Source organism: Pantherophis guttatus, chromosome 4 (genome assembly GCF_059756535.1).
Source record: "Pantherophis guttatus breed Tessera chromosome 4, ASM5975653v1, whole genome shotgun sequence".
Taxonomy (NCBI): Eukaryota; Metazoa; Chordata; class Lepidosauria; order Squamata; family Colubridae; genus Pantherophis; species Pantherophis guttatus.
In genome coordinates this window covers 30,427,631-30,544,571 of record NC_142066.1, presented here as the reverse complement: position 1 = coordinate 30,544,571, position 116,941 = coordinate 30,427,631, and the positions used below count along the sequence as shown (strand labels likewise).

Below are 116,941 nucleotides of genomic sequence, written 5' to 3'. Positions count from 1 at the left end.
TGGTCCCAATTGAGATGGTAAATCAAGGACTATCCGTATGTTATAATGCAGGGGTGGGCAACTGTGGCCCTTTTACAACCTGTGGACTTCAACTCCCAGAATTCCTGTCTCAGGAATTCTGGGAGTTGAAGTCCACAGGTTGTAAAAGGGCCACAGTTGCCCACCCGTTATAATGGCAATGTCAACTTGCAAAGCTTTCAAGTTGCCATGAGCAGGAGGGAGGGAGAACTGAAGTGAATTCCATACATTCTTTCTGACCGCAATCAGAAGGAGGGTGTTAGGTTTCACAGCCAGCCAAAGTGGTTAATTGGAGAATGTGATTTATGACATGGCCAGAGAGGAGGGGAGAGACAGCGGAAACTTGACAGGCAGAGCAGTTCTTTCTTGACAATGCAGTTAAGTGTACAGACATCTGTATTTTTATACACAAATTTATAGAAGTAACTCCCATAGAATGGTATTCCTCACCTTGGGAACTTTAACATGCAACTCCCAGAATCCATGGTGGCTAGGGAAGGTTGAGAAACACTGCCAAAGAATATATATAACAACACTTAGAAGTGCAGCATTTTCACCCTTATAAATTCATAGAACTACTTCAAGGTTAAATGCATTCAGAATTGGAGCATAAACCAATTCTATACTATGTCATATATTGTATAGCCCAATGATGGCTAACCTTTTTGCCATTGTGTGCCAAAAGCGGGGGGAGCGTGGAGGGGGGTTGCACGCATGCATGCCCACACCCGTAATTCTATCCGCCCCGCTCCTGCGCATGCTCCCCCCACTTTTGGCACGCGATGGCATGGTGGGCCCGGTAGGCCCCTTTTTTGCTCTCCCCAGGCTCCAGAGCCTTTCTAGGAGCTTGGGGAAGGCGAAAATAGCCCCACCCCCCAGGAGACCCTCCAGGGGTTGGAAACAGCCCGTTTGACAACTTCCAGTGGGACCTCGCGTGCCCACTGATATGGCTCCACTCGTGCCATAGGTTTGCCATCACGGGTATAGCCAAAGCAGCTTGGTTTCAAGCTTATGCCGAAGTTCAGGTTGCCCCCTCAGCCACGGATTTGGTTAAAGGCCTGAGGTAACACTTTGAATTGCTAAACATTTTTAAACATGTTTTAACCATAGGTATTAGGTGAAATGTATAGTTGTCTTCTTATGTTTACATTTCATTTAGCTGACTGTAACGCAATATGAAATACCTACTAACATCATCACAGTAGTTAAGAAGATACATGTGGTGAAAGGTTTTTATTCAGGACCTTGAACCCAAAACTCTACCCACAACATCTAAGAAAGAAGATGTGTGTTACTACAAGAGCATCCCCAGCATTTTGGAAAATAAGTAACAGGCCATCTTGCCAAAGGCTTGTTTACTTGATGTCTCTTGGCTGTTCTATCTCTGCTTTTCAGTTTCATACATTCCTAAATCTGGTTAGTGTCAAGGTTATGGGTGATGACTTTTAAGATGACAATTCCCTCCCCTGTTCCTGCCTGATATATAGGAGGGTGGGAGCAAATCTCATTGCTTTCTTTCCCAATACAGGAAGTCCTCAATTTATGACCAATCATTTAATGACTGTTCAAAGTTACAATGGCACTGAAAAAGTGAGTTATGACTGGTTTTCATGCTTACGACCATTGCAGCATCCCTATGATCAAGTGATCAAAATTTGGGTGCTTGGCAACTGGCATGCATTTATGACGGTTGCAGTGTCCCGGGGTCATGTGATCACCTTTTCAAACTTTCTGACAAGCAAAATCAATGGGGAAGCCAGATTCACTTAACAGTCACATGATTCATTTAAAACTGAAGTGATTCATTTAACAACACTGGCAGAAAAGGTCATAAAATGGGGCACAACTCACTTAACAACTGTCTTGCTTAGCAATTGAAATTTTGGGCTCAATTATGATTGTAAGTTGAGGACTACCTGTATAATCCATCAGTCTTGCCTCTAGGATAGCGCTAAGGTAGGCATTAGCTGATATAAAGGAGGCCAATTAGGACTAAGGGGCTTCCAGTTTGCAGCCCCTTCCCTTGCAGATCTAGCATTTTCTTCTATGTTTATTTATGTTGAAATGTGAAACAGATGAGTTCAATGTTTTACAAGCTTCTGTTGATAGAAAAAACAAAAAACATGCCAGACTTATCACCCGAAAGAGAAACTTGTTAAAAAAAATTAAATTGAGAATACAGCAATAGCAATGCATGGTGATAGAAGATACAGCTGCTTGAATACTATACATGAGATGAGCCATTGGGGTGGGGTGGGGTGGGGGGGAATCCAAAGGTCTACAATCACCATTTCTAACCAGGAAAACCATTTGGGAGGGTTGAGAAAAAAAGGCAGGGCTCTAAGACTTGCAAAAAAAATGGAATTTCATTCTACCTCTATGTATGGTAATCCGTTCTTCACCTCTACTGAAGCAACATTCTGTCTGCCTTTCAAGCTGCCCAATCTGACATACTTTTTCCAGTTTTCCTATATTTGAAACACTTTTTAAAGATTATTATCATACAGATCCTGCATTCTTACATAGGCACAAAAAGCTCATTTTGCTGAACAAATGTACAGTGCTGGATTACATATTTGGAGAAGACATTTGGGGATTTCCTACTTCCCATCATCCCTAAGAGTGAGCCATTGTTTTAAGCAGAATTTTGAAGTAAAATCAATTAAAATATGGCTCTAGCCAGACTTCCTAATGTTCTGCACAAAAATGTAGCAATCTTGTGAGTCTGGAGTGGGTAGTGTGATGATTTCAGAGATGTTTAAATTTTTACTCCCCATCCTCCCCCTCCACAGATGCCATCTGAGAGGTGTTAAAGCATTTTGGTGCTCAAGAGAACTGCAGTAATATTCTTGTCTTTCAGTGATAGCTAGAAAAGAGTTTCCCCCCAAACTTTATTCTCCATACCTGTGGACTTCAATGGTTACCTGCATGAACTGAGATAAAGCATCATAAACCCCGTTTTTGATAGTTTAGGGATGATGGGGGTGAAAGTTCAAACATCTGGAAGGCACATGCTTGGGAATAATATTCTAAAGAAAAAAAAACCTGCCAACTGATTTTTCTTCCAAGCCTTTAATGGCCAAGCCATTAAAAAGTACTCAACCTTGCCCCTCCTTTCTAAGCACTGCAACTATGAAAACAAGCAAAGCGTAATAGGAAGTAGGGTTCATTTCCCAGTTAAAGTTGGAGATTGAAAGAATCCTTTAAAAACTATGGTTTTTAGATTAGGGAAGCTACACTCTGATGGGCAAAGTTACCAGTAAACTACAAGGGTAGACAAATGCATTTTGGAGGATGATGAAAAGGAAGTTATGCAGCAACAGCTTATGAAAGTCTTCCTGCTCAGTTTAACAGCAGCATAGCTCAGTTTCCAAAAGATCTTCTCTTACTCCAGCTTACCGCTGGTTCAGCGGATGTAGGATAGATGTGGGTGTTTCCATCAGAGGCCACCAACCAGCACAGATCCAAATATGAGCATGAACTTCAACCATGTCAAACAGCTATCGGTCCATGTTGTTTTCATCAGGATGACTGTGGAAGCAAAGACGCAGCAGGGTCTCGCAGAAATCCAGCTCCTCCTTTTTATTTTTTTTTTCAAATTTAAGAAGAAAAGAAAAAGAAAAATAATAGGTGATCAATAAATTCTTGGATTTCTGCAACTTTATACAACTGTCAGTAAAAGTCCAAACTAATGAGAACTTTCAGTGCAGGCAGGAATCAGGAATATTTGCCTTGCTGGCAAAACTTCAGTCTCAATACTGTTGCTTCTTTTCCCATTCTGCCCCACAAATGACTTTGATGTTAATTCCTGTAATATCTATTGTTAGACCACTATAGCTAATACAGGCAGTCCTCGACTTACAACTGGTTGCCTAATGACCATTCGAAGTTATGATGGACCTTCCCTGGGCTGCTTATAACCTGGGAAGTTCTGATGTCCGGGTCCCCCCTGCAGTCCCATGATCACATTTTGGGCCCTCGGCAACTGGCCCACATTTATGGCCATTTACAGCACCCCACAATCACGTGATCTTGATTTTCATTTTTTTACTGGAAACTGGCACTTCCAGTTTGTGTCAAAAGATGCCCTTTGGAATGGATTCACTTAACAACTGCAGCATTCACTTTATGACCACAGCAGAAAAAAAAAGTTGTCAAACTGGGCGCGATGATATGGTGACCTGCTTAAGGCCTGGAGTGACTCATAAGTGTAATTCCGGGCTCAATTGCAATCATAAATCAAGGACTACTGTAGGCATGTCCTGACTCAGTTCTCTGATAGGACATTTCAGACTCCTATTTTGGGGGAAGAGGGAGAAAGAAAGGTAAGACATTTTTATTTCGAAAGCTCCCATGTTAAACAAGAATGAATATTTGCCTCCATCATATACAGGTAGTCCTCAACTTATGACCAAAATTGAGCCCAAAATTTAGGTTGCTACGTGAGAAATTTGTTAAGTGAGTTTTGCCCCATTTTACGACTCTTCTTGCCACATTTGTTAAATGAATCACTGCAGTTGTTAAATCAGTAACAGGGTTGCTAAGTGAATCTGCCTTCCCCATTGATTTTGCTTGTCAGAAGGTTGCAAAAGAGGATCATGTGACTCCGGGACACTGCAGCTGTCATAAATATGAGTCAGTTGTCAAGCACCCAAATGTAAATCATGTGACCATGGGGATGTTGCAACAGCCATTAAGTGGGAAAAATGGTGATAAGTCATTATTTTCAGTGCGGTCGTAACTTCGAACTTGTCACTAAGCGAACTGTTGTAAGTTGATTACCTGTATTAGTTTTCCTTAATTGTGAGTGCAAAAACATTTTTTTTCATTCCAAGAGCTATATTCCAGCAGGATTAATTGGGAATGGGAGGCCTATTCCATGCCAAAGAGAGAACTCAGCAGTTAGTGTAACTTTATTTATTTATTTATTTATTGGTTCGATTTATATGCCGCCCTTTTCCGGAGACTCAGGGCGGCTAACAATGCGTTAAGCAATAGCCTTCATACTTTTGTATATACCTGCTTAGTAGGGCTTTCGCCCCCCCCCAAGCGGTGTTCTTTTTTATACAAAGTCAGCTTATTGCCCCCACAAACCGGATCCTCATTTTACCTACCTCGAAAGGATGGAAGGCTGAGTCAACCTTGAGCCTGGTGAGATTTGAACTTGCAGTAATTGCAGGCAGCTGGTGTTACTTAACAGTGCTTTAGTCTGCTGCGCAACCAAGGCTCTTTTGAGCAAAACCTGAATCGAGTCACCCATTTTCTCTTCCTTCACAGAAGAGACTGCAGGAAAGGGACAGGGAACTTGTTCCAGGCATCTAAAATAGCTATCTGAAAAAGCTTTTACAATTAGGCTGCAGTCCACATGAATTCAATTAATGACTTGCAAGAGCCTTAGGCAACTGGTAACCCAGCCCCCTGCAAAACTCATCAGTCCCCACTGGCCAATGTCTAGGGACTGTAGGAAAGGAGACCAAAATCTCTGCAGGGGAGCAGGTAACTGTCCTTATCCACCCTTGCCCAAACCTTGTGTCAACCGTCCTGTTGGCAGAGCAGAAGAAACTCCTGGAACATTTTTCTTACCCAGAATAAAACTTTACCGACAGATCCATACAGGCAAAGAAGTAAAGCCAGTTCTGAGGTTCTGGTGTGAAGCGCATCATAGTAAAGCCCTATTTTCCTTACCCCGGGCTACCCTGTGTCCACTGTCCACCAACCCAAGTTAAGCATTTTACTTTGGGAAGCAAATTTCTTTAGCGTCTGACCTTGGGGTTGCAAGATTTTCTCAAACTGCAAACGGCTCACGTAAATTCTTTTTTTCCCCTCCCAGCTTCCCATACATTTCAGTCATCCCCATCCCCCCGCCCTCTCTTAGCTTCTTTGTCAAGCTGTGAGTAGAAAGAGGTACTCTATGAGTCATCTTTAGACTCAAAAAAATGGGGAAATAATCCTTTGAATCATGACCAATAAGCATGGCGCTAGTAGTGTCAGCCACACAGGTAGACCAGATGGGAAATAAGACCAGATAAGCTAAATCTACTTCACTGTGAAGCTAAAGTAACAGAATCTTGCAAATCTCCTCCATTGAGAGAATATAAGTCTCCCACCATCTCCTTTACAGCCCAAGAAACTAGGGAGGGTCCCTTCTCTTTCCCTGCCCATTATCCAGCTGCAGGTTATATTGTCTCTTATCTGTTTCCCAGGGCCATTCCCACATTCCATTATAGACAGTCCTCATTTAGCAACCATTTATGGTTATGAAAAAGTATCTTTATGACCAAACCTCACATTTTGCAGGTCCGTAAAGCAAAGGAAAACTGAAGAAAGTGTGAACACAGTCATGGTTTCACTTAACAACCACTTCACTTAACCAAGTTGTCAGTCCCAATTGTGGTCCCTAAAGGAGGACTATCTGTAAGGACAAATGTAGCATCAAATCTACCTCATCTGTACCGGCTGTCTTTTTTCCCCCCAAACATCCATTAAAGCCCAATTTTGAGTATCTTGTAGTTTAAAAAACATTTCATTTCAAACTAGCTTCCAGCAGTTGTAAGCACAAAAAGGAAATCGTGCATTTAAGTATTACAATAGAAAACTATGGCTGCTGTTTTAAAATGCTGAAGGTAAGACAGGATTTGAACGTGTTATATCTCAAGTGTTTTAGCCAAGCTCTTTAGTCAAGAAAGCTCAGAGTGTGACCTGTATGAAATGAATATAAACAATATACTCCCTGCTGGCAAGATTATCATCGGTAGTGATGTAAAAGAAAGGATTAAGAGAAAATTAAAACCAAAAACCAAACTGAATAAAATGAAATTAAACAGAAACAGTTTAGTGAGAAATCATAAAACCTTGATTCCTACTGTGTTTCCCCAAAAATAAGGCCAAGCCTGATTTTTGGGGTGGGCATAAATATACACCCTCCCCTGAAAATAAGCCCTAGTGAAGGGGTGGACCTGGCCAGCACAGGAGGCAGCCCTTCCCTGTCACTCCTGGAGGTTAGAGCCCCTTAATTGTTGCCCGCTGATCAGCTGAGCCTGTTACTAGTTTGGTTATCCTGGTTAGGCCCAATAATCCTGGTTAGGCCCAATATAAGAGACTGTAGACTTTCTTGTAATAATAATATTTATTTTCTTCCTCAGGAACACATTTAGACAGCCATCAATCTGAGGGGAGCGAGAGCTTATATACAGAGGAGGCGGGGCTAATGGTAAGTAGTGACCAATGATAAGTGACACAATGACATCACACAATGACATATACACAAGCAAACATATTTACATATTTACAGATATCAGGTTAGGTATTTTCAACTGTAACAGAGCCAGCGAGGGCTGTGTGCAATCCGGCCCAGATCTCCAGAGCACCTCCCCAGCTGCCGGCCTCCTCCCCCTTTTCCTGGCAGGAAAAAAAAAGGGGGGGGGGTCCTGCAGCCTGTCCTTTCTTTGGGATTGCAGCACAGACACACATCCCCAAAATGCTCCATCCAAAGCCCGGTTTCTCTTTTTCTCTCTCTCTGTCACTCACACACACACAGAGAGAGATTTGATCTTCTGAACTGCCGCGCACTTTTCGCCCAGAGGGAGACGAAGCGGGTGAAAAGTGTTTGGGTGCCCAATAGGCACAGGCCTGCATTGTCAAATGTTTGAGCTGCTGAGCGCCGGTCTGTACGCCTATTCGGTGTCGCAGGGGCCGGGCTACAGGTACGTTGAGCCAGGCGCTTTTCGGGCCCTGGCCCTGGTGGCCGCTGCAGCTCTCGTGCCAGCTCTGCGAGGCAAACAAGCATGGGACTGCCCCGGTTGCCTGCGGCGGCTCTGCAACCACCTTGCCTCCCGCCCAGTGCAGCCCACCGCCAAGCCCCAGCTGCTACCCAGGAGCCTCCACTAGCTCCCGCTGGAACTACAGTATCTCATGCACAGCTGGCCTGAGAGCTACAGCACCCACCAGACTGAGGATTGTAGTCTGGAACCTGCAGCACCAAGTAGGCATGCAGGCTGGCGCTCGGTAGCCCAAAGGAGACGCCTTCCTGTTGGAGTTCCATGTCCAACTGGGGAGCGGTTCCCAGGACTGCCCGATTCTCAACCAGCCGGATGCATGGTAAGAGGGGCCTTCCTGCCCACCTAAAAGAGAGTCTGGGTTACATAAAGGCCTCCCCCCCCCCAAGACCCTCAAGCACCGGGCTGCGGGCTCCACCCCAGGAGCCTCAATCAGGGCTCTTGGGAACCGATTGAGGTAAGGCTGTTTTTGAAGGGGGCGCGAGACGTGTGGGGCCTCCTGCAGCTTTTGCAACCGATTGATTCTTTTGATTGATTCAATTGATTCTTTGCAAGCCACGATTCTTGCCATCACTTCTCCTCCCACCTCGCCGGGCATGGCAGGGTTTCCTGCCCCTCGCTTCTCCTCTAATCCACCCCTCCCCACCTGCCACCCCCAAATTGTGCCCCAAAATAATAAGACCTCCCCCCAAAATAAGGCCAAGGGGTTCAAAAAATATAAGACAGGGTCTTATTTTCGGTGAAACACAGTAGGAATATGGAGTGGGTTTATCAAGCCATATTGTCTATACAATAGATAGTCCTTGACTTACAACAGTTCATTTAGTGACTGTTCAAAGTTATAAAGGCACTGAAAAAAATGATTTATGGCCATTTTCCACACTTGCGACCATTGCAACATCCTCATGCTTACATGATCAAAATTCGGATGCTCGGCAACTGGTTTCATATTTATGAAAGTAAGTGGGCGGCCATATAAATTCTCTAAATAAATTAGGGTTTATTACCTCTACAATCTAACATATAATTATCTGTAGAATCCAAACAGCTAACGATTCAAAATTTAACATAAGGGATACAACAAAGGGAGAGAATTGAAAGCAGGGGTAAATTAAGAAAGAAAATAGAACATATTTCAATCCCACCATTTTATTAAATTTGTATTTATATGCACACGCGTGTGCATATAATCATCTAGGGACAATCATCAGCTAACCAAATAAACAAATATACTGGGGAACTATTTTCCTTGGGTGTCTGAAAAGAATAAATCAAATAGGTTTTATTTAGAAGAAAGGAATTAGACAAGATATAAAACAAACACAACCAGAGAAACTGATTCATCTCCCAGAGCTGAGGAAATATGAGGAAGCTAGTAACTGAGATGCAAAGAACATGCCTTAAGAGGCCAGGATTTTTTTTTTTCTTCAAAGAATGCCTTTGAGGTTTGAAGGTTCGGATGGGGGAGAGATGACCCAACAGCAATGAGGAGAGAATCAGGCCTCAGTTGAATCCCAACGTAGCAGTTTTCTAAATAAAGAAATTTGTGTATGTGTTTTTTTTTTTAAATGCCTTCAAGCCAGTGTTGACTCCTAGCAACTGTCTGGACTAGTTTTCTTGGCAAGGTGGTTGAAGTGGTTTTTCCTGCCTTCTTCTTCCCACGACTGACAATGACTGGCCCCAAGTTTCACAGCTGGCTTTGTGCCTGAAACAGGACTAGATCTCGCAATTTCTGAGTTTCTACTCTGATGCTTAAACCACTGTATGTATGTATGTATGTATGTATGTATGTATGTATGTATGTATGTATGTATTTATTTATTTAATTTTTATACCGCCCCCTCTCCCGAAGGACTCGGGGCAGTGAACAGCCAAGATTAAAAAACATACAATATAAACATTAAAATACATTTAAAACAAAATTAAATCCAAAATGGCTCCCCAATTTAAAATGCCTTACCCATAACCCTATAATTAAAACAAATTTAAAATTTCCACATTAAAAGGGGGAAGATTTAGGCCAGGCCAGCTTGATGAAATAGAAGAGTCTTAAGCGCGCGGCGGAAGGTGCGCAGATCCGGGATCCTCTGTATCTCCGGGGGGAGCTCGTTCCAGATCGTAGGTGCCCCCACAGAGAAGGCTCTCCCCCTAGGCGCCGACAGCCAACATTGTTTGGCCGACGGCACCTGGAGGAGCCCCTCTCTATGGGAGTGTACTGGCCAGTGGGAGGCTATTGGTGGTAGCAGGCGGTCCCGTAAATAACCAGGTCCTAAGCCATGGAGCGCTTTAAAGGTGATAACCAGAACCTTGAAGCGCACCCGGAAGACCACCGGGAGCCAGTGCAGCTCGCGCAGGAGAGGTGTTACATGGGAACTCCACGTCGCTCCCATAACCACCCGTGCGGCTGCACTCTGCGCCAGTTGGAGCCTCCGAGTGCACCTCAAGGGGAGCCCCATGTAGAGAGCGTTGCAATAGTCCAGAAGAGAGGTAGCAAGGGCATGAGTGACTGTGCGTAGGGAGTCCCGATCTAGAAAGGGACGTAACTGGCGGATCAGGCGAACCTGATGAAAAATCCTCCCGGTCACGGCCGTCAAGTGCTCTTCTAAAGACAGCCGTGAATCCAGGAGGACGCCCAAGTTGCGAGCCCTATCCTTGGGGGCCAATGATTCGCCCCCAATAGTCAGCGATGGCACCAGCTGACTATATCGGGATGTCGGAAACCACAGCCACTCAGTTTTGGATGGGTTGAGCCTGAGCCTGTTCCTCCCCATCCAGATCCGTACGGCCTCCAGGCACTGGGACATCACTTCAAAGGCATCGTTGGGGTGGTCCGGGGTGGAGATGTACAGCTGGGTGTCGTCACCGTACTGATGGTACTTCACCCCGAAACCACGGATGATCTCGCCCAGCGGCTTTACATAAATGTTGAACAAAAGGGGCAAGAGGACCGATCCCTGTGGCACCCCACATATAAGGGGCCTCGGGGTCGACCTCTGCCCCCGTCAACACAGACTGCGACCAGTCAGAGAGAAAGGAGGAGAACCACCTTAGTACGATGCCTCCCACCCCCAACTCTTCCAACCGGTGCAGCATGATACCATGGTCGATGGTATCAAAAGCCGCTGAGATCTAACAGGACCAGGACAGAGCAGCAACCCCTGTCCCGAGCCCTCCAGAAATCGTCAACCAACGCGACCAATGCCGTTTCCATGCCGTGCTGTACCCAGGCCTGAAACCCGACTGGAACGGATCCAGATATGATGCTTCATCCAGGTACAGGGGAAGCTGTCCCGCAACCACACTCTCAACAACCTTCGCTACAAAACGAAGGTTGGAGACTGGACGATAATTAGCCAATATTGCCGGGTCCAGGGAAGGCTTCTTGAGGAGGGGCCTCACCACCGCCTTCTTAAGGGCGGCAGGGAAGACACCCTCACCCAGTAAAGCATTTATAATCCCCTGGAGCCAGCCTCGCGTCACCTCCCGGGAAGCCAGCACTAACCAGGAGGGACATGGGTCCAACAAACATGTGGTTGCGTTCAATCTACCCAGAATCCTGTCCACGTCATCTGGGGTCACAGGATCAAACTCATAAGATAACAGTCTCAAGACCTGCCTCCGTCACCCTCGCTGGATCTATCCAGTCAGAGTCCAGACCTTCCCGAATCTGAGTGATTTTGTCATGCAGATACTGAACAAAATCCTCGGCTCTTCCCTCCAAGGGGTCCTTTCGCGCTTCCTGGTGGAGCAGGGCGTGGGTCACCCTAAACAGGGCGGCCGGGCGATTATCTGATGACGCAGTAAGAGCAGCAAAATGAGTACATTTTGCTGCTTTTATCGCCACTAGGTAAGTCCTAATATGAGATCTTACCAGTGTCCGGTCCGATTCAGAAAGACTGGCCCTCCAACTACTCTCTAGGCATCTTTTCCGGCACTTCATCTCCCTCAGCTCCTCGGTGAACCAAGGAGCCAGGCGAGATCGGCGCCGGGTAAGAGGCCGCAAAGGCACGACTCGAACCAGAACTCCAGCGGCCGCCCTATCCCAGGCGGCCACTAGGTCTCCAGTCGAGGCGTGAGCCAGAACCTCAGGAATTGGCCCAAGCTCCGTCAAGCTTGCCAGTGGCCAAGCTGTATCAAACCGTTCTCCTTTTTTGTCTTTATTTATTTATTTATTTATTTTATTCTATTAGTCATATTTCTATGCCGCCCACTCTCCGAGGACTCTGGGCGGCTTACACCAAAGACAGTATACTAAATAGCATATTGCCCCCAACAATCTGGGTCCTCATTTTACCCACCTCGGAAGGATGGAAGACTGACTCAACCTTGAGCCGGTGAGATTTGATCCGCTGATCTGCTGAACTAGCAGTCAGCTGAAGTAGCTGCAGTACTGCACTGAGTCACCTCGGCTCAATTTATAAGAAAGAAATAGCTGAATGTGCCATGAATATTCCACTTGTACTAGAAATAAGCAGGGTGGTATCCTAGGATGTAGCTGATCATAGTAACTCGAAAGTGTACGCCTTACCTGGACCCATACTTGCCCAGCAGGCTCCTTTATACTAAGGACAGTCCACAGAAAAACAAAACTAACTTCCTGAGTCTGTTGGAAACATGGCCCCGTAACTACTTGTGCATAAAAAAGGAACCATCATGTTTCCATCTGGCAATGTTACGGAGCCTGGCATGAGAAAGGGAAGGGTGGTAGTTAAAAGACAGAACCATGAAGTTGCTTTTCTCATCCCCTCTACTTACTACATTATGCCAATTGTTTAATTATCAAGCCCGGTGCAACCTAATTGCTATGTTCATTGAAAACTGTCGACTGCTAACAGCAAAGGGTGGGAAAATTGTCTGTTCCGCGAAAATGCGAGAGAGCCACTTTCACAAAAGTAACATTGCTCCCTTCCTCCCTCCCCATCCCCAATCTTCAATTCATGCTAAAGCAGAGATGACAAAGCTAGAACCATGATTGACAAACTGGTGCCCTCTGGTTGTTCTGGATTACAACTCCAGAACTTTGCCAGTGGCCATACTGGACAGTACTGATGATAATTGAAGTCCCAAACATCTACAGAGTACCAGGCTGCCTCTCTCAGTAATATAAAGAGCAAATGCAGCTTGTATTGCATGGAAAGCCACCATCTTCACACATGTCCTTTTGGGTGCTGAACAATGGGACCCTATATTTGGGTAGTTCTTGAATTATGACCAGAATGTCCATTGTTAAGCAAGGAAGTGGCTAAGTGCATCATGCCTGATTTTGCAACTGTTTTTACCATTGTTAAGTGAATCACTGTAGTCGTTAAGCAAATCACACGATTGTTAAACGAACCCAGCTTTCCCCATTGGTGGAAGCCAGCTGGGAAGGTTGCAAGTGGTAATCATGTGACTCTAGGACACTGCAGCCATAGTAAATACATGCCAGTTGCCAAACACCCAAATTTTGATCACGCGACCCTGGGGATGCTGTGACGGTTATAAGTATGAGAACTGGTCATAAATCACTTTTTCCCCCAGTACCGCTGTAACTTTGAATGTTTGTAAAATGAACGGTTGTAAGTCTTTAGGATCTAATCTCAAGCATAAACATCAAGACAATCAATCAAGTGATGAGAAGTAAGGAGAACTCAGGTATAGACTAGGAGATGTAGGAAGTAGATATAGGGTGAGTCAAAAAGGATTCAGATGTATACATTAACACTCAAAGCACGAGGAACAATCAGGACAAACTTGGAAGTTTTAATACAGATTTCCCCAACCTTTCCAGCTTTGTGGACCGGCGGGGAGGGAAAGAGGGGATAATTCCTCAAGAGCAGCCAGTAAACGCATACCCGCATCTCCATTTGCACAAGCAGTGGGGATGTGCGCCCACCACTCCTGCAAATGGAGCATGTGTGCGTGCTTTTGGCTAGTGCTCACCTAAGTTGGGATGCGTGCGCGCACACTCACCCACTGACCAACAGCCCGGTTGCAAACAGTTTACGGCCCACTAAAAGACTGCGGCCCATAGGTTGGGGACCCCTGTCCTAGTGAAGGCAGGTACAATACTGTTGCCATTACTGTAACTTGGTGGGATGAAATCCACTGGAAGGAAACTGCTAGAAGGATTTACAGTAAATTGTTCAAAAAACCCTGACCTAATCAATTTAATTTAATTTAATTTAATTTATCGCATTTCTATGCCGCTCAACTCCCAAGGGACTCTGGGCAGCTTACAGCAAAAATAATGCGAACAATGAACATAGAAAAATTATTAAAAAACATTATAAAAACATTTTAAAAACATTAAAATTGGCCTAATTTTTTCCCTTTTTCCCTTTTAAAATGCAAATTTTAATTTGTTTTAATTTATTGGGGTGTTTTTAAATCTGTCTTTGGCCAAATCGTTTAATTCTGTTTTATTCTGTTTTTAAAATTTGTATTTATGTGTTTTTATCTTGTGGCTGTTCACCGCCCTGAGTCCTTCGGGAGTAGGGCGGTATACAAATCAAATAAACTAAACTAAACTAAACTAAAAACTCATGCACACAATTCATGGCCGGATCTCGCAAGATTGCAAGAGTGAGATCAACAGCCCCAGGTCTGTCGGAAAAGCCAGGTCTTCACCGCTTTCCGGAAGGCCAATAGGGTGGGGGTAGTCCGGATCTCAGGAGGTAACTGGTTCCAGAGAGCTGGGACAGCCACAGAGAAGCGCCCCCCCCCCCGGGCCCGCCAGCCGGCACTGTTTAGCTGACGAGACCCGGAGGAGACCAACTCTGTGGGATCTTACTGGTCGCTGGGAGCTATGCGGTAGAAGGCGGTCTCAAAGATAAAAGAGGTGGAATTGCATTATATGTAAGAAATAACTACACCTCTACAGAAAGGCAAAAAAACAAACAAACAAAAACAAGTATGAAAACCTTCTTGAATACATTTGGGCTAATGTGAAAGAAAAAAGGGATGACATTGCTATAGGTGTATACCAGTAGTGGGTTCCACTTGCCTTCGCTACCGGTTCGGAACTGTGAGTGTGCGTTGTGCGCGGCGCTTCTGCGCATATGCAGAACCTTCTGCGCATCCAGGCAGAGCCTCTCACCACCACCACTACTGGTTCGCCTGAACTGGGGCGAACCAGTAGAAACCCACCACTGGTGTATACTACTTACCACCTAAACAAGCAGAAGAAATAGATAACCTTTTTGATAATCAGTTAGCTGAGGTGTGGAGGAAGCACACCACAGTAGTAATGGAGGACTTTTAACTACCCTGACATCAACTGGGAGACCAACTCGGCACCAAGTGGATGATCAAACAGGTTCCTGACAAATCTAGCAAACAACTTTGTCATCCAGACATATTTTACTTAGACTTCAGTAAGGCATTTGACAAAGTAGACCATGTCTTATTTCTTGGTAAGATAGAACAATGTGGGATAGATAATACCACCACTCAGGGTGGATAAAAATCAATGATTTTTTTAAAAAAAAATCAAAAAAATCAGATTTTTTTTATTAAATCGGATTTTTTTGATTTTTATCGAATTTATTTTAATAAAAAACTTTTGGGGTAAAAATCTATCGTAAGATAGTTTTCTATTTAAGATACATAAATAATTTAGTTTATTCACCATGAAATGGAGCTTAGTTATGTAGCATGAGGCTGTATATTCTGCAACACTGGGACTATCGGTGAGTCAACAGTGGGTCAAAGGAGTAGCAGAGATGACAGTTGCTCTTTAAAAATTATGATTTAAATCGAGTTGATTTAAATCAAGCCTTTTTACTAGTGATTTAAATCATGATTTAAATTGTGATTTAAATCAACTCGATTTAAATCAAATCCACCCTGCCACCACTAGAAAGCACCTTTGGGACACCACCAGATTACTACAATGGCAGATCAATCACACTCAATGTGAAACTCTCAATGGAACTACATCAAAATGCAAATATACAATCTGGGGTCATAATGAAAAAACAGCGTATCTTAGCTCAAGCCTGATTGCATCATGGAAGTTGGGAATAACCAACAGACTGCCATTCCAAGGCAGACCCAACTTCAACCCCAAAGGTATAAATACTAAAGCTACTCTGGTAGTCTTCAGTTAACTAATGTAATTGGGATTGGAAATTTCCATCGCTAAGCAACACGGTTAGAAAGTTCAGTGTCACATGAGTGCATCATTTAGCGGCAGCAACTCAAGCACTCCTGGTTGCTGTTGTTAACCAAATGCCACCCGGCTGTTAGGCGAGGACTCACATAATCCAGAAGTAGGTTTCAGCAGGTTCTGACCAGTTCTGGAGAACCGGTAGCGGAAATTATGAGTAGTTCAGAGAACCAGTAAATACCACCTCTGACTGGCCCTGCCCCCGTCTATTCTCTGCCTCCTGAGTCCCAGCTGATCGGGAAGGAATGGAGATTTTACAGTGTCCTTCCCCTGGAGTGGGGAGGGAATGGAGATTTTACCGTATCCTTCCCCTGCCATGGCCACCAAGCCACACCCACAGAACCGTTAGTAAAAAATTTTGAAACCCACCAGACCTAATCCAACACATTCCTAGCTTGGTGCCTCACAGCTCTGAGTCTCAGTAAACTAAGGAACTTCCTCCTCTTAAACTGCACCCATCTCTGCTCTTTCAGCTGCCCTGCCCATCATCTCTGCTGGCGCTGCTGCCCTATGCTCTGCTCCACCTGCTTCTAAGTCTTATGAGAAGGCCTCACACAGTTTGGACAAGGCCTCATATAGCCTTGGGAACAAGGCCTGGCACAGCCAGCAGCTGCCTTGTGAAGGGTCAGGCCAGGAGCCGTGGTTGCACAGTGGTGAGAATGTTAACTCACTAACTCATTGTTTACTCCAGGAGTTCTATCCTGACCGGCTCAAGCCTTCCATCCTTCTGAAGTTGGTAAATTGAAGACCCATATTGTTGGAGGCAATATACTGACTCTGTAAACTGCTTAGAGAGGGCTGTAAAGCAGTATGTTAAGGAGCGGTACCGTATTTTTCAGAGTATAAGACGCTCCGGACTATAAGACGCACCTACCTTTTTTTGGTGAGCAAAAAAAGAAAAAGAAATCTGCCTCTGCCTCCCAGCAATTTTGCCTTGTTGCAGCAAACAGCAAATAGCCTGCTTTACTTTCATTTTCGTTTTCAGCATAGCTTGATTAGCACAAGAAAAAAAAATCTGTTCCCAGCAATTTACCTCCTTGCAGCAAGCAGCAGATGCCCCCACAAAACAGCTAAGAGCAAAACACCTGAGAGTCGGGAGGCCGATCCAATCAACCTGTGCTAATTAGACTGTGCTGAAGCTGAAAGGAGCTGTTTCTTCTTGCTGCTTGCTGCAAGGAGGTAAACTGCTGGGAGGCCAAAGGGTGGGGGGGCCAGTGGGTGGGAGGGGCTACATTTGATGTATAAGACGCACCTAAATTTTCACCTCCTTTTAGGGGGGAAAAAGGTGCGTCTTATACTCCGAAATATACAGTATATAAGTCTAAGTGCTATTGCTATTGCTATTATCAGCAGTGGGAGGAAGATAGCAAGAGCAACTAGGGGCAGCAAGGCTGAAAGAGCTGGCAGATGCAAGGTGGCCAATAGGGGAGAAATGGGTGGGGGGAGAATAGGTGGGTAGGAGGGAACTGAAGTGCCCGTGCGATTGTTAAATGTAAATTTTGCTCACGTGACCATAGGGGCGCCCAACAGTTGTAACTTCTGAGGTATCAGGTGTAACTACTACTTGTTCATAATTTCAAATGGTCGCTGAATGAACGGCCATTAACCAAGGACTACTTGTAGAATCTTGCAACTATGAATGTGCCTCCCTTTTTTCTGCCCTTATCCTATAGAGAAATAGGGAAGGTAAAATCTGAATCATTTTTAAAAATCCCATTCCTGCCTTGGACTCAGATTCCCCTTATCTGACCGTTGCCTCGGCGGTGGCTTTTCCTCCAGTTCTTCCAGGTTATTCTCAGAGCCTAATATGTAGCCTTTCCCTGCTTGATTGAACAGGATGGGTCAATTCAGATAGGAGAAGGAGCTGCAGGAATAATCTAGGTTGCAGGCTTTAACGCTTAAAAACCAGCATCCAGGAACTTGGCAGTCAGCCCTTGCCAGTAAGGCAGAGCTGTGTGGTTTCACGTTTTTTAAAAAAATATTATTTTAATAAGAATTTTGATTATAATAGAAAAAAACAATACAAACTAAACTTCAAGGAAGAGAAGGGAGAAGAAAAAGAAGAAAAAGTACAGGAAAGAAAAAAAACATAAAGTAGTGGCATCCAACCTTTATCACAACAAATATCAACAAATTTAGTAACTTTTCACTCCTTTTAAGAGTGAACAAACAGATCTCTTCATCCCATATCCCATCTCATATCTATAAATAAATCCATAAAACATAAACTTTTCAGTCCTGGGATCAGCAAAATGTCCAGAAGGAATTGCTAGAATGGTTTTTTAAAAAAGTCTTGTTTTTATGATTTTATAACCCACCTTTATTATTTTTACAAATAACTCAAGGCAGCAAACATTTCCAATACACATTTCTCCTCCTATTTTCTCCACAAGAACCCTATGCGATTATTTTGGGCTGAGAGTGAGTGACTGGCCCAGTCACCCAACTGGCTTTCTTAGCTAGGGAGGGAATTGAACTCATGGACTCTTGCTTTCTAGCCTGGTACCTTAACCACTAGGCCAGGCGTGTCCAACCTGTGACCCATGAGCTGCATGTGGCCCTGGAGAGCTAATAATGCATCCCCACAAGATCGTAAATTTTTAACATTATTATGTGATTTACGTACATTGAGTTTATTATGCATTTTATATTTGTTCCAAGACAATTCCTCTTTACTCAATGTGACTGAAGCAAGCCAAAAGGTGGAACACCCATGCACAAGACCAAACTGGCTCTTGATCAATTAAGACAACTTTATATTTCTTCCTTTTACTTCTAATGATCTTAATCTCTAATTCAATCAAGTATTGTTATAGGATTTAATTTCTCTTCGATTTTTCTTTATCCCATTGCACAACATTTCTTTTAAGGGTTTAACAAGCTTCTTTTGTAGATCTAGTAAGAAAATATTTCCCAGGTCATTCTCTATTTATATTTACTTTCTAAATTTTCAAATATCAGGGAGTTTCTTTTGTATATCCAAAAAGGGTCCTTTTTCCAGATTGGCTTGTCATTTGTAGTTCTACTTCTAATACTTTCTGTCTTGTCAGAAAACATTTGCTATAAACCTGTCATTTCCTTATTGACATCTTCTGGATATAATCTATCCACAGAATCGAACATCATTACTGACATTGTAATGTTTACTAACGCCTGGCTTCATTCTTTAAAGATCTCCTTTAATGTTTCCTTAATGTTATGTTTTTTGTCATTTTGTAAACCCCAGTATTAATTGACATCAATAACAAGCTTGTATTTTTTCCTTCTGCTCAGATCTCTAATCCCCCTTTAAACTGATGTCCAGCTTCTAAAATCCTAAATTAACTTACCTTTGTTATGACTTACAATAGCCAGAATAGTGAAATAAGTGTTTCCCACAAGAAACTATTTTTATAGTCAATTCCAAAATCTTAGCAATATTCCAAATTTATCTGAATCCTTAATTCATTTATAACTTCCTTAGATCAAATTCTTAGTCTTTTACTGTTCATTTCAAAATCTTTTAAGTCCTTATGTTTATAACTTTTCAAAGGTCCTTGTTATTCCAAGGTCTCTAATAGCTTTACAATGGTTAATAACCAATTTCTAAAAGTGGTTAAAAAGTGAGACTTGCAAACTTAGTGTTCTTTAAAAGGCTCTGTGACAGTTGTGAGCAAGATGGCTGATCCCTGTGTCTCTCAACATTCAAACCCATAGAAAACCACTGTCCTGCAGTTCCCTCACAGGAGGCAACCATCCAGAGGACATGTGGGCAATCACATGTTTATTCTCCAAAGCACCTGAGGGCAGGACAAGAAGCAATGGATGGAAAGTAATCCAGGAGAGAAGCAACCTAGAACTAAGGAGAAACTTCTTGACAGTTAGAACAATTAATCAGTGGAACAGCTTGCCTCCAAGAAGGGTGCTCCAACATTGGAAGTTGTTAAGAAGAGATCGGACAACCATTTGTCTGAAATGGTATAGGATTTCCTGCCTGAGTAGGGAGTTGGACTAGAAGACCTCCAAGATTCTTTCCAACTCTGTTATTCTATTCTGTCCTGTTCCTGTCCTATCCTTATCCAAAGTGGTTTTGAGGTTCCTATTCTTTGGTCTTCTATTTAAAAAATAAATAAATTATTAAATATATATATGCCCCCGATTTCACTGTCTTTGCTGCAGTTGTCAGTTCCATTTTCATTATACTTCCCCTGGAACTTGTTGCCTTCATAATTTTCAATCTGGTATAGATGTTTATGTTTTCTTCTTTCTTTTTCGTAGATGTCCCCAGGCTACCCCCTCCCCTTTTCTTGAAAAACCATCTTTCTGGCCCACATCACCTTATTCCACTTTACCACTCTTATCAAAATATTTCTCAAGATACTAAAAAATAATGGAGACAAGTCTTTCTTGAACACAAGAACAGTATCAGGTACCTGAAAAAGTGGAGGGGACAGTAGAAGTAATCTACTGATTCAGGCCTACCTGGAATTCTTCTTGATTCCTAAGCAACTGACAGCGTTCCTTTAGCAGTTCCTCCAGTGCTAATTCTGGCTCTTGACACTCTTGCACACCTTGGGGGAAATCTGTTACCAGACTGGAAAGTTCGAGATGGCATACCAGTCAAATAAGAGGGAAAGAAATAAGCAAAGTTTAGAGGTGGGCAAATGGAAAGTTAACAATTTCTTTAAAAAAGAAAGAAAGAATAGAAAAAAGAAAATTGGGTTTCCTTTATTCATTTAGTAAAAGATAACAAAGGGAAAAAAAGAGTAAAAGAAACAAGAAGAAAAACAGAGAAAGGAATACAACATATCATGGTGTATATTGGTTATATGCAAGTTGCATTGATCATATACCTGTATAGTACAGACATGGATAAGAAGCCATACTTTTTGTTAGCTGGGAGGTAACTAAATGTTTTTGGTTTTATTTAGCCATTTATTTATTTATTTATTTATGGCTTCATATGACCCGCCAACTTGGAAAAATTTGAGTCTGGGCAGTGTACAATGATAAAAACAAAACTTGAAATAAAAAACAGTCAGGGCTCATCAACATGTATTCAACTTTCCAGGATGAGCTTCTCTAACATCCTGGCCCAGATGACTGAGGGAATAGCCACTTCTTTGAAGTCTTCTTGAAAGTTTAACAGGATCGGAGCCAGTCAAATCTCAGGGTGGCTCAGAAGGCTTGTAATCTAGCAGGGCTAGGCCAGCCAAAAAGTTTTATTTAAAATGAAATTTGGAACCCCAAAAAACCACCAAGGACACAGTTACATATTCATATTATTCATTAACTGTTGCATTTAGCAGATCCTTTGTAAAATAATCTTAACAAAATGAAAGATCCCTGTGAGCTAATCTTGGGGAAAAAAAACTAATATCCATATAATAAATTAACAAACACAATCATGGCCTCAAAGAATGGAGAAAGAACTGCTTCTATTCATTGTTTCTGCCAGCCATTCAGCAATCATAGTGCCTTCCCTACTCAAATTATAAGCAATATTTTATAATTGCATCATTGCATGTTTTAACTGTATGCATGTATGTATGTATGTATGTATGTATGTATTGCATTTGTAAGCCATCCAGTGTCCGGTAGTGTGTGCAGCTATAATAAATTTAAATAGAGCCAGTTGGGTCTAGTGGTGAAAGCACTAGGTTAGAAAGCGAGACACCGTGAATTCAAGTCCCCATTAGCCATGAGCGCCAGGTGGGTGACTTTGAGACAGTCACTCTCTCTCAACACAACCCACCTCACAGGATTGTTGCTGTTGTGGGAAAAATGGGAGGCGGAAAGTATAATGTATATATTAGCTGCCTTGAGTTATTTGTAAAAATAACAAAAGCGGAATATAAATGAATGAATGAATGAATGAATTTATCCATTCAATTTCTAGAGCCTCCCAGTCTCAAGTCAATGAGTGAGTGGCTTACAATACAAAAAAATATACTACCATTCAAATGCTAACGTTTTTTCAAACAATAAAAATAATTTAGTTCTCAGCAGTCCATAAACTGCTTAAGTTTCATTATTTAGAGCAGTACTTTTCAAACCTGGCAACTTTAAGAAGTGTGGACCTCAATTTCCAGAATTCACCAGCCAGCAATCTGAATTGAAGTCCCCACATTTTAAAGTTCCCAAGATTGTAAATAATGATTAGAGCAATATCCAGAGTTTGGCAAATCTCAGTGGTTCTCCCTGATAGTGATCACCATAATAACTGGTGACGAGAGTCTTCTGCAGCTCTTTTAATGTTATCCTGGCTTTTTTGGGGGGGGGGGTGTATCCTCCTCTTCCTTTTTGTGGGGGGTATCCTCCTCTTCCTTGAGCTACATCTTTTACACAGATAGTCCTTCACCTGTTCTTCAAGGGACATTTTCCCCACATCCAAATCCCACTTCTAATTCTCTGAAATTCACTCCTGTTGATACCTGCACAGGGCTCCCAGGACGTGCTCATGGAAGGTACTGTGTTCAGATTGGACCAGAGCCACCAGTTGCTGAACCATGCCCATGGAACAGAGAGTCTCTGCAGGGAGAAAAATGCAAAAGGTGTTAACTCCTGAAATGAAAGTAAAGGCTCCTTTATAGCAAAGGTCAACAAACTCTGCTATGGATAAGAGGCCAAATCTGGTCCAATATAGGTAGTCCTCAACATACAACCATTTGCTTAGTGACTGTTCAAAATTACAACGGCCCTGAAAAAAGTGACATGGCCATCTTTCACACAACTGTTGATCATGAACACATGATCAAAATTCAGGCACTTGGCAACTGGGAGGTATGAATGGCCATAGACAGTTGCACTATCCCAGGTCATGTGATCATCACTATCCCAGGTCATGTGATCCCAGCAGGCTTCAGACAAGCAAAGTCAGTGGTGCAAGCCAGATTTGGTTAATGACCATATGATTCACTCAACAACTGCAGTAATTTGCTTCAAAACTGTGGCAAAAAAAGGTTGTAAAATGGGGTGCAACTGACTTTAACAACTGCTTTTCTTAGCAATGGAAATTTTGGGCTCAACTGTGGTTGTCGAGGTCTATCTGTACCTCTTTTTATATGGCTCACAAGCCAACACTGGACAAGTAGGTGGCTAATCACCAGGTCTGATTTGCAGTCATTCTTAGGGCAAGGGGTGGGGCCCTTTGCAATGGAACCCTATCAGCAGCCTCCTTGTTGGTTGGCTGCTGCCGTCCAATGGCTACCGAGTTTTCGTATGTGATCCTAACTAGTTACTATGAAAGCAGGGATTAAGTGAATCAGGTTTAGTGAACCAAGTCAAAATGTTAACTTTAAGTCTCAGGTTCACCGGCGTCAGCATCATACAAGCAAAATGTGATTATTAAAACTTCGATGAGACAAAAGATCAGAACTATTTGGTCATGGAATTCACCGACTCTGATGTGAATCAGTCTCCTTCTATCGCTGAGCCTACACTACTCTACTAATTGCAGTGAGGAGACAAAGGAATATCTGATTCTATGTATACCATTCTTGACGATGCTGGAGAGCAAAGGAATAAAATGTGAAGGAATATTGAAAATGATGACTCACATTAGTTTGGAACAGCAGGAGGACTTCCTAATGCAGGGGTGTCAAACTCAAGGCCCGCGGGCCAGATCCGACCAGCGGGATGCTTAGATCTGGCCCATGGGGCCAACCTGGAAACAGCAAAGGACAGGCCCGCGATGCCTCTGCCAGCGAAAACGGAGCTCGTGAGGGCCGCACACAGCCCTCCCAGGTCCCATTTTCGCTGGCAGATGGCTGCAGGAAGAAAAAAAATAAGGAAAGGAACATATAGATCTAAAACCAGAAATATTTCTGTTGGAGATTATACCAGAAAAATGTAATAAAGGAACTATGTATCTAATATGACATGTGATAACAGCGGCTAGAATTGTATTTGCATAACATTGGAAAGGTGTGAAGATTCCTGCAGATGAGAAGATAATTAAAAAAGTACTAGAATGTGCAGAAATGGATAGATTAACACTTGAAATTAAAGAGAAGGAAGATATGGAATATTTTGAAACATGGGATTCGTTTTATCAATGGATAAACAGAAACAGAAGTTAGAACATTTAAAATTATAAGAGAAGGGTTAATTTTACCATGAGGGTTTATTGTATGTTTATTATTAATTTGATTTAGTATTAACAATTAAGTATTAATATTATGTTGAGAAAATACTGTTATTATATGATCACTACTGTGTTTCCCAAAAAATAAGACCCTGTCTTATATTTTTTTGAACCCTAAAATAAGTGCTTGGCCTTATTGCCAGAAGCCCGATTGGGTTTATTATCAGGGGATGTCTTATTTTGGGGGGAAACAGGGTACTAATGAACATTATTATTATTATGACTATTGCTCAAACTAACTAACCAGACAACACCGTTTATATAGACATTGAAACTGTTGCTCTTTCTTTATACAGTAAAAATTTAAAAAATATTAAAAGAAAAATAAGGAAAGAGGGGAAGAAAGAAGAATGAAGAGGGAAGAAAAAAGACGGACGGACAGACGGACGGAAAGAAGATTATAATGAGAGTGAGTGAGGGTCTGAGGGAAGTCATGCCTTAGCACTTGGCCACCACAGGTGCCCCCACGACATGAGTTGAGCTGCCCCCCCCCCGGTCAAACACAATCCTGATGCAGCCCTCAATGAAACTTGAGTTTGACACCCCTGTCCTCATGTATCCAACAACTGCTAGCAGGGCTCTAGATCTTCACAAGGTACCATATTTTTCGGAGTATAAGACACACTTCCCCCCACTAAAAGAGGGTGAAAATTTGGATGCGTTTTATATACCGAATGTAGCCCTGCCCACCCACCGGCCTCACCCTTTGGCCTCCCCGCGTTTTCTCAAACGGAGCTTTTGGAGGCTGCAAACGTAGCCTCTCTAACAGCCTCCAAAAGGTCTGTTTGCAAAGGAGCTTCTCTTTGCAAAGGCAGCCTCTCAAATGGAGCTTTCGGAGGGTGAAAAAGCAAGGCACAGAGGCCAAAATGGCAACCCGGAACAGCTGCTGCCTTGTCGGACCGGTTCCGTGCTTACCCTGCTGTACTCACTGGAGTGCCCTGCGGCGATCAGCTGCATTTTTGAAGCTGCGTATCTGCTCCAATGAGGTGTGTGCGCGCTCACAACCAGCAAACCTGTTGCTAAAGTTCACCTCTGGGAACAGCTGATTGGGGGTATTCCAGGAGGCGATCCACCCGCCAATCAGCTGCTCGTGCTGAATCAGGCTAATATGGTGAAGCTGACCAGGCTGTTTGCTAAGGACGCTAGCCAGATGAATACCGATGGATGCTTGTAGGTAGAGGCAGAATTTTTTTTTTTCTTATTTTCCTCCCCCAAAACTAAGGTGCATCTTATACTTTGAAAAATACAGTAATTTCTGTGTATGATAGAAATACAGACAGCCCTCATTTAGCGATCATAACTATGACCACTGAATGAAGTGATTGCTAAGTGAAACCCTGACTGCGTTTATGATCTTCAGCTTTCCTTTGCTTTACAGACTGCAAAGGTTATAAATGTGAGGATTGGTCGTAACTTTTTCATCACTGTCGTAACTGTGAATGGTTGCTAAATGAGGCAGTCACTAAATGAGGATTGCCAATAACCTTAAAGATGCCGGTTTGTTCCAGGAAGAAACGTAGGTTACAAGATCCAAAGGAAGTACAACAGACTTTATTCTCACCAAGAGTGAAGGTCTGATTCTCTCAGGATGGCTGATTTTATTGGGGGGAGCAATCCTGATCAGAAACTATGGGCCTATCAGAATAAGAAGCTTTCAACAATCATGACCATAAAAAAACACAGACCAGCAAAGCCAGATTTCAGACAGGTAGGTTAAAGAGATCACGAAAGAGACAATAAAGAATTAAATATTTAAAGGCTGGTTAGATTGACATGATTCCTAAAATAGAATTCTTTATTGGCCAAGTGTGATTGGAGTCACAAGGAATTTGTCTTTGGTGTATATGCTCTCAGTGTGCATAAGGAGAATAAAATACATTCATTAAGAATAAAAGGATACAACACTTAGTGATAGTCAAGGTTACTAATAAGCTATCAAATCATACTAGGAAACAAATGAAAACAATATAAATTGAAAGATACAAGAAACATGGTTATAGTAATAAATGGAAAGAGATAGATACTAGTAAGGAAGAGAAGAATAATAGTAATGCAGTCTTAGTAAATTATTTGACAGTGTTGTGAAATTAATTGTTAAGCAGAATGATGGCATTCGGGAAAAAACTGTCCTTGTGTCTAGTTGTTCTGGTGAGCAGTGCTCTATAGCTTCGTTTTGAGGTTAGAAGTTGAAACAATTTATGTCCAGGATGTGGGGGGGTCAACCGGACACATAGCAAAACCCCACGAAGGACAGCAACTCCCTCCCTGCTCTTTTTCACCCATATACCCTTAGAAAAAGACTCTGACCTTTGTGTTCTGGGTGGCTTATGAGAAGATTCTGGAGGAGGAAGGCCGATTTCACCTTCAGTTTCTGTACATTACTCTGCATGGCCCTCATGAGCACAGAGAAGCCATCAAGGCGTAAGAATTGCTGTAGGCCAGCTTCTTGGGCTCTTACTAAGCCTGGTAGAAGAAGGAAATATGAAGAAAAAAAGGTGAGAATGAAGAAATGCAGACTGAACAATCAGTTGACTGAACAATGAAGGACCAAGATCTGAATGACTCTATGCAGTTCCCAACCCAGTTCAAGATTCACATCCCATCCACTTATTTCATCCTGACAGTATAACCAAGAATGCTATTACCCACGAATCAGGCTCAATAACTGTATCTTACAACATTCATTAAATGCCAGAACAGCCATGATACTATACAATTATCCAAAACCCTAGTATTCACTCCTGCTCACCTATCACCTTCAGGCCATATTTTCCTGCAACTAGTTTTAACATTAGAATTAACCCCCAATATCTAATATAAATTCCACTGTCAAAAACATGATTTTCAAATGACAAATTTGGGTTCCTGAGCTGTACATTACAAGTTTGCTCCAGGCATCTAATAATGGTTTGTTCCAAGAAAACTCCAATAGGCCAGGGTATCTTAGTATCACAGCATCCTGTGCTTCTGTTCAGGCATAAGCACAAGAGGCAATTTGAAATCAACAACATTCTCACGGAGTGTGTGTGGTGCTTTGATTTTTGCTGCCTGGTTTTAGAGCGCTGCTTTTGACAGTGTCTTGGAAAGAAGAAAAGAACAGAAAACGAAGTTTAAGATAAGAAAGCCCTTTATCTCCAGATGATGTTTTGAACTGTAACTCCACAGCCCCTTTCTGTTATTATGTTGGTTAGAACCCACAGGATGCAAAAACGCCATAAGCTTTGCCACACTCATGTGGAGGATAACGCCAGACTGATTAATATCCCAAGTGTTAAAGTGATAATAACCCTAATCATATTTTAAAAAGTTGAAACAACTGGATGGTTTCCTAACGGATCAGGAAAGTGGTGCTATGGAAACAACGAAACTTCCTCCTCCTTTTCCCTATCGTAAATGGTTCCACTGCTTGCTTGCTTGCTTGGTATTTACATACATGCATGCATGCACAACATACATACATACTTCATATTTCTTAACCACCCACCTCTGTTTTACTGTTGTCTATGTAAATAAAAACACTAGATTTCTTTCTTCCCCTGTTGCACAGCTAACAGCAATACTGGGATAAATCTCCTTTCAGCTTGGCTCTCCATTCACTAAGCAGCAACTGTCTCCCACTCACAAGAAATGGCAAAGAGCGCCTTGATCCGAACAGCCTCGTTGGGGTCATGATCCAGCAGCCGCAGCAGCTTCCTCATGCAGCCCAGTGCCAGGGCCTGCTCTTGAACCTTGGGTACATTCTGGGCACAGGTGCCCACCAGATGGGCAGCTCGCCATCGCAGTTCCTGCTCTTCATGTTCCAAGTATCGGTGGGCCAACAACCGCATGCCCTCCAGTTTGCAGAAATCTGGAAGATGATTGAAAACTGTACAGGTAGTCCTTGTACTACCAATCACTTAGCAATAGTTCAAACTTATGATGGCCCACCAAAATGCATTTATGACCTGAATACAAAGTTCTGACAACCAGTCACGTGATCACATTTTGGTGCTCGGCAACGAGACTGCATTTATGGCCATTTGCAGTGTCTGAAGTTCATGTGTCCACAATTTGCATTATTTTTTGCCAGAAATTGCTGTTTTCTTTCAGTTTCTAGCAAAAAAAAAAGCTGACAATTGGTTTGTTAATAATCTCAGATTTGCTGAACAGCCATAGTGATTCACTTAACCACTGACACACAAAAAAAGTTGTAAAATCAGGGCAGTCGCTTAAAGACAAACATAATTTATAAGTTATAAGTTATAACAGTAATTCTGAGCCTGATTACAGTTATAACTCGAGGAATGTCTACAGCGATACTGGCAGAATACCAGCTAACTTCTCCTGGCCTTAATCACTCTGTTGTGGCTCAAGGAGTAAGGATATAACTGCTTTCTCAACTTGAATGACCTCCAAATATGTGGACTCCAACTCCCAGAATTCCACAGTAAATATGCCTATGCTGAGAATTGTGGGAATCTGTAGTTTTACTTTTGTGATTCTTCAGTGATTTCCACTAACATATTTTACATATTAAGGATTATACCTGTCAATCAATGAATTGCACCCATGTGTACTTCCCATCCCAAAGTCCTTTGAAGTCCACCCAGATTATACTGCCCCAAATTGCCCAACTACAAAGTGCAATTTCTCAGAAATAAAACAAAAACAGGCCTTTGATTTGATTTTGTATATGTAAAACCATGAAAAATCCATCCCTTTAAAAATTCCTTTCCCAAATAGGCCTTCTCAATTTGCATTAGCAACATGGTCATAATCCCTGTAGCCATAAAATCAGTGTACGGGCTGGCTTTCCAAAAGTTACTCCCTTTTGACTGAAGCCTTCTGTTACATTTTCTTTGGGAGGTGATGATGAAAGTTTTTTTTTTTCTTGGACAAGAGACTATATGGTGGGGAGGGGAGGACAAGAATTTTATTCAGCTCAGCTGGTTTTTAATTCCTTATCTTGCAATAGTTTGGCTTGGCTGCAGTCAACGTTTCCCAAACTTTTAAGAAGACGTGTGGACTTCACCTCCTAGAATTCTTCAGCCGGAAGTGCTGGCTGAGGGAATTCTCCGAGTTGAAGTCCACATGTCTTAAAGTTGCCGAGGTTGGGAAACCCTGTGCTATAAAAGAACTTCCTTTTAGAAAGATATATGCCTCCTTTGCCTGAAATATGAGTTGGAATCAAGAAAATAATACTGCAGCACGGACCTCTTATGTTCAAATAACAATGTTTCTCACAAACAGATCAGGGGTGGTATTCACTTACCTTCGCTATCAGTCGCAAATGTGAACACACATGCTACCTACACACCTGCGCAAAGTGTTTCGCGCACTGGCTCCCAGTGGTCTTCCGGATGCGATTCAAGGTGTTGGTCACCACCTTTAAAGCGCTTCATGGCATAGGTCCCGGGTACCTTCGAGACCGACTTCTGCCACCAATAGCCTCCCACCGGCCAGTTCACTCCCAGAGAGGGTCTCCTCCGGGTGCCATCGGCCAAATTATGTCGGCTGGCGACACCTAGGGGGAGGGCCTTCTCTGTGGGAACCCCAACCCTGTGGAATGAACTGCCCCCGGAAATGCGTAAGATCTCCGACCTCCGGGTATTTCGCTGTGCACTGAAGACCCTGTTGTTCCGCCAGGCCGGGCTATCAACATAATAATTTTAAATTGGGGTATTTTAAATTTCTGGGGTTTTAAATTGAGCCGAATTTATTTAATAATTTTAAAATTTAAAATTATTAAAAGATGTTTGTCTTGTGTTTTTAAATAGGCTGTACACCGCCCTGAGTCCTTCGGGAGAAGGGCGGTATAGAAATAAAATTATACTATACTATACTATACTATGTGCAGAGGGTAAAAAATAACATCAGGGCAGGTGGGTGGAGCCTCCCGCAGCAGCCGCTACCGGTTCACACGATCCAGACAGAACTGGCTGAATTGCACCACTGACATAGATATGAGATTGTTTTTGTACCTGCAGCATTATCCAAGTTTTCACACAACTCTGCCAGTACATCAAGGGCATTTTCCCTTCGGTCAAGATCTGAATGCGTTTCCTCTGAACTTTCCCCACGTTCTGCTCCTGGGCTTAACTCTTCCAAAATACGCAGGCATTCCTTCATTTGCTCTACTTCATCCATCTGCCCACGAAATGCCTCAACCATGGCTTCCTGCAACCACTGTCTCCTCTGGGAAATTGGTCATTAGATGGGGTGAAGAAGAGGAGAGGAATGAAAATTGGTAAACAATCTTCTGTTTTCATGCTTAGGATGCTTTAAATGCCATATTAGAGCTTATTTTTTCTCTCAGAGCAATATGCAGTATGAAGATGGTGGCACAAACAGTTGTCCCAAAGGCAATATAACAACACAATCACCAGTGAGTAACTAATCAGTAAATTACAAAAAAAAAACAAAAAACAAAAAAACCTAGTACAACTAAGTACAAATCAGGGAAAACAATCAACAATAACCCTATTAACTAAATTGATTTGAGAGAGAGAGAGAGAGAGAGGGAGGGAGGGAGGGAGGGGGAGAGAGAGAGAGATTAAACCCAGGTTTTCCTAATTCCTAGGAAATCTCAGTACTTAATTTAGGATGATAACATCTCATTTCCTTGCTGAGGGCATCAGAAGTGTTTAAATGTTTAGCTTTCACCTTTCCCACAATGAATTCTATTAAAAGTAATTCTGCCATTAATGCATAGGCAAGGTTTGTTAGAGATGCATACTTTAATTTTTTCTTTCTTCTTGCACATAATTCAGGCTGGTAATTAACATTACCATCATCATCTAGATCAGTGTTTCCCAATCTTAGTAATTTTAAGATGTGTTGACTTCAACTCCCAGAGGGGGTATTCTGGGAGTTGAAGTCCACACATTTTAAAATAGCTAAAGATGGGAAACACTATCTAGATTTAAAGGTAGTTTTTCCTCCAGGAACTATACATTCTCTCTTCTATTTTTTCCCCAAAAAACCCAAACAAACCCATGAGGTAGATTCTGCTAGCTACCCGAAGCCATCCAGCAAGCTTCCCTGTCTAAGGATGGACTTAAATCCATGTGTCCATTTTCCTTCTCCAACTTCCTACTAGAAAATCTAGGGCCTCTGCTTCATATCCTACTTCCTTCCTGGATAATCAGGAATCCCTTATGTCTAAACGTTGGACTCGATTCCCTCTCCTGATGAGCCCAGCTGCACACCTCATCAGACATAGGTGCCGTCTGACCAGGTTCGGTGTTGCCCGCCATGACTGCCATCTGCAGCAGCCCCTGCAAATTGCGGGGATGCTCGCGCGGTGGCTGGTTCCCATCTGTACCCCCTTCAGCCATGGTTGGGGAATGTGGACGCAAGTCACCAACGTGGAGGCAAGTCACCAAAACTGTAAATGAACTGTAAAGAAACAAAAAGAAAGAAGAGTAAGTGGAAGAGAAAAAAAACACTGGGAGCCTAACCACAGGATCAGCCATATCTTTGCTCCAGTCCTTACTTTTCAGAAATACCACTGCTCTCTTTATAAGCGAAACCTTCACCCAAGTATTGCAATACAAATGTTCTTCATAAAAGTGTCAGCTTGTCAGCCTTAAGTTCTCTTTAGAGTCAGAAGACTTAATTCCATTCCTACTTCCCCCACCCAACAATCCAAGCTGTCTGCTAGGGCAGAGATTCACAATCTTGGCAACTTTAAAATGAGAGAAATGACATGTGGACTTCAACTCCCAGAATTCCCCAGCCAGCATGCCTGGCTGGGGAATTCTGGAAGTTGAAGTCCATGCATCTTAAAGTTGCCAACATTGGGAACCCTTGTGTTAGGGAGTCAAAAAAACCACAACCATAAGCATAAAATCAAAGCCCCGTTTCTTTTTATGTGTGGTGTGTGACACATCATCTTGACTTTTTTGACCTTCCTCCTGCAGACAACCCTGTCAAGAATCACATGGTACACCGCCTAGTGTTTACTTCATGGCCACTGAGCATTAAGTCATTAATCAATGGAGTCATTAATCGACTATTAACACAAAAGTGATCATAAAAGACCAATTTCCTGCTCAATGCAGGAATCCAAATTAAATAATCCCAAAGAGATTCTTTTGCCTGAACACATTCAGGGAAAGGAAGCCACCACTTACTATGAATAGGTAGCAACTCTATTTTTTGGCTGGATTATTGAGTCAGAAATTACATTATCTCTAATTACCAAGATACTCTAAAAGACTATCTTCTAATTTTCTATTGCTTAGAGAATCGTAACTAGCTTTTGTCCACCAGATGTCAGCTGTGGAGACTTAGCTAAAGATTTTTAGGATTTCTTTCATGGGAAAAGGGATGAGAAAAGGATGCTGTCCATAAACAAAAATAACACTTTGGAAGATATGAGAATAGGAAGGGTAAGAATAGAATACAGATGAGAAATCCTGTTCTGGGAAACCTGCGTCCCACAAGTTCCACCCTATATATGTATACAACACCACTGAAGAACTCAGCTCGTTTATTCTACCAATTTATTCATTTTTTTAATCCTGCCTTTCTTTCATAAATAATTCAAGGTGGTGAACATGTCTAATTCCCCTCCTTCTTCCTATTTTCTCTACAACAACATTGTGAGGAAGGTTGAGCTGAGAGTTACTGGCCCAAAGTCACCCAGCCAGCTTTCATGCCTAAAGCAGGACTAGAACTCACTATTTCTTGGTTTCTAGCCTGGTGCCTTAACCAAACTGGTTCTCCTGATACAATCCATGGGTTAATCAGGTCAAGTGTGAACTAGTTCCTATCCCCCGTCAAGCATTTTATAATAGAAATTTTAATTGTTTCCAAATGTAGACCAGCAGACAAATTATGCTACTTTGGTTCCTAAGTCATGGGTGGATTCGAATTGATAATTGTAAACTCTGAAACAAGATCTGGGAATTATTGTAGAATCAGGCCAATGAACCCCAATGACATTTTATGTACTTGGTGTAGTACAGGGGTGTCAAACTCAAGGCCTGTGGGCTGGATCTGGTCCACAGGGTGTTTAAATTTGGCCCGCAGGGCTGCCCTAGAAACAGCAAAGGACCAGCCTGCGGTGCCTCTGCAAACGAAAACAGAGCTCGAAAAGTTCTGTTTTCGCTGTCAGAGGGCTGCAGGAGGCCTTCGTGGCTGAAAATGGAGCCTCGACGAGTAACGTCAAGCTGGTCATGCCCTCCCTGGCCACGGCCCCCCAAGGTCAAACACAACCCTGATGCAGCCCTCAATGAAATCGACACCCTGATGTCGCATTATCTCAAAATTACAGTTAGTCCTCAACTTACGATCACAATTGAGCCCAAAATTTCTGTTGCTAAGTGAGACATTTGTTAAATGAATTTTGCCCCGCTTTAAACCTTCCTTGCCACAGTTGCTAAATGAATCACTGCAGTTAGTAATATCATTGTGAAGTGAATCCGGCTTCCCCATTGACTTTGCTTGTCAGAAGGTCGCAAAAGGTGATCACATGATCCAGGGACACTGCAACTATCATAAACACGAGTCAGGTTTTGCCAAGTGTCTGAATTTAAATCATGTGACCATGGGGATGATGAAACAGTTGTAAGTTTGAAAAACAGTCATGTCACTTTTTTTGGTGCTGTTGTAAGTTCAAACAGTCACTAAATGAATTGTTGTAAGTTGAGGACTACCTCTACTTTGGACATCTCCTTTGCTCTCAGCTTAATCTACCTTACAAGACTGTTGTTTCAAGACTGAAATAAGGAAATGAAATAATTATGTACAGAGGAGGGCAGACTATTTAATGAAAAAATAAACAATCCTATGCAGTTCTTGCCCCTAATAAAGGAGAATATTTGTAGCTCAGGGTTGACATGAGGGGTCCTTGGTGCTTTCTGTGCTTACTTGTTTTCTTGCAGACGTTTCATTACCAAACTAGTTAACATTATCAGTGCTACTAGTTTGCTGTCAGTTTATATTCTATAGAATTGTATTCTGTAGAATTAGAATATAAACTGACAGCAAACTGCATTTCTCTCAATCTTTCTTCCAGTTGTCTCTCCTGAAGCTCTAGGAGTCTAAAGTTAGGAATCAGAAAGTCCATAGCTCTGAGCCAACCTGTCACGAATTGATTAGACGGGCTCTCTGTGGCAACGTCTTCTCCCCAGGAGATGTATATTACTGCCCTACAATGCAGGACTGTTGTATAATGTTTACAAATAGGTAATAATCGCTCTGAAGGTTGGGAGGCCCGACACCCATTTACAACCAGGGAGCCGATATGGCATGGAGTGGGGTGGGGAGGTTTTTCCACTAAGTAATTGAAGACTATGGGATTTTTCCGGAGAAGCCAAAGGGAGTTTGCAGAGGAAGGGCGATTTGCCTTTCTGAGAAACGGGGCTGGCATTTCCCTAAAGGCCAAGTACAGGTTACAACCAGCTACAGGTTTCCAAGAAATTGACGGCTTGAGCTCGGGGAGACCCCAATTTTCCTGCCCTCTTTCCTACACCCCATGATGAACCCCTTTTCTCCTGGGGTGGGGGTTCATTCTCTTTTTTTCCTTCCTTCAAACCTCCCCCTTTTCTGGGGAGTGGCCCTTCCTCTCCTCCCTGCCCCCGCCCTCCCCTTGTCCAGGTACCTCTCGGCGATGTCGGTTTCCCACGCCGATCTGTCCCGGTCCTGCCTGTGGCTCGCCCTGCAAAGGACACGCGTGTCTCCCCAGCCTAGCTTCTGCGAGCGGCCATAGGCAACCACGTGCGAAGGAAAGGGCGGAGACTGGGGGTGGGGTGGGGAGACTCGGGAGCCCCTGGTGGCGGCTTTCGGGAATTACACCAGACGCCGGTTCCGCTTTCGCAAGCGGCAACCTCCTCGCGTCGGCGGAGCAGCGTGAGGGATGCTTTCCGCAGACTCCCGCCAACCAGGAAACCCTGAGATCCTAAAGGGCTAAAGAGGTGGGGGAAGAGCAGCCCCGCGGGGGTCTCTCAAGTTCCAAGGGGTCCCAGGTTTTTTTGCTTATGCTTGAACGCATTACGTTTCTTGATAAGCTGAGATAACCTTTATTGTCATTTTTTATTGTGGGCACGCTGGCACACATTGAAAATGAAATTCTGTTGCCTGCTGTCCAAAGGAAGTATACAGTATACATACATACATATATATATATATGTGTGTGTGTGTGTATATATATGTATATGTATATATATATATATATATATACCTATCCATACCCATATCACACACACACACACACACACACACACACACACACACACACACATAGAGGAGGGGGCTTCGTGGTATCGAAGTGGTATCGATATCCTGCTTCGTGGAAGCAGAATATCTAGATTCAGGCAGTTTTGTTCCACATAGAATCAACCTTTTAAACTCTCAAGCTTCTTTCAGCTCTATTCAAAATGGAGTATATTAAGTGATAATATATATATTAAGTGAAATCCAGCAGGTTCTGACAGGTTCTGGCGAACCGGTAGCGGAAATTTTGAGTAGTTTAGAGAACCAGCAAATACCACCTCTGGCTGGCCCCAGAGTGGGGTGGGAATGGAGATTTTGCAATATCCTTCCCCTAGGAGTGAGGAGGGAATGGAGATTTTGCAATATCCTTCCCCCAGGAGTGGGATGGGAATGGAGATTTTGCAATATCCTTCCCCTGGAGTGGAGTGGGAATGGAGATTTTGCAGTATCCTTCCCCTGCCACACCCACCAAGCCACACCTACAGATCCAGTAGTAAAAAAAATTGAATTTCACCACTGATATTTATATGTATATATATGTATGGATGTAGGCCTATTTGCCTGCCTGCCTACTACCTACCTATCGGGTGGGTCCTACTTACCTTTACTACCGGTTCGCAACAGAGCTGCGCGCGTGCGCTTGCTTCGCTCGCAAGCGCAGAAGCATTTTGATGATGTCAGGGTCAGTGGGCAGAGCCTCCCGCCGGTTTTACTACCGGTTCTATAGAACCGGTGCAAACCGGGGGCAACCACCACTGTTACTTACCTACCTACCTACCTACCTACCTATCTCTACACCCATCTATATGTATACACACATATATATTAATCACTGTCTATTTTGAATACAGGGCTGAAAGAGGAAGCTTGAATGTTCACAAGACATATATGGAACAAAACTGTGACTGAATCTGGATATTCTGCTTCAAATACCACGAAGCCCCCTCCCAGGAAAACAGATTGTGAAGAGAATCTGTGGTGTGCCAGATAATATTACGGCCTTGTGCCCTATTGGAAGTTGCGGAATACAGTTCACTTAGTGACCAAAGTTACAACAGCACAGAAAAAAGTGACTTATGATCATTTTTCACACTTATGACTGTTGCAGCCCTATGGTCACGCAATTTATACTCGGATGCTTGACAACTGACTCACAACAGTTGCAGTGTCCTGGGGTCATGTGATCCCCTTTTACAACCTTCTGACAAGCAAACTCAATGGAAAAATCCAATTCACTTAACAAACTTGTTACTAATTTAACAACTGCAGTTATTCACTTAACAAAGGTGGCAAGAAAAGCTGTAAAATGAGGCAAAGCTCAATTAATAAATGTCTTAGCAACATTAACTTTGGGCTCAATTGTGGTCGTAGGTTGAGGACTACCTGTAGGAGAGCTGGATGGGATCTTGAAGGTCTTCTAGTCCAACTCCCTGCTTAAGCAGGAGACCCTATACCATTTCAGACAAATAGTTGTCCAATTTCTTGTTCGCGCCCATAGGGAGGGCCTGCTCAGGGTGCCGTCGGCGAGACAATGTCGGCTGGTGGCCCCCAGGGGTAGAGCCTTCTCTGTGGGCACACCCACCCTCTGGAATCAACTCCCCTTGAGGCTCCGGTTGGCCCCTGACCTTCGCACCTTTCGCCGCAAATTAAAAACTTGGTTATTCGAGTCCCCCGGCCTGGACTAATGGGGTTTTATACTGGTTTTTAATTTTATCTGATTTAATTAGGTATTTTAATTTTGTATAATGGATTATTGTGATCTTATTTATGTGAGTCGCCCTGAGTCCATTGGAGATAAGGCGGCATATAAGCCTAATAAAATAAATAAATAAAAATAAAACCCTCCAGTGTTGGAACACCCAGAACTTTTGAAGGCAAGCCAATCCTCTGGTTTAGTGTTCTCACTGTCAAGGAATTTTCTCCTTAGTTCTAGGTAGCTTCTCTCCTTGGTTAGTTTCCAACCATTGCTTCTTGTCCTGCCTTCTGGTGCCTTGGAAAATAGGTTGACCCCTCTTCTTTGTGGCAGCCCGGCAAATACTGCAACATTATTATCATGTCGACCCTAGTCCTTCTTTTCACTAGACTAGACATACCCAGTTGTTATAATCAATCTTCATATGTATTAGCCTCCGGTCCCCTAATCATCTTTCTTGTTCTTCTCTTTCCAGAGCCTCAACATCTTTTTTATATTGCAGTGACCAAAACTGGATACAGTATTCCAATCATAGTCTTACCAAGGTCCGTGTACTGGATATTGGAGCATGGGGTCTCAGATTTGGGAAGCAGACCTGGGTTGTATACATCCAGATGAGCATGAATTTAGATGGCAGTAAAACTGACAGCCAATTCCCATCATCCTCAGGCCGGAGGGAGGATTGTGACAGATTCGCATGTCTAGTATGAGGATGTGATTTGGAGTCCATCACATCTTGGAAGTTTATAATATATTCAGTGTGAGTGAAGGATAATATGGACAGTGCTGTAACAGTTTCTGAAAGAAGAACTAGAAGGTAACTTCCATATCAAACTCAATATTATATATTTATCCCCCTTTTATTCTTTTTATAAATAACTCAAGATAGTGAATGTGCACAATACTCGTTCCTCTTCCTATTTTCAAGTTATATTTCCTATTTCCACTGCTCATAAAGTCTGATTATTTGCCAACCTGAGTCATAGGCTGGGGTCCTATGTCTTGGCAGTCTCACACACACATGCCTTATTGGATCCTCAAGGCAGAAGCTATGTAGATTTTCATGACTCTCTTGCAAGATGAGTATTGCAACTGATTAAGACAAAAGCATTTTGCCTCTGATTGATGCTATTTTTTAATTTCCCATAATGTTGGAAAGCACAACATATAATCTAGCTAGTTTAGTACAGATAGTTCTTGATTCACAACCATTTGTGACTTTTTGAAATCGTGGTAGCACTGACAAATGTGAGTTACAACCAGTCCTCACACTTATGACCATTGCAGAATCCCTACCATCATGTGATCAATATCTGAGTGCTTGGCAACTAGCACATACAACCGTTGCAGCATCCTGGGATTATGTGATTGTGCATTTGACCTTCCCAATTAGCTTCCAACAAGCTTACTCAGTGGGGGAAGCCAGATTCATTTAAGTACTGTGTGATTCATTTAACAACTGCAGTGATTCAATCATGCAAGAAAGGATTGTAGAATTGGGCACATTCACTTAACCACCACCTTGCTTAGCAATGGAAATTCTGGTCTCAACTGTGGCTGTAAATCAAGGATTACCTGTACATAGTCCTGTCTGCATGGGGAAGACTGGTAATAGCAGCTGTGTCACTCTTCACGTAGGGTGAAGATCTTGGGGAGAGCTTTAGGAATACACAGATTGTAGACAAGCTGGGAAACTAATAGAAGAGAGGGTCAACTTATTTTCCAAAGCACCTGAGAGCAGGACAAGAAATAATAGATGGAAACTAATCAGGGAGAGAAACAACCTGGAATTAAGGAGAAACTTCTTAACAGTGAGGACAATTAACCAGTGGAACAACTTGTCTTCAGAAGTTGTGGATGCTTCATCACTGGAGGTTTTTAAGAAGAAACTGGACAGCCACTTGTCTGAAATGGTATAGGGCAGTGATGGCTAACCTTTTTGCCATCGTGTGCCAAAAGCGGGGGGAGCACGTGTGCGTGCGTGCCCACACCCATAATTCAATACGCCGCATCCCCCATGCATGCGCACGTAATCCCCCCGTGCTCCCCCCACCTTTGGCACATGATGGCACAGTGAGCCTGGTAGGCCCATTTTTCGCCCTCCCCAGGCTCCAGAGGCTTTCTTGGAGCCTGGGGAGGGCAAAAACGGCCTTCCCCATCCCCTGGAGGGCCTCCGGAAGCTGGAAACGGCCTGTTTCCCAACTTCCCAGAGGGGGTGGGGGCAGAAGGCCCAAAAATCAGCTGGCCAGTGCACGCATGCATGCTAGAACTGAGCTAGGGTAACTCTCTCGCTTGTACAAATGCATGCACAAATGCGTGCACAAATATGGCTCCGTGTGCCATCTGTGGCACGCGTGCCATAAGTTCACCATCATGGGTATAGGGTCTCCTGCTAGAGCAAGGGATTGGACTAGAAGACATCCAAGGTCCCTTCCAGGTCTATTATTGATTGAAGAAAAGGTTGAGAACGGTTGGGCCAGTCACTCTCAGCCCAACTCACCTCACAGGGTTGGTACCAAATATGGTAACTGAGACCATTAATTAATTAATATTGTAACTCATGAATTGCATTCCGAACAGTAAGACAATGTAATCAATTATAATTGTATGTTTTTTGGGGTATCCACTATATTTTCAATTGTAGTAACTTGATTTTAAATTGAAATGAAATTCATCTCTCTGGAATTCATATTTTATAAGCTGCCCAGAATCTGCTGGAGGACCATCTTAAGTCATTTCATAAAATAAATAAATTAATGTTTAGTTTTTCTAAACAACCCTTCCGTTGATTTACGAAAAACATGTCATTCAAGATCATTAATCCAAAGGTTGCAGATGTAAGATTAAGCAAGAGCATTATCAATTTACATCATTTCAAATATAGAAATAAGCTTAACTCTTCTTGATTTCCTTTGGCCTCTTCCAAATGTGATTCAATTTGGAACCAAACCCCAACTTCTGGGGAATTCCAATATATCGGGCTAGTTCTTTCTCTTGTAACTGGAGAACTGCTGCAAATACTTCAACATGCAATCCTTCTCTGTCCTCTTCCATTCTCCATTCAGACATAAATATAGAATTGTATTAGACTAATGCCTTACATTTCCTAACATCTGATCCAGTTGTCCCATACTGTTCAGAAATTGTCTATCCATTCATGTGTACCATACTGGCAATAACAGTCCAACCTATACTTATAAAGGATCAAATTTGAGAAATGTTTTTTAGCTGGATTAGTGAATGACTCTTGGAGATGGTGGATTTGTATTGTATTTTATTTCTTAGTTTTTGTTATCCTGCCTTTATTATTTTTATAAATAATTACAGGTGGAAAACATATCTAATACTCCTTCCTCCTCCTGTTTCCTTCCCCACAACAACCTTGTGAGGTAGGTGGGCTGAAAGGGAGTGACTGGTCTAAAGTCACCCACCTGGTTTTTCAAGTTTAAGACAGGACTAGCATTCACAGCCTCCTGGTTTCTAGCTGGTGCTTTAAACACTAGACCAAAGTAACTATCTAATATAGGTTTGTTGGCTCCCTGGCCCAACCCAATATAAGTTTCTTGCTACATACATCTAGCTTTGTGTCTAATGCCAAGTACTCAAACTCTAAATTTCAGGAGCTTGTTCTTAATCTTAGGTTCTGCATTACATGTGTGTTTGGGTTTACATATGTTTGTACATTAAGAAGAAAAGAGAGGTTCTTCCTTCCAGCAACTTTAGTAAAAATAGTGGCCTAGATTTTTAGGTTGAATTGAATCAAACAATCAAGCAAAGATGAAAGAAAAAGGAAAAAGAAAATCAGGGGTATTTCTGCCTTGCAGTCATCTTGAAAGTTCATTGTATCTTTTCACCAAATGTCAGCTGCTATTTTTCCTATTTCCCAGATCTTTCCTTTCTCTATTACTTTATTTGTAGTTGCAAAAGCATGTGTCTTAATGCTCATATGTAACATAGGATGCAAGGGGGAGTTCCTGCCTCCCCTCCCCCCCCGTAAAAAGTTTCTCCTTTGAGAAGCATTTTTATTTCTTAATTTCATCCTCTTTTTATTTTGCCTTGCCCTTTTCACTGTAACAGTTTGGCTACCAGATTTTAAAAAGAAAAAAAAAAGCTTCAAATATATTTATTCTATTTTATTATGCATTATTCTAGGGGCTTTCTTTAATAAATGTTCTTGATTTTTACCTTTAACATTTTATTTATGTTATCTTAGTGTTTTATTTTATTATGTTATGGCTAACTGTAAAAAGACAAAGTACATATATAAAATCACTACCTCTAGCATCTAATTTGTGGTGCGTAACCTTTCACAAAATGGTACCATCCAAATGCAGAAAGGTAGTTTGGTATTAACAGGCTCGAATAAGCCCCGGGTTAGCAGAGGTCCACTAATAATTCAGTAGGCTCTCTGCCCCTAGAATATTGGTAACAAGAGGAAATTGAAAATCAGTGGGGTGGGTGGAAGGAAAAAAACGGAGGTTCCATGAAAGGGCAATTTCAAGATACCTAAAACTATAAACTTAACATACCATGTAGCTGCATTCTTTGGCAGATACAAATCGCTGTTGTCTTTCCTATTATGTCAGATAGATAGATAGATAGATAGATAGATAGATAGATAGATAGATAGATAGATAGATGATAGACAGACAGATAGACAGACGACAGACAGTCAGTCAGTCAGTCAGTGGTGGGATTCTACCGGTTTGGACGGGTTCGGGCAAACCATTTGCTCTGACTTTCAGCCGTGACCGAACCGATTCTCTCTTTTTTTGAAGTGGGCCAGCCCACCCCTGCCTTATACTCACTTATATTTCTGCTTCCGAAGCCCAGCTGATTGGGGCGGCAGAGTGGATTGCCGCTCCTCAGCTGGTTTCCTCAGCAACGCTGAAGTTCACTTTTCTGCAAAGTACGCATGTGCGCAAAGCACGTGCTCAGCAAACCGGTTGTTAAACCAGTAGGATCCCACCATTGTAGATAGATAGATGATAGATTAGATGGGTGGGTAGGTGGGTAGAGAGGGAGAGGCAGAGGCAGAGGGGGGAAGAGAGAGGGGGAGAGAGAGAGAGAGAGAATTTTGAATTCTCTCAAGAGACTGGTTGTAAATCAGGAACTACCTTTAAATCTAGGCTGCCAAATCTGTCAATGGACAACAGAAAGAAAGAAGTAGATAATTTACAAGGACACTAAACATGAAAGCTTGAATGACTGTGAAAATAGTTCCAATTTTTTTTTTAAAAAAAGCAAAATACTAAAAGAGTTAACATTTGATTTTAAATTTATGCCTGCTAGATGGAGGACATGAAGACAAAATGGAAGACATATTCTCCTTTTCCTGGACATTCAGGAACTTATAGTTATCCCATGTTACACTCACAGTCGAAGTGGGAATTTAGAAAAAGTAATTAAGAACAGATAACTTTGTTACAGTGCAGGATGGATCCAATCTTTATTATTATGTTTCAGTCTCAGTGTTTCTATTTATGATAGGTTAGCAGGAAATCATACAAAATAAAACTGAATTTATTTTCAAAAAGAGAAAGAGACTACCAGTATACAATTAGTCTTTAGTCTTAGTCTTTATTTGATTTGTATACCGCCCTACTCCCGAAGGACTCAGGGCGGTGAACAGCCAAACAATAAAATACATAAATACAAAATTTAAAAAACAGAATAAAACCGAATTAAACAAATTTGGCCCAGACAGATTTAAAACACCCCAATCATTTAAAACAGATTAAAATTTACGTATTAAAAGAGAAAAAGGGAGAAAAGATTAGGCCAGGCCCGCCTGGTGGAATAAAAAAGTCTTGAGAGCGCGGCGGAAGGTGCGTAGGTCCGGGATCCTCCATATCTCCGGGGGGAGCTCATTCCAGATAGTAGGTGCCCCCACAGAGAAGGCTATTCCCCTGGGGGCCGCCAGGCGACATTGTTTGGCCGACGGCACCCGGAGGAGCCCCTCTCTATGAGAGCGTACCGGCCGGTGGGAGGCTATTGGTGGTAGTACGCGGTCCTGTAAGTACATATACATATAACACATATTGGATATGCATCTATCATTATTTAAACTTCAATCTGTTCTATATTTCTCCTTTGCTTCACTCAATGTTTGTTCCAATTCTCGTAGACCTATTCCCGTAAGGATGAATCTATGACGTGTGTGCAACATTTTGAGTGACATATCAGTGTTCATTAACACCCAACCCTGTTTTCATGTGATATTTGGAGGCTGCTGAATATGGCTTCCTAGCCTCAAGCCTTGGCATGGATATTTTCCAATGAAACAGACCGAGACAGGAAGATCATTTCATTACAATTTGTTCAAAGCGCTCTGATTAAAAAGGATTCCTCTCATTCAAAGACAGCCTCTCAATTCTCACCTTACATTCTGTTTTATAGTGAACACATAGAAAATGCAAGAGAAAAGCCGATTAGTCAGGACAAAAGTAACTTCCCCTTTGCATAGGAAATCAGTTACATGTAGTCAAACATGATACATGTATGTCTATTTAAATGAGGTCTGATGAAAGCAAGGCCATTACATTTATGACGTTAATGAGGAAAAAAAGTCGTAAGGTTGTTTGGAGTTCATAAGAGCGATACAGATAGTCCTCGACTTACAACAATTCATGTAGTGACCATTTGAAATGGCAGTGAAAAAAGTGACTTACAAACATTTTTCACACTTATGCCTGTTGCGGCAAGGTCTCCTGCGTGAACAGGGGGTTGAACTAGATGACCTCCAAGGTCCCTTTCAACTCTGTTACTGTTACTGAGTATAACAATACTACAAAGTCTATGTTGTGTGGCCTTCACTGCAGAGCCTGTGCAAGAACAGAGTGTGCTCTCATGGTTTGGGGAGGCAGCAGAGGCCATGGAAGAGCATTCTCTGAAGCTGCTTGAAGAACCAAGGCCTTGTGCAACTTGGAGCCATCTCAAGTAGGTCGCAGGGACCTGTCAGAAAGAGGACACCACCTGAAGGTAAGCGACGTATGGCAGATCCTGGAGAATGCTGGGCTTGAAGATCTCAAGTTGGAATTAGGAAAATTGTTAAAGGAATGACTGAGGTGGAAAGTTGCAGCTGTGATGAGTGTAACAAGACCAGTAATGAATGAGGGGACATACTGTTGTCCTCAATTCAAGTCTGAGCCTGATGCTGAAGCCAATGGAGAACACCAGACACGAGGAGCAGGTTTTGTTTCTTTTTATTGAAGCGCTCCAAGAAAAAGGATCCTGGCTAGAAAATGCCAAGGAACCCCAAACAATAAAGAAAGCTTTATACATTTTCACTAAAGCAAAAGGCAGGATATATAAATCATCAAAAATCATCTAATAAACATTTTAGTAATATAACAATTGTCCTATTGGTCTCTAGCTGTTTCTATTACTAAGGTTTGCTAATGAATGCTCCATGAGTTATCTAATACACACTGTATTTGCTCCAGACCAGGGGTGAAATTTAAAATTTTTCCCTACCGGTTCTGTGACCGTGGCTTGGTGGATATGGCAGGGGAAGGATACTGCAAAATCTCCATTCCCACCCCACTCCAGGGGAAGGATACTGCAAAACCTCCATTCCCATGCCACTCTAGGGGAAGGATACTGCAAAATCTCCATTCCCACTGCACTCTGGGGCCAGCCAGAGGTGGCATTTGCTGGTTCTCCGAACTACTCAAAATTTCCACTACCAGTTCTCCAGAACCTATCAGAACCTGCTGGATTTCACCCCTGCTCCAGACCATCCCTATTCCTAACTTATAGCTGAGGTCTGCAAGATGTCTAACTCTTTGTTACTGTTATCAGTCTTCTAGCCACCTAGAATTGAAGTGTTATGTGTGCATATTCTCTGTTTCCTTTTAGCAGACAGCCCATCACTACTGTCTAGCAACAAGAAAGTTACAAGAAATTTACAAGTTAAAAGGACACCTTAGAAGGATGCCAGCTACAAGGCACGTAGATATATAACCTTTGATAACCTCATTATAATAGTAAATCATGTTTTGATAAGAAAGCTTATTATTATTAACATGCAATGTGTGAAGAAGGAGGGTAAAGCCGAAGAAACCAACCAAAAGAAACGTGTCAAGGAACCAATGACTTATTCTTAGGGTGTTAACTTGCTTATCATAGCTGTATAAAGTTTATATTTGTACATTGTTTTGGGTCTTGGCTCCTTTAGCTGCTAAGACCTTTTTGCTGGAGTATTGCAATAAAAGAAGCTGAAAATGCCATTCCTCGTGTCTGGTCTTTATTGGCTTCAGCGCCAGGCTAGGATCTGTTTTGGGAACAACAGACTGGGGGGGGGGGGCAATTTTGTATGCGCTTGGTGGAATAGCACAAGATAGACTTTTTATGTGGTAGCAGTGGCGCTAGGACTGAAGTCGAGTCCTAGGCCTCAACTTCAGGCCCAGCCTCAGTGCTATTGCCAAGTGCCACTATTCAGGATGACCTAGAAGTGGGGGAGATAGAAAATTGTTTCTCTTTTGTGTGTGCGCGTGTGTTTGTGAGAGAGAAAGAATTAAGTTAGGCATTTTGTGAATTTTTGACACACTAAGCCCAAAAGATTAACTTACGTTTTGCAATATGGAAAAGGCTTCACGGCCAATCTGCATTTTGGTGCTGCTTCTCCAGGAGCCTCACTTTTTCCTGAATAAAAATTTTGCTGCCCATCACAGATGAAGAGAAAATACGGTGGCTCAGCACCACCCAGGATCTTTGGGACTGATCTCTTCAGGCAAAATATGCAAAATTATATGCATGTGTGGAGCAATTACAAATGTTTCTTTTACATTGATGCAGAAATATGCATCAGAATCCTATGCAGAAATGATGCCTCTGTTGACACTCAGAGCAATTTATTAATTTAACTTCCCTGCCCATCCGTCCCAACATCACCTTTGATTTTAAAGTCACGATTCTGAAAATCAAGTGCTTGTTAGGAATGCATTTCATCTTCTGTGTCCCATGTCTGTACAGTGTTTACAATGTTATTTTTAGCAAGAACTTCTTGTTTAATTGTCTAATTTATTTTCCCTGTTCATCCCCACTTCTTTTTCTACTCCTGTTGCTACCATGAATGAAAAGCTTTGTTTGGAAGTTTCTTAGAAATCCATTTGTTGCATCTGTGAAAAAAGTTGGGGCTATTGATGATAACCCCAAACTAGCTAAGTTTCCCAGGAATTACATTTTATTCTCTTCCAATTGCATTCTATTTTCTCTGTTCCTTTTAGCCCATTATGAATTCATCCATTGCCCATGGCTGGGAACTTTTAGAGTTATCAACTCAGTAAAAACAGAGGGCATTAGGCTGAGAAAGACTGTTTTGTTCTACAGGTAGTCCTCGGCTCACAACAATTCATTTATCAACCGAAGTTACAACAGCACTGAAAAAGTGAGTTATGATCCTTTTTCACACTTACAACCATTGCAGCATCCCTATGGTCATGTGATTTACATTCAGATGCTTGGCAACTGATTCATATTTATGACGGTTGCAGTATCCTGGACTCATATGATTCCTTTTTGCGACTTTCTGATAAGCAAATTCAATGGAGAAGCCAGATTCACTTAACAACTGTGTTACTAATTTAACAATTGCAGTGATTCACTTAATAAATGTGGCAAGAAAGCCATAAAAAAGGGGCAAAATTCACTTAACAAATGTCTCACTTAGCAACATAAATTCTGGGCTCAATTGTGATCGTAAGTACCTGTATACCCATGAAGATCTGTGGTTTGCATTCCTCGTCCAACATTGCAATTATAAGGAAGAATTGGGTGATCTCTGATCTCTGCCCAAAACCAAAACAGCAAGAAGGAAAAGCAAAGAAAAGCATAATTAGTCTCAGTGAGGTAGCAGTGCTTTTCAGTTGAGTTGCAAGGTAAAACCAAAGGAAGTTATTACTACAAAAGTGTCCCCCCCCCGGTTCCCCCATCCCTGTCCCCCGTTTTTCTGACTAAGAATAGAACCTCATTCTGAGGCAATAAGGCCTCTTCAAGATATTCTGCTACAATTGTCTGAGAGCTCTAGGCTTCAAATGTCTTTTTTTCTTGTAAGTTTCCATCAAGCCATGTTTGATGTCTGGTAGACCATTAAACCATGTTTTGGTTTTTTCCTTTTTTGTTTTGGCAACCATGCAGAACTACTGTAATACATCATTGCTTAAATCCTTCAGATTTTTTTTTTAGTTCTCAAGCTAAAATTTCCTCATGGTGTTCCCTCCAAGCATTAACGGCTTAGCCTTTCATGGTCAGCTAAAGTTAACTGCAATCGTTCACCTACCGTAGCTGAGCAGGCAGTTTATAAAAGAATTGATCTAAACACCAAGTACAACCTACTTAGAAGCCAGACGCACCAGGGAAAGGTTTTGCTTTCATTTTATTATTATCAAATAATTGATCCTCTATGAAGGCCTTTTCATTGAAGGACATGGACTGTAATCTTTTCTCCTGATCCAATGCAGGTTGGCAGAAAGACAATGTTTTTATTTCCTATTCCAAACCAAGAGAAAGTGACTGGATCAAGCTTTTATGCCTAAAGGAAGACTGGAACCTGGATCTTCCTATTCTTATCTCAGCATCCTAACACTAGACCATACTGGATCTCAGTTTGTTTATGTGGAAGAGATTACATGACATAAACAAAAAGTAAGAGATCTTGCAGCTTTCTCTCTCACACTCACACATTTTCTCTCCCTCCCCCCTTCCATCTTTGAGCACACCTGATTTCTTGCAAAGGGCAATCCCTCTGTCTACCAAACACATGGACACAAACACACAAGCACTGCCACCCCCTTACAAATCAGCATCCATCTCTTCCTTGCGAAAACTCATTACATATTTGTGGGTATTTGTGCCCACACCCGTATATAAAAGCTTACATGCATACAATATTCCCCTACCAGAACAGGAACCTGCAATCTGCAACTGAGTACCCTGCTTCCTTCCCATGCTGCTCATCCAGTGCTCCCAACCTTCGCTAAGCCCTCCCACCCCGCAGCCCCACCTATCCCGTCAGAAACCTTTCCCCACTCCCTTTCCCCATTCCCAACCCCGCCCCTTCATCCCCACCCCTTCCCCCCTGCCTGGGGAGGAGGCGCTGCCTTTGTTCCGCCAAGGGTTAACCTGGATTGTGTCTGTCACCCAGTTGCCCGGATGCTGATGTAAGGGGAGAGCTCGAGAGATCCCTTCAGATTGCAGTGAGAGGAGGCGAAGGACCAGCCTGGGAGAAGAGCCTCGCCAGGAACATCCTTCATCCACAGCATCGTCTGGACCAGCTGAATGATGCTGGTACCCGGGCTGTAGCATTCTTCCTTCTTCTCTACCCTCCCTTTCCTGATGCCGAGAGCATCTCCCTCCTGCTAAACCCATCAGGATGCCGGCCTCGGTATTGTCCCTATAGGGGGGCACTGGGGGGGCCTTGCCTCGCCTTGCTGTACCCCTTCCCATCCCACCACCCCCTGTTTCTGATTGTTGCTCAGAAGGGCGACAGACAAAAGCCATGTCCGGTGGCAAAGAAGCAGGTGGGGTCCACCCTTACCAGTCGCAACAGAGCCAGCAACATGCTCAGTATGTGGGGCCCTATCGGCTGGAGAAGACTCTGGGGAAAGGGCAGACCGGTGAGTCTCTGGCAGATTTGGAAGTGGAGTCTGGAAAGAGAGCACCAGTTCCACGGGGTGGGCATGGTATGAGTAGCTCAGCTGCTGAGAAAATTGCTTTCATCTTGGCCTCGGATGTATCTAAAAACAGAGGATAATGAAGGAACATCTGGGGTGTTTTGACCAAACGGTCCAGGTTAATTTGGCCCACTGGGAGGAATAAAACATGTTGAGGTGGTACGTGAGTGGAACTGTTGATCCTATGGCAAGCTAAAGGTGGGATTGAGAGGGTGGGGGAGCATAGGGCTCCTCTGGAAATTCATTTGGGGTTTGTGAGGTGAAGGTGTTAAGAGAAGGTTGCATTCCTACTTTCCTAGAGGTTTTTTGGGGGGAAGGGAAGTAAATGGATGCCCTGCTTAGGGCAAACAGCTTTTTGGTAGGTAAGTGGGCATGGGGTGCGGTTTGGGGGATATCATTGGAGATGTTGGAGGTGCTGGTGGGGGCGGGAATCTCAGAAGAGAGATAATGTTAGTCTTATCTGTGTTGGAGTATAGTTAGAGGAGAGCATCAAATGTTTCCCCTGTTCAAGTATATTTGACATGCTGGTAACCTGCAAGAAATAACATTGTAATAGTAAAAAGGCATAGGTTTTTAAAAGGCCACAACTATATTACTACTTAGCTGGAAGTGTCGTTAGATTCCTCGAAGACACAATGTGTACATGGTCGCAGAGAGATGTATGTTCTGTGTCTTTGTAAGAGGTGTGTGTGTGTGTGTGTGTGTGTGTGTGTATAACACAACCACTTAAACAGAGGGGAAGGTAAGCTATGGATTTCATGGTTGGATCACTTTTAAGCCTGCTTTCCAGGCAGCTATGCCAGGCAATTGGGGCCTGAAGGAGAAGGTGTCAGAGGTGCAGCTGATGCTTTAAAAAAAAAAAATACTGCAATGACCAGGCTTGGTTGGGGAAGAAGAAAAACCCAAAACAGGGAGGGAGAGGCTAGAAAAATAAGGGATGGGGATTTGGACATCCTGATCTATTTGCTCTCTGTCTCTGTCCTGTGGGGACTCTGGATCTGAGGGCTGAAACTAGGGATGGTGAAGGCTGTTGTGGGAAGGCCTATACATTTCTCTCCTCCACCACCTCTTCTCCTGCTGCAGCACTCCGTATGAATGGAACAGGGATTTAAAAAAAAAACCCCTCTCTGCAGGGATGCTGATTCGACTGTGCGGTTTATACGATGGGCTTGGTTACGAGAGCGACTGCTTAAATAAATGCCTGAGAATGGGTTTTATGGAAATCTGTCTTCTGTAGCTCCTTGTCTTCTTCTTTCTTGGTCAGGCACTGGAGGGAAGACTGGAAGTGGGTTGGGGGGGGGATCTATCCATCTCTCTGCAATGATGCAGGAAAACTCAGACCACAGGCCTCTCTCCCGGGTCCTTTAATTTCTGTGTGTCTGTGGGTAGAATGAGCTTTGAGGCTTCAAAAGGGGGGTGGAGGGGAGGTGGATTTCTGCAGTGGCCAAAAAAAAAGAAAGAAGAAGACATCCTGCCTTTAGAAGAGGCCAGCGTATATGTGTGTGTATGCATGTTTGAGAGTTGTTATCCCCCTCCCTCCCCGAATCGTTATAATAAAGATCTGGAGCAAGTGGATAAAAGAAACAGAAGAGGCAGCAGGGAATAAGGAAGGGCCAATTTTGCTGAATAATCATTTCTTGACTGTGGCAGCAGACAGTTTATACAAAGATGATTCAAGAATATCCCTATAAATGGGCAGATGGATGGATGTTGTTCTTGGCCTGGAGGGGGGGAGCAGGGGGGCTGGGGGGGGGCAGGGGTAGAAACAACCAGGTTGTTTCTAATAGACCAGAAACTGGGAAGCAATTGGGGAAGGTAGTAGGGCAAATGGATGCCTCATCCCGAGAACAGAGAACTTAGATTCATTTTACTCTGATGATATTGGCATGGATTCCCATCCATTTATTTCCTTGTCTTAAGGAGTTGAATGTTCGGTAGGGAAGGAGATGGATAGGCAATAAGTGAAGCTCACAAACAAGAGACATGCCCAAGGTCATCAAGGAGCTACTGGCAGCAGAGATGCAAATAAAGAGTGGTAGATTCGGTGTCTCCGTGATGACCCTGTTTAGTTTTGTTTTTCATTCCCTAGCCAAGCTAAGATGGGATGGTCCAGCTGGACCTGGGGTGTATGATGAATGGCCTGTCTGCCTGTGCAATGAAGAATCATTCAGATATGGAGAAAACCGTTTTGCAAACTTTGCAAAAGAATCTGTGTATGATATGGGTGGTAAGCATGGCTGCACTGAAAAAGTTCTAAAATTATGGAAATATTCCAATAGTAACCAGAAACCCCTTTTTCTTTTTCTTTTCTTTTCTTTTCTTTTCTTTTCTTTTCTTTTCTTTTCTTTTCTTTCCTTTCTTTTTCTTTTCTTTTCTTTTCTTTTCTTTTTTTTTTTTGCAATTAGAATCCCTTTCAGTGGGTTTGTTACATGCTGTCTGGGCAGGGATGCAGCTGGTAGCTTGCTGTTCTTGGATTTAGGAAATCTATCAGTTATGAAACCGCAATAGATGAGATTCTATGGATGTCAGTCATACTTCAGTCCTATTGAAATCAGTGGGAGCCCACGTTATTAGTTATTTTTTATTAACACTTTTTAGTACTTCAGAGAAGGTATAGTCCAGGTTGCTAGCCTTTGTCATACCCATATCACATACAGCATTCCTTAGCAATGATAAGGATTACAGAGTTTGGGCCCATACTTGCCGATCTATCACAAGTGCAACAAATCTTAAATTAAAGTTATCCTGAGCATGCTTATGTTGTTCTGTGTAAGCTAGGATCTTTAATTAAAACATTACTTTGCAAGCCAATATATTGCCACATCCACAAGCATGGACTGACAACACACACTTGGGGATGCCGACAACATTCAAAATGTTGTCAGTTTTGGATTTCATCAGAACTAAAGCATGAATGATAATACTGGAACAAAACAAGCGGATGTGTATCGGGAAAATCTGGTGATCTTAGGGATATTTGCAAGATGTAGTTTTGAAATTCTTTGTTCCTTACTCCAACCCAGAAGCAAAACTTCTTTCTTGCTCTGAATATATTTCCCATGGATATTTTAAGCTATGTATGTATGTTCATGTGCTTTGGAAAGAAATAATAATCACCAACTTAGGTCCCTCTTATTTATACATTTAGGTTGGAGAGACACTTATAAAGCTAAAAATGAGCTCTAAGTCTTCATGTTAGGAAATCTTTTTTTCCCTAAAAATAGAACATGGAGATTTCTCTACCACCCTGAAACTTTTGTTTATATTTGATAAGGTTACTTAAACATATTTAAATCGGAATCTATCATATGGGGAAACGGACAAATTAATTCCCTGATTTTTTTTCTGAGATATATTCTGTACCTAGTAAGCTAAGTATCTATGGAGATTCTCAATCATCCAGGTCATGGTTTGTCCCAAAGGTGCTTTTCAAAAGGCAACTGGACACGTTTCACTTCTCATCCAAGAAGTTTCTTCAGTTCTATTAGAACTGAAGAAGCTTCTTCGATGAGAAGTGAAACGTTTTCAAGAAAAAACTAAATGTTCAGTTGCCTTTTAAAAAGCATGTTTGGGACGTACAACTAAATAGTTTTAGTCTCTTAACTCTTATTATTTATTTATTTAAAATATGTATGTGATCACTCCAGATCCCAGGAGGACTCATGACCATTATATAAAATAATATCAAACGAAGAATAAAATCAAATAAACAAAAACCCCTCAATAAAATTAGCCTTAATTTTTCCCCCATCAGTGTTTGTGGGAAATATGTTGTTTGACTCACCATAAAATGTTCTGATTTGTTCTATTGATATATTTATTTGTTATATCCCATATTTCCTATAGGAGCTCAAGGTGGCACACATGGCCCTCCTTTACCTCTTTATTTTTACCTTCTCCACCACACTGTCAAGATATCTTAGACGAGGATGATACCTAGCTTGATTCACCAATGAACTTCACCCTGAGTGGGGAGTTGACTTCTAAGTCCTATGAATCCTGTTCCACCATTTTTGATTTACATCCTGCCTTTCAGTGATAAGACCTCCAAGGTGGCATTTATAAGGTCATCCTTTATTCTTTTCCTCACAGCGACAACTGTATAAAGTAGATTGTGCTAAGAAAAAGTGAACACTGTAGTTCCCAATTGCCCACTGAGTTCACTCAATCTAATCCTCTTATACTAGTTGAAAGGCTGGTTCTCTGTGTAACCAGCCTTGCAAATAATCTCACCAATATTAGGTCACAAAATATATGAAGTCATGGAGGACTACTGTTTCGATCTGCTAGGAATAGTCATTTTTTTCATTGTATCCCCTTATGGCAAATTGCAATCTTTTTTTCTCACCCTTCCCTCTGATTGCCTCTTGGAGAGGATGCCACCAGCATTTGGGTACTTTGAGTAAACTGCGTACATGTTATCCTTCAGGTTTCAACTTCAAACTCCAAGCAAAATCTCACAAAGCAGAACAGATGTGCTTCAGGGGTGGTATAGACTTACCTTCACTACCGGTTCACAAATGTGAGCACGCATGTGCCACACTCTGCACATGCGCAGGAATGTCTGCGCATGACCAGAGCATCAGGAACGGGAGTGATGATGTCCAGGTGGGTGGGCGGAGCCTCCCGCAGCCGCCGCTACCGGTTCCCCCGAACCGGATAGAACCAGCTGAATACCACCGCTGATGTGCTTATTTTATATGTGCACAAGGGTGTAAATTCTATAGGCGGGAATGGTGCGGAATTGGGCAATGACATTTCACATACTGTTGCTGTCAAAGGAAACTATAAAAAGTATAGTGGACAATATGTTTGCGGGGAAGGGGGCTTAAACACTTCCTGCAGCCAAGCATAGCTCATTATCAATAAAGGAGAATATTTGTAGCTCAGGGTTGAAATGAGGGATCCTTGGTGGCTCTCTGAGTTTGATTGTTTTCTTGCAGACGTTTCATTACCCAAACTAGTTAGAAAACAACCAAGCTCTGAAAGCACCCAGGACCCCTCATAGCTCCATTATATAATGAAATTCAATTCCCACCACCCCAGGAGATACTCCAATACACCCAGCTACAAGGATGCGGAAAGCTAAAATTATAAAGATGTCCTCAAGCTAAACTTTGGTGACTTCATGAACACTACCATGTTATGGGACAGGTTTATTATCACTGATTGTTTTGTTATGGTTGTTTTTACTTCCCAATGTAGTTTATATTCTTGATAATCCCCGTAATTTCCCATCCAAGTACTAAGTAAATCCAAGCCTGCTTAATTCCAGGGGCTTCTACAGGGACAGTTGTATATAATCCTTACAAATGTTTGATCTTCAAGTGTTCATTTGTGGCTGATATTGGAGGCAACTATATTACTAAATATAGGCTAGATGGAGCAATGGAAAGCCTACAGATACCCAAATTGGGTTTAGAGTGTGCTAAGGACTCTATGCTGAGGAGACAAATCCAGAAAATGGTGGTATATTTTGTTTTCCAAGGGATCAATTCCATCTCTGAAGTGAAAGTCATTTGATAAAATCAGTGAAAGTTAATTCTCACGCGGTCAAAAGTAGACTACAGTATCTAACACTATATCAGACTGTTTCAAAAACAAAGAACAGATGGAAACTATATATTCCACCCCAAGAGAATTGAGAAACGGCACAATATAGTTGATTATTATAAATAAAAGTCATTTATTAGAATTCATATTATGGCTTCTTATCTTTTGATAAACTTTATATCAGATGTTAGTAAACTTTCTCAGGTTCCCTAGAAACCTCTGGGCAAATCCAACCCATGATGATTAACAATAATACACAAACAATAATAAATCTGTAATGAAAACAGGACGTAAAACTAACAGATGTTATCAAGCATTGGGAAAAAAACCCTATCTATATAAATGCATAGGCATGAATGCTAAGGTATCATATAGAAGCCCCTTTATTTCTTACACTGTAAAACAAGAAAGGGCAAATTTAAAGTATGCATTTGCTTTTCATTTTCATTTGGTTTGGTTTGGTTTGGTTTGAGAAATCTTGAGAAAATTTCCTGTACAAATACAAACGTACATATACTGTAATTTAGTAGAGCCAAATTAATGTTGTAGATGTTCAACAAGACACTGATCCTCTCCCCACTCCTCCCATAAGATGCACAGGTAGTCCTTGACTTACAACCACAATTGGGCCCAAAATTTCTGTTGTTAAATGAGACATTTCTTAAGTGAGTTTTGCCCCATTTTACGACCTTTCTTGCCTCAGTTATTAAATGAATTACTGCAGTTGATAATTTAGTAACCCTGTTGTTTAGTGAATCTGGCTTCCCTATTGACTTTGCTTATCAGGTCACAAAAGGGGATCACATGACCTTGGGACTCAGCAATGGTCATAAGTATGAACCAGTTGCTAAGCATCTGAATTTTGATCACATGATTGTGGGGATACTACATGGGGTTTTAAATGTGAAAAATACTCATGTCATTTTTTTCAATGCCGTTGTAACTTGGAACAGTCATTAAATGAACTGTTTTAAGTCAAGGTCTACCTGTAAACTATTTTTTTAAAAAAACTTGTTACCATCTTTAATGAAATTGCTTTGGAAGTAGCATACATTTCCATGATAAACATTTTCCAAACTCAAGTTCCCAGAATCATTGTAGTTCATTAATGCCAATGTTGGAAACTTATCTTTTCCCGTGGCAAACAGAATTAAGAATACAACCATGAGGGAGAAGAGACCCATTGCTTCAGACAGGGCAAATCCCAGTGTAGCATCTACTGTTTCAAAGAAGGATGCCTGGCATAACCGATGAATAGATTTCTAAGGTTAAAAAAAGGTAAAGGAATCCCTGCAGATTTTTACTTCACTAGTCGTTGCTCATTTCCATTTCAAGGAAATTCCGTTTTGAGGCAGCGCTGGCCGAAGAAGTTTCCGTAGTCATGTGACTAGCAGGATGTTATGGAGCATTGTTACCACTGTTACCAAAGTGATACCTATTTATCTACTTGTATTTGCATGCTTTTGAACTGCTAGCTTGATAGGAGCTAGGGCAAGGACAGGAACTCACTCTGTTGCATGGTTCTCGAGTCTCAAACATGGGCTGCCGGCTTTCCAGCCAATGTCTTAATCGCTAAGCCATCCTGCCACTCCTAGATTCCTAAAGACACTTTCAATACCACCGCCAGAACAGCCCCTTCTCCTGTCAAATGCCTGCAGGAATAAATTTGGCAGTGGTGTCAATGTTGAGAGCATTAGGAGGAGGAAGGAGTATTAGGTATGTTCACAGTCTTGAGTTATTTGTAAAAACAATAAAGTGGGATATAAATAAATAAAACCACAGCAATAAAATCATAACAATTAGAGAAATCCTTTGGAACTCCCTTAGTGCTTGTTGACTGAGCTTGATGCATGCAAACATAGTTGCTGCTAATGCTGCACTGTTGGGAGAGTGGGGGGCCACTGCAGCTCTTCAGTTCTTAGGGATCCGGGGTTGCTCCTGGTAGTTTGGTGATGGTGACAGCAGCAGCGCCTAAGTGAGTACAGGTAAAAAAACAAAATCAGATATATTTTAATCTATTAATAATATATTGAAAGATAAATAGGTTTTTCTAGGGTCTTTGAACCAAACAGCTAACATCTCTTTTAATTAACACAGTTTTGTAACAAGCAAGAAAAGAAAAAGCAATACAGACCCATGCATCAGAATTTGCAAAGGGATCCTTAGCAAGAAAGATAAGGGAGTTACAAAGTTGAGCTTGTTTAAATTGATTAAATATTGAAAACTACGTTAATGGGATCTTGATCCCTTTCCTCTCTTTTCAGGTTTCATTAAAAATACAGGTGGCCCTCGTTATTTGTGGGGGCTCTGCTCCAACCTAACAACCACAGAACATGAAACCATAGATCACGAGACTTTGAAAAAGCACCCTACAGGCAGGGAAATTCCGCCATTTTTTACACATGCAAAAAAATACACAAAAACTCATCCGACCACATCCTCTAAACACAACTCTGCCAAAAACCATTGCTGCACGAAACACTTTACCATAGATGATGAGCAGCGGTTTGCATGTATTCGTTTAATTTTATTTTACAGTATTGTTAGCCTGCCCAGTCCAAAGTCAACTGCAAAATGCTAGGCCAATGAAGACTGCATATCCTGATAAAAAGTGGGGGGTTTTTTTGTTTTTTTTTTGCTTTGCTTTTAATTTATATGCCGCCCTTCTCCGGAGACTCAGGGAGGCTTACAATGTGTTAAGCAATAGTCTTCATACTTTTGTATATTTATACAAAGTCAGCTTATTGCCCCCACAATCTGGGTCCTCATTTCACCTATCTTTGAAAGGATGGAAGGCTGAGTCAACCTTGAGCCTGGTGAGATTTGAACTTGCAGTAATTGCAAGCAGCAGATGTTAATAACAGTGCTTTTAGTCCACTGTACTACAGGCTCATAAATATTTAATCCAGCCTCATCTTCCAACCTTATGAATGTGATAGCACCCTAACTACCCCATAAACCAATGGCTGGGAGATCTGGGAATTGTAATCCAAAATTTATTTAGAAGGGACCAGTTGGAGGGGAGGCTATTTTAATGTGTTTACTTATGAAGATAGCAAAAGGCACCAAAAGAATATTTAGCAAAAAAAAGAGAGAAAAAATTCTCTGTCCTGATATTTGATGCTATGACCAGTGCCTACAAAGGAAATAGGATCATTGTCAAGCATTAAAAATTAAGCCCTCTTTTTATTTAAGCTCAAATTACATGTAGGATTTTTGTTTTGTCTTTTTTTGCCATGGAAGTGGATTGACACTGCTTGATTCAAGGATTTTTAAAATTCTTCCTATTATGGTTCACAGCCCTGGAGTTCCCAGTGAATCTTACTCTGCTTAATGTCTTGGGATCATCCATTTTTAGGCGAATGCTTGCCACCTGCAGTACACACTGAGGAGCAAACTTTTTTTTAAGTACTGGTAAGTTACGTTTTGAGTGTAACCATGTGTTTTTCTCTTCTGACTGTTCTGCGTCCTTCACCTTCCATATTGCAAAGTTTCCAACCATAGGCCAGGGATGGGATGGGGGGAAAAGGGCAGATACTAATATTTTGGCAAATTGCAAAGCATGGCTGCTGGATTTCATGTGACAACAAAGTGCGCAAATCAGTGGTGAAATCTAAAATTTGTTACTACCGGTTCTGTGGGCGTGGCTTGCTGCTGGTGGGGAAATGTGACTAGGTGGGCATGGCCTTTTTTTAAAAAAACTTTTAAAACCATTTTTTCTATAACCTCTTCGGCGAAGAGGTTGTAGAAAAAATGCTTTTAAAAGCCTCTGAGGATCCCAGCTGAGTTGCCTGATCGGCAGAGGCTTTTTTTCTTTTAAATGCCTCTGACGATCCAAGCTGAGTTGCCTAATGAGCAGAGGCCTTTTTCTTTTAAATGCCTCTGATGATCCAAGCTGAGTTGCCTGATCGTCAGAGGCATTTAAAAGAAAAAAAGCCTCTGCCGATCAGGCAACTCAGCTGGGATCGTCAGAGCCTTTTGAAAGCATTTTTTCTACAACCTCTGAAGAGGTTGCACAATCATCAGAGGCTTTTTTTTTTTTTTTTTACTTTTAAAAGCATTTTTTTGGCCGAAGAGGTTGTAGAAAAATGCTTTTAAAAGTAAAAAAAAAAGCCTCTGATGATTGTGCGGCTCAGCTGGGCATGGGGGGGGGCAGGGATTTTTGCTACTGGTTCTCCGAATCATCCGCCTCCATCGCTATTGGATCAGGTGATCCGGTCCAAACCGGGAGCATTTCACCCCTGGCGCAAACGTAAGACCACACTTGGAATATTGCATCCAATTTTGGTTGCCATAATGTAAAAAGATGTTAAGACTCTAGAAAGAGTGCAGAGAAGAGCAACAGAGATGATAAGGGGACTGGAGGCGAAAAGATATAATGAATGGTTACATGAATTGGGTTTGTCTTGTTTAATGAAAACAAGGACTATGGGTGATATGATAACAGTGTTCCAATATCTGAGGGGCTGCCACAAAAAAGAGAGAGTCAACCTGTTCTTCAAAGCCCCTGAAGTCAGGACAAGAAGCAATGACTGAAAACTAATCAAGGAGAGAACCAACTTAGAACTAAGGAGAAATTTCCTAACAATTAGAACAATCAACCAGTGGAACAGCTTGCCTCCAGAAATTGTTGGTACTCCAACACTGGAAGTTTTTAAGAAGAGATTAGACAACCATTTATCTGAAATGGTATAGGGTTTCCTGCTTGAGCAGGGGGTTAGACTAGAAGACCTCCAAGTTCCCTTCCAAATCTGTTATTCCATTACTCTGTCTCTAGATCAGTACTTCTCAAACTTGGTGGATTGGGGGGGGGGAGTATTATTGTTTTTACTGTTTGTATATTGGGTTTTTATTTTTTGTAAGAAAATGTATATGGCACCTATTCACTGAGAATGAATGGGTGCCATATACATTCTCTTAAATAAAATAAATATTAAATAAATAAACTTACCTTGCTAGCTGGGGAATTCTGGGAGTTGAAGTTCATACACCTTAAAGTTGCTAAGGTTGAGAACCGCTGCTCTAGATTAACTGCAGTTGCCCTTCCTTTAGCCTTCCTGTGATTTATCAGGGCTGTTTATTTTAGACAGCTCCATCACAGTCTGAGACCCAATCTGACTAATTTGATAGCACTGGTATGATATATAGATATGATACACTACGAATAATAAAATCATAGAACTGGAAGATATTATTTAGTATATTGAGTGCAATCCCCTGCTCAGTACAGAAACACAAATTAAAACATTCTGTATGATTGGCTGTCTTCCTTCTCACATACCAGTTATGTTAGACAATTGTCTGTCTGTTTGTCTATCCATTTATTTATTAATTAAATTTATTTGTCGCCTATCTCACCGTGGGGTACTCTAGGGGGTATGTATTAAGAGACTAAAAAAGAAATAGTGAATGTGGAAATCCACCCTTCCCATTTCTTTATGTCCCAATGATGTGAACTTGAACAGCAAAGTCAAAGGAGGGCTATAATTTAGCTAATAATGGAAAAAGTTGTTTTTATGGGCTTACTATAAAATTCTGTGTCCTTCAACTGATTCAGTTTTACCACCAGTACAACTTATGGAATGTTTTCTAATTGCCTTTTGGCAAGCTGTATTAATTTATTTTTAAGATGAGATTGTTTTTCTCTTCATTATGTTGGTAAACAAAGCTATAAAGAGGAATATATTTTCAGAAGTCAATGTATGAAACTCTGTTAGGTATTAAATGATATCTTCAGCTCAAATTAAGACAGGGGTCCCCAACCCCTGGTCTGTCGACCAGCAGACCGGGCCATAGCATGCCAGAAACCAGGCTGCATAAACAAGCAAAGCCTCATCCACGGGACACAGACAGCACGTGAAACTACCCCCTCTCCGGTCCGCCCCGTCTCCCCACGGAATCGGTCCCTGGTGCCCAAAAGGTTAGGGGCCACTGAATTAAGACTTCTACTTGTCCTTTTCCCAGAAAGTGAGTATGTATTGGGGCATAATTATCTTGCAGTAGTAATATCAAAGCCACAGTAAGCATCTAGCAAGAAGAAAAGTTTGATGGCCCTGTGAGTAGCTGGCAGAACTTTTTTAACAGTTGAAGAAAAAAAGAAACTCAGTAATACCATCATAAGTAAAACATATTTAAAAATGGAATGTGCAGGTATAAATGCTTTCATCTCAAGATGCTACATGTAATGGCAAGAAAGAAAACCTTTTTGATCAATCAAGGTATTTCCAATTTCCCTTTCAGATAGGCTTCAACATCAGTAATGGCCAGGGATTATGGAAATTAAAGTTGGACATATATGGGGGATAACATGGTTGGGAATTATTTATACAGATCTGTGAAAACACTCAGTTTTGCCAAGGAATAACCAACCTAGTACCCTTTAAGTATTGTGGACCATAGGGTCCATTAGTGGAGCCAAAAGATCTAGAAAATGTATACAGTATCAGCTTGCCTTCTGTAAATTTGCCAAGTTGGAGTTATCTCAGTTGTTTATTTGTCAAAAAGATTTGAAGAGACTAAGTGATTTTCTTAGGACCTTGTGTTCCCTGCTTCTGCTCCCTAACATTCCCTCCTTCTCCAATTTGGGAGGAGAGAATCTGTAAAGAAGGCTTTTATCAGGGCAGGTGCGGACAAGCAAGTGTCCTACATTTGTTTTGGACCAACTCCCATCAGCTGCATCTACCAAGATGAAGGATCAAGGATTAGGGAAATTTTAGTTCAAATGTCTAGAGTCTGCTGGACTGTCTAATTCTGCTACAGGGATTTACACTGACTCAATTTGAGAAGAATCTGGGTCCCTGCCAACATATACTCATAGAGGATGTATCCAAGGCCTCTGAGCTGTGTGATGCCAGGGAGTGAATGCGTAGTTTGCAAATCGGGACTTGATGCACAAAACAACCTGGAAGTGAACTTCTGTGATGACCCAGGAAAAATGCAATGTGAGCACTTACTATAGATGCTGGCGTGTTGAGGGACAAGATAGATCTACGGGCTGATTCTGCACAAAAAGGAGCAACAGAGAGAGAAGTGAGAAGTACTCCCTCTCCAGCCTACCCCAAGGCACTCCGCAGTGGCAATATTCACACTGAACCATAAATCAGCCAACTATATTTTAGTTTAGCATGCTGTGTGAATGCAGCCTATGTAAATGGTGCAAACATATGTTCATACTACAAATGGCTGTATCACAAACATCTAGTTTAACCACAAGATCTCTGGCAGAGATCCAGAAAGGAGCAGGGCCAATAAACAGGAAACGTCTGGTCTGGCTTAACTAATATTTCTCTGTCTTGCATTTGTAGAATGCAAAAATGTATGCAAAGTTGATTGTGCTCAATGGGTTCAGTTACTTTCAAGGTTGGGAACCCAATGAAACCCAATTTTCTTTGGGCCCAAAGCCATGATTTTGCTTCCGCTAGAATACTCTGTTGGCTTGTATTTTGGAATCTATAGATTCTACAATGGATATGGTAGCTAAACACGATAGCAAAAATAAGGATAGCTAGCTCAGGAAAAACTCTGACAACATGTCTGAGGCAAAATATGGCAACACTGTTCAAAATCAAGATCTGTTTTCTCTTGTTCCAGAATTCAGGAGCAAACAATGGCTCTAATTTTCAGAAAAATAAATTCTAGTAAACCGTTAGGAAAATGTTCCTAACACTAAATGTAGTTTGATAGAAGTATTAGTGATAAAGATATTTTTGGATCCTCTTTCCTGGATGTATTTAAGAAGAGGCTAATATCCATCTATAAACAAGCCTTTAATTTGGGTCCCCACACTGAGCCAGTAGATGGATTACATGGCGTAATTCAGCCAGTCTGGTGGCTCCTTGGGTGTTATTCCGATTTGGGCAATGAAGCTAATTTGGTAAAGTGTAGCTCAGTTAAGCATTTTCATTGACTCACAATTATAGAATCATAAAATAAGAGTTGGAGATAATATCGTCCAAAATTTCCCAGTCTCGGTAACTTCCTGAGGGGTGGCATTCAGTACCCAGAATTCCCTAGCCAGCATGGCTATTGCTGAGAATTCTGAGTTGGTCAACATTTCTAGAATTTTCCATAGTTGGGGAACACTGATTCAGTCCAAGCCCTTATCATATGCAGGAATCTTATCAACAGATGGCTGTCCAGCCTTTCAAATACCCCCACCAAAGAGTATCATCACCTCCCAAAGCAATCTAACTCATTCTTAAACAGAATTTACCAGCAGATCATTTTTTCTGATGTCCACTTGAAATGTAGTTCTTTATAGCTTAGACTCAATTGTCCCCTTTCTTGTCCTCCCTTATGGGATATCTTTTAAGAATTTTGTCAGAATTTTTGTCTAGTAACAATCCTTCAGATACTTGAAGGCAACACTCATGTCTTCCCACAATTATATAATCCAAGTGAAACATCTCCAGTGTCTCCAACGATTCCTCATAAGTTTTTCCCTCTTACAGCCGCCTTTTTTATCTGGGTTGCTCCAGTTTGTCACTGTCCTTCCAAAAATGTGGTGCCCAGAGCTGAACACAATATTTTAGGTATGGTTTGACCAATACAAAATAAAAAGAAACAACAAGCTTTTCCTCCCAGCTATGTTCATGTTGTATAACTGGGAACACAGCTTATACAAATTGTTGATTCCTGTCTCTCTTAGTATACTGGCTAAACATGCAGCTAGTGCCAAATTGTTGCTAACTGCCAGCTATGTCATAGACCAGAGACTTGAATTATCACTTTTTGTCCTCAAATGCCATGTTTTCTTCTGTAGGAAAAGAGAATATGGCCAAGAAGGATTCTATCACTTCACTTACCTTTGCTACCGGTTCGCTCGCATGCGCAAATTGTATTTGATGACGTCCGGGTGAGTGGGTGGAGCCTCCCGCCGCCGCTGCTACCAGTGCGCCTGAACCGGGGCGAACCGGTACAACTCACTACTGGACAGCATTATGCTTGGTCCGATGCAATGGACTTCCCCTTCTTTATTAGTTTAAAATTTGAGGTATACAAGTCAAATAATTTAAGTGGAAGGCTCTACAAATTCACTGTCATCCATTTAATTAAAAAAACAACAGCCATAGGAGCAATTTTGGCTTTAAAAGCTCCACTGAACCTTGTAGTCCACTGGATGATTTTCTGGAAGCCATGATTTCTCTCAGCCTAATCTACCTCAGAGGATTGTTGTGAGGAAAAATGATGAGAAGAGAAGAATAGAATCATATATACCACCTTGATTTCCTTAGAGAAAGGGTGGAGAGAAATGGAATCTATCTCATTTATTAAAAAAAAAAAAAGAAAGAAAGGACTGCTAATTTTATGGATTTGCTCAAAATATTGTAAACTAATAACTGGTGGGTTTCTTTGCAGAGTTGGTACCTAAATACTAAAGCACATGAGCAACCAGTTTAGGGATAGTTGAGGATCCATGGGTTGGATCCAGTCCAATTTTACAATATGATTTTGATATTATATCAGAAGCCAATTTCATTATATTTTGAAGCGGGAGGATTTATGGTCTGATTCATGGTAATTTCAGGAAACAACTGCCTTTACTTCATAGAATCCATTTGATGTTTTTAGTCTTTAAGTGTTTACAGCATTGCAATCCTTGAAAAGAGAAGCAAGAGGCAGGAAATTTAAATTGATTGAAGATCCATTCATAACCTTTGAGAACGTAAGAAATCTGACAGCATTTCATCTCTCTTTTGTGAATGTTGAAGCACTTATCTCTAACTGCCATCATGCTGTGGCCAGCTTTAAATAAAAGTAAGAATGATAGAAATCCTCCTGATCATCAAAATAAGTTTTTTTGCAATACAATCCAGACGTAGAGACCATGCTTTTGAGTAGAACTGGGATTTTAAATTTCTGCTCCCAGTCAGTGTGGTCATGATATTCACATGTTTGTTTTTGCTACTTTGGTCCTGCAACATCATTTAATGCCTGAAGGATCTATGGCTACTATCATGCTATATAGATAGAAATTTCTCTATCCGTGTCAGGTCATTATTGCCTATACTGAAGACTTGTCAAACGCAGAGAAATACATACATAAAATAAGGGAGTGGTAAGGTTTTCCACAAGTTTTCTACTTCACCATTTTTTTAATGGTAAGGGAATATAGAGGACGTGGTGGCTCGGTGGCTAAGATGCAGAGCTTGTCGATCGAAAGGCTGGCAGTTCAGCAGTTTGAATCCCTAGTGCTGCGTAACAGGGTGAGCTCCCGTTACTTGCCCCAGCTTCTGCCAACCTAGCAGTTCGAAAGCATGTAAAAAATGCAAGTAGAAAAATAGGGACCAGCTTTGGTGGGAAGGTAACAGTATTCCATGTGCCTTTGGCATTTAGTCATGCCAGCCACATGACCACGGAGACATCTTCGGACAGCGCTGGCTCTTCAGCTTTGAAATGGAGATGAGCACCACCCCCTAGAGTCGGGAACGGCTAGCATATAGTTCATTTAGTGATTGGTCGAAGTTACAACAGAACTGGAAAAAGTGACTTATAACCGCTTTCACACTTATGATTGTTGCAGCATCCCCAAGATCAAGTGATCAAAATTCAAATGCTTGGCAATTGATTCATATTTATGATGGTTGCAGTGTCCGGGATCATGTGATCACCTTTTGCAACCTTCTGACTAGCAAAGTCAATGGGAAAGCTAGATTCACTTAACAATTGTGTTACTAACTTAACAATTGCAGTGATTCACTGAACAACTGTGGCAAGAAAGGTCGTAAAATGGGGCAAAAGTCAGAAAAACTGTCTCACTTAGCAACAGAAGTTTCGGACTCAATTGTGGTCATAAGTCGAGGACTTCGTGTATTTCTGTAATTGTCACAGGGGTGTCATGGAAATAAGTTGAAATGCTTAGTATGTTTGTTTTTTGTGCTTATTCCTCACCAACCTTCCTCATTTTATTGGTTCTTCAGATGTATGGTCTCCAGTTCTGTGACGTTGGCTATTTCTAAAAACTCTGGGAGATGAAATCCATACATAAAGAGAAACCTTGCATTATTCTCCTTCAAACTGTGACATTTGCATAAATAAATTTCAACCTTAGGAATTGAATTCAGTCAAAGATGAAGGAGACATAGCTGAACTGGAGTTTAGAACCTGTTTTTTCCACCTTCGTAATTCTGTTGCAGCTTTTTTTTTTTTATGGCCAAGGTTTTTCACTTTTAATCACCTCTTTTATCTCTACTAGAGATGTAAAGCACCAAGCTGCCAAATATAAGGGCAACAGCTCTATGCCATTATCATAACATGTAAACAACAATACATTTTTCTCCTTTTATAGAGCTCTTAAGAGCAAGTTGATAAACATGAAGACAGCTTTCTCTGTAAACGTCTTTCCATAGATTTAATCAGCATTCTTGAAGATTCAATACTTTGAGTCTCGCTGAGCCTTTCCTTATTTCTGAATTCAAGTGCTCTCCATTCATCCTTAAGTTGGCAGAAAACTATATTGATGTCCCCTCTGCCCCCTCTGTTCCCAGCCACTGGCAATTATCTGACTTCTCTCCAGAATACGGGTAGTCCTCGACTTACAACAATTCATTTAGTGACCATTCAAAATTACAATGGCTCTGAAAAAAGTGATATGACAGTTTTTCACACTTACGACCGTTGCAGCATCCCCCATGATCACATGATCAAGCTTCAGGCTCTTGGCAACTGACTCATATTTATGACGGTTGCAGTGTCCCAGGGTCATGTGATCAGCCTTTGCGAACTTCTGACAAGCAAAGCCAATGGGGAAGCCAGATTCACTTAACGGCCGTCTGATTAACTTATCAACTGCAGTGATTCACTGAATAACTCTGCCAAGAAAGGTCATAAAATGAGGCAACTCATTTGCCTCAACTTAACAACTGCCTCACTTAGCAATAGGAATTCTGGCCTCAATTTTGGTCACAAGTCGAGGACTACCTTTATAGAGTTATAAAATGTAACACAATAATTTTCAAAATTGGCAACTTTCAAATGTTGTGGACTTCAACTCCCAGAATTCCGCAGTCAGCGAAAAACATTGGTCTTAACAGATTTAGTAATATTTATCTTGGACAAGGTTGGAATAAGTGGAAGCAATTTTGCATCACATCAACTAAGATGTCTTATGTCTGAGCTGGAGACAAAACATAATGGCGACAAAACAGAAGTTGTTACCAAGGCAATCTTGTGCCAGGGTTAGATGCAAACGGAGAAGAAGGGTGTTTTTTAACATGTAATGGTCATCCTTACCATGAGGATTACTCAAGTTGCAGTTCTAATTCTGCATCTTGTGAAGAAGTGGAGAATATGGAAAAAAGGGCTAATGATGAAAAGATACTATATTTCAATAGGAATTGGAAGTGTCCTATCTCTAAGTGTCCCTATACTCTGGATTAATTCCAGAGTATAAGCATTTTCCTTGGAAGTTTTATCTGTGTTTGGAGGTTTACCACATTTGCACTACTCAAGTGACTCTGAAGACACAGACAAGCATCCAAGTGGCTTCAACGACTCTCTGAAAGGATGCAAATGACCAGCTGACTGCAAGAAATATAAATCCTTCCATTCACCACCATCCAGCCAGAGCTGAAGAAGCTTCTTGGAGGAGAAGCGAAAACAAGAAAGTCCAGTTGCCTCCTGAAAAAGCACCTTTGGGACCTGTCTAAATAGAAGTTTTGAGAAGAGATCTTTCCATCGTTCTTGTATTTTCTGCATTATCCCTCTAACTTCTTAGCTAACTCTGCTTCTGTTTCTTTCTCTTCCATACAGATATTCTAAAAGTTATTTCTCTGTCTCAAGCCTCTCCGCCAAGCGCTAAACTTTGAAGGGACCTTAAGTAAAATACAGGGTTTGGTTAGAATTATCAAATTTCAGAGCAATGACGCAAGAACACCAGGTGGCTGTACATGGCGCCTTTTTCAATTTCTCACTTATTCTGAGACCATTCAGGGGTTTTTGTGGGAAATTGTAAGAATCAGTAAATGTAGATACCTGAGGATTATTTCAGTCATACAAATCAATCCAATGTATACTGGTTTGATAGGAAGAAAATAAAAGACTACAGATAGTCCTTGACCTACAACCACAATTAAGACCAAAATTTCTGTAGTTATTAAATGAATTTTGCCTCATTTTCCAACTTTTCTGGCCAAAGTCAGTGGTGGGATTCAGTCAGTTCGCACCACTTCGGGAGAACCGGTTGTTAACTTCCTGAGCAGTTAGGTAAACTAGTTGTTGGAAGAAATCATTAGGGCAGAGAATCGGTTGTTAAATTATTTGAATCCCACCACTGGCCAAAGTGATTAAGTGAATCACTGCAATTGTTAAGTTAGTCACATGGTTGTTAAGTGAATCTAGCTTCCCCATTGACTTCGTTTGTCAAAAGGTCGCAAAAGGGAATCAAGTGACCCTGGACACTGCAACCGTCATAAATATGAATCAGATGCCAAGCGTCTGAATTTTGATCACGTGACCAAAGGTATCTTGAATGGTCATAAGTATGAAGAACGGTCATAAGTCACTTTTTTCAGAGCCGTTGTAATTTTGAATAGTCACTAAATAAATTGTTGTAAGTCAAGGATCTATCCATGCCCAAGATGGCGACGGTTGCCGAGATCGCGGCTTGAGGATGAGGGACTGACCTACCCTTTGGGGTCTTTGGGGGTCATTGTGAAGATCTACGACCCCAGGCCCGGTTAGGAGAACTCTCTGCCCACACGGAGAGGGTTTTTTCCCCTCCGGATATTGAGGTTGGGCAGAGAGAGAGAGCGGGCGATGTCGGGAGCAGCGGACTGCTTCAGCTGGGCGTCGGCAGCGTTTCCTCCAGCTGGAGTCCACATGGGCGTCGGAATCGGCGTGGCGGTGTTTTTTGCCTGGGGCGCTGCGGTACGGCGATTTCCCAGGCTGAGGGGTTGCCCGGAGTGCTATGGGAGTTGCCGGATTTCCCAGGAGATCTTTGGGACACTGCCAGACCCTTTTGGGCGCTACGGCAGCGATGGTGGCGATGGCATGACGACGGCAGCTGTGATGGCAGCCCAGAGGGTCTGGCAGGGAGGAGACACCCCCCCCGGAAGTTGGGGATGGGGGGGGGCAACGAGGCCGGGAGATCATCTGCCTTTTGGGTTGGGCAAGGACCTGGCATGAGACGCTTTCAGATCTTGGGATGCCTCCATTGTTATGTGGGGGCTGGGGGGGGGGCTAGAGATAACTGCCCCTGTTTCCCCCCAATGCTTCTCTACCAAGACTATGCCCACCTTGGATTGTCGGCTAGCTCACTGACTCACCTGACGCCAAGTTTATTTTCATCTGAACTTTCCCTAACTGTGGGGAGGACTATTTAAATCTGAATGGGGGCTGGTACATGGCTCCATCCCATCAGCTGAGAGGGCTGGGCTCAGTTAAACCACCGTGAGAGGGTGGCTCTGATGTCGGGGCCCCTGGGGGCTGAACTGGGATGATATTGAATTCTTGCATCTGCCAGCAGAGGGGACCTGACCATCGGACCAACCGCCGTGAGAGGGCGGTTTTTGGACCTGAGCCCCGGATGCTGTGCTGTCTGCATTGGTTCATCGCTGCCATCTCACCACAAGAGGGGCTCGAATGGTTGATCGGACCTCCGTGAGAGGGTGGTTGGGTCTTCCCCCTTCCCCCCCTTGGACTGTGGTCGACCTGGAACTTGACTTCGTCCTCTGTTGTGAGGGGACAGTGGACCGGTCCTGTTGAAAATGTTTTTGAGACTCCCATTCCATGTCTCTCCCCTGGACCTTCTATATGGACCCCTAGGATATGGTTGCTCCCATCCTCTGTGGTCAAGATGTATTCCGCAGCGGAGCTTCTTGGTCTGCGAGACTCCCCCCTCTCGCAGGCTTGGCCCTCCACTCTATCGAGGGCCTACCTCGATGACGGGCTTTGGAACCCCGAGAGGTGGCATGCCGCAAAGAGGGGGTTGTGGGGTTTTTTAAAATTGTCTTTTTGTAATCTTTTAAGGGGCTTAGGGCGGGGGGTGGGGAGGGAGGGGCATAGGTCAGGCCCGTTACAGGGGCATGGAACGGAAGGCGGGGAGCGGGGTGTGGAGGAGCTCAGTGTGGATAGGGTGGAGGGCAGTTCTATCAGGACCGTGGTTGGGAGGGGCAGATATGGCGGGAGTAGGGGGCCACATCAGGTGGTGGGGGCACGCACCCGCTATCTCCAAGCGGTGGCATGCCTCGGCCCCCATGACTCTTCTCGTTTCCCCGGCTGTCCAGAGTCTCAGAGCCCAGGCCTTAGACTGATGTTGTGCAACGCCAGGTCCATGGTTAATAAGGCCCCCCTCATTTGTGAGCTAATACAGGAGGGGGGTGCGGACCTGGCAGGTATTACAGAGACCTGGTTGGGCCAAGAGGGGGGGGTCCCCCTCGTAGAGATGTGCCCACCAGGTTTCCGCGCATTCCATCAGCCAAGGGCCCAGGGCAGGGGTGGGGGGGTGGCGGTCGTTATAAAGGAAGGTCTTGATCCGAGGGAGGCCACTGTACCTCAGATAGCCGGATGTGAGTCTCTCCTGGTGAAGTGGGGCCATGGGATGCAGGTGGGCCTGCTGATCGCGTAACTGGCTCCCTGCCATGTGACAGCGGCCCTGCCCGAGCTTCTCAACGTTATTGCCGGGGTGGCGGTTGATACCCCCAGACTTTTGGTCATGGGGGATTTCAACCTGCCATCTACCGGTGGGGCGTCTGGGATGGCTCGGGAGTTTATGGCTTCCATGACAGCCATGGACCTGATACAATTAATTCATGGCCCCACTCACGCGGGAGGACACACTCTGGACTTGGTTTTTATCTCTGGTCAGTGGCGGAGTGGTCTGGATATAGGGGATATAGTTATTGAACCCCTGTCATGGTCGGACCATTCTCTCCTGAGACTGGACCTTTCGATCGCTGCACCCCACTGCAGGGAGGCGGAACCGACCAGGTGGTTCCGCCCCAGGCGCCTGATGGATCCTGATAGGTTCCAGAGGGAGCTTGGACCAGTTCCTGAAACTCTGGCACATGACTCGGCTGAAGATCTGGTGGCTGCCTGGGATAGGACAGCCGCCGGTGCTCTGGACCGAGTCGTGCCTTTGCGGCCTCTGACCCGACGCCGAACCTGCCCGGCCCCTTGGTTTTCCGAGGAGCTGAGGGAGATGAAGCGCCGGAAAAGACGCCTAGAGAGTGGTTGGAGGGCGAGTCGCTCCGAATCCGACCGAACACTAGTTAGGTCTCATATTAAGACCTATCTAGTGGCGATAAAAGCGGCAAAGCGTAACCACTTTTCCGCTCTTATTGCATCGGCAGATAACCGCCCAGCCGCCTTGTTTAGGGTGACCCGCTCCCTCCTACATCAGGGAGCACGGGAGGACCCCTTGCAAGGGCAGGCTGAGGATTTTGCACAGTATCTGCACGATAAAATCGCTCAGATTCGGGAAGGCTTGGACTCTGACTGGGTAGATCCCGGCGGGGTGACTGAGGCTGGTCTTGAGAATGTTACCTGGGATGAGTTCGACCCTGTGACTCCTGAGGACGTGGACAGGATCCTGGGGAGATTAAACGCAACCACATGTTTATTGGACCCGTGCCCCTCCTGGCTGGTACTGGCCACCCGGGAGGTAACACGAGGCTGGCTCCAGAGGATCATAAATGCTTCTCTGAGAGAGGGTTTCTTGCCTCCCGCCTTGAAAGAGGCGGTGGTGAGGCCCCTCCTCAAGAAGCCTTCTCTGGACCCGGCCGTTTTGGCAAACTATCGTCCGGTCTCCAACCTTCGCTTTGTTGCGAAGGTTGTGGAGAGTGTGGTTGCGCGACAGCTCCCACAGTTCCTGGATGAAACCGTCTATCTAGATCCATGCCAGTCCGGCTTCAGGCCTGGGTACAGCACAGAGACGGCATTGGTCGCATTGGTGGATGATCTCTGGAGGGCTCGGGACAGGGGTTGTTCCTCTGTTCTGGTCCTGTTAGACCTCTCAGCGGCTTTTGATACCATCGACCATGGTATCATGCTGCGCCGGCTGGAGGGACTGGGGGTGGGAGGCACCGTGTTGCGGTGGTTCTCCTCCTATCTCTCTGACCGGTCCCAGTCTGTGTTGGCAGGGGGGCAGAGGTCGACCTCGAGGCGCCTTGCTTGCGGGGTGCCGCAAGGGTCGGTCCTCTCGCCGCTCCTGTTCAACATTTATGTGAAGCCGCTGGGTGATATCATCCGTGGTTTTGGGGTGCGATGCCATCTGTACGCTGATGACACTCAGCTGTACATTTCCACCCCAGACCACCCCAATGATGCCCTCGAAGTGATGTCCCAGTGTCTGGAGGCCGTGCGGGTCTGGATGGGGAGGAACAGGCTTCGGCTCAACCCTTCCAAGACCGAGTGGCTGTGGATGCCGGCGTCCCGGTATAGCCAGCTGGTGCCATCGCTGGCTATTGGGGGCGAGTCACTGACCCCCACAGAGGGGGCTCGCAACTTGGGCGTCCTCCTGGACACACGGCTGTCTTTAGAAGAGCATATGACGGCCGTGGCCAGGGGGGCTTTTTATCAGGTTCGCCTGATACGCCAGTTGCGCCCCTTTCTGGATCGGGACTCCTTGTGCACAGTCACTCATGCCTTGGTTACGTCACGCCTGGACTACTGTAACGCTCTCTACATGGGGCTCCCCCTGAGGAGCACCCGGAGGCTCCAGCTGGTGCAGAATGCGGCCGCGCGGGTGATTATGGGAGCGATGTGGCGCTCCCACGTAACACCTCTCCTGCGCGAGCTGCATTGGCTCCCGGTGGTCTTCCGGGTGCGCTTTAAGGTGTTGGTTCTCATCTTTAAAGCGCTCCATGGCTTAGGGCCAGGGTATTTGCGAGACCGCCTGCTGCTACCGATAACCTCCCACCGGCCAATACGCTCTCACAGAGAGGGCCTCCTCGGGGTGCCGTCGGTCAGGCAATGTCGGCTGGCGGCCCCCAGGGGGCGAGCCTTCTCTGTGGGGGCACCCGCCCTGTGGAATGAGCTGCCTCCTGGAATACGATTGATCCCGGACCTCCGGACCTTCCGTAAAGCCCTGAAGACGTTTTTATTTCATCAAGCCGGCCTAGCCTAAATGGTCTTTAATTGGGATTTTAAATTTTATGGAATTGGGGTTTTAAATTTGGGTAGCCAATGATTTAATTCTTTTAATTATCTTAACTTTTGCATTTGTATGTTTTTTAATTTTGGCTGTTCACCGCCCTGAGTCCCTTCTGGGAGAAGGACGGTATACAAATTAAATTAATAAATAAATAAATAAAATAAAAGGACTACCTGTATTCTGGAGAGAAGTCAGTGGCTGAGAAGAGAGGGGGCAACTACATCAGTGTAGTTTGCTGACAACTCAAGGATGGATGGAGAGCACTTGAACTCAGAAATAAGGAAAGTCTCAAAAAGATTCAAGTTTGAATAGTCACTAAATGAAAAGTGTTGTAAATCAAGGACTACCTGTAATTGGTAGTTCCAGTTCATCCACAGCCTTCTTCTGCTCTATCCTTTCTCTGCCAATGCATCTTTTACCTGCCTTGCAGTTCCTCATCTCTGAAGGCTACCAAGCATGTGCTAGTAAACAGGCACATTTGAAGGAAGTGCTATTGCAGAGAATGGAATGGAATGAACTGATTTCACAAAGCTTTGATACATTGCATTACGGTAGAACTCTAGTGCCTTTCTTGTTTCCATAGGTCTGGTGAAGCTGGGCGTACACTGCATCACAGGGCAGAAAGTTGCCATTAAGATAGTGAACCGAGAAAAGCTTTCTGAGTCTGTACTGATGAAGGTAAGCAAGTCATATTTCTTGGTGTTATAGCAGGAGGGGTTGAGGGATGGGTGAGGGAGATTGGAGAAGACGGAGAAGACCAAAAGAGTGAGGCACTGAATCCACAATCCAGAGAGAAATAAATTGCATGCTATGCTTTCTACTCATCTCCAACTCTGCCTCTCACCTTCCTTCCCGTGGGAAGGTCAAAGTCTGATAAAAGTGGGACCCTTAGCAGAGATATCTAATTGATTCATTGTCTGTATTAGTGCCCTGAAGGAAGTTGCCAGTCAATTTCTAGCCACTGGGAAATTTGCAAAATTAATGCAATCTCTCACCAAGTTGTCAAGGCAGCACAGAGTGATGTTACTGAGGTGGCTTCTCCACTAGGCACTTAGAGCAACTTCATAGCAACCCCTAGCTGTCATTGAAGTTATATTCATCCTGCCCTCATTATTGCAATCCCATCAATTTGGCACAGCAATGGAGGGATGACTATAAAAGTGTTCTAAGTAACTGATAGGATTTGGGAGTAAATGATGATATAAGTATGATGCAGATCCCATGACTTTTAGGTGTTTGCATCCTACATTATGACTCAAGCCCACACTAATGTCATTTGTGCAATAATTCATGACACATATGTCCTTTTGGAAACTTCAAGGCTTTGCTGTGGATACTTGTGGCAGCAGGTTGGTAGTGGAGAAGGAGCAGTGGGATTTTGCTGACTAACAAAGGATGTGCAAAACATAGGCAGTTACTCTAAAAATGTATATGATCTCTATGTGAGAATGGCACAACCCAAAACAGAATCAGGGTTAGGTAACACTCCCATTGGGGCTCTAATATCCTTATCTTGGCCTGTTTGTTCAGACCATCTCAGTCTGTATCACCAGAGCAAATCTTTTCCTTGCCTTTGATTTGTTTTGCAAGGTGGAATAATTTCATGTGACTGGTTCAGCTGAAGTATTTTTGTGTACAGTAATACAGTTTTCCCCTTTCTGATGTCTGTGCTAATGTGGAAAAAAAACCCACTGAAAAGACCCTCCAAATACCAGATAGCTTTAGCCATAACATAAAGCAAATGGTAATTTGGTATTATTATTTTTAATTGGGGCAACTGCATCCCTTTTAAAGACTTTTAACTTGGCACGACAGCTTCCCCGGCACCTGGATGAAGCTATCTATCTGGACCTGTACCAATCGGGCTTCAGGCAGGGGTACAGCACAGAAATGGCATTGCTCGCGTTGGTTGATGATCTCTGGAGGGCTCGGGACAGGAGTTGCTCCTCTGTCCTGGTCCTATTAGATCTCTCAGTGGCTTTTGATACCATCGACCATGGTATCATGCTGCAGCGGTTGAGGGGGTTAGGAATAGGGGGCACCATCCTGCGGTGGTTCTCCTCCTTCCTCTCTGACCGCTCGCAGTTTGTGTTGGCAGGGGGGCAGAGGTCAACCTCGAGGCGCCTCACATGGGGAGTGCTGCAGGGGTCGGTCCTCTCGCCCCTTCTGTTCAACATTTATGTGAAGCCGCTGGGTGAGATCATCCGTGGTTTTGGGGTGAGAATCCATCAGTACGCTGATGACACTCAGCTGTACATCTCCACCCCAGACCACCCCAACGATGCCCTTGATGTGATATCTCGCTGCCTGGAGGCCGTGCGGGTCTGGATGGGGCGAAATAGGCTCAGACTCAACCCTTCCAAGACCGAGTGGCTGTGGCTTCTGGCGTCCCGATATAGTCAGCTGGTGCCATCGCTGACTATTGGGGGTGAATCGCTGCCCCCCACAGAGAGGGCTCGCAATCTGGGTGTCCTCCTGGATGCACGCCCTTGTCACCTCCCGGCTGGACTATTGTAATGCTCTCTACATGGGGTTCCCCTTGAAGAGCACTCGGAGGCTCCAACTAGTCCAGAATGCGGCCACGCGGGTGGTTATGGGCGCAACCCATTGTGCCCATGTGACACCCCTCCTGCGCGAGCTGCACTGGCTCCCAGTGGTCTTCCCGGTGCGATTCAAGGTGTTGGTTACCACCTTTAAAGCGCTTCATGGCATAGGACCCGGGTACCTTCAAGACCGACTTCTGCCACCAGTAGCCTCCCACCAGCCAGTTCGCTCCCACAGAGAGGGTCTCCTCAGGGTGCCATCAGCCAAGTTATATCGGCTGGCGACACCCAGGGGGAGGGCCTTCTCTGTGGGAGCCCCAGCCCTGTGGAATGAACTGCCCCCGGAAATGCGTAAGATCTCCGACCTCAGGGTATTTCGCTGTGCCCTTAAGACCATGCTGTTCCGCCAGGCCGGACTATCAATGTAATGATTTTAAATTGGATGTTTTAAATTTTGGGGGGTTTTAATATTGAGCTGACATTATTTAATAATTTTAAATAATTTTAATTGTTGTTTGTCTTTATGCCTTTAATAGGCTGTACACCGCCCTGAGTCCTTTGGGAGAAGGGCGGTATAGAAATAAAATTATTATTATTATTATTATTATTATTATTATTATTATTATTATTATTATTTAATCTTTAGTGAGATTCACAGCCTTTGAGGCTAGTTAATAGCTCAGCAGCTCGAGTCCTAACCAAGGACCTAGGAACTGTTAAGGTATCGTCGGAGGATGTTATTATTATTATTATTATTATTATTATTATTTTGGAGAAAAAAAGCACCTACAAGTGTCATTGGTAGCAGAGGAGACGCGTACTAAATCTTTGCATGCTCTTAGTTGGCATTTGGTAAGACCCGATCAAATAGCCAGCACAGGAAAGCAAAACAAACCACAGAAAGGTTTATATCAAATTGAGTGCCTTGTGTTTGCCACTTAATGTCCTGGCAAGTACTTTGAGAACAAGCTGACTAGCTGATAAAACACAAGTGGGTGATAGATAAAGATCTTGCCTGAAGGCCCAGAGCAAAGGCTAGATGCCCAATTTCTGTAGCATAGTGATAGACTCAAAGAAATAAATCTTTATTTTTCACCTGTAGAGCATTTGCTTGTCCTTCCAGATTCATCGTAGTCATAAGTCACTTTTTTTCAATTCAGAGATGGGTGGTTTAGAAATATGAAATATAAATAAATAAAAGTAAACACTTGTAGCTCAGGTTTTAGATTTTGGCAGTGGTTTGCTCTCCAAGCTTGTTTCCATTTAGTTTCTGAATGTTTCGTTACCAGACTAGGTAACATCAGCAGCAGGATTTTCTTGTCCTATTCCTCATTCGTCAAGAAAATTCTGCTGATGATGTTACTTAGTCTGGTAACGAAACGTTCAGAAATTAAATGGAAACAAGCTTGGAGGGCAAACCACTGCCAAAATAAAATAAAAAATTCCATGTGATCTTAGTGACTCCTTAATATAGCTAATTGTTCCCTAAATATTCCTCTTTGTGCAGTTCAGTCTTCAACCAGTTTTTACAATTAAAAAAAAGTACAGTAAAAAAGAGAAGTAGTTTAGCACAACAATTTGTTATTGGGGAAGGGGAAAAAAAATAATAAGGCAACAAAGCAACATACAGTATCTAATTAAAAGTTTTGCACAGTGCATAACCTGGTGAAGATATCAGACCACATGATAGGTGAGTATAGGGTTAGCATCCTTGAAAATAATAAACATAAAATATTTCTGTGAGGTCCTCATATTTTGAAATAATTGGGTGCATTTCCCTTCCCTTCCTTCCCTTCCCTTCCCTTCCCCCTCCCTCCTTTCCTCTCCCTTTTCCAACGGTGCGTTTGTGGCATGGTGCTCTATTCTGGAGCCCATGGGTAAATCTTAATATCTCATACATTTGAATAGGATTAAATATGCTAAGACTACATAACCTAACACCCAGCTTCTTTGTTATAATAACTGTTTATGAGACATGCATGATTACCTGTGTCACAGCTATTCACTATTCATACAGAAAATGTTAGTAGTCTGCTCTTGATTACACTAGAATCTCCCACTCCCGGTGATGGGGTTTAGATTGACTTCCAGATGAATTTCTAATCCTAAATGATGCAATCAAGACCACTACCTGATCCAGCATGCTATAATATCCCTGCTTGATTAAACGATCTCTCGAGGGAATAGGCAATTTGCATGTATAAATTGCTTCCTTTTCTTTCCTGTTTGTTTATTTATCAAATTCATATGGCCACCCATCCCACAAAAGTGACTCTGAGAGGGGCGTATAACAAATCTAAAAAGTTTATTAAGAAACATCAGACTTTCATTATTGTAATAGTTACTAAAAACATCAAAAAAGCTGTAAAAGTCATCAAACTAAAAATGAAGGAAGAGTAGGTGGAGAGATGTTAATATTGGTCTAGCTTGAAGGACCCAGATATTGCAAGGGAAACCGTGTTTATGCAAAGCAGACCAAGGGCAATAGTTTTCCAAACCTCAAATTTATTTATTTATTAAATTTATATAGCTACTCATCTTACCCAAAGTGACTCTGGGTGGCATGCAACAATAAAAAAAGAGAGCATAAAAACAGTGAATGTGTTTATTTATTTATTTATTTATTTTTAAATTTGTATACCGCCCTTCTCCCTGAGGACTCAGGGCGGTGAACAGCCAAGTAAAAGCATAAACTACAAACATTAAAATACAATTAAAAAGATATATATAAATTTGGCCCCATGATTAAAAACAGTAACAGACAATTAAAAACATTTTAAAAAGTATTAGGCCAGCCCGGCTTGCTGGAAAAAAAAAGGTTTTAAGGGCACGGCGGAAGGCACCGAGGTCTTGGATTCTCCTTATCTCTGGGGGCAGCTGATTCCAGAAGGTAGGTGCCCCCACAGAGAAGGCCTTCCCTTGGGGGTCACCAGCCTACATTTATCTATCTATCTATCTATCTATCTATCTATCTATCTATCTATCTATCTATCATCTGTCTATCTTATCTATCTATCTATCTCTATCATCTATCTGTCTGTCTGTCTGTCTGTCTATATATCATCTACCTATATCTATCTATCTATCTATCTATCTATCTATCTATCTATCTATCTATCTATCTATCTATCTACCTACCTACCTACCTACCTACCTACCTACCTACCTACCTACCTTTCTATCTATCTATCTATCTATCTATCTATCTATCTATCTATCTATCTATCTATCTATCACAGGGGTGTCAAACTCAAGGCCCATGGGGTACTTAGATCTGGCCCACGGGGCCACCCTGGAAAGGCCACTCTGGAAACAGCAAAGGACCAACCCGCAGGAAATGGCAAAAGGACCATTTGCCAGGGAAAATGAGCTCCATTCTCAGCTGCCAGGGCCTCCTGCAACCCTCTGCCAGTGAAAATGGAGCTCAGGGGTGCTGCACGCAGTGCTCCCAAGCTCTGCTTTCACTGGTAGTGTTGCAGGAGGCGATGGCAGTCAAAAACAGAGCTCGGGAGCCTGTTTCCGCTGGCAGAGTGCTTGGGGAACCACAGGTGCCCTTAACACAAGTGATGTCGAGGCCCACCCTGGCCATGCCCATCCTGCCCCCCCCCCCCGAGATAAAACACAACCCTGATGCAGCCCTCAATGAAATCAAGTTTGACACCCCTGATCTATCACATCCTGGACATAAACTGTTTCAACTTCTCCCCTCAGAAAGCCACTATAGGGCATTGCATGCCAAAACAATTAGACACAAAAAGTCCCACCCCACCCACCCCCACCCACCCCAGGCCATCACTCTGTGAAACACCTAATCCCCACAGCACTGTTTTATGCCTAAGAATATATAACCATGTAGTAGGACCACATTACTATTATCCTCCTCATCTTTCCTATTACCTACTTCTATTGGCATCTTATGACTATCACTTTGTTGGTTGTATCTTATGATTTATAATTGTAACTTATAATTTATGATTGTATCTTATAATTTATTATTGTATCTTATAATTTATCACTTTGTTGCTTATATGTTTATTGAGAGCTTATGCACCGGAAACAAATTCCTTGTGTATCCAATCACACCTGGCCAAAAAAGAATCTTCTCTTCTCTTCTCTTCTCTTCTCTTCTCTTCTCTTCTCTTCTCTTCTCTTCTCTTCTCTTCTCTTCTCTTCTCTATGAAAAGAAGGACTACTGTGTTCCAATATCTCAGGGGTTGTCACAAAGAAGAGGGGGTCAACTTATTCTCCAAAGCACCTGAAGGCAGGACAAGAAGCAATAGATGGAAACTAATCAAGAAGAGAAGCAACCTACAACTGAGAAGAAATTTCTCAGTTGCTGACAGTTGGAACAATTAATCAGTGGAACAACCTGCCTCTAGAAGTTGTGAATGCTTCAACACTGGACGTTTTTAAGAAGAGATTGGACAACCATTTGTCTGAAGTGGTGTAGGGTTTCCTACCTGAGCAGGGGGTTCGATTAGAAGACTTCCAAGGTCCCTTCCAACTATTCTATTCTATTCTATTCTATTCTATTCTATTCTATTCTATTCTATTCTATTCTATTCTATTCTATTCTATTCTATTCTATTCTATTCTACCCCTATCCCTACCCCTACCCCTACTCCTACTCCTACTCCTACTCCTATTTATTTCTATTTCTATTTCTTTCATCAAATTTCTATATAGCCTATCAGGTAACCAGGAACAGGAGTTGAGATCAAAGCACTAAAAGTTTATTACATGCTATCTATATACAAGAATCTGATCTATTAATGATCAAGGGAAATTGGCGCTAGGTAAGAGTTAATATAATTCACCAGTGGGTGGGTATTTATGCAATGACAAACTTTAGGGGACATCTTCTGTGATAGGTATCTGCAACCATCCCTTCAAGATATTGTGGTTTCGCAGGTTTGATGAATGCATCACGTGACAGGACAACCCAGCCACTCATGATTCAAAGAATTATCATAAGACCAGGGAAACGGAAAAAAAAAAGAACTGGTATAATGAAGAAAATAGCAAAATAATGTAGTAGGGAGTAAGAGATATGAATATGAGTTGGTGGGAAAAACCCTCGTCTCCATCTGCCCCATCCTAGGACACAAACAATCAATATTTTATTTTATTGATTAATGTATTAAATTTATATGCCACCCATATCATTGTGACATATAAACACTCAGAATGGGACAATTCATAGCAACCAGCTCACCACGACCAATTCATTACAGGACAACTTGCCATGGTAGGGCAATTTAACAATTCAATTTAATTACTTAAAATAAATTTAAAAAAATATTTTAATGTTTGTCATTCGCATTTCATTTGTCCCTATTTTTGCATTCCTTGTTTAATGATTCTATTCCACCATTTCTTTGATGCTAGTGAAATTCTTGTCCCTGAGCGAGTTGTCCCATGGCAAGTTGGTCATGGCAAGTTGTCCCATGATTAGTTGGCCATGATTGATTAGTCATAGTGAACTGACCATGGCTAGTTGGCTGTGACTAGTTGGTTGTGATGAGCTGTCCATGGCTAGTTGGCCATGGCAAATTGTCATAAATACTTTCTCTCTTTTTTCTTCCATTGCAGGTGGAACGGGAAATTGCCATTCTGAAGCTGATTGAACACCCTCACGTACTCAAACTTCATGATGTCTACGAGAACAAAAAATACTTGTAGGTATTTATTGGCAGATGGCCTCCCACTTGCAAATGGGGCCCTGGATACATACCTGCCAAAGTGAAATACAGGTAGTCTTTGACTTACAACAGTTCATTTAGCAACCGTTCGAAGTTCCAATGGCACTGAAAAAAGTGACTTATGACTGTTTTTCACACTCATGACCATTGCAGTATCCCCATGCTCACATGAACAGAATCAGACACTAAGCACTGACACATATTTATGAAGGTTGCAGAGTCCTGAGGTCATGTGATCACCTTTTGCGACCTTCTGACAAGCAAAGTCCACAGGGAAGCCGGATTCACTTAACAACCACGATACTAACTTAACAACTGCAGTGATTCACTTAGCAACTGTGCCAAGAGAGGTCGTAAAATAGGTCAAAACTCATTTAACAACTATCCCACTCAGCAACAAATATTTTAGGTTCAATTGTGATCAAAGTCAAAGACTACCTGTAGTTCTTTCTACAAATTAGCTGCATTCCAACCTGGAATATTATAATCTCTTTCCATAGATCTGCTTGCTAAGGATTCTACACTTAGGAGAAATGTGGGGGCTTCTTTCCAGTCATGCATGTAGCTATAGGGATTACAACTCCAGACTTATAAAAATATGAATTGATACATAAATACAATAACATACAGACTGAAATCTGCTAATACATAGCACGGACAATGTGAAAATTGTAGTATGAGTTTAAAATTATTGCAAATAATTGCCAAAGGCTGCTAATTAACCTTGGTGAAACAGCCCTGGATTAGCACGATGTGTGAAGTCATTAAACCACCCATCTTCCCCAATTACCATGGTTCAATGCCCCTCTCATGTTCTTAACCACAATGTTGCCTGCAACAAACTTACATGAGATACCACTCAGGTATTATTATTCTACCTTCGCAATACCTAATTTCTTGCTGTTTGATGTTCTTATGCCATATAGAGAAGAACAGAATTGGCCATTGAGGATTGCTTCAACATTTGCCATGGGATAGTATCATTTCCACACTTACAACAGGATAGTTTAGCGGGCTCAGAAGAAAGGGTGAAGCATCCATGGCTCTATGAGCAAAAAGGAACAGCTTGACGTTCAAGAAGAACAGACAGAAGGCTCCCATCACAGCTGGCCACCTGCTTAACGTCTGTTGTCTGAGGCAATGACCTCATCTATCCAAAGATAGGGCCAGTTTTGGTACTTTTTTCCTTGAAGGCAGACCAAGTTAAAATGTGAAACAATAGCCAAAGACGTGTGATTTTATGGAGCTGTTCTGAAGTGGATTCTTAAGGCTTTTTTTTTCTTCATTCATCCCAAAGCATTTATCAATCCAATTACACCCTTCACTCCCAACAGATTGAGGCTACCTTCCACCCTCATCCTCGAATTTATATGTGGCATTCTTTGAATGGGGAGGGAGAGAGAGGATAGCGGAAGACAGGAAATAACCATTTCCTCCAATTTTGCTAAAGTAATTGAAATTCAAAAGCTTGGTTTCTGGAAAGGTGCAGGACCCATAAAAAGAAAAGAGTTGTGTTCCCATCTGCTTCTGAAATTACTGGCACAAAGCGACGGTTTCCTAGGTGGAAGATATTTGTATTTCTCTTGGGTGTGAAGGCTGCCAGAATGGCAGAGCCAGTGTGTGTGTGTGAGGGGCGGGGGGGAGGGGAGAGGGAGAGAGAGAGAAATTGCAGGATAGCTGTCCAACATACCAGGCGGTGCCAGACCAGTGGCATTCTCTACATATAAGCTTTCTTTGTCATCCTCTTCTGAATCAGTGGGTGGAGATATAAAGAGAGAGAGAGACAAAGACATAGGATAAAGAGAGTGCATGGAAAAAAAATATGTATATGTGTATTAGGGCTAAAATTGAGGAGAGGTATGATAAAACTTCTGACTAGCTTTCCAGCTTTCATTTTAAGTCATGTAACCTAACTTTGTCCAGTCTGACTGATGGGTGCACTGGTTGGAGATAATAAGAGGTGCAGTTTATCACAGCCAATGATTTTCCAAGCTGTGCTAGAATCTTTTTTTATATATTGTTATTAAAATAAACATTTATTTATTTTATTCATAAAAATTCAGCCAAATGACATTGAAAATGCCACATTTCAGGTTCAACTTTGATATGTTTCTAACTTTAATCCTTGAAAATTCTCTCTTAATCATAATCCTCACTCCTTATTTACTCCACTGGAAGTTTAATTGGCTTTAATGGGAGTAATTCCCTTGTAGATTCTGGTAAACTGATGTGTCAGTCTTTGGAATTCAGTCCCATCAACACTGCAGAATTTCAAATTAACTTTCAAATTAAAATTAGAAATGCCTAAAATTACAATGTTCCAACTGAGGAACAGACTACTGTTCCAATGGAAAGCTCTTTCTTATCAAAAACAGAACGTAACTGTATGTCAAAATGCCAAGTGTGAGAGTCGTGCTCGTGCACAGGCAATCCTTGATTTATGACCAATCACTTAATAACCATTCAAAGTTACAGAGAATTCAAAAAATGAAAGTATGGTCTTGTTTTGAAGTTCTGATGTCCACACACACATCTGTTCCCCTCCACCACAGTAAAATGGCTGCATTTAGAAATGTTGTAGCACCCTATAGTCACGTGACTGAGTTTTACGACATTTTTGCAGGAAACCAGCATTTTACTTCTGGTTTCATAGTGATCTCAAATGTGCTTTTTTTCAAAAAGCAACTGGGCTGTTTTTTCCTTGAGGAAGAAGAACAAAATGTTTCCTTTCTTATTCTCATTCCATTCCACCCTGCCCCACCCTGCCCCACCCTGCCCCAATCACAACTGATGCCATTTCTTGGATGAGAAACAAAACGTTTTGTTCCTCTTCCTCAAGGAAAAAACAGTCCAGATGCTTTTTGAAAGAGCACCTTTGAGACAACTGTGATCTGGATGTCTGAAAATCTTCACAGACATCTCATAATGAACAATGGGTTTGCTTAACGACTGTGGTGTTTGCTTAACGACTGCCGCAAAAGAGGTTCTAAAATCAGCTCCACTCATGTGTTGACCTGCTTTATGTTCATTGTGACTTGCAACTGAAACCGTGGGCTCAATTATGGCCATAAGTTGAGGACCACCTATATTTGGCTGCCCGTGCAAGAAACACTTTTTAGGAAGCCAAGGCCAGACCCTCCTTCAATCAGAGCACACCCAGCTACCACCCAGCCACCCATGTACAGCTAACTGTACGCAATATTTATTCCTATAAAAAATGTAGTCCTGGCTTGAATGAGCTCCGCTTGTTCTCTGTTTGAGGTTGTGTAGCAGTTGGCGATTCAATCATGGAAAAGCAATATAAAATATTTTGAATTCTTCATCTCCCCCCGCCCCCTTCTCTTTCTAACTCTTAAGATCAAAGTGTTACATCTCTCTTTCTCTTTTTCATTTTCTTTGCAAAGAAAATGGCTTTGCCTTGGTTTGAATGGATTCTGAGTTTGCTCCCATGGTGGTCTGATAGATTTTCAATTTCTTTTTAATTCTTGTCCTTGCTTCTTGGTCATGCTGTCTCTGGACTTCTAATGTGTTAGGTACCTCGTCTTGGAACATGTCTCAGGAGGTGAACTTTTCGATTACTTGGTGAAGAAAGGGCGCCTGACCCCCAAGGAGGCTAGGAAGTTTTTCCGACAAATTGTCTCGGCTTTGGATTTCTGCCACAGCTATTCTATATGGTGAGCTGACTGTTGTGTTATTATGAGCTGTTACAATATCTCGTTTTGTTCCTGCAGGAAAAGAAAGAAAAACATTTTTCTTTGGGGTTTATTTTTCTCTATTGTCTTGTGGTTCCCCCTCTTTTGTTATTTGTGTTCTATTGATTTTTTTTTATTGTGTCTCTAGTTTTTATGCTACCGGCCACTTTGAATTATCATTGATAAAGAAAATCAATCCTTATTATAGTAATTATTGTTCCTTCTCCCATCCCTAGATCCTATTGATAATTGAAATGCCAATTTACTCTTTATTAAAGTACATGTTTCCCTAGGTCACCAGATGAGCACTGATTTCCTCGTCTTTTGATCTCAGCGTGATATGTAAATATTGGGAGTGGATGCTTTTTCTGGCAAAATGTAATATCTAATAAATGCAGCGGTTTCCAGACTTTCATAGTTTAAGCCCCATCCAGTCAAAATTCTAAAGATTTCATTAACATTTCAATAACTTATCCTACGTCCCATTTATCACTTCTTGCCAGGCTCCCAGGAACCGAGAACAACACATTGAGTTACTTCTGAGTATTTTCCTTTATTGTTCCTCACCCATAGGCAGAAGTCTTGCAAAACTAAAGCAACTAGTTGCATCACTATAGATATACAGCTAATCTCCGGGTTACGAGTGTTCATTTAGCGCCCATTCGAAGTTATGAGATAAGCGCCCCCTAGTATTTATAAGCAAGTCCCAAAATTATGAATGTTGCAGCATCACAACAGTTGTTCGCCCTTACGAACGACTGCACGTCTGCAACATTCCCCCTATTCCCCCTTCCCCCACTCCCCACAACTGCTTCCCCCTTCCATCCTGCTGCTCAGGAATCACATATCTTACAAGATCTGTCACCTCTCTGCCACGGTTACTTTGCTTTTGAGGGAGAATTGATGGAAGTGCCTGGGTGCCGTAATATCGCTCGAGTTCAGAGGCACCCATCCTCTTTTGCTGTTTGTTGCTTATAGGCTATCAGTCAAATCATGGAGAACATGAAATGAAGTCATCTTGATGGTCCCGCAATTCTATATTCCCTCCTGGCTGAATTTGATCTCACTTGTTTGGTGTAGGCCCAGTGGTGAAATTCAAATTTTTTTACTACCGGTTCTGTGGGCATGGCTTGGTGGGCGTGGTGTGATCTGGTGTGGCTTGGTAGGCATGGCTTGGTGGGTGTGGCAGGGGAAGGATACGTCAAAATCTCCATTCCCACCCCACTCCAGGGGAAGGATACTGCAAAATCTCCATTCCCTCCCCACTCCTGGGGCCAGCCAGAGGTAGTATTTGCCAGTTCTCTGAACTACTCAGAATTTCCGCTACCAGTTTTCCAGAACCTGTCAGAACCTGCTGAATTTCATCCCTGTGTAGGCCTCTATGTAAGCTTTGAAGCCTCTATTCCTGGCTTCATTTAACTTAGGATATGTATAGTTAAACCCTGTTTTTTAAATAATTTATGTTGACTCCTTTGGCTTTGTAAAAGCACATTTCTAAACCACGGGTTATGCATTGTTTTGAATTTATGAATAAATAGTTGGAAAGAATATTAGCATACAGCCCATCTGAGAAAAATATTTTCCAAACCAATAAATTTTATAAAATTACAATTCCAGTTTTCAGCTTCATTGAGGAGGAAGAATAAATGAGAGATTGAAAGGAGCTAACTCGGCACTCTTGGGATTAATACTTTCAGAAGTTGTTAATCCAAATACATCAGACAACACTGCTTGTTCTATATAGTACATAGAGAAACCTGTTGACTTTTAAAGCTCCCTCCAAAATTAGCAAGGGAATCTAGTGAGATATCTGATGTATCAAGGGTATGTTGCCAAGCTAACAGCTTTTGACTGTGTTCATATGGCATTCTAATGTAAGGCTACCAAATCTGAGTTGCAAAACTCTTGACAACCAGACTTTCTACTATTTAATAGTGTTTAATATTGTAATATAAGCTAAATCTGGTAGCCTAACCCAAACTCATGGTTTTCTTTCCCATGGTTTCCTAAATTTACCAAATTTTATTGGATCATACGGCGTAATAAACCATTAACATAAATTATAATACAGATTCACATGATGCATCGGGATAAACTGAGTTCATTAGTTGTAAGCAATATTATGCAAACAATGTCTTATTCCTCTGGGTTCAAATAATGCTAAAGATCTTGAGAATGGTTGATGTCCTTGAGTCGTAATAGATTTCATAATTGTGGAGCCGCAAGTCATACAATATTCAATAGAGCACTTACATATCACTTAAGCAAACAAAAGTGTGTGGGGGGGAGTACTTAATACTAATCTAATACCTCCCACTGGGTTGAGAGCCATTCATGTAATAACTTCAAAGGATTTAGTGGTACAAGTTCACACAGGTTTGTGTATGTGGATGCCCGTGAGCTCTGCCACTGATCAATCTCCGTGGGTTTTGTTTGGACCCCTTCAGCCACCGAGACTTGAAACCTGAGAATTTATTGCTGGATGAGAAGAACAACATTCGGATTGCAGATTTCGGCATGGCCTCCCTGCAGGTCGGAGATAGCCTGCTGGAAACAAGTTGTGGGTAAGCTATCCTCAGAATGGAGTCATGCTGGCCTGTGATGCTGAGGGAAGTGGGAGGAAGTCAGCCAGGGTTGACTCACATGGGTTGATTCACACATTATTGCAGGAATACCAATGTGTCCAATGTAGTGGACATGTTAAAAGTGAAATGGGAAGGAAATATATGCCTGGGAACCTTGGTAAGCTGTTCCTTGACTTTAGATGGAAATGCTATCACATATTACTATTGTCATTGAAATTTAAGTGAATCAGAAATATCTGCTCTTACTTAATATTTGAAATGTGAATTGCTGGTTTGCTTGCAAGTGGAGAGGCAAATTCATCAAAGATCTGCCATATGTAAGGACAGAAGACTTTTTCCATCAATGAAAATATAAATCATATATTCTTGGATGTGGAAACTCTTTGCGGAACATCCTCCCATTCTACCCCAAATTTATGGTCTTAGAACATACACAGAAGATGAGATTCAGCCAACAGATGTAGCCAACTGCACCAACCTTGGTTCCTTTGTGCAATGGTGGTGCTTTTTTCTTAAAACGAATGACATCTGTTTAGGAAGTTGATTCTGTAGTGCCAGAATCCCTACCAAGTTTTTTCCTTCCTCACAGCTATAAATTCCTTTAAAAAAAGTCATTCCCACAATTCCTAATTGTGTAAATGTCAAGTTTAGCTTGGTCTTCAGATTTCCGGGCTAGGAAATAGGAATTTCATTTGATGGCTGTCCTCAAAGAAGGGACATGTTTTTCTTTAATGGGAAGGAAGAAAAGATTCTACCACTTCTAGACATGTGCAGAAGTTGCTGAAGAAGCCATTTGTGTTAGACGTGGAATGGCCTAGAATGATCTTCTCCAGACCACATGGGTTCAGTTGCAATTCTGAGCATATAATTGGCCACTCCAGAATTGACTTGAGAATGCCAAGGAAGTTTCGTCCTGGCACCTGAAACCCTCCAAACTTCTAAAAGTCAAGGATTTCCACAACCCATCTTAGACTGGGGAGGGGTGGTATATTTCACAGGCTTTTCCTCACATGCTTGTTGAACCCATGGCCCTATGGGTTAGCTTTCTTCGGCGTTTCACTCTTCCTATCTCTCTGTCTTTCTCTTTCTTTTCTGCCCCCAATGCTGGGCTGCAGTTCTCCTCACTATGCATGTCCAGAGGTGATCAAGGTAAGGATTCAGGCCTAGTGCCCTCCCCTTATCTTTGTTGGTATCTGATTTCCCTCATCCCGTCCAATAGATAAGGGTAAGGAGCCCCTCAAAATATACTTTATCCTGCTTCAATTGGCCCTTCAATTGGAACAATTATATATTATATACTTGTGGCCATCCATCTAGAACTACAACTCTCAGCATTCATCCTTCGCCATTAGGACCGCTGGGAGTTGTAAGTTAAAAAGATCCAGAGAGTCACCCCAGATTGATAAATTTCACAGCATGACACAATATTTCAGACAATTCAAACAAATATTTTTAATAATTTAAGTAACATATATTGATTTGAGTCAAAATTGCACTCCAAATATAGAAGGTAGAAACTAAATCTTTTTAAAGTTATACAGGTAGTCCTTGACTTGTGACCATAATTGAGCCTGGAATTATGGTCATAAATCATACCAGTCATTAAGCAGGTCACCACGTAGTCATGCCTGATTTTACAACTTTTTTTTTTTGTTCAAACCAGAAGCAAACACCACTTTCTGTCAAAACCATTATAAATTTCTGTTATGTGACTGTGGGACACTGCAAATGGAGGCCAGTTGTGCCCACAATGTGACCACATGACTGCAGGGCAGGTGGGTGGGAGGAGGCTGTCAGAACTTTGAATCCATCAAAAATTTAACCTGTCATAAATCAAGGACTACCTGCGATTGAATTCTTTTAATTATTATAATGAACTTGTACATATATGCATGCACTTTCATGCACCAGGTATATATACAATTCCCATCTCATCAAAAACCTGATCCAGAAGATTTATACTGGTTTCCTTCTCCCAGCTAGTAAGAATATTTTAAAGTTAGAGGAAATAAACTCTATGCATTCTCAAGAACATTGCTGGGGATCTCAATTCTCTGTGTTCGAGTTTGTGTGACTATTTATGTATGGGCTGAAACTTAAATTCTGCTGGGCAAGGGGATTATTCTAATTTTTTTTTAAATACTGGAAAAGCCAATCACAGGAAATCACAGGAAAAGAAATCCCCAGGTCCACATGGATTTCCAAGGAATGTCAACCTAATATAGGGTGATAAGATTTTGCAAGCTTTCCTTAATCAGAAAGAAACTTTCCCCTGGGTATCTGGACTGGAGGTCTCTTTCCTTTATCTCTCTTCCCAAATGGGACACAGTGAAGAACAGCTATCATTTTAGTGGATTTTTTTTAATTATTTCATATTATACACCAGTAATAGTTAACCCCCCTTGCAGTTGCTCTTACTGTAATGCTTGGAAAAACCTCCCGCCCTCACTTCAAATGTTTTTCATTGATTCCTGAAATCTTCTCCCTCCCCAAACCCAAACCAATTATCAAGCCCCCAATCTCTGCTTCTTGCTCTTTAGGGTGAGAAGTATGATGGACGTCGCGCGGACATGTGGAGTTGTGGTGTCATCCTCTTCGCCCTCCTGGTGGTAAGTTTATCCCAAAAATGTTTGCTCACTCCTGGCAGAGAGCATTTAATCCAGTGGTGAAATATAAAATTTGTTACTACCGGTTCTGTGGGCATGAATTGATGGGGGGGGGGAATATGGCTGAGTGGGCGTGGCCAACTTTTTTTTTTTTAACTTTTAAAACCATTTTTTCTACAACCTCTTCGGCTGAAGAGGTTGTAAAATAAAATGCTTTTAAAAGCCTCTGACGATCCCAGCTGTGTTGCCTGCATGGCAGAGGCTTTCTTTTTTTTAAAAAAAGCCTCTGATGATCCCAACTGACTTGCCTGATCGGCAGGGTTGTTTTTTTTTTTTTAAAGCCTCTGGCGATCCCAGCTGACTTGCCTGATCGGCAGAAGCTGTGATGATCCCAGCTGAGCCGCGGGATCATCAGAGGCTTTTTTTTTTTACTTTTAAAAGCATTTTTTTAGCCAAAGAGGTTGTAGAAAAAATGCTTTTAAAAATAATTTTAAAAAGCCTCTGATGATCGCGCGGCTCAGCTGGGCAATGGGGAGGCAGGGATTTTTGCTACTGGTTCTCCGAACCACCCACCTCCATCGCTACTAGATCGGGCAATCTGGTCCGAACTGGGAGCACTTCACCCCTGATTTAATCTCCCATTTAGTTCTCCTGTCTTCTGCCCAAGGGATCCATTTAAATTAGGGGTGGTGAACTATGGCCCTTTTATGATGAGGACGTCAACTCCAAGAATTATCAACTTACCAACTGCAGTGATTCACTTAACAATCATGGCAAGAAAGAGTGTAAAATGGAGGAAAATTAACTTAACAAATGTCTCACTAACCAACAGAAATTTGGGGCTCAATTGTGATCATAAGTTGAGGACTACCTGCAATAGTTATAACTTTTATTAGTATTTATTAAATTTGTATACAGGTAGTCCTCGATTTATTACCACAATTCAGCCAAAATTTCTGCTGCTAAGTGAAAGGTTTGTTAAGTAAATTTTGCCCTGTTTTATGATCTTTCTTGCCACAGTTGTTAAATGAATCGCTGCAGTTGGAAAGTTAATAACTCAGTTGTTAAGTGAATCTGGCTTCTCCATTGACTTTGCTTGTCAAAAGGTTGCAAAATATGATCACATGACTCCGGGACTGCAACGGTCATAAATATGAGTCAGTTGCTAAGCATCCAAAATTTGATCATATGACCATGGGGATGCTACAGCGGTTATACGTGTGAAAAACAGTCATAACCAGAGGTGAAATGCTCCTGGTTTGGACCGGATCGCCCGATCCCGTAGTGATGGCGGCGGGTGGTTCGGAGAACCGGTAGCAAAAATCCCTGTGCCCACCCCCATGCCCAGCTGAGCCGCACGATCATCAGAGGCTTTTTTTTTTTTACTTTTAAAAGCATTTTTTCTACAACCTCTTCCAACGAAAAAAAGCTTTTAAAAGTAAAAAAAAAAAGCCTTTGATGATCACGTGGCTCAGCTGGGATCGTCAGAGGCTTTTCAAAGCATTTTTTTTCTGCAACCTCTTAGCTGAAAAGGTGGTTTAAAAAAATGCTTTGAAAAGTCTCTGACGATCCCAGCTGTGTTGCCTGATCGTCAGAGGCTTTTCAAAGCATTAGAAAAAATGCTTTGAAAAGTTAAAAAAAAAAAAAAGTTGGCCATGCCCACCCAGTCACATTACCCCCCCATCAAGCAACGCCCACAGAACCGATAGAAACAAATTTTACATTTCACCCCTGGTCATAACTCACTTTTTTCAGTGCTGTTGTAACTTTGAGTGTTACTAAATGAACTGTTATAAATCAAGGACTACTTATCCAGTGATTCCGATTGTTGTCCTGAGAATGTTTTTTTGTTTGTTTTTTTTTTAAATTTGATTTATATGCCGCTCTTCTCCGGAGACTCAGGGTGGCTTACAATGCGTTAAGCAATAGCCTTCATACTTTTGGATATTTATACAAAGTCAGCTTATTGCCCCCACAAACTGGGTCCTCATTTAACCTACCTTAGAAAAGGATGGAAGGCTGAGTCAACCTTGAACCTGGTAAGATTCAAACCTGCAGTAATTGCAGGCAGCTATGTTAATAACAGGGTGCTTTAAACCACTGTACTACCAAGGCTCTTTGACTTGAGGGAGGTGGAAATGAAAGGGAGAGAGAAAGATTAATAAAGGAGATGAGGGCAAAAGGACCAATATTACACACCTTCATGTTTAAACAGTGTTTTGACAAACATCTAGTCCTTGACTTATGACTACAATTGGGATCAGAATCTCCATTGCTTAGCAAGGCAATTGTTAGGTGAGCTGTGCCTGATTTTATGACCTTTTTGGCCATGGTTGTTAAGCGAATCACTGCAGTTAAGTGCATCATGTGGTCATTAATTACATCCAGTTTTGGTCACCACGTTACAAAAAAGGTGTTGGAAAAAGTGCAAAGAAGAGCAACTACAGATGATTAAAGGCCTGGAGACTAACATATGAAGAACCGTTGCAGGAATTGGGTTTGAAAGAAGGACTTTTAGGGGTGACTTGATAGCAGTATTTCAATATTTGAAAGGCTGCCATAATGAGGACCTGATTCCAAAGCACCAGAGGGCAGGAAAATAAACAATGGATGGAAACTAATCAAGGAGAGAAGCAACCTGGAATTAAGGAGAAACTTCTTAGCAGTGATGACGATTAACCAGTGGGACGGCTCGTCTTCAGAAGTTGTGGATGCTTCATCACTGGAGGCTTTTAAGAAGGGACTAGACAGTCACTTGTCTGAAATGGTATAGGGTCGCCTGCTCGAGCAGGCCCAGATGGCTTCTATAAGCAAAGCCGATGGGGGGGGGGGGAGATGAATTTGAATCAGAATCAGAATCAGAATCGAGCTGGAAGAGACCTTGGAGGCCTTCTGGGCTAGAAGGCCTGGGCTAGAAGAACTCCAAGGTCCCTTCTACCTCTGTTCTGATTTTGATTTTGATTCTGATTCAAATTCAGCTTCCCCCATTGGCTTTGCTTGTAGAAGACATCTGGGGAGGTAACAAATGGTGATCCCATGACTTTGGGATCTGCATCCAATGTAAATACATGATGATTGCCAAATGCCTGACTAGGTGGCTCAGTGGCTAAGACGCTGAGCTTGTCGATCAGAAAGGTCGGCAGTTCGGCGGTTCAAATCCCTAGTACAGGTCTCCTGCGTGAGCAGGGGGTTGGACTAGATGACCTCCAAGGTCCCTTCCAACTCTGTCACCGTTAAAAATGCCTGAATTCTGAATACATGACCATGGTTGTAACTTCAAACAAATAGTTGTAACTCAAGGACTACCTGTAATGTTATCCCAAGAAATTCCTGCAAAACCTGAAATCTGTGGTGTCTTAAATTCTTTCACTCTTTTCTCCTGCAGGGGGCGCTACCCTTTGATGATGACAACCTACGGCAGCTTTTGGAAAAAGTGAAACGTGGGATTTTTCACATGCCCCATTTCATTCCGCCAGACTGTCAGAATCTCCTGCGGGGCATGATTGAGGTGGAGCCAGAGAAACGCCTCAGTGTAAGTCATCTGGTGGTTCCCAAGACTGGGAGGAATGGAGGGAGGAGCAGGCTTGGATGGTGAAGTGGAGCAGGATGGAGGGCTGGGTAGCACTATTTCAGATTGCAATCTGGGATGGGCCACTCTTGAATATAAAAATAGGATAGCAGTTGTCATAAATGTCTGTGAAACCATGGGAATAGAATACAATGGAATAGAGTAGAGTAGAATAGAGTGGAGTAGAGTAGAGTAGAGTAGGACAGGACAGGACAGGACAGGACAGGACAGGACAGAATAGAATAGAATAGAATATATGGCAGAACTGAACAGAATAAACAGAACTGAACAGAACAGTTCTTTATTGGCCAAGTGTGACTAGACACACAAGGAATTTGAAAAGATTTGAGTTAGAATTCTTCCCTGATATGGTTGATTTTTATATGATCTGTTTGGGTCTAAATTTAATTAGGATTTGATTGAAACAATTGAGTGTAGGTAATATTGATCCATTTTGAGATTCAGTTAATGTTTTATGTTTATTTTAATATACTGAATGTCTGAAGATAAGAGTATATTATTATTAACTCATGTTTTTATGATGAGTGATAGTAATGGACAGAGCAGTCATGGTTTTAACTTTTTAAAAAAATGAATATTTGCGAAAAGAGCCTAATGTTGGTTTATTTTTCTCCATGTGGTGGCTTTAGCTGGAACAGATTCAGAAACACCCGTGGTTCTTGTGAGTATTTCCAGACTGTCTTTTATTTCCAGCTGATTCTCTTTTCCCTTGTTTGACGAGATCTCAGTAAAGATCAAGGTCTCAGTATTTTTTGCCTTCACTTACCAGAGGAGACGGAAGGTCTCTTAGAGAGACAAAGATATGAGCAGAAATCCCAATGTCCCACTCTACCACTGTCATTGTTGTCTAGACCAGGGGTCTCCAACCCTGGCAACTTGAAGACTTGTGGACTTCAACTCCCAGAGGTTGCCAAGGTTAGAGACCCCTGGTCTAGATAGTGGTGAGTCCCATTGTGGCTCTTCAGAAGTCAACAACCTCAGCCAGCATGACCAACAGAGAGGAATATTGGGACCTATTGATTACCAGAAGATATCTCCTTGGTTTTTGGGGTTCCACCTTAAAATGTTCTTTCAATCTATCTAAAAGAGCAAAAAGCTTTAATAATCATAAAAGTGAATACAGGTAGTCCTTGATTTACAACTATTTGTTTAGTGACAATTCAAAGATACAATGGCACCAAAAAAGTGACATATGACCAGTTCTCCAACTGTTGCAGCTCTCCACAATCACAGGAACAAAATTCGGGCACATGGCAAGCGGCATGTATTTACAGTGGTTGCAGTGTTTCAGGGACCCTGGGATTGTCATTTGCAAACTTCCTAGGGAATTTCTGACAAGCAAAATCAATTTGGGGAAGCTGCATTCATTTAACAGCCTTATGATTCAATGATTCACTTAAGAACCTTGGCAAAAAGGGTCATAAAATGGGACATGGCTCATTTAACAACTGTCTTGTTAGCAACAGAAATTTTGAGGCTCTCTGTGCTTGTAGGTCAAGGGCTACCTGTAATTATATTTATTTAGCTATATATGAGCCATAATGATTCTAAAACATTACTGTAGAATTTTAAAAAATGGGTTTTCAATAGATTATGTGCTCATGAGAAATTGACTAAATAGACTGTTGTGATCTATATAGTTATTAACCATTGGGAAAAAATGTACCAGGTGTACAGACATGGTCCCATAAGTACAATCTTTGGGAACCTGGCTGTGCTGCATAGACTTAACCAGTGGTGAAATCCTCCAAGGTTTGCCATCTGTTTGCTGTGCATGCACAGTGCGCACCAAATGCTCACTTTGGGCACATGCACAGTGCATGCCAAACAAGCGCTTCGTGCACACATGCACCACAGGTGCTACTGCGCAGCACAGAAAAAGGAGGCTTAAGAAGGTAAGTAGAACAGCGAGGGGGGAGGAACAGCTGTGCCGCGTGATTTAGATTCGCTAGAAAGCAGGATTTCCTGCTTTCTAGTGAATATAAATCACGCGGCACAGCTGATCATCAGAAATACTGGTTCAGACGAACCGGTAGCATTTTTTTACTACTGATTTGCCCAAACCGGTGCAAACCGGTAGCATTTCACCCCTGGACTTAACCCAACTTTTCCATTAATACATATTTCTTGGGAAGAACATGGGCTTCCGATTCCAGTCTCTTACATGGCCAGTTAAGCCTCAAATTCAGAAGAGTTAATATAATTAATGCTTAAAATAATTAAAGGTGCCTTATCCTGCTGCTGCTTCTATAGGCAGATTTTTACAGAAAAGCAAGTAACAAATATTGGGGCTAAATCAGCAAACCGAACCTATTTACTGTATATCTATTTATTAAACAAATTTATATTCACACATGGTGAATTTGGGCATTGTACAGCATTAAAAATCCAGTTACAAATTCACTATTGATCCCCACCCTCACTCTGTGGCAAAATTAGAATCAAACAAGCAATTTGATTGCCTCCAAATGACAGAACTATATCTTCAAGGTCTTGCAGGAATGAAACAAAGTGGGAGCCAATCCTATCTCTGAGGAAATAATGTTCCAGAGGGAGGGAGTCACCACAGAGAAGGCCCTTTTCCTAAGTTCTACCAAGTGTACTTCCTTAATAGTTGGGATCCATAACATGTTCTGCCTTTCTGCTCTGGTGGGCTGGATAGTTGTAAGACTGGTAAATGGCAAGGATATATCCTATTTCCAAATATTTATGAACTTGATGTTGAGAAATCTGGCAATTGTATTCACTTCCCTGAAAAAATGAGTCATTTTTGACAATGTTAGAACAATTAACCAGTGGAACAACTTGCCTCCAACACTGGAAGTTTTAAAAAAGAGTATCATGCCTGGAAGCCATATTACCTGTGTGCCTTGAGGATCCAGGCCTGCCACAATCATACCGTGGGAAGTTAGGAGTGGGGATTGCATGAGTGAAGTAGAGATAGCCATAACAAACTTCTCTAAGAGATGTTCAAGGCCATAGTGTCCGGTAGCTGTGCAAAGAAGAATTCGGGAAAAGAACTGATTGGAGCTGTATGGACATGTGGGAGATGTGGGAAAGGTCTTGAACTTTCTTGTGGGTGAGGAAAACCAGGAAGCTTTCAAATTTGGGTTTCCTCAGATGTTCCAATATGACATCTCTAATAAAAGTTAGCCTTGAGGAACGTTCAAGCCTCGGAGTTTGATTTCTTTGGGGGTGTTACTTGGAACCCTGACATTAACCCGAATCTGAAAGCTTCACTAGACTTAAGGGATTGGATAACCATTTGTCTGAAGTGGTGTAGGGTTTCCTGCCTAAGCAGGGGGTTGGACTAGAAGACCTCCAAGGTCCCTTCCAACTCTATTTCTACTTTGAATGGCTTTTGTCAGAGGTCTTGACTCTTTTTATACCACTCTTCAAGATTTTAACAGGGTGATGTCTTACTTTTATCTGATTTACACACTACGTCTTCTTCCAGGGGAGGGAAGAATGAACCAGAACCAGAACAACCAATCCCTCGGAAGGTAGCGATCCGACGGATTCAGTCAGTCAGTGAGCTGGACCCTGATGTGTTGGATAGCATGCACTCGTTGGGATGTTTCCGTGATAAGAACAAGCTAAAGCAAGAGTTGCAAAATGAAGGGTGAGGAACTGGGGTGTGTGGTTGAATGGGGCCATAAGAATCTTTCCAAAGCTTTGCTCCTTATGCTGAGGAGATGCAGTGTTCTAAGTCCTTTTCATGAGATTTAAAAAAGATGATTTGTGGTTTTATTGGAGGAACTCTCTATGGAGATTCTCAATCATCCAACCATCTTTGGTTGTCCCAAAAGTGTTTTTTTCAAAGAGCAACTGGCCATTGTTTTTCCTTGAAGATGTTTCGCTTCTCATCCAAGAAGCTGCTTCAGTTCAGTTCAATTCAGTTCAGTTCCCCAAAAAAAAAAAAAGTCCAGTTGCCTTTTGAAAAAAAAAAACATATTTGGGATACTGAAGGAACTGTGCTTCTGTAGAGAAGCTGGAATAATCATCTCACCATTTTAGCTCCCATGATTAAAAATAAAACCGTGCAGAGCGCAGTTAGGGTGGATGCGGTATAAGAGAAGGTGTCTGATGAAGGAGGAAATAGAATTGCTGTTTCATTTGTGATGGATATGTAGATAGAAGGCAGGAAAGATGGGAGAAGAGGATAGTTAGGAAACATGTGCAAATAGTTGGAGAGAAAAAATGGACTGTGTCTTTTCTATAGGCGGGCAATAAACCCATTTTTATTTTAAGCGTAAGACCTCATTTTTCCTTTCTCCACGTCAGAGAAAATCAGGAGAAAATGATTTATTACCTTCTGCTTGACCGCAAAGAGAGATATCCCAGCTGTGAGGATGAGGACCTGCCGCCACGCAATGATGTTGGTGAGATTTTGGGGGAAACTTTCTCTAAGCACTTCATCAGGACCAGAAAAACAGAGCAGTGGTGCTTATGATTTAAGGCAGGGGTCACCAACCTTTCGGACCTCAGGGACCACTAAATTCATAATTTTAAATCCCGTGGACCACTAATATGCATTTTTTAAAAAAGATTAATAGTATTTAGTGCAATATAAAAAATGCAAATAATTTTTCTGCGGACCACCAAAATTTTCTCACAGACCACGGACCACCAGTTGATGACCGCTGATTTAAGGCACTGTTTCTCAACCTTGGTTATTTGAAGGCAGGTGGACTTGAAGGTGGACCTTAGGTGGACTTCAACTCCCAGAATTCTGGGAGTGAAGGTCTATCTGTCTTCAAGTGACCAAGGTTAAGAAACACTGACTCAAGGGATGACAAGCATTTCCAAGTTTTATTCTTCCCTCAATATTTCATCTGACTGATATGGAGGAAACAAGAAGGTAAATACATGTCAACATACCTTTGGTTTAAAGCTCTACTGTTTGTAGACATCTTCTGCCTATATACAGGTAGCCTTTGACTTACAACCATTCATTTAGTGACTGTCCAGAGCTACAACAGCACTGAAAAAAAGTGATTCACAACTTGTCCTTCAACTTAAAATCATTGCAACATCCCCACAGTAGTCAAAATTCAGACACTTGGCAACCTGTGTGTATTTACAACAGTTAGCAGTGTCCTGGGCAGTTACCATTTGTGAATATGGATCCAATTAGAATGTTTGAAATGGGTAGATTTAACTTTTTAATCAATTAGGAGAAGCCTGTACAGCCTGTGCCTGTACAAGAAGAACCAAAATTGGTTCACAGCAACTGATTTGATCTACAGATAAAATCACCTTGAACTCAGTCCCCAAATTCAAAATGTCCAGAGTCCTAGTATCTCATCATCATTCTCAAATTCTCTTCCCTTGCTCTTTCAAAACAATTGTAGTGCATTTGTGGGTAGATAAATGGGTGGGTTTATTTATTTATTTATTAGTTTGATTTATATGCCGCCCTTCTCCGGAGACTCAAGGCGGCCTACAATGCATTAAGCAATAGCCTTCATACTTTTGTATATACCTACTTAGTAGGGCTTCCCCCCCCCCCGAGCGGTGTTCTATTTTTATACAAAGTCAGCTTATTGCCCCCACAAACCAGGTCCTCATTTTACCTACCTCAAAAGGATGGAAGGCTGAGTCAACCTTGAGCCTGGTGAGATTTGAACTTGCAGTAATTGCAGGCAGCTAAGTCCTACTTTAGCAGCAGTTTAGTCCGCTGCACCACCAAGGCTCCTTGGTGTTGTTTGGAGCTAGCTCCCTCTTCTGTGGCACACCTTGGGAAGCGTGCAAGCGTGAACCAAACAGAACTAGCAAACAGTCAGCCAAACAACAAGTAGTTCTTCACTTACGACTGCAATGTTTCTTATACAAACACCAGCCTCCGAAGTTCACCCAAAAGGAAAGGCCTTATTGCATCCTTCTCCTTTACGTGTTTCAGACCCTCCTCGGAAGCGAGTTGACTCCCCTATGCTGAACAGACATGGCAAACGCCGACCTGAGCGGAAGTCCATGGAAGTGTTGAGTGTCACAGATGGTGGTTCTCCAGTCCCAGCCCGACGGGCCATAGAGATGGCACAACATAGTCAGAGGTGAGTTTGTGTCCAACTATTTGTGTGTGTGTGTGAAAGACAGGGAAGGATCTTCAAAGCTGGCATTTGGAGATTCTGCTGTCTTTCCAGTGTGCTTCCTGGCCACTGAAAATGGAATTTGCAAACATTTTAAGGGTTGGCTAATCTCTAAGGCTGTTCTAGGAATGATAATGCCTCTTTAAGGTAAAGATTTCCTAAAGTCAGTTCTTGCTAACTACAGGGACAAATCCATGTAGCATTTTTGGCAACAGTATGGAAACCTTCTACCACTGTCTTCTTCAGCTTTTCAGACTAGCTTGCAGCTTTAGGATTTTCTGGTGTCTTCCATCTAAGTACTAATCAGGTTCGATTCTATTTAGCTTTGAGGTACCTGGTAGATACTGCCATTAGTTGCACCTATGTATCTCTTTAAAAAGATCAAGCTCCATATCTGGTTACCTCCTGGTTTTATTTATATTGCTTCCATGGCAACAGTATGGAAGTATGCAGACTTTGGTACTCTCTGAGCATGGTTGTTTGCTTGATGATGTCATTTAGTCAAGGCATGAAACACCTGCAAACAACAATCAATCGCAGAGAGCGCTTAAGATTCCACAGTTAAGATTCAATAGTCCAGGCGGGAGGTGCCCTCATCACCTCCTGCCTGGACTATTGTAATGCTCTCTACAGGGGGCTCCCCTTGAGGAGCACCCGGAGGCTCCAACTGGCGCAGAGTGCGGCCGCGCAGGTGGTTATGGGAGCAACATGGCGCTCCCGTGTGACACCTCTCCTGCACGAGCTGCACTGGCTCCTGGTGGTCTTCCGGGTGCGCTTCAAGGTTTTGGTTACCACCTTTAGAGCGCTCCATGGCTTAGGACCTGGTTATTTACGGGACCGCCTACTACCACAAACAGCCTCCCACCGGCTGGTACGCTCTCACAGAGAGGGGGCTCCTCTGGGTGCCGTCAGCCAAGCAATGTCGACTGGCGGCCCCCAGGGGGAGGGCCTTCTCTGTGGGGGCACCCACTATCTGGAATGAGCTTCCCCCGGAGATATGGAGGATCCCGGATCTGCGCACTTTCCACCGTGCTCTTAAGACCCTCCTAATCCAGCAAGCCGGCCTGGCCTAATTTTCTCCCCTTTCTTTTTAATTTTTTAAACTGAAATTTTAATTTGTTTTAAATTATTGGGATTTTAATTGTTTTGGGCTAAATTATTTAATTTGGTTTTAAATTGTTTCTAACTTTTGTATTTATGTATTTTATTCTGTGCCTGTTCACCTCTCTGAGTCCTTCGGGAGTAGGGTGTATATAAATTTAATAAAACAAACAATAAAACAATAAAACAAACACAGTTCGGCCCTGAGCTACATATAAATCTCTTCTACTGGAATATAGAAAGTAATCCTTGACTTACGGCCACAATTAAGCCCCAAATTTCTGTGGATAACATTTAAATTAAGTGAATGTTGTCCCACCTTACAATCTTTCTTGCCACAGCTGTTAAGTGAATTGCTGCAGTTAAGTTAGTGACACGGTTGTTAAGTGAATCTGGCTTCCCCATTGACTTTGCTGGTCAGAAGGTTGCAAAGGGGCACTGCAGCCATCATAACCTCCGTGTATTTCGCCGTACTCTCAAGACCCTGTTGTTCCGCCAGGCTGGGCTATCAATGTAATGATTTTTAAATTGGATGTTTTAAATTTTTGGGGTTTTAAATTTGAGCCGAAATTATTTAATTATTTTAATTATTTTTAACTGATGTCTGTCTTTGTGCTTTTAATAGGCTGTACACCGCCCTGAGTCCTTCGGGAGAAGGGCAGTATAGAAATAAAATGATTTATTTATTTATTTATTTATTTATTATAAATATGAGCCGGTTGCACGAGGGCCTGAATTTTGATCGCATAACCATGGGGATGCTGCAATGGTTGTAAATGTGAAAAACGGTCATAAGTGCCCTTTTTCAGTGCTGTGTAAACTTTGTAAGTTGAGGACTATCTGTAGCTTGTTACTGCTTTTTTTCAATACTTTTTTGATTCCTCTTCTAGTTTAAATCACTGGCATATTTTGATAGTCTCTTACTGTGCAGATTTTGATTGCTTGATAATGTCCCATCAAGTCATTTTTTTAAATATTTAATAACCACATAGACTGATCTTCTCCAAAGAGTGGTGTGGTGGCCTAGATGTGGAGCTCTCACTTCACAATCAGGAGGCTGTGAGTTCGATCCTAGGTAGAGGCATGTCTCTCTCTGGGCACACTGAGAATATAGGGATTATGGGGTCATTAAATGAAGATGATAGACTGATCTTCTCCAGGACAATCTGTCCCAATCTTCAAATCTTCCAACTTTGCACCCATCACCACTGTTACTGAGTCCATTTCCTGCTGGTTGTCTTCTTTTTCTCTCTTTTTTTCCATCTTTCCTATCATCAACAGCTTCTTCAGAGAGCTAGGTCTTTGCATAATGATCCAAAATATAGACCTACTCTCAGGGGTGGGTTCTACTTACCTTTACTACCGATTTGCAACAGGAGTGTGTGCACTCGCGCTAGCTTCACTCGCACACACACCTTGCTTCTGCGCATGCACAGATTGCTTCTGATGACATCGGGGTCGGTGGGCGGAGCCTCCCACCGGTTTTACTACCGGTTCTATAGAACCGGTCCGAACCGGGGGCAACCCACCCACTGCCTACTCTATATAAAAATGAAATGTTGTGTGTTAAGTATATATATATTGTACAGCAAGTACAGGTAGTCCTCGACTTACAATAGTTCGTTTAGTGACCGTTCAAAGTTACAAAGGCATTGAAAAAAGTGACATGACAATTTTTCACACTTACAAACATTGCAGCATCCCCATGATCATGTGATCAAAATTCAGACCCTTGTGCAACCGACTCATATTATGGTGGTTGCAGTGTCCTGGGGTCATATGACCCCCTTTTGAGACCTTCTGACAAGCAACGTCAATGTGGAAGCCAGGTTCACTTAACGACTGTGTTACTAACTTGATAACTGCAGTGATTCACTTAACAGCTATGGCAAGAAAGGTTGTAAAATGGTCACTTATCAAATGTCTCACTTGGCAACATAAATGTTGGGCTCAATTGTGGTTGTAAATCAAGGACTATCTGTACAGCAAAGATCACTAGTAGAGAACAGCAAAGAATTTCAGGATATACAATATAGATTCTGCCAATTCTTTGCTGTTCTCTGCTGGTGATATCCAAAGCTTCTTGGCAGAGGTGAAATGTTCCTGGTTCGGACCGGATCGCCGATCCCGTAGTGATGGCAGCAGGTGGTTTGGAGAACTGGTAGCAAAAATCCCTGCCCCGCCCCCATGCCCAGCTGAGCCGCACGATCATCAGAGGCTTTCTTTTTTTACTTTTAAAAGCATTTTTTCTACAACCTCTTCCAACGAAAAAATACTTTTAAAAGTAAAAAAAAAAGCCTCTGATGATCGCGCGGCTCAGCTGGGATCGTCAGAGGCTTTTCAAAGCATTTTTTTCTGCAACCTCTTGGCTGAAAAGGTGGTAAAAAAAATGCTTTGAAAAGTCTCTGACAATCCCAGCTGAGTTGCCTGATCGTTAAAGGCTTTTCAAAGCATTAGAAAAAATGCTTTGAAAAGTTAAAAAAAAAAAAAAGTTGGCCATGCCCACCCAGTCACATTACCCCCCCCATCAAGCCACGCCCACAGAACCGGTAGTAACAAATTTTACATTTCACCCCTGCTTCTTAGGCTTATTCATTTCTACAGGGTAACTTTCACTGGAAGTGGGGGGCGGGGGGTGGAGCTATAAGCGTTTTGTAATGTTATTTTAAAATGATGTTTCACATGTATGTTCCCATCCTCTTCTCTGTGTTTCACCACCTTCTTCCTTTCCAAGATAGCACTAATCATCATGTGTCTTTGCCCCTCACAGGTCTCGATCTGTAAGTGGTGCCTCCACTGGCTTATCTTCTAGTCCCCTCAGTAGCCCCAGGGTGAGTATATCAGCTAGGCAAACAAAAAATAAAAAATGGTATGTTGGCTAAAGGGATGGACATTTGCGGCAGAAGATGATAAAGGCAATGGTAGACAAAGGAAATATTAGATTTCGGGAGGGAGTGGAAGTTGGGAAAATGATCCCTAGAATCAGCAGTCTTGTTGACATCCCATCCTGCACTTAGTTCCAAATGCAGAGGTGCTGAGGACATTGCATTAGTTTTCCTGGCAGATGCGATGTGTACTGTACAGTGCATGAACGATAGCCAGAAGATGCATCTGGAACAATTCACTTCCCACCTCATTTCCATGACTACATCTCCATGCTAGGGAAAAGCCACCCCTGTTGGCTTGTATTGGGGGAAGGGGGTAGGTACAGAATAGGGAAGGAAAGGTGAGGTATATGTAGATCTTGGATGAGAAAAGTCGGAGATACATGTTTAAGCAGGGGGTAGGATTAAAGGACAGGGCATTGCTCACCGATTAGGATTTAGTTATTCATATAAGCTATCTGTACATTGTTGATTTGCCAGTGGATAAGAGTATAATTAATCTGGCTGACAAGAGAACAGATTATAACAGTCTTTCTGGTGTTGAACTACATCAGAATGGGATCTTGGGAGTTATAGTTCCATATGCCTGGAAAGGATTAGGCTGGGGAAAGTAGACTCTGAGCAACCAAGGATGTCTGCAGGATGTAGTCAAAAATGGTAGTGGGTGACTATTTATTTATTTATTAGTAGTAGTAGTAATAGTTCAATGTATATATGCTGCCCTTCTCCGGAGACTCAAGGCGGCTTCCAATGCATTAAGCAATAGCCTTCATACTTTTGTATATACCTGCTTAGTAGGGCTTTTTGGGCCCCCCTGAGCAGTGTTCTATTTTATACAAAGTCATCTTATTGCCCCCACAAACCGGGTCCTCATTTTACCTACCTCGAAAGGATGGAAGGCTGAGTCAACCTTGAGCCTGGTGAGAATTGAACTCGCAGTAATTGCAGGCAGCTGGCAGCTAAGTACTACTTTAACAGCAGCAGTTTAGTCCACTGCGCCACTAAGGCTCTTATAATTGTAACTATAATTGTATGATCAAACTTCACCTGTATTTTAATGTGCATTACACATAAAAGCAGGTAGAGCTTCGATCGTACCATCTTGACTTTTTAAAACCATAGCCTGCAGACACTTTTTTTAAAAAAATTGATTTATATGCCGCCCTTCTCCAGAGACTCAGGGCGGCTTACAATGCGTTAAGCAATAGCCTTCATACTTTTGTATATTTATACAAAGTCAGCTTATTGCCCCCACAAACTGGGTCCTCAATTTACCTACCTTAGAAAGGATGGAAGGCTGAGTCAACCTTGAGCCTTGGCGAGATTTGAACTTACAATAATTGCAGACAGCTGGTGTTAATCACAATGCTCTCAGTCTGCTGAGCCACCAGGCCCTTTGTGAACAATCAGCTGGCCCCCGAATGCTTGATTTTGGCTTGTTGGCCAGTGTTGGGAGATCCAGATGAAGACTGAAGGAATTCACTCTTTCCTCCATATCACAGTTCTTTCCTGCCCATAATTTATTCATTTACTCGTCAAATTTCTAAGGCCATCCATAACAGCTCTGGTGGTGTACAATAATAAAAGGAATATTGGAGTGATATAAGCCACGAGAACAATACATGTCTGGAAACAACAGCAACAAAAGTCATGACCTGAGTACAAAACTTTCCCAGAAAAAGCCCACCACACACTCAACCCCTGGCCTGGAGGAAGCAACAGAGGTTTTTAAGGTTTGCATAGATGAGATTGAGGTAGGGATTTATAGTTCTCTGGGAAGAAGACTCTGTTCTTGAAGGCCCTGCTTCCTGGGTCCTATTAGATAGCACTATTTAAACAATGAGGCCTGGAGCATTGGCAGAAACTACAGGAGGCAGATTGTCCTTTTTAACTAAAGGTTGCAGTCAGATAGCGGAGTCAGCAGAATCAGCAGACAAGCCATTTGTAAACTGCTGGAACTCAAACTGGTAAATGTCATGAACATTGCCAAAACATAAATTAGGGTTGTTAGTCATAGATCAGTCCAAGATTCCATGTACCAAGGAAATCAAATAGCAGAATGTTATAAGGGAAAATCAGCGATGATTTATGCCATAGAGTCAATCTGCTTCTCCCAGAAATACTTCTTGCTTAATGTCAATTAATGCTGTCGCTCTTCTGTTCCACTGGAGTCACATTATAAAAAGTTCAGAATCTTTCCTCTTTCCCCCACCCCCCACCCCATGCCCTGCACTCGATTCTGAATCTCTGTTTGACTCCCCCTGTGCCTATGTCTTTGCTGTTGTAAATTTAGAGGTGTTCCAGATTATTTCTCTTTTGAGCCAGACACTTTCCAGACAGAGCTGGAATCTCTTTTCTTGTTGACAGTTGTTCCTGAGATGGTTATGCATCCTGAACCTCTTCATCTTCACCTGATTTTTTTTCCCCACTCAGATTTATTATATATCCTGATCCAAATCACCCTTGTTGTTGTTACTGGTGTACAAATGGTAGTGTTCCTGCTGTTTTAACTGGGGTAACATTAGAATGGTGGATTTCTTCTCTATATAAGGGGTTGTTGGTTGCTCTCCGAGCTTGCTTGTTTTCATGCAGACAGTTCATTACCCTAGTTAGGTAACATCATCAGTGCTAGTAAGGAGTGCAGTTTGCTGTCAGTTTATATTCTATAGAATAGAATTATATTCTATAGAATTAGAATATAAACTGACAGCAAACTGCACTCCTTACTAGCACTAATTATGTTATCTAGTTTGGGTAATGAAACATCTGCAAGAAAATAAGCAAGCTCGGAGAGCACCAAGGGCCCCTCATGTCAACCCTGAGCTACAAATATTCTCCTTTATATAAAAGACTTTCTATATATGTACAGGTATCTGTTATTTAGAAACTAACCCATGCATACAGATAGTCCTTGCCTTATAACCACAATTGGGATCAAAATTTGTGTGACTAAGTAAGGTGGTTGTGACATGAGTTGCATCCAATCTTATGACTTTCCATTATTGTTAAGTGAATGATTGCAGTTGTTAAGGGAATCCAGTTGCCCCATTGACTTTGCCCGTCAGAAGCCAGCTGGGAAGGTAACAAATGACGATCCTAGAACCTCGGGATGCTGCAACTATTGTAAATACATGCCAGTTGCCAATTTTGATCAGATGACCTTGGGGATGCTGTGTGTAAGTGCAAGGATTGGTTGAAAGTCACTTTTTTCAGTGCCATTGGAACTTTGTACAGTGGCTAAACAAATGGCTATAAGTCAAGGACTACAGTAGTGGCCAAAATTATGGAAACCTTTTGGGAAAAATGTATTTTCTAACTAACTAGCAAATAACACCACTTTTTTTGGGAGTAGTACCACAAAATTATATATCAATGGAAAGATAATTTAATCAAGAATGTAATGCAATAACTTTTATGAAGGATTTGCTATTAGAATAGCAGTTACAGTATAAAGAAGAAAAGTGAAACACATAGAAAAAACAAGTTATACAAAAAATATCATGTTAGTTAATACTTAGTTGAGTAATCTTTATCATGAAGTACAGCCTTACAATATCTTCCCATGGAGTGAACCAAGTCTTTTAGTTCTGCAGCTGTTATAATGTGAAACCAAGACTGAATGATTGCTTTTATTAACTGGGTTTTATTGCTGGGTTGCTTCTGACTAACAAGTTTCTTTAGTCAGCTGCATAGATTTTCAGTTGGGTTAAGGCCTGGGCTGTTCCCAGGCCATTCCAGCAGTGGAATATGATTATCTTGAAACTCCCCAAAAAAGTGGTGTTATTAGCCATCAAACCTCAAAAATACACTTTACTTTAAAAGGTTCCATAATTTTGGCCACTACTGTACCTGTACAACAGTCGATCATGCTTTTGTGTTATCTCTTGTAGCACTTGAAGTGTTAGCTTTATTACTAGCTGGCATTCAGCAATGAACCATGATTATCTCTGCAGTAAAAAAACAGCTTTTTTAAAACAGATAATTATGCCATAAAATTTCAAGTACCCATCCTGCGCTTAATGTTAGAAAGGTGCATTTTTATTACCAGCATAATATATCTCTGGCAGTTGAGATACCAGCAAACTTTTGCGTGCCACATAATAAAACCACACAGAAAAGGGTGGTATGGAGAAACTCCTAGGGTTGGTAGTGTCTCTTTACAACAGTTTGAGTTTTGACATTTATCTGGGAAAAGGTTTAGAGCTGACATTAGGCATTCTGTAGGAAAAACGGCCAATTGGGAGAGATTGCAAAAAGTTGGTCTTGTTGAAAGGCAAACTCAGTTTGGGAAACAAGTGATATAGAAAAGATTAAGTGGCAAAGTCTGGACCTACTTCAGGGGGACAACCATATATAGTTTCATGGTAGATTCAGGGATGTTGTCTTTGCCACAGCATGGATGAAGACGTATGACGGGGTAGGTGAACAAAGATATTCACCTAAGAGCTTGAAGCAAGTTGATTCCTTAAAAAATGAGTAATGTGTCCAAGCCACAGTAGGGGAAACTCAAAATCTGGGCCATGTTGTGAAACCTTGTTTGGGAGTAGACTATGAGATTGTCACCTGCCATTGCTCACTCCCATCTCACGGCTCTCCCCTCCTCACCTTTCTCCCCTCCCATTTCTCCCCACACCCAGAGCCCCATCTTCAGCTTCTCTCTCCCATCACCTCCCCCTGCCCCTGTGAAGACTCAGACGCTTCCTGCCAAGGGCAGCCCAGCAAGGGAGGGGGCCCTCCAGAGTCGATGTTCCACCCCCTTCCCTCTGCCTCCCAACTCTCCACCCCCTCACCCACCCTCCTCTCCCCATTGCTTTTTCCCCTCTACTAAACCCCCACCCAAATCTGTGCTGCAGGTCACTCCCCACCCCTCCCCTCGGGGAAGCCCCCTCCCCACTCCGCTCGGCACTCCTGTGCACACGCCTAAAGAGAGCCCCAGCGGCACTCCGTGCGGGACGCCCCCAAGCAGTCCTGGTGTGGCCGGCGTGGCATGGAAAACCCGCTTGAACTCTATCAAGAACAGCTTCCTTGGTTCCCCACGCTTCCATCGTCGGAAACTGCAAGGTGAGTGTATTATACTTTTCCTGAGATGATGCGCGTGTGATGGATGTTTAATTATAGGACCACAACTTCTCCATTTGCAGAAGACACGTCCAAATGGCTCATTCTATCTGGGAAAGTGCTGGAGGATAAGGAGGAAGAGCCACATCAGAACTGAGCATGACTGTAGACCAGTGTTTCTCAACCTTGGGCATTTTAAGATGTGTGGACTTCATGCTGGCTGGGGAACTCTGGGAGTTGAAGTCCACACATCTTAAAATGCCGAAGATTTAGAAACAATGCTGTAGATAGTCAAGAAGAAAGCCACAAGTGTGGTCAAGAGCACAGAAGTAGAGTTTGAATGAGGACTGCATAAAATATGGGTATAGAACAGGGATTTCCAATCTTGGCAACTTTAAGATTTGTGGACTTCAACTCAGTAAAGCTGGCTGAGGAATTCTGGGAGTTAAAGTCCACAAGTCTTAAAATTGCCATGGTTGGAGACCCCTGGTATAGAATATATTAAATGAAGGAACGCAATCTTTAAAGTTGGGAAATGGTACCTTGATACTGTCTTTTGCCAAAATAAATAATAATTCATTTTGCTCAGGTACCATCCTGCTCAAGTACTATTTAAGGAAGAGATGAAAAACTGGTGGCCCTCCAGATGTTGCTGAACTAAGATCTCAGATATCCTGGCCAACGAGATGGTTTTAGAGAGTTGTAAAATAACAATATCTAATTTTGTATTAGTCTGGAAGCCTTCCCAGGACTACCTGGAAATTATTTTAAAAGAACCTGGGGCCTTTTTATGTCTGGAATGTCTAGATGCCTGGAAACTAATGAAGGAGAGAACCAATCTAGAACTGAGAAATTTTCTGGCAGTTAGAACAATTAATCAATGGAACAACTTGCCTCCAGAAGTTGTGAATGCTCCAACTCTGGAAGTTTTTAAGAAGAGATTGGACAACCATTTGTCTGAAATGGTATAGGGTTTCAGGCCTGAGCAGTGGATTGGACTAGAAGACCTCCAAGGTCCCTCCCAAGTCTGTTACTCAGTTGATCATTCCTCAGACAAGAATGGAAAAATAAAAACAATTTCCTGTTTTTATGCTTGGCATCTGGTAGCAAATGAACTGCTTTGAAAAGTTGCAATTGGTAGGAAATGAAAACAGCTTCTTTCCATTTAACATTTACTCCTTTTCTCCTTGCAGTTCCCACACCAGAAGAAATGTCTAGTCTTACACCAGAATCATCCCCAGAGTGAGTATTAGAAGAGACCAAGAGGAGGAAGGAGAATTCAGCCTTTTTTTCTTCCATTCATGGTTCTTACAAATGCTTTTTCAAATGTTACTATTATCCCAGAATTAATGTGCTTAGTGTGCATTAATTTGGGAAATCTAGATTTCTCCCTCTTTCTCATGAACGTACAGTACCAACAAATACATCACAAGAACGTGTGTCCTTATAACTGTACAATGTGTGGTAGGAGAAATACCTTGAACCACCTTCAATGGAGACAAGCAAAGCCTCCTTCCAAGATTTATTTCCAAACTGCCTTGCTTTCCTTTTTCTGCTTTTCTTCCTTTACAGGCTTGCCAAGAAATCCTGGTTTGGAAATTTTATCAACTTAGACAAAGAGGAACAAATTTTTGTGGTCATCAAAGACAAACCCCTGAGTTCCATCAAGGCAGATATTGTACACGCCTTCCTCTCAGTAAGGGCTCAACTAGAAGAAAAGGAGAGGGCTGGGCAGGGGTGAAATCCAAATTTTTTCCTTACTGGTTCTGTGGGCGTGCCTTGGTGGGCATGGCAGGGAAAGGATATTGCAAAATCTCCATTCCCACTCCATTCCAGGGAAAGAATACTGCAAAATCCCCATTCTCACCACACCTGGGGGAAGGATATTGCAAAATCTTCATTCCCATCCCACTCTGGGGTCAACCAGAGGTGGTATTTGCCAGTTCTCTGAGCTACTCAAAATTTCCTCTACCGGTTCTCCAAACTGCTCAAAATTTCCGCTACCGATTCTCCAGAACCTGTTAGAACCTGCTGGATTTCACCCCTGGGGCTGGGGTTGATTGTGAAAAATTAAATGGAGCTGGTTGGTAGGATGAGGTCCTGTTGACACTGAGGGTGGAAGGGTGGAGAAGGCTAGAGTAAACAGGATACTAAAAGGAAGACCCATTTGATGTCTATAGCTTGACATTGCTTGCCTTCACTTAATCTATAGATCCCCAGCCTGAGTCACAGCGTTATATCCCAAACAAGCTTTCGGGCTGAATATAAATCATCGGGTGGCCCCTCCGTCTTCCAAAAACCTGTCAAGTTCCAAGTTGACATCAGCTACTCCGAGGGGGGAGAGGCACACAAGGACAGTGGGATCTACTCAGTCACCTTCACTCTCATCTCAGGTGGGTAGCCGGAAATCCTTCCTCCCAGTGGTGGAATTCAATTTTTTTTACTACTGGTTCTGTAGGCGTGGCTTGGTGGGCATGGTGTGGGTTCGTGGCCGTGGCAGGGGAAGGATACTGCAAAATCTCCATTCTCACCCCACTCCAGGGGAAGGATACTGCAAAATCCCCATTCTCTCCCCACTCTTGGGGGAAGGATATTGCAAAATCTCCATTCCCACCCCACTCTGGGGCCAGCCAGAGATGGTACTTGCTTGTTGTCTGAACTACTCAAAATTTCTGCTGCCGGTTTCCCAGAATCTGTCAGAACCTGCTGAATAGCACCCCTGCTCCCTCCCACTTTGAGTCATCTTTAGGAGCCATAATGTTTTTTGGACTTTACAAACATTCAAATTTTGCAGTTCCGATAAAAAGCATACAAAGCCAGAAGAAGCAGGTTCCAGGTTTTGTGTGTGTGTGTGTGTGTGTGTATCTGTGTATGTAATGTACATTGTGCCTTTTGGCTTTAAGTTCACAGTTTTCTAACCATTCCAGAGGAGACTAAGTAATGTGAAGGGAGCAGTAACTTCAGAGACAATATTGCACCTTCTCTAACATCTGGACAACATTTTTAAGAAGAGCCATTTGTTCAGATTTTAATTATCATGATACAATAATTAGATGTTGAGACTCTAGAAAGAGTATAGGGAAGCGCAACAAAGATAATTAAGGGACTGGAGGCCAAAACCTATGATGGAGGAACTGAGTATGTCTAGTCTATCAAAGATAAGGACAAGGAGTGACTTGATAGCAGTCTTTCAATATTTGAGGGGTTGACCAATTCTCCAAAGCACTTGAAGGTAGGACAAGAAGTAAAGGATGGAAATTTATCAAAGGAAGATCCAAGCTAGAACTAAAGAGAAATTTCCTGACAGGGGAAATGACTTGCCTCCAGAACTTCTGGGTGCTCCATTACTGGAAGTTTCTAAGAAGAGATTGGACAGCCTTATATCTGGAATGGTGTAGGGCAGGGGTGTCAAACTTGATTTCATTGAGGGCCACATCAGGGTTGTGTCTGACCTCAGGGGGCCAGGGTGGGCGTGGCTGGGGTGGGCATGGGTGTGGCCAGCTCAATGTCACTCATGTTGGGGGTGCTTGTGGTGGCCCAAGCGCTTTTTCAGCAAAAACGGGCTCTCCAGCTCTGTTTTCACCTGCGACAGCCTCCTGCAATCCTCTGCCAGTGAAAACCGTGGCCCTCCCGAGCTCCGTTTTCACTGGCAGAGGCACCATAGGCCGGTCCTTTGCTGCGGGTCAGATCTAAACACCCTGCGGGCCGGTTCCAGCCCCTGGGCCTTGAGTTTGACACCCCTGGTATGGGGTCTCCTGCTTGAGCAAGGGGTTGGACTAGAAGACCTCCAAGGTCCCTTCCAATTCTGTTATTCAGTTCCGTTATGTTGTGAAAAGACTCGTTTTTCCTAGCTGTTCTGAAAGTAGTGTAACCCATAATCCTGAAGGGACTATACGTACTGTACACTTACATACAGCACAGACAACGGTCTCTTCCCACCATTGGACTTGAGTGGCATCCTACTTTTAGACCCTGTTTTCTGGAATCTGTTCCATTTCTGTTCCTACTTCTGCCTCTCTAGGTCCCAGCCGTCGGTTTAAGCGGGTTGTGGAAACGATTCAGGCACAACTACTCAGCACACATGACCAGCCTTCCGTGCAAGCCCTTGCAGGTAAGTGTTAGTGTATATCATTGTTTTGTATTCATACAAACAGCTGACTGTTCCTGCTTGTTTTTGAAAGAGTTAGGTGAATTTCTACGACTGCACAGAGGATTCAAAAGGACAATTTGCAAAGTGTGTTGGAGCAAATGGAGGACTCCTCTCTGAGATGTGAAGGCAACTGCATCATCTGGAAAGCTCACTGCAGCTGCTTTAACATCTTTTCTGTTTAACATCTTTGTGTTTACTTGTATGCATGTGTATATGCGTCCATGCACTATTGCTTCACTTCACTTCAGTGGCATCGTGTTGGGTATGTTAACTTGTCTGAGCATTTCCATGCCTTTGGGACAACCTGGGAAAATTCTTGAAGTTTAAAGATGCAACTTTCTCAAGATTTACAAAATGCCTTTTGAATTCTTTGCCTTAAAATATATTATCTAGGATTACTTACTGTCCTGAAGAAAAGCTATCTATGTAGTTACTAAGAGCACCAAATTGATGGTAGATCATCCATTCATTTATCCATCCCTTTATTCATATCCATCATACTGTGAGAGTCTACCAGTGGATGTTAATATAGCTAGTATTTATGATAGCTAAGTGAAGCCTCCAGAACAAAAGGACTTTGGGATCCTCGTGGTGGGGAAGCAAAATAGGGAAGACTGGTTGCCTTGAGAATCTCCCTGTAAAAAGAACAAGAAATTTCCAGTTGATTTATTTGGCAACGGGGTTGCTGAACTAATCTTTTTCTGATCCAGCATTTTCTGCCTCTACTCTCTGGTCCTGGAATGCTTTCAGCCACAATATATATATGAACTCTGCAAGTGTGTATTTCCTTTAACAAATGGACCTAGGTACCACAGTTGTCTTGGGATGTCAGTAGAGGACAAAAAGAAGATGAGGCCCATTTCTGGACATTCGGTGTGGAGAGGGGACGATTGGTGGTGAAATTAACCTAATCTTTGATCTTCTTTCAACATTTAGACGAAAAGAATGGGCAGCAGCTCCGTTTCCCAGGCACCCCAACCCGCAGCTGCCAGCCGTCTCGCCGCTCTGAATCAGACATCCCAACTGAACAACATCGACATGGCTCCAAGGACAAGAAGCTTGTCTCCTCTAACGGGACTCAAGTCCAGCAACCACAAACTCCGTCCCCACAGCAGCCATGACATATGGAGCAGGAGAGCAGTACATGGGTGGCTGGGGGGGAAAAAGCAGCTGAAAGAAGCCACCTCCAGCCCCCTGGAAATAACTAAAGCCACCCCTAATGGACAGGAGGAGCCAACCAGCCCCATCGATGGGTCAAGGCCCACCAGGGACGCAAGGGACAGGGTGGGAAGATGGAGATTGGTCCAGATTTAATGACCCCAACTCACCCTGGGGCAAAAAGGGGCCATGTTGGGAGAGGCCCATACTGTGAACTTGTAAATAGCTAACGAAGAACAGAAAACAGAACAAATCCACAAAAGAACAAGAGGTGGGCGGGAAAACACAACATGGAACCGAAAACAAAGACAATGGACTGAAGGGGAAAAAATGGAAAACACACATGAGGAGAGAAACCGGGCAGGAGCCGGTGGGGGTGAGGGATTTAATCTGATTCCTTTAGTGGGACGGTGGGGGTCTTTATTTTCTCAAACCCTTTCAGACCCCCTCCTCACTTTCTTGCCTTGAGACTTATTTTTCTCCCCCCCCCTGCTTTTTCTTCTGTAGTATTTACAGTATCATGGTGGCATTAAGCTAAAATTATGAGACAGAGCTAGTAGGAAGATGTCCTGTGTAGGAAAGAAATTAAAAGTTTCCATTCCCGTTTCTTTTTCTTCTTTTTGATTTTTTTCCATTTTATGTAACCGGTCAATGTTTTAAAAACATTTTCATGAGTTGGGGTGAAAATATTTACCAGAATTCTAATAAACATTTTGTTACAAGACAAACTTTTGAAAAATTCTCCCCTAAATCTGTATTTAAAAAAAAACAAATAAGCCAAATCTAAATGTGAAATATGGAATCAAATTAGAAATTCAGGATCCAGAAATTCAGACTACGTTGTGCTTATACTATAGTATACTTACGGGCAGCTGGCATTTTGGAAATTTACTCAAAAAATAAATGGGAAAAGTAAGTAAGTAAAGAAAGAAAGAAATAAAAATGCCGAATGCCAAGAATTACCTAAAGCTTCAATAATAAATACAGTACAGTTTCAAATCGCAATTTTTGGAAAATCAGCAAATATAACCTGTGCATGGCCAGGAATAGTCAATAGCATTAAAAACGAGCCATCTGAGTTTGCAAAACAATTGTAGCACAGTGTAGTTATATTCTCCATTCTTACTCCAACTTGGGTTCTGAACTAATGTGAATGCTCTTTATTCCAATTAAATGGATTTGGGGAACTTTCAGATTTGGTTTTTATTGTGCACTTCTCCTGCTTTGTATCACAGCTCTTTAAGGAGGTCATTGGCAGATTTTAAATTGTGACTGTATTAAGGGCAAATGGCTATTTTAAGAGAGGAATTCTTTTTTTTTTCAGCTGTCCCTGAATTTATAAAAGAAACATGAGTATATTTCATAACATAACATCCCATCCTATTCTATTTTTGACTGTGTCCTTCTATTGCCAAAATTAGGGGTTTTTAAAAGCATTTCTATAATTTCTGCTAGCTGGCAATATCTCAACAATTGAATATACCCACTGATCTCAGCTTCTCATTGGCTCTGTCTCATGTAATTTTAGCAGCCCTGACAGAACACTTTAACTCTTAAATGGGCTATATACAATCCAACTCCTTTCCCAAGGCCTCTGTCCTTTTTGCAAAGGGCCCGGTCCCCTTCCCACACAAGGCTGTCCTCTCTCTCTCTCTCTCTCTCTCTCTCTCTCTCTCTCTCTCTCTCTCTCTCTCTCTCTCTGTGTGTGTGTGTGTGTGTGTGTGAGAGAGAGAGAGAGAGAGGTTGAGAAGGAAATCATGAGTAGAGGGTAGTGAGTTATTGATTGAAGATAGCAGGAAGGAGGGTGTCTCATAAAACGGAGACAATTTGGATTATATGGTTGAAGTTGCCATCTTGACTTTTTTTTTTTTTTTGACAAGCCTCTCCTTGCCCAGGATGCCCCTGAAAGGCAAAAGATTGTGAGGACACCAGGGTTAGGACCTGCTGCTTCAACATTGTCAACATTTGAACAAGGGGCATTGAACAACATTAGGACCTGCTGCCTCAATATTTGAACAAGGGGCAAACTTCACAAAAATTAGTAACTGGGATGGAGAGATGGGAGCCAAAAAAAACCCCTAAGGTTTCATAACTCAATGTGCAGCAAGATATTCATCCTTGATCCTACATCTTGGAGCCTTGAGGTAGGGTAGGTTATGGGAAGTCTCCAAAATCAATCCTATTTCTTTTTCCTCCTTCCCATCCTGTTCGAGTAGATTCTTTCTCTCGGCTGGGAGGGGAAGCACAAGCTGTAAGGAAAGGCATATGTTGGTGTGGACATAGACTGGAGAGAATTAGATGTCATCCACATCCCTTCTGCCCCGTTTCCTAGCTGGGTCTGCCCATCTCTTTTATGAATCCATTCTTATTGTTTGTATACACACATATGAAAATGCACACACACACCATCCTGGTAATTTCCTCTTCCCTCTGATAGTCCATGTTCTGTCATCCCTGGGAAGGAATCTAAATATATATATTTAGATCATATATATATGATCACTCAAATTCTTTTGCTGCCGAGAGCTGAGTGGTTCTGTCTTGAATACGGATAAAATCATCAACAAGGTCTCATCAAGGAAAGTGATTTTGGCTATCTTGGGAAAGGATTGGTGATACCATTTTTATGCTATGAACACTGATGCATTTTGTAATCATTTTGCTAAGAAAAAGCTCACACATCCATCATCGTAAGAGAACCTGCAATTATTTCAGGTTTTCAGAGTATGATCATCAAGAGATGGAGCTATCCAAATCAGAGGGGCATCTGGGTTGAGTTTTAGACACATAGTCTAAGCCAGGATATTAAATGTATAGGTAACCCTTACGTAATGACCATAACTGAGCCCAGAATGTCTACTTAAGTTGTTGCGGTTGTTAAGTGAGTCACTGTGTGACTGTTTTTACAAGCAAATTATGTGGTCATTAAGCAAATTGATTCTCCTAAGTGGATTTTTTTTTTTTGCCAGAAGCTAGCAAAAATTAGCAAATTGGGGCCATATGACTGTGGGACATTGAACCAGTCATAAATGCGAGTCAGTTGCCAAGCTGCCAAGAAATGTGATGATATGGCCACAGGGAGGAGGGTCTATGTTCATTAGTTGTAACTTAAGGATGGGTTGTAAGTAACTTTGGGGGTGGTCTGTTGTAACTTCAAATGGTCCTTAAGTGACCTGTCATTAAATGAGGACTGATTGTGCAGTTAGTTCTCAACTTATGACCACAATTGAACCCAAAATTTCAGCTGTTAAGCGAAACGATTATTAAGTGAGTTTTGCCCAATGTTACGAACTGTCTTGCCAGCGTTGTTAACTGAATAACTGCAATTGCCTAGATCCATGCTGGCAAACCTATGGTACACGGGCCCAAAGTGGCAGAGAAAGCCATGTTGCCCAGCACGCGCAGCCTTGCATGTTTGCCTTCTGGGTTTCTGGTGCGCATGTGTGTGTGATGATCAGCTGTCCTTTGTGCATGCAGCAATGCTGAAAACTGGTGTGAGCATGCG

At 42.4% G+C, this 116,941-nt stretch overlaps 2 protein-coding genes and 2 long non-coding RNA genes across 11 annotated transcripts; 2 read left to right on the top strand and 2 right to left on the bottom strand.

The window, feature by feature from the left end:
* Window positions 1-1,236: 1,236 nt before the first annotated feature.
* Window positions 1,237-34,854, bottom strand: HSPBP1 (HSPA (Hsp70) binding protein 1). The gene is made up of 8 exons (XM_034423226.3): window positions 34,656-34,854; window positions 31,255-31,444; window positions 30,028-30,241; window positions 27,690-27,914; window positions 26,375-26,530; window positions 22,356-22,452; window positions 20,404-20,515; window positions 1,237-3,596 (listed from the first exon to the last, which is right to left on the bottom strand). Exons 2-8 carry the CDS (start codon window positions 31,381-31,383, stop codon window positions 3,519-3,521), a joined length of 1,011 nt encoding a protein of 336 aa, XP_034279117.1. The 5' UTR covers window positions 31,384-31,444; window positions 34,656-34,854; the 3' UTR covers window positions 1,237-3,518.
* Window positions 34,855-37,432: 2,578 nt separating this feature from the next.
* On the top strand, window positions 37,433-44,908 carry LOC117669090 (uncharacterized). The gene is made up of 3 exons (XR_004592366.3): window positions 37,433-37,776; window positions 43,781-43,940; window positions 44,820-44,908. It is a non-coding gene; the product is annotated as an uncharacterized LOC117669090 (long non-coding RNA).
* Window positions 42,520-47,943, bottom strand: LOC148113946 (uncharacterized). Of its 2 annotated transcripts, XR_015734200.1 has the most exons (3): window positions 47,861-47,943; window positions 45,533-46,750; window positions 42,520-42,972 (listed from the first exon to the last, which is right to left on the bottom strand). It is a non-coding gene; the product is annotated as an uncharacterized LOC148113946 (long non-coding RNA). The 2 variants fall into 2 exon arrangements; XR_015734199.1 differs by having other exon boundaries at window positions 42,520-46,750.
* Window positions 47,944-48,103: 160 nt separating this feature from the next.
* Window positions 48,104-114,629, top strand: BRSK1 (BR serine/threonine kinase 1). Of its 7 annotated transcripts, none has more exons than XM_034423220.3 (19): window positions 48,122-48,577; window positions 72,862-72,956; window positions 80,414-80,499; window positions 84,057-84,197; window positions 86,663-86,779; window positions 87,916-87,949; window positions 89,341-89,409; window positions 92,792-92,938; window positions 93,625-93,656; window positions 96,453-96,617; window positions 97,280-97,377; window positions 98,898-99,048; window positions 102,956-103,016; window positions 107,924-108,131; window positions 109,322-109,370; window positions 109,701-109,824; window positions 110,341-110,521; window positions 112,150-112,239; window positions 113,215-114,629. In XM_034423220.3, the coding sequence occupies exons 1-19, from the start codon at window positions 48,460-48,462 to the stop codon at window positions 113,397-113,399; spliced, it is 2,151 nt and encodes a 716-aa protein (XP_034279111.1). In that variant the 5' UTR covers window positions 48,122-48,459; the 3' UTR covers window positions 113,400-114,629. The 7 variants fall into 7 exon arrangements, with proteins under 7 accessions (XP_087750033.1, XP_087750032.1, XP_034279111.1 ...); XM_034423218.3 differs by having other exon boundaries at window positions 107,708-108,131; XM_034423222.3 differs by having other exon boundaries at window positions 80,414-80,503; window positions 107,708-108,131.
* The last annotated feature ends 2,312 nt before the right edge of the window (window positions 114,630-116,941 follow it).

Coding starts and splice junctions, on each gene's coding strand:
- HSPBP1 (XM_034423226.3), bottom strand. CDS start 31,383: ATGGCTGAAGGGGGTACAGATGGGAACCAGCCACCGCGCGAGCATCCC. Junction 26,531..27,689: donor GGCGCTCTTTGCCATTTCTT/GTGAGTGGGAGA, acceptor TTCTTCTACCAG/GCTTAGTAAGAGCCCAAGAA. Junction 22,453..26,374: donor AAGCCACCCAGAACACAAAG/GTCAGAGTCTTT, acceptor TTCTCCCTGCAG/AGACTCTCTGTTCCATGGGC.
- BRSK1 (XM_034423218.3), top strand. CDS start 48,460: ATGTCCGGTGGCAAAGAAGCAGGTGGGGTCCACCCTTACCAGTCGCAA. Junction 80,500..84,056: donor TACGAGAACAAAAAATACTT/GTAGGTATTTAT, acceptor CTAATGTGTTAG/GTACCTCGTCTTGGAACATG. Junction 109,371..109,700: donor ACACCAGAATCATCCCCAGA/GTGAGTATTAGA, acceptor CTTCCTTTACAG/GCTTGCCAAGAAATCCTGGT.